We start from the raw sequence: 144,179 nt of genomic DNA on the forward strand, positions 1-144,179 counted from the left end.
ATAAAGCTCAAAGTAATGTTAGATCCAATGGGCCTGATCTACAAAAACGTTTTTCAATGGAAAAAGTACACTGGGAAACGCTCTGTAGATCAGGCCAGTTTTGAAAAATAATTGAATATTTAGAACATAGCTTTGTAAACATAGTACATGTTCACCTGCTCGTGCTGCAATGTAACGCTGCTTTGTATGTAGCGTAAGGTTGAAGGAGTTGGCAAAGTTCCTGCAGCTTTGCACACTTGCAATGAGAATTCTTAAGGTACTCAGTGTCCCTGTATCACATATGGCTCCACCAGCCAGTCCTGCTCTTTTTCCAACCACACTTTGCATTTACAAAACTGTTATAAGTATGAAAGTACAAGTCCCTGCATGTACAGTACTCTTGACTGTATAAGCATGACAGAAATAAGTTGTTTATATGCAACATGCAGACAATATCCAACACATGCAACAATTGCTTAACAGAAAGCCTGCATTTTTTTAAAACGAGAATGATTGGGGTTAAACCCATCAAGTGAGAGCCAGTAAAGACATTTGTAAGGGTTGCCATGTGAAAGTACTTATGCATTAAGACATTTTGTATAAACCTGTATCCAGAGTGGCCGTAATATTCCTTTCAACCAGCACAGGATGTTTCCAGTGCCAGCATTCACTTAACAAACTAACACATTCTTGGAATTTGTTGTATCCTGATTAACATTAATTGTAGAAAGCACTTGACTACAATGCGTTGGCACAACCCCCAAATTGAAGTATTTCTAGGTGCAACAATGGGGGTTATTTCTCGGAGCTGGAATCTACGGGTTGAACCTTGATTTCTGTATCTGTTCAGTTAACCCAATGAGCTGTTTTAGCAAAAAGTATTAGAAAGGAAGAAGATTACATGTATAGAGTACAAGTAATATAGAATCCAAATACGTGCAACAAAAGAAAATCAGAATTATCTACCTATAACCAATCTTGAATCATGACCCCAAAACAGCTGGGTAAGCTCTGGTTTTATCCAACCTATTTAAGGTCATAACAGAAGAACATTTTAGGATCGAACCAACTGTTTTTTGTGTGGTCTTGTTTATTCTCTTTACTTATTTATTTTATTTGTATTTAACATTTATAAGGCTATTTATACAGCAGAATGCTTTTTCAAAGCACCACAAGGCTAAATAGGAAGGGAACATGGAAAATAATAACAGTAGCAAAACAATAATAACAGTCTTCGTCCTACTAGGCATTGTGGCATTTGGCCATGCAAGTGCATTGGGAAACGTACAGGGGAAGGGTAGGGGTGGACAAGTGATGGAAGAGGGCCCGGGAGGGAAGTGCTAAGGGGAGCCAGGTGGATAACCACAGGCTAAGTGCTGGTACAGGGGACACTCAAGGGTGGTAAGTGGAGTCATCAAGCAGGAGCCCGCATGGGCAATGCAGTGGGGGGAAGGGTGGTGTTGTTGACTGGGAGAAAGGGCCTGGGCTCCTGTGGGATTCATGAGGATCGGGCCACCGGTCATAGCTGCAGTGGGGTGATTAGCAAGGAAGGGGAAGAGGGAAGGAAGAGCAGAGTTTTGAGCAGTTTCCGGAATTTAAGGCGGTCCGGCTCAAGTCTGAGAGGGGCAGGGAGGCACCAGCCAAGTAGAGGGACCTGCCCCACAAACTCTGCTTGGAGAAGCATTTGATTATCAGATAATTGGAATTATATTAGAGGAGTGTAGGGCTCTAGCAGGGGAGTATTAAGGGAGGGAAAGCTGGAGATAGCACGGTCCCAGACACCAGACGTTCTTGTGGGTGAAGCAGAGTGTCTTGAATTTGATCCTTGTAGCCATGAGGAGCCAGTGGAGAGATTTTAGGGCTGGAGAGATACAGTGCCTAGACTTGAGGCCAAGGATAAATCTTGCAGCCCTATTCTGGATTAGCTGGAGGGGGCCAAGGGAGGAAAGAAGGAGATTGACAAAGAGGCATTTTCAGTAATCAAGTCTGGAGAGGACCAGAGCTCGAGTGACATTGGGATTCTGAGGGAAGGTGAGAAAAGGAAGATTGCCTCTGTGGAGGTGGAGTTGGAAGTGCAACTTTTTGGTAAGGTCCATGATGTGAGGAGTGAAGGAGAGAGCAGAGTCGAAAATGACCCCAAGGTTTTTGGCCTCACAAGATGGTGAGGGTAGAGGGCCCAAAGAGGGTGGCCAGAGGGTAGGAGTAAAGGAGGGCAGAGGTGTCCTGATGAGGAGGGTCTCCATTTTACTGGCATTGAAACAGAGATAATTTTCTGCACATGATGCCTGAATGGCGGACAAACAGTTGGGGATGAGAGAGGAGGAACAGGAGGAAGTAGTTCATGGGTGCACAACATATAGGCCGCGCGCCAAGTGCTGCCCGGCATGTTGTTTTAACCCAGCCCAGCAGGGTTAATTACTTTCCTAAAGGAGGGCGGCCCGCACGCAGCAATGGCTGCACTCCATTAGGAAAGTCTTTGTTTCCATTGCTCACTCATCTCGAATTACACCATGACGATCCCACCTCACGTGGCTGATTGAAGTCAAAAAAAAAAAAAAAGTTAACTCTTTTCCAGAGAAGGGATTAAAGCTGCCCAGAAGTTTGCGGTAAGGTGATCTCCCACCCCCACAATTCTGCACACGTGTGTTGTGTCTTGGGGAGGGATGGGTGGCCATTCTTTCATCAGATTATTACGTAAGAAGAAAACATGCACGCTTTTTGCATTGTTGTTTTTATCTGAAAAATGCTCAAAATAAATGTATTGCATTATTTATTTGTGACTTTTCCGTGGGACTTTTATATTTGATTATTATAATAATTTACAACTTTATCATTTCTTTGAAATCTCAACTTGTTTCCTTAGTTATGATATTCAACAATAGTTGCTTTACTGTACGCTCAGAAATTGCCATCCTCAAAGCAGCTTTGAGTAAAAAGTCTTATATTAAATCCGTTCAATAGCCTTTGGGAGCAGTAAGAAGGAACATATTATTATGCATTGTAAAGTGGGCTTCTGGTGTTGGCCAATGGGCTGCGGCAAACGATTATGTCCATATTTTCGAAAAGGAGTGCTTATTTTCAGCTATTGTATACATGTATTTAAATAAACACGGTGGATATACAGTAGAAAAGGAGACCTTCCGGGGGCACTGGGGGATACAGACTTTCTAGGGTTAGTTATTGCCACTAGTTCCAGGTATCCCATTAGGGCTTCTTCTCGGGGGACCACTCAAGAGTGTGCCCAGCAGCGAGGGCCGGGTATAGGACAAAGTATGGTGGGAGAGGGGCATACAGAAACGAGTAAAACAAAATAGGACCCATCATTTTAAGGTGTGGCACTGCCTCCTAAACTCAGGTGAAGACAGGCATTTAATAAATGTGTCGCTTCCATTCAAGTCTATGGTGGCCCACTACTTTTCTGAAAATGTTCAAGGAATGCCTATTCAAGTGGATGGAGACCTTTCCCTTGTGAGTTGAATGTGAGACCTCACCTACCAAAAGCAGGGTCAGTTCAGAAATGCACCGTTTTTTGTTTGCAGCAAATAAACTGTGTAACCAATTTGAAAGGAGTATGTGGGGGGCTTACAGGATAGCGTTTTGGTGGGGGTTCATGGAGATGGCCTTTTTTGTGGGGGCATATTTCGATCTTAAAATCATCCACTGATATTGTTTTTTTTGGGAATGCTTTGCATAGTGTTTGCTGTGGGGGTCATGTGGCGTATTGTTTGCTGTAGGGCTCATTGGGCATAGTGTTTGCTTGGGGTGGAGGTCCTGGGGCATAGTGTTTTCTGTGGGGCTCACAGGCATAGTCTGTGCTTGTGGGGTGGGGGCATGGTGCATAGTGTTGGCTTGAGGGTGGGGGTGGGGGTCATGGGGCATAGTGTTTGCTTGCAGGCTGGGAGTCATGGGCATAGTGTTTGCTTGAGGGGTGGGGATCAAGGGGCATAGTGTTTGCTTGGGGGGCAGGGTTATGGGGCATATTGTTTCCTTGGGGTGTGGGGGTCATGGTGTATGGTGTTTGCTTGGGGTGGGGTTTATGGGGCATAGTGTTTGCTTGCAGACTGAGAGTCATGGGGCATAGTGGCATTTGCTTGTGGGGTGGGGATAGTGGGGCATACTGTTTGCTTGGGGGGTGGGGTCATGGGGCATATTGTTTGCTTGGGTTGTGGGGGTGATGGGGCATAGGGTTTGCTTGGGTGTGGGGGGCATAGGGCATAGTGTAGCAGTCCAAAATAACGGAATGTCCAATCAAGGGTCAATAGAATATATATACTTTAATTAAACAGACCATTTGTAATAACTAAATAGAAAATACTACAAACACCCACCCCTGTAGAAAGAACACAGAGTATGCAGGAAAGCAAGATGCAGTACTCTGGGTGGTGTGACCAGGGAAGAAAAGGCAATAAAAAAAACAACACACCCTACTTAAGGCACAAGCCTGTCTGGGCCATAGGGGCCGTGGGCCACCCACGCTGCCCGACTTCACTGACAACCTCGAGCGTGACTGCAGTCTCTGACACAATGTCCCATCTAACAATGTAAGTGTACTTCTGTTCCTTTCCCAAAACTCAGTGTCTACAGCAAAGGACACGCTCTCCCTCAGCCAATGCCTGTAACCTGCCAAGCCCTAGCCATATATGCCACTGTAACGACATGCACTTTCGGACTCTGAGGCTTGCCTCCGCCATTGTGGCCTTCTAGCCGATCATACTGTTATAATGTAGACAATTGTATTTGAACTATCACTGGCGATATATATGCCACCATTACATATCCTTCTTCTCAAACTGTCTATTATTGAATTTCAGCTCATTCACAACTGTGATCTGATCACAACCCTGTTAGCCTGTCGTCTGTTCCTGCATAGCACTGTATGCCCTTTCGCTATACGCTCTGCTACACTCACGCTGCCCTTACTCATCTAGGCAATCAGTAAATTGTGTTACCTATTGCTACATCCACTGTTTATGTACCTAGTTGCTAATACTTCACTGTCCCAGCCTTTGATTGTTGTTGCACCTTTTGATCGCACACCTAGTTGCAAGTGCCTTACTGTATCAGCTTTTGATTGTTGCTGCACCTTTGAACCCAAACTTAGATGCAAGTGCCTTACTATAACAGCCTTTGATTGTTTCACCTTTTGATTCTGCACCTAGATGCAAGTGCCTTACTGTACTAGCCTTTGCTTGTTGTTGCACTTTTGATCCTGCACCTAGCTGCAAGTGGCTTACTGTATCAGCCTTTGATTGTTGTTGCACCTTTGATCCTGCACCTGGTTGCTCCTCTAGCACTACTGCTATGTCAAGTCTCACACTTGTGCGAATGCTCCCAGTATTACAATTGCTAGCCATTCTTAACTATCATCTGGAGCAGCATACACTTCCCAGTCCTCTCATGGACATTTCAACCATAAAGGATCTGCCTTGCACTGGAGGCGCTCAGATCCAACTAGGAAAGGTCCTAGACCGTTTACGGTGTGCCCGCCACCATCCCACCCGCTGTGCCATTCCCTTCCTCAATACAACTGCTCCTTTCCCAGCCATCTCCTCCTTACCTAATAATTCATTCCCCACCTGGGAATTAGCGAGGCCACACACTCACCTCAAGGCCTGTCCCCTCATAACATTTCCACCAGACGGACCTACCAGATTATACTGTCTATATGCACATCCCTCTGCCTCTACAGTCCATTTGACTTCTGCCCGCTCCCCACAAAAACCTTTGTCACATGACTCACAAACTACGACCTCATCACTGCCATCACGTCCCATTGTTGGACTAGAAAACTTAGACTATTCTTGCGCTCCTTCACATGCCATTCCCAACAGCTAGCTAAGACACTAATGCCCCTCATCCACAATGCTCAAAAGCCCAAGACTCAATTCCCCAGTCTCAACGGCAGCTCTCCATCTCAATATTAATCCTGACCCCTCCAAAGGAACCTCTCCCTCCCCAAAGTCACACATCTCAGTTGACAACCCAAAATACCTCACTAATGTTTATTTGCTCACCAAGACCCCAGCCAAGGCCAATGATAACTGACAACTAAAAGTTGTGCTTATCAACGCCAGATCCATAAGCCCTGGACATTGCAGATGTCATCAAAACTAATGACCTAGACTTCTTAGCAGTCACGGAAACGTGGCTTACACAGCCTCTGGTCCTCAACTTTTCCTAGCCATTTCAGAGGGTTACTCTATCTTCAGGAAGTATAGATTAACAACAAAAGGCTGTGGAGTAGCCTTACTAGCAAAGAAAGCCCTGAACATAAGAACCTCCACTGAACCTCCCTTCTCTGCAGGGGAAGTTATCACATTAAAATCTCCCTCGCACATTCTTGCACTCTCACACTATTTATTGTTTATAGGTCTCCACATTTGAAGATTACATCACCTCTCTTCTGGCACATAATATGAAACCCCGCTCTAAAGCCATCCTACTAGGCGACTTCAACTTAGGCTTGAACGACCCACAGGATGCTCATGCAGGCCTTTTGGGCAACTCCATGAAAGCTCAAGGCTTCACACAAAGAATGGACTCCCCTATCCAAGAAAAAGGACGTACACTAGACTGGATAGCAGTCACTAACAGCGTCACTGACATCCTCTCTAACACTCCTAAACCTTGGTCAGATCATAACACCATAATCTTCACTACTACTACCATGACTACAACTGTGAAACATTCCCTAATAGCACCCACAGCTCCCTCCAGAAGCATGAAAATCATCAACCATGATAGCATGAAACTACTCTTAACACCTTTATTGGACTTGACTTATTCTGACAATGACCCATCTGCTCTGGTCATTCAATACAATATAACCATGGTTGCTGCTATTGAAAAAGTAGCCCCTTTACAAAACAAAAAAGCCAAACCTATGGCACATATCAACCGCTGGTTTACCCCTGAGCTCGATACCATGCGCACAACCAAAAGGTCGTCAGAAAACAGCTGGCTAAAATCTCCAACACTTGAGAATAAAATTCTCTTTCAGACCCTAGCCAATAATTATAAAAAGGAAATTGTTAAAGCAAAGAGTGAAGTCTACAACCAAAGAATCTCGAACGCCCAGTCTAATACTAGAGAATTATTTACCATTCTCTGTGAACTGGAATCGCCAGCACCTACCACAGACCACTCTATCAAAGATGAACAATGGTGTTCCAATATTCAAAATGCCCTAGAAGACAAAATCTCACTACTACAAAAAAATAGTATCAAAAAAATCCAAACTTAACCTTCACTCCACCCTCCCATCTACACTTCCTTCTATGAACTTCCTCAAGTCTAACAAATTCGTCTTCACCCCACTGTCCACGTCAGACACCATCTACATTGTTAAAGGTTTAAAACCGTCTAGATGCAAAGGCGAAATATGCCCTGCAACCTTGATAAACAAATGTGCGACTGAATTTGCGCCCTTCATTACTAACCTTACCAATAGGTTGTTTGCCACCAATATAGTACCGAAAGATTGAAAAGAAGCCCGGGTTTTACCATTGCTGAAAAAACCCACATCAGACCCTAGCATCCCCACTAATTTCCGTCCCATCACTACTATTCCACTTTTATTAAAAATCATTTATCACGCAGCCTATCTGCAGATTCAAAAATTCCTGTAATGCAATAATCTTTTGAGCCTAAGACAATAAGGATTCAGACCAGGCCACGGAACTGAAACTGCCCTTCTAGACTTCAAAACACAAATTGACCAATACAAAGATAAAGGATAACTCTGCATCCTTCTCCTACTAGACCTCTCTGCAGCGTTTGACCTGCTCAATCACGATATTCTATGCCAACACCGTTTCGGGCATATGGAACCCTTCATCAGGTGCTGATCTGTACCTTTTTACAACAATTTTTTAATTTCTGCAATTTAAAAAGAAAATTTGCAATTCAGTTCACTAATAATTTCATTCATGCAACTACTGTTTTTTATCAATTTTCGGTTCTTAACCTGAAGTACCTCAAAGTTTGGCTCTACGGTTATTCTTACTTGTGTTGAGATCTCTGAAGCGAGTGACAATTTAGGAGTAATTAGTTTAGGAAGGAGTTAGCTGGTTTTGAAAAGGGTTTTCAAAACCAGCTAACTCCTTCCTAAACTAATTACTCCAGGGTTTTGTGACTGGGACACAGCACTTTCATTTAGCGACTGTTCCGAGCCCAAAACCCCAACATAACAAAGCGACGCACAGTGAAACAACAAAAAAAGTAAATTGTCACTCGCTTCACAGATCTCAACACCTCCCGGTGCTTGAAGTAAGAATAACCGTAGAGCCAAACTCAATTGCTAACCAGAGGCATGGACATGACTACGTTCTCTTTGAAGAAATGAAAGTGTTCAGAACTTTGAGGTACTTCAGGTTAAGAACCGAAAATTGATAAAAGACAGTAGTAGTTGCATGAATGAAATTATTAGTGAACTGAATTGCAAATTTTCTTTTTAAATTGCAGAAATTGAAAAATTGTTGTAAAAAGGTACAGATCCGCACCTGATGAAGGGTTCCATATACCCGAAACGCGTAGGGCATTAGAGAAACTTCAAAACAAAGGACTACTGACTCATCACTCAATTATAAGTTCAACACATGGACTATAAGTTTCTCTCAAATACCAATAGGAAACGGTACCCAGGAGAAATGAAAACGTGAAAACAACGTTATTTAAATTGTGATGTACATGAAAAAAAGTTTCTTTTCAACTATATGGTTTAATTCTGATATACTGTTATGCATGAATTAATGCTGAAAATGTGTAATAATTTATGTTTTTTGCACGAAACTATGGCATGAAATATTAGTGACTTCAAAACGTTGCATTAAAAGTGTTGAAAAACCCTAAATAACTATAACATTTATTTTTGCATCTATGATGCCCAAAAGTATGCACAGAGCCCAGGTCACTTATGTGTAAGTGATTCCACAACTTTTCCTTGTATACTCGATTCTGTAGCCCAGAATCTCACTCTGGCAGCACCTAAATACACTAGGTAATTTATTTGAAATACCTGAAATTTATTGATAAAGTCCTAATAATCTGAGGTGTGCTCTTCTACACCATTGCTACTAATACTATTATGGTCGCCAATTAAATAAAAACTCTTGAAGTCTACATTGACTCGTCCCTCACCTTAAATAGACAGATCAACGCATAATCTCTTCTGCTGCCTACACAGCTAAATTGATAAGAGCTAGCAGACCATTTGTTTCTACAGACAATACCATCACATTGGCCAGAGCTCTGATACTCTCCAGGATTGATCTATTGTAAGTCTCTATTTGCCGGAACCAGTACTAGAAATATAATAAAATTGCAAACAGTACAAGAAATGCCATCAGAGCGGCTTTGAATATTCCTCTCCACGAACACATCTCATCTACCAGGCGAAACATCCACTGGCTCGCAGTCCATGACAGGAACAAATGTAAAATTCTTATGCTCACACACAAATGTATCTCGAATAACACGCCAGATTACCTCAACAACCTGGTCAGTAAAACTCAATCTAGCAGACCCACTCGGTCATCTTACACCAAAATGCTTATCACACCCAGATGCAGAAGGCAGAAAGTTGGAGGATCTAGCTTTCCGGTGATAGTACCTAAATTGTGGAATGCCCTCCCCACACAACTCAGAAATGGCACCTCCCTCTAGTCATTTAGAAAAAACCTAAAAACTGTATTTTTCAAATCTGACCTGACCTCACACAACAGCCCCCTTGCCTCTCTGCTAGTAGCACACACAGTGTTGCCTCTTCCACCACTATGACAAACCCTAGGCGTACATAACCGTAGCCTTCGCAACTATTACTATCCCTAGCTTCTAAGTCCCTTTGTAAACTTTTAATGTGTAATGTACTTGTGTTCCTACTGTGCAAATGTATTTACTCTAAGCTTGCTCTAAGTCACCTAGCCACTACACGTCACTCTAACATTATTCTAAGTCACCCCTTGCAAACTCTGAATGTGTAATGTACTTGTATCCCTGCTGTGCAAATGTAATTACTTAAAGTGTCAAAATTGTAACCATCTTCTTAAGTCTCAGTGACTAGATGCCTTTGGGCTTTGTGCGCTTTACAAATGTATAAATAAAATATATGATAATATGAAATACAAAGACCGGTACACCTCAAAAAGGTATTCTTTTGCATGTGTTTAATAAACATTGGGGGTTGAAAAAGCCTACAGCCACACCCCCGCCTACTGGCTCTCCAACATTTACATTTTGGCCCACTATAGGCAGCCTGTGAGGTGTTTTCAGCCCTCTGGCAAAATCAGTTGTGCAGCCCTGAAGTAGAGGTAAGTTTGAAGGAAAGCTGTCTGTCATCGGCATAACATTGGAAATGAGGAGAGAAGAAGGAGATCAGGTGAGCACGATGGGCGAGATAGATATTGAAGAGCCATGGCGATAGGATACATATCTGGGAGATGTCACAGGTAGAGAGGGTGGTGATGGAGGAGAAAGGGCCCAGTTGCAGTTGGGAAGGGTGGTTAGTGAGGAAGTAAGTCAGCCAATCCAGTGCCTGGACAGTGATGCCGTTGGTGTCACAAAATCATTTTATGAGGATGGAGTGGTTGACCATGTTTAGGGCAGAGGAGATATCAAGAAGAATGAGAACAGCAGGTGAGCTTGTGTCGAGATTTACAAGCATGGTTTCATGGGTGTTCAGGAGAGCAGTTTCCATGTCTTTGGATGCCTGGAATCCAGCTTAATGGTCATGAAGGCAACCAACAAGATCAGTGTTGAGGGTCAGTTGGGGAAGGACCACCATATCCAAGAGTTTGCCTGGGAAGGGGGTAGTCGAGATAGGGTGATAGTTAGCTGGGCAGGAGGGGCCGGCGGACAGCCTTTTTAAGAGAGGGTGCACAAGGGAGTACTTGAGGGATAGAGGAAAAGAGCCATGGGCAAAGGAGTGGTTACAGAGTTAGCGAAAGCCGGGAAAGAGAGGAGATGTTGTCCTTAATGGTTCTGGAGTAGCAGGGGAGAACTTGTTTGGAAGATGTCTTAATAGAGCATACCACTTTAGAGACCTCATCTGGTGCTATGGGCATGAGAGAGGAGATTGCAGGAGGTGGGCGGAGTGGGCCCAAGGGAACAGGCATGAGAGAGGAGGTGGGTTGGAGGATAGCGAGGACAGGATGTCCTAAGTTTTAAATGTGAAGTGGGAGGCCAAGGCAATGCAAAGAACTGGGATGGAAGGAGAGAGGTGGAGATTGCAAGTGGATTGGCGAGTTCCTTGCAGATTTTAACAAGTGTGTCTGTGTTGTTAGTGGCTCCAGAGATGCAGGCTTGGATGTGGGCCCGCTTTTTAGAGTGGATGGAGGAGCGATATTGCTTTTGGAGCAGGCGGCAGGCAAGTTTGTCAGAGGATGAGCCTAAAGTCTGCCATTACTGTTCAGCAACTCTGCACTTGAGTTTCAGAGATGCAATATCAAAGTCATACCAGCTGTTCTTGGTGGCAGGTTATAGGCGGATCCTCATGGAAGGGCCAATGATGTCAAAGGTGTTTAAAATGGCAAGGTGCAGGTTAGTAAGGACAGAGTCAGAGGGAGAATCAGGAATGGGTGTGGGAGGGGGATGAAGGTGGAGGCAAAAGCAGCAACTTTCACTCTCTTCATCGATCAAATAACAGCAAAGGAGGCTGACAGTTCAGTGGGTGGCTCGTATAGAGGGCCAATGGGCCCCAGGTGGGAGGAAAGGAGAGAGTGGTCAGACCAGGAGAGGGGATGGTGACTGGATTAGAGATCGAGGTGTAACCAGAGATGAGGGCATCAAGAGTGTGGCCGGCAGAGTGAGTCGGGCCAGAAGGAAGAATGGTGAGAGAGAGAGTATCACAGGGGAACTGGGAGCTGGATTATTACAGAGGTGCGAGGTGGATATTTAAGTCAACAAGGAGGAGGAGTTTGGAAGAAGAGGTTGAAAGGGATGAGGCAACCCTGGCCCATTTGGAGAGGAAGAGGGAGATAGGGCAGGGGGTCTGTAGATAGTGGCAAGGGTGAGAGAGAAAGTAGGTGAGACCCCAATCCTTCAGATGAGGTATTCAAAGGATTAGTAGGGTTGAGTTGGAATAATGGAAGCAAGGACCCGCTGAGGCAAGATCAGAGCCACTCCACCTTCAGGCCTGTTGGGTCTGGGTTTGGAGAGGATTGTGTAGCCCACGGGGAGGAGAGGGTCAAGAGCAGTGACAGAGCTGGCATTGAACCACGTAATTTGTTTCACACTAAAGTTTAAAAAGTGATTAGAGAACTATTTTGATATTGCAGACAGGGCACCTGGAAAAAGTTCTTGGAGTAATATTGTGTCGTTCATCCCTCGTTCCAGGGCCTGGAATGGGGATAACGACCCAGTAGCCCAAGTTATCGGCCGGAGTGAAGCAAAAGTGAATAACAAGAACTCTGTGCCGTCAGCCTCCGGTCCAGCCCCTGGAATGGCGGATGAAAGCCATTAGCACCCCAGGTTGCCAAAGCGATATAATGGGGTGCTAGAAATAAAGATTTTTCTTCTAACAACAGGACGCACGTGGCATCCTGCTGAAGGAAGGAAAATCCTATCCAAGATGGCCACCAGGAAAGGGAAGGTGGGGCTCCATACGGAGCCCTCTACTCTTTTCATGGTAGCCTGCAAGAGGCGAATTGAAGGATTGGATGCAGCAGCAGCACTGGCTGCCGCCGAAATAAGGTAAGTAGGGGGTAATAAATAAAAATGGGATGGAGGATGGGGGGAAGATGGTGGCGGGGGAGACGGCCGCCAGGCGGCTTGGAACGCAGGCTTGTAACGGTGGTTCAAGCCCACGTTTCTAGCCATCGGATTGGCTGGCTCCTCCGCTCGGGTGCTAATAGGGTTTCATTCCCAACTTAGTGGTACTGATACGTATTTACTGGTGAAGTGTCTCCCAGATCCAAACCTGTGCTTTTCCGGGTTGCACAGAGATATCTGCTGTAGGCCCATTAACACACTATTCAGTTATAATAACAGTGACATAAAGGTGTATTATGCAGTGCTCAGATTTGTGCTATACCAATATCATCTTCCCTCCTATTATTCTTCCGTAGTGAGTCAGTGAATCTACTGTATCATTACTTGTAATGCCTGTAGATATCAGGTTCCTTTGAGAGCAGCGAGGACGTAGCATTTTGCACTTCTGAAATTGAGTAATTGTGTTTCACCGAGTTGGAAGTTACTTATAATATTACCCCATGAATCCATTCCATTTATGCTGTGTGTTATATCAATGTAGGCTTCCTATTACTTTGAATGTGATTGACCCAAATATCCAGTGGATCTCCAATAACCCCCAACTTATTTAAAGTCATAACTCAAGAAGCGTTATACGTGGAGACTTCTGCATAGGGACACAAAAGAAATGTGTGCACTCTGTTCTGCACACATCCTGTAAAAACATTCTGTAATATGCCCCCTGATTTTCTTTGTACTATATTTCCATTGCAAAGTACATTTGATTTCTCTGGTTTGAAGAGCATTGTAGATAAACAAATTGTCACGGGACCAATAGTAATAACACATAGGTATTGTTGACACTTGGTTTCAGCAATAAAATACATTAACTATTCATGTACATTCTTTGAAATATATTTACTATCTTTGAAGCTTGTCTGCAACAGTCTTTCAAAAACTGCACATTGAATGTCGTGCTTAGACTAAGTAATACATAGAACACCAACTTCTAATTGACCTTGGAACTGGCATCGTTTCTTCAGTCTGAGCTCCTCGGAGCATGCCATCTCTTTTTACAATAGTTTCAAATGTTCAGCCAATTCACACATTTAAGACTTTATCTTCCTACTGAAATTTGGGAGAGTTAGGTTTTGATCAACCCTTTTGATCTTTTTATTTTTGAAGCAGTCTGTCTGGGTTTGTGGTGAATTTGGGTGCTTCATAAGGCATGCGTGTATGCTTATGTGAATGAGTGGTTGTGTGCACAAGTGTGTGTGTGTGTGGGGGCGGGTTCTGGGGACTTGGGAATGAAAACACACACATGCTGTGGGGACTTGATTTCAATCTGGGGACATAAACCCACGTTCACACATGGTAATGCCTTCCACATGACTTAAAACAAGATACAAAACATCTGTCCCAATTTTGATAACTTTAGAAAAAATGTGCTTGTGCGGATCTGTGTTTATTTTGATGTGTTGATTTTCTGCTCAGCTCTGCCCCTACAGGCTGGATGTGGTACATGCTTAGGCAGCAGACAGAAGATTCATGGGAACCATTTATACACAAATACAATTGCATTTTTAATGGCCTGGACACTTTGCTCTCTGCGTTTAAATGTAAATAAATGAAATTAAGCTGGTGGTCCCTCATTGCACAACACAGTTCCAGATTCAGTTTAAGCATTGGCTACTTTTGTAACAAACCAATCAAAATGTGACTTACTTTACTTTCTTATGTTTCTCAATGATTTTGTTGAAATCCCTACAGGGCTGGTGTATGATTATATTGAATTTCACACTGTGAAGACAACATATTGTGTGTAGTGATGCTGTCTTGTCGGTAGTCTGATATGTGAATGAATTGAATTTTGACTTCAAATTGTGTCTGATTATAAAACATTTTTCACACGGTGGATGTTTAATTGATACTAATTTGGTCTCATTCCAAGTTCAGCCGTAAGTGGGAAAAGTGGCAGTAACAGAATTGCTGCAACTTTGACCAATCTGTTGATATAAGGGTTAATGAAAATGGATGCTAATTCCTCCAGTGGAATGAACCCTGGAGAAATTAGAACCAGAGGAATAAACAATGAAAACCAGTGATAATTCCGCTGGGGATAATGAGCGCAGGAAACAATAATGTCTTCCCTGGTCACTCTAAACATAGAGCTTCAGTCATTTGTTCGACTTTACGACACAGTAGTATATGAAGTCAGGGCAAATTCAACATCGCTGAAGTAAATAAGCTCATTGCTGCTGACCCTGAACAGGTATTGTACAGGGCTGTCTATGGAAATTATACCGGCGGTTGTGTCGAATGACGTAGGGAAAAGCAATGTAGGTCTTCACAGGGCCAATGCGAATTTGCAAGTCACTCCAATCCCATGTAAGATCATGATGCACTTTCCAAAAGATGGCATTGCTGTACCCCAAGCTGGATTGGCTCTGGGGTCTACAAAAAAGCCTAAACACATAAAGAGATCCACTCAGCAGAGGAACAGAGGGTCACGAAAATGATTAAGAAACATTTTCCAGGTGACAAATAATCTATTCACAGCCAAGTTGAAAACTAAGAGGGCTGCAGTGCCCTTAATTATGAAAACAACCTACTACCCGGAACATCAGATAATCGACACACACAAATCTAACTGGTTCAAAGGAATAGAATGGCAGTTAGTGAATAGGAAAAAGGGCGGAGGTGCCAAAACCAACGTGGCTGAAGTCTGCCTAGTATCTAGTACTATAGTTTAGAAGGGAAGATTAGGCACCAATTCCCCCTCAGTGCCCAGTTTGATAATCTCTATGGTGAGTGACCCCATGACTCACTGGTCCCAAAATCGTTTTCGGATTGATCCGAATGGATCACTACTAAAAGAGAGAATCTATATTCCAGGTTGTCCTGCGGCCCCTGATTCGAGTAGAACAGAGAACAATGACAGGAACCATCCCCTCTGCCTTCTGAAACCTCTACTCTTTGAATCTGTGTTTGAGGAGGAGACCAATGTCCCGCTGAATAGGGCGAGAATATTGTCTCTGCTCTCATCAATTTCCGACTTGTCTTCGATTTCAAACGCGGGATATAAAATGTGTCCATCTGTTTGACAGCCCATTTGGGTAAATGCACTGTTAATTTTGCTTCCAAACTGATTGAAAAATTAGTTTACTTGCTGCAAGGTTTTGAGAGTTACTACATAGATAATGGGTTTGAGCAGTATGATCATCCCCAGCTTAATTTGACAGTCACCTGCCACTTTGATCATGATCGTCGGTGGCATACTCAGAGAATCTAACCAGATGCAGGATGGTAATGGCTTGCGAACACCTTACTGCCAATCCCAACTTCCCGACCAGGATTATGGGGTAGAAATTCTGTGTTGGTACATCATAGGGTATAACCATTCATGCCTGGGGCACAGTCACTACGGCTGACAAAGTGTGACATTATTCTTTTAAAAAGAAACCTGGTTGTCTTAGAGTCAGTGATTGATGGTCATATGATTAATCATCACAAGCTGGCCATAAAAGATGCATGGGCCATCCACAGGGAGGCCTATTAAGAGCTGTAATTATTATTCAGGGTTGCTCCCTAAGGAATTGGCAATGTAAATCTGAAGCCATGTTGGCCACGGAATTAATTGATAATTCATGTGTGTTCAATTTGCATATGATTTTAGTGAATATTTACTTTAACTCAGTCTGCTCTCCAATTGAAGAAGTGATCAATGATTTAGAAAACGTACTGATAAAGTGGCAAAATATTCATCCCCCTTGTGCAAACGTTGCAGGGGCGACTTTAAATGTGAGTGCACAGTGATTTGAGAGGAAGTTGGTTTAGGGGAGGAATGAGTGTCTATCACAATTAACCCACCGTTGAGACCTGGGAAGAGGGGGGCATATGGTAGGTCATGGTCATCGTTCTTTTCTAGATGGGGGTTCATTCAATCAAACTTTTTGATGGAATATGGCCAAAAACGCCCACCTGGCAGATTTTAGGTGCCGAATACGTAATTGATTATTTGTTTTTTGGTAATGTAAACCAAGGAAATGAATGTGCCTTTAAGGTATTGAAGACACCTTGGAGTAATCACTGGATGCTCCGACTTACTTTTAATGTGACAGCTTTTTCAGTAGTGGACTCCATTGGCCCTACAAACCGAGTTACAACAGGGAAGAACTCTAGGGCTTGGAAACTCCAAATTGAATAACTAGTGGGCTACAATCCCTGATGAACTTAAGAATGAAGTGACACACAGTAAAGACTTTGGTCATAACTAGCCAAATTAGGTACGATTGGTTCTGAACCAAGTATGCACAATACGGCCCCATTTGCCTTGACTCATTTGATAAATCCATCAACGATAAAAAAGGAGACAAGGCATGTGATAAAGTTTGTGAAGATGACTACGCAAAATATGGCAGAGTTTGTAAAGGGGAAAAAACTCTTAAATTGGCATACAGCAAATGGCTAAGAACCCATAAGCGCCATCTCTATGTTAGCGAAAACCAATGTCTATTTTTAAAAAGTGTTGACAAAGATACCCGCTCCATTTGGTGGATTTTAAATGATGCTGATGGTCAGCAACAAACCATGCAATCTTGCTGTGTACCGGAGGGAGTGTGGTGTGCGTATTTCTTTAAGAAATGTAACCCACTTTCGGAAGATCCAATTCTTGACCATAACGAGTGCCTAGAGATAGGTAGCTGGAAGTTTGACTTTGATAAGACAGACATCAATATGGCAATTAATAAACTGAATAACTCTAGAGCCAGTGGACCAGATGGGGTGTCTAATCAGTTTTTACAAAGAAGATCCTACTCTATGGGCAACGTTTGATTTAGATTGTTCGCCCATATGGCTGATGGTGCTGATTGCCCTAGTTCCTGGCAAACAGCGACCTTAGTGCAAATTTTCAAAAGTGGTGACAGATTAAGCACGTCCAATTAGCGTCCAATTGCGCTGATAGCTTCTGCAGCAAAAAGGTTTGCCAAGCTAGTCATAAAAGATCTAACAAAGTGGGTGGAGGAAAAGAGAATACTGAACCCCCTACAAACAGACTTCAGGAAGGGAGAGAGGACTGAGATGAGCACTATGGCTCTGTCTGCCTGCACATCAGATATAGGTGGACATTTTGGGGAAACCTTGTATGTGGCAGTATTGAACCTAAGTGCATCTTTTGACAATATCAATACCTCCATCGTATGGGAAAAACTAAAGATGTGGGGAATAAGGGAGGGCCTGTTGAGAATGATCCAACTGTTCTATAGAAATAACTCAGTGAAAGTGAGAGTGAGCACTCAGGGGGACCTGTCTAACTCAATACCAGTTACTAAAGGAGTCCAGCATGAGTGTGTCCTGGTGCCCACCCTCTTCAAACTTTATCTAGCTGACTTGTGCAAAGACAACCTAGTTTGGAGTGGCTATACCACGAGGTGGAGCAACCTCATCATGGCCTACGCGGGAGGATATCTCAGGGGCAACATGCTCGCCTTGGAAGCAAGACGACACAGAGCAACACAGGTTCGATTCCCGGGTCTGCCCTTAGAAACCTCTGAGTACTTAGGGCATCATAAATAACCTATTATATCATATCATATATTTATAGACCATAAACCGGCAGGCTTACACAGGCTTTTAGATGCAGTGCAAGCCTTTTTGGGGAAGAATCATCCAGAAATGAATCCCCATAAATCATATGACCTAATCAAACTAAACATAAAGTAAAGTCGTATACATGGAAAGTAAATCAGACAGTGGTTAAGCAAGTAACTACTATAAATTATCTAGGTTTCCCGATGTCATCAAAGAATCATCTTATAATACAAAAAGGGAAAATGGAAGCAAAAAACAGTCCATGCATTTCACTGATGAAGGTCTTGAAAAATAATCTCTGTGCATACTCACTACTGCAACTAATTGAACTATACAAATTAAAGATCACAGCAACAATAGTATATGGGTGTGAGTTGATCCCTTTTTCCAACAGAAGATTCTTTGATCGAATGGAAGGGAAAATCAGGAAGGCAGTTTTGAGCATTCAAAGTCCATTGTTATCAGATTGGAATTGGGTCTTACATTTTGATGGGCTCAATATATAAAACAATCCTTATCACTGCTCACAAGATTTGGAGAGGATGGTGAGTGTCCTATATATATGGAAACACCTGGAGGACAGCTTGGACCATACGTCCTTACCGTCAAAATTCCACAATTGTAAGTACTATCTGGACGTGATCTCAGTGGATAATGCAGATATCGACTTTGTAATTAAGCAGGAGAAAACACGTTGGGATAAAATACAGAATCTGAAGATTTGAATAGACTAAAATTCTATAAAAGGAACCAAAATCTATTTCTTCCATTGGCTAATCCAGACCATATGTCAAAAAATGTCCTTCCAAAAAGTGTAGGGACTTAAATCTCAAATTTCATTTGAATGCCTTCCCTACTTTGCAGCTAAGGCGATCAAAAATCTCCTTGCCAAAGGAATTGCGGGGTTGCAGTGCGTGCGTGTTGGCCTCAAATGAATCCCTTTCTCATCTTGTTCTGGATTGCCCATTTTTCATGAACTGGAGAATCCGACTTTTGGGTGGGTTCATTCATTCATCTTCATGGGTTCTAACACAATGTCTTTGGGTCAGGTTAATGACAACCACATACCAGACAATAATAATAGCCCTGGAGAAACTACTTGAGGAGATATTTGAGGATTTGAATAACACAATGCTACAGGGAGAGATGGCCTGGAAAGCTGTCTACGATTAAGTGAGTCCTTCTTCAATGTGAGTTGGGGCCGAATTTGATTGGATAAGCTTGTACTGAGACGTCTGTATATTACAAGAGTAGAATGAATTCCTAATCCTGAGAGAGAAATGTTGTCTAGAAAGGTACCCTACATGCTTTGGTCTCTGGACAAATATGTTTAGGAATATTTGGTTATTATTGTTTCTCTGTTTCTCTGTTTTCTTTTATCTTGCTATGGTGTAAAAATATATTGTTTACTGTAAAACACTTAAAAAAATAAATAAAGAAAATGCTATTTCCATTATCTTCAGGTTGAAATACTGGATGAAACACTGCCAAACATAGTAGCCAACTTAACCAAAAACATAGTGCAGTTGCCCCCACCCAAAGGTGAAGGGAAAGGCCTTCAAGTGATGCAAATGACGCGGTTTATGTGGGTGGGGATGTTCCTAAGCCAATGGTACTCATAATTTCTTATGTGATAACAATACCTTACATATGAAGTCATATAATAACCCACATGGAGAGAATGATTGAAGTAGCGGGAATAATATTTTTGTACAAGAGCAGGTCCCAGGTAATGGATGGGGACTGCCTCCTCCCAATCCATATACTGGTGACTGGATGTCTGGTCTGCATGCTTGCTTAAGACCCACAGGGGTCCCTGATTGGACCACTGCTGTTGTGCATCTGTGGGGCAGATCTTGCCATTGGATGGCTGAGTCTGATCACTCACCTGACTTTGGGATAAGAAGAGGTGTCCTGGAGCTATTCCAGGAGATCAGAAGAGGAGCCAGGTATCCTGTGCAGCTGGGAAGACTGAAGGAAGACTCAGGGATGACCCCTGGTGGGGCTCACAACAAATACTTGCTGAAGTCCAACTGAAGCCCTGTCGAGCTGCTGATCCCAGAAGACCCTTGTTGGTGCATTGACCCTCTGGCCCAGTGGGAACAACTAGGCCCAATATCTCATGGTGAGCAAGCCAATTGAAGTCTTCAGAAGTGTCCCTGGGCCATTCAGTGTGCTGACCAACTATGAAATTGGACTACCACAATAGAAGCATCGTGGTTCTACATTTTGGTTCTGAACTTTGTGACTGCCGGCTTGTCCTACAGAGGTTGTCTATGGCAAATTTCGGCATTCCAACGTCCACTGGACCCGAGATAAGAGGCTGACTTCAACCGCGAAAACTGTGTCATCCGCTTTTTCCCTGCTACTGACATACTTGCCAGAAACTGTTTTATCACATCCAGACGTGTTTTGAGAGGAAGCCTACACCTGAGTGAGCTGCATTCTTGAACTGGAACACGTTGCTCCAGCATCTGTGGCTGACAGGGGACTCGCTCGAACCTGGGTGAAATTGCACCCGGCCACAGAGTTGTCAGTCAAGCATCGTCACCGTTGTCCTATTGCACTCTATGGGAATGTGGACTTACAATTTACCGACGCCTGACTTTCCAGTCCGCCGGGGTTGTAATTTCACGGTGTTACCGGGCAGTCAAGCACTGGTAAATCATTAAGGGTCCGGCATCAACCCGCCGGTATCACTGGCACTGTTACAGCCGGACCCGTAATGAGGCCCAGTGACTGCCAGGTCAGTTGCTAGAGCATTGCTTGGCATCTGTACTAGGGTTGGCCTCCCTAAAGAAGCTGTTTGATAGGGGCAGTAACTGTATGTGCAAGTACATGCAAGCCATGTGGAAGGAGTGTGGAGTCTCCTTTACGTTTTCATCAGCTTATCATCCACAGAGAAATGGCTTCTTTGAGAGATGCAACTGAACTCTCAAAAGCATAATTGGAGCTCTTGAGGAGCCCCAGAGGAGAAAGTAGGATCTCCTTATGCCATGCTTACGCTTTGCTTGCAGAGGTACTTCAAGAGGTATTGGCATCTGTCCCTTTGCACTTCTTTTTAGTCAGCCTATCATGGAAACCCCTTGTTATAGTCAAGTAAAGATGGGAGCTCCCCACTCCTCCTATCACTATAAATCTGGTGGACTATGTGCTTGGCTTAAGAAAGAGGATGCCTTCTCTGATGGCTCAGGGCAATGATAAGTTGATGGCTAGTCAAGCTTTGATAAAACATTGGTATGACCATAAGGCTTCTCTAATTCATTTTACTCCAGGCAAAAAAGCCCTAATTATAAATTCTATAAGGCCTAGACCTTTGAAGGACAAATGGTGAGGCCCTTACAAAGTAGTGAAGCAAGTTGGTGAGGTAACTTATTTACTGGACCTTGGGAGACCTGGTCAGGCCCCCAAAGTATTTCACATACATATATTGAAGACATGTATCCCCAGGGAGGAATCTGAATCTCTTCCTGACCTGCTCCAGGGCAGTCTTTCAGATGGCTCCATTGAGTGTGTCAAATTTCCTCCTCAACTGACTTCTAAAAAGCAGGGTTAGGTGAAAACCTTGCTTCGGCTATGTTCCCCCTGTTGTCATTTACTTCATGTTTGACACCCTGGTGGAAGCATGATAACTGGACATAGTGTGCCAACCAAAAGTAGGAGTTATAAAATGTAAGACAAAGTAACATCCCACATCAAGTCTGAGGTCAACAGAATGTTGGATCTTGGGGTGATTGAGCCCTATAGCAGTCCTTGGTCCAGTCCTGTGATTCTGGTTCCAAAAGCAGGTCTATCTGATTTGAGATTATGCATGGACTATAGACCTCTGAATGCTCTTGCTAAAACAGATGCTTACCCCCTTTCAAAGACAGTTGATTTGGTAGACAAGCTGGGTGTTTCCAAGCACCTCAGTGCCTTTACCAAGGAGAAGATAGCATGTTCAACCCCAGAAACTCTTTACCAGTTTGGGGAAAGGCCTTTTGGATTGAAGAATGCACCTGCCACGACTCAAAGGCTGGTTAATCATGTTCTGAATGGGTTATATGATTTCTGCCTTGCATATCTGGATGATATAGCAGTTTTCAGCCCCACTTGGGAAGAAGATGTACACCTGGGAATTGTGTTGCAAGCTCTTCAGAAGGCCCGCCTGACCATAGAGGCAACCAAGTGTCAAATTGATAAGGGCTCATTGGTCTACCTTGGGCATGAGGATGGAAGGGGCAAGATTCAGCCTCTTCCCAGTAAAGTACAAGCTGTACAGGACTGGGCAACCCCCACTACCCAAACCCAGCCGAGAGAGTTTATAGGCTTCACTGGGTACTGCCACAATTTCATGTCAGACGATGGCACAATAGCTGCCCCGCAGACTGCTCTCACAACTTCTAAGAAACCCAAGAAGATAGCTTGGAATGAGAAGGCCTTCCAAGGCCTCACGGATTCCCTTTGCCATTCCCCAGTCCTTAGGTCACCTTACTATAAGAGACAATTCATTGTGCAGACAGATGCCTTTGACAATGGGATAGGTGCAGCACTTTCACAGCTAGATGAGGCAGGCAGGGATCATCTTATCTGTTTTATCAGCTGCCAGTTTAAGAGCTGAGAGCTTAGGTGGTCTACTTTCTGAAAAAAATGTTTTTCCATTGTGTCGAGCCTTAGGAAGTTGAGTCCCTACCTCTATGGGATCCACTGCACCATGCATACTGACCATAGGCCTTTAAAGTGGTTGATGAACATGAATGGAGATAATCCTATGTTGCTCAAGTGGTCCATAAGTCTCCAAGAGTCTGACTTCACAATTGAGCATAGACCAGGTGCTCAATACAGCATTACTGATGGGTTGTTCAGAATGTATAACTGACCTAAACATGAGACCCATCATGGATTTGTTCCCCCTGTCCTTAGCCAGGGGTGGACAGGATGGGGAGTGGGGCGGGTGTTCGGAAATATTTTTCTTTTAGCAAATTTCCCTCCGTAATCTATGGACCCGCATACAGGTTGCTTTTGTTTTTCACCCTGACCTGAGGATTTACAGTGAACTGAAGCCTTCAGCTTCACTCCACAGGGCTTTTTCTCACATGTTATGGGGAAACTGACTAGTCCTTCAGACAGTCAATATTGGGAAACAATGTTTCTTTAAGGCTGTTGACTTGGTAACTTTTTTGGGAAATTGTTATCATTGCACAATGAAACTTTCAATGCAATGCAATGGGTTTTCTTTTGCATGAACATAGACTACACTCAAAGGGATTTCTTTGTTACATAAGATGTACTAAAGGACAAACTGGTGGCAGCAGTTAGGTTTTCTTAATTGTTACTGTACTTTTTATTAGCCTTACCGTGTTTACTGCATTTGGCTACTAACAGTGGCTAGTGTCCAAACATGGACGTGCAACAAGGTTTTCCATTTGTTCTATGGCCATCTTGCCTTTCAGCCTTCTTCCTGACCTGCAAGGTCAAGAAAACTCTTTCATGGTCCTGCACTGCCCAGGAAAAGCCTTGCTTTCTGTGGGCTAGTTAAGGGCTTGGGTGTGGCATCTCAGGAAATGGTTGGGGACTGTCTATACCCAATACACATACTGAAGCCTGGATGTCTGGTGTGCATGCTTGCATGCGGCCCACAGTGGTCCCTGATTGGACCACTGCTTTAGTGCATGTGTGAGGCAGACCTAGCCATTGGAGAGCTTGGTCGGATCACTCACCTGACTTTGGGATAGAAGAGGAGCTACGTATCCTGGTAAGCTGTGAAGATCAAAGGAAGTCCCAGGGACAATCCCTGATGAGGCTGACGCTATACTTGTGCTGAAGTCCCGATGAAGCCCTGTTGAGCTGTTGATCCCAGAAGACCCTTGTCAATGTTTTGACCCTCTGGACCAGTGGGAACAACTGGTCCCAATGTCTCCTGATGCCCAAGCCAACTGAGGTCTTTGGAAGTATCCCTGGAAGTTGGTCTACCACGATAGGAGCACAGTGGTTCCATGTGATGCCTCCGAAATCTAGGACTGGCAGTTTCTTCTCAGAGGTCACCTCTGCTAAATTTTGGCATTCCAACATCCATGGGACTCAGATACGAGGCTGATTTCGACTGCAACAACTGTGTCCTCTGCTGTTGCCTAACAATGGTGACATTTGCCAGAAACTGCTTTTCTGCATCCAGTCATGTGCTGAAAGTAGGCCTGCACCTGAGTGACCTCCATTCTGCAACTGGAACACGTTGCTCCAGCCTCTGTGGGTGACCGTGGACTCACTTCAACCTGAACCTGCTGGGCACTGAGGCCTGGAAGAAACAGTGGGACGCGTGACCTCTGACGAGCATCTGTAGATTTGCCAAGTCCCAAGAGAAACCAGTTTATGGGGGTGAGTTAAAGTTGTACTTACCAGAACCCATATCTCCCATTTAAATGTTTCCCTAACTTCTGAAACTTTTATATTAGATTGGTTTTGCCATAGCTTATTTGTGCAAGCATTCCGAAAGCTGTGGACAATTTTATTAATTAGAATACTGTCTTATCTAACTTTTGTACCCATCGCCACATCTCCAGGAACCCTCTAATCTGATTTATAAAACAGTGCAGAGCTTTGTGAACTTTGGGCACAAGAACCCATACAATTTAGGGTTGTAGTAATAAAGTTATGATTATAAATCCTGTGAACAGATGGTGCTACGCCCTTCCTTTCAGGTATTGGGGGAAGGGAGGGTTATTGGTTTATTTTGCACCAACTACATTGACTGTATATATGTTGAATAGTATTTTAGTATGGTGTGATAATATTACTTCCTAGTAGTCATTGTTCAGGTGTTTTCGGGGCCTATAATAAATGTGTTAATTTTATAACTAACTGTCTATGAGTAATCTTTGGTCTTTCACTGTGTGGACTTATTGTGGACCTCTGCCCGCAATCACCTCTACTGAGATTTAGCCTTGGCCTCTCTCTATGCTACCTTGATTGGTTTGTCTAAACTCCCAGAAGTTGCTCACAGTTCACAATAATAAGGTTGGCCTCCTAAACATTTGTCCATCAGGCCAAGGTGTAGAAATCCATTTTAACTCTGGGAGTACGGGAGTCATGGGTGACCTTGAAGAGGGGATCATTATAATGTAGATCCAACTTGCCTCAGTACCAAATCCAAAACACAATTCATCTTGCAGCAAGTCAAAAGAAAGTGTGAGAGCCCAAGAGGGGAACCTATTGAGAAATCCAATAGTCAGAGAGAAGATGTAGTGATTTTCATACCATTGGAAAAGGGGAAAGACTCTAAAGTGAAATCAGAGTGTGATAGCTTGAAAGGCAATTCCTACTGTGGAAAAGGGGAAAGACTCTAAAGTGAATGCAAAGTGTGATAGCTTGAAAGTGCATCCCTCCCCTGGGAAACGTGTAAAAACTCTAAGGTGAATGCACAGTGGGATAACTTGAAAGCCCAACCCATACTTTTGAAACAGGCGCAAATGGTGCAATAAATACAAGGTTGGACAGGCCATGCTGAAGTGAACAATAATAAAGGAAGGGGGAACACAATCTCCAGCTAGGAATATAACCAAGTGTATGTTGAGAGCTACAGTCAAGAAAGTGATAGCTGTAATAAACCCACAAAGAAGATTCCAAAATTGAAAAGAAAGCTCCCAAGTTCATTGGAAGAATAACAGAGACTAATCAAAGATGTAACGAGAAGATTTTTAAGAATCATATACTAATTGACAAACTGATACACAAGTATCCAAAGAGAATGGAGTCATTCTCCAAGCCTAAATTAGTTGTCATAGTGGCAGGGTCCGTTAGGGTAGTTCAGGACAGCAGACTTCTTTTGTTGAACTTCGACGACTGACTGACAAGCACATTAGTTAGCAAATTAAGTAGAGAAATCCCATAATGATGGGAAAGTTAGGCATTTAAATTCTTATTTTAATAAATCATCCTGATAATGTCACCTGAGAGTCTGTATCTTCCCTCTGACTGGCCAACATACTTAAAATAGGGTGTCCTAGAATGTATGATTGTGCATGGTATATTATTATCTTTATGTACCCAAAAATTAATTAATTCCTGGCTTTTCACAAAGGTAATTTAGATCTGGAGTTGTGACATGGAGTTAAAAATGATTCAGAGATTTGCTGGATTTGCTAGATTTCCCAAACTCTGAAAACTGTAATTTATATAAAAATAATTCTTGAATAGGTTTATAAACCCTTTGAAATGCAAAAGGAGGAGATTATTTTATACACTTACAATCTAGAAAGAAATGCCACTTTAAAACCCCAATGTCATTTTTCTAAATAACTTCGCACACAAAATAATGGATTGTGCCTTAAGTGGACCCCTAAAGACAATCGAAATGAACTGTTGCTTAATTTTCTATTTGAAATGTGTGATACTCACACGTGTATGTGACCCTTTTAATCCAGATATTTTTACCTCCAAAATAAAATCTTCTATTTTAAACACAAACATGTAGCCATACATATAATTCTTTTTTTTTTTTTTTAATAGTCCTTTTTATTAAACATATAACATAAACAGGTCACATTAGCTGGTCAATGGTAAGCAGTATTCAAAGACAAAAGGAAAGGGGGAGAGGGGTCACCACATCATTGCTACTACCTTGCACACGCTGGGGTTGTTCGGGGGGAACACACATGTGGGGGTAGGGGTTCAAGGTGGTCAGGCCAATGGAGGTGGCCCACAGCCTCTGTATCCCCTTTGTTTTATACCCCCTTTGGTCTCTGGGATCACGCAAGCTCTGCTAATTTCCCCCACACCTTAGAGTACTTCCCGGGGCAGCCTCTGGCAGTGCATATCCTTTTCTCAAATGATGCACATCGGTCCATTTCATTAGCCCATCTATTTATGTACAGTTTATCCGGGGATCCCCATGTGGAGGCGATGAGTCTTTTCCCCAGTCCCAGGGCTACTAAGATGAAGGTCTTCTCATATTTATTATAGTCCACCTTTCCCCAGATGCCCAGTTTCACTGTCTTAGGGTCCAGTGGGACCGGAGATCCCAGGGCCGTACCTATTGTGCGAGTGCATTGGGTCCAAAAGTCCTGAACGACATCACAGTCCCAGAGCAAATGGAAAAAGGTACCCTCTGCACGGCGACACCGCAAGCAGACCCCATCCTCCACCAGCCCCCACTTCAACATAGAGGTCCTGGAGTAATATGCTTGATGGAGTATCTTGAATTGTATTAGGCAGAGCCTGGAGTCTATACCAATCTCCCGAGGGGACATCAGGGCCTCCACCCATTCCTCCGCTTCTAGCGTGCCCACTACCCGCTCCCATTTTTCCTGGAGTCCAGTGAGTTCTTGTGTCCCGAAGGCAGTGATTACCTGATAGAGTGTTGATGTGACTTTGGCCGGTATCCCAGTGTGAAGCATGTTTGCCTCCATGGAGGAGCATTTGGGAACATCTGCTGGTGTTGGGAATTGGGTCTGGATGGCGTGCGTGAGTTGCATGTGTCTGAATCTTTCCATCGGGGGTAGCATGAACTTATCCTGTGTATCAGTGAATGTTGCTATGCGCCCCTCTTGTACCATGTCTCACAGGGTTTGTATCCCCATTTCCTCCCACCTTACAAAATTACCCATTTTGAGGATTTCCGGGATGTGTGCATTATTCCAGAGACGTTGGTCCAGCATAGGTTTCCCTTCCCAGCCCATGCGTCGGGTGGCTTCTGCCCAGACCCTGCGAATCTGCCTTGTCCCCCTCGGACCCATAAAGCACCCGGAGGGGTGTGATTGTCCCCCAACTTTTAATCTCCCCTCCTATGTGTGGGATCCCTGGGTCCCCGTGGAGCCAGTCATTCGCCACCCCCAGTTGAGTGGCCCAATAGTATGCCCGGAGGCATGGGACCCCGATACCTCCTTCCCAAACTGATCGCTGTAGGGTTTTCAGTGCTATGCGGGGTTGTTTTCCGCCCCAGATGAGTCCTCGAAGGGCTGTCTCTATGACCCTGAAAGTTGTGTGAGGGATGTGTAGGGGGACATTCTGGAGAACATAGAGGAAGCATGGGAGAGAGCGCATTTTAAACAGAACTGCACGTCCCAGCAATGTCAGTGGGAGTGCTTGCCAGTGGGTAACACCTGTAACAAATCTGTTGATCACCGGCTGCAGGTTTAGGCGAGTAAACTCTGCAGGGGTATGACTGATAGTGATAACTAGGTAGGTAAAGTTTTGGATGGAAACCGAATAGGGGCATTGCCGGGGAATTGCGTCGTCGCCGCCCTGAAGAGGGAAGAGAACCGTTTTTTGGGTATTTACTTTCAGGCCGCAGAAGGACTGATAGTGGTTAAGGATGTTCGTTACCGCCGGACATAAGGACTTGGGGTTGCTCAAGTAGACCAGCAGTTCGTCTGCGTAGAGTGAGACCCGGTCTTTCCCACCCCACAGCCACGCAAAGCTGACCACTCAGTTGATGACCGGAGCCGAATCACCAGCAGTTCTATGGCCAGTATGAACCGCAAGGGGGAAAAGGGCAGCCCTGCCTAGTGCCCCACCCGAGCCGGAATGTCCTGGAAGCAGTCCCATTGTCCCTCACGGAGGCTTCAGGAGATTCATACAGCAGTTTGACCCATGCCATATAGTTGGCGCCAAATCCCATACTTTCCATAATGGCCCAGAGGGCAGACCACCCCACCGAGTCAAAATCTTTTTCAAAATCTACCGCCAATAATGCGAGTGGGTCATCTACTTTAGCGACTCGGTCTATGGCGAGTTGCACCCTCCGGAGGTCCATCGAGTGGACCTTGACAGCATAAAGCCGCATTGGTCTGGGTGGATCAGGGAGTGGATGGCCCCCAGAAGTCGATTGGCGAGGACACGGGCTAGGACCTTAGCCTCCCCGTTGATAGGAGAGATTGGTCTGTACGAGGTGCAAAGCTCCGGCGGTTTCCCGGGTTTTGGGATCACCACTATGGTTGCTTGTCGGAGGTCATGGAGGAGCCGGCCTACATCGCGGAAGCAGACCAGCATGCGGTGCACGTGGCCTATGATCGGTTCTCCTAGCCTTTTCTACGTTTTGACCGGGAAGCCATTGAGGCCCGGCGCTTTCCCAGTTTGGAGTTGGGTCAGGGCATTTGCTATCTGCTACCTCCTCCTCCCTGATTTCTTCCTCAAGCCTACCTATCTGTTGCTTGGAGAGTTTTCGGAGTGTGACAGAATGCAGGAAGTTTGTGTCTGCAGGAATCGGTAGTGGCGGTGGGGGGGGTAGAGCTGCTCATAGAATGTCGCGAATGTCTCGGCTATTTCGGCATCTTCGTAGAGTAGTTCCCCTGTGGGTCCCTGTATAGCGAGCACAAACCCTTTGCTACTTTCCCGCCTCTCTAACCAGGCCAGTGTCTGACCTGCCTTGCCACTGTTTCGTAAATCTGGCTACGCATGACCCAGTGGACCATTCTGGCATTGCTAGGGCAGGATTCCGTAGTACCTCCTGGGCTATCAATAATGCCTCTTTTGTGTCCTCTGTCCCCATCGCGATCCTGGCAATGTTGTCCTCAGCCTCTGTTATTTCCTGGTTATGCGACACCTGTCGGACCAACACCAGAGAGATCACCTCACCCCGGAGAACCGCTTTATATCCCTTCCAGAGTGTGACAGGGCTTTCAACCGAACCTTCGTTCAGGGAGAAATATTTGTCCGTCTTTTGGGCGAGTCCCTCCATAACTTCTGGGATCCCGACGTAGTATTAATTGAGACGCCAGGTAGACTTGTGCATTTTGGGGCCGTGTTTGATAGACATAATCAGTGGGGCGTGGTCTGAGATGCCACAGGCCAGGTATGTGGCCGTTTGGAGTCTGTGTGTCATGTTGCATGGGACAAAGAAGGAGTCAATGCGCGATAGAGATTTGTGCACCCCTGAGAGAAAGGAGAAGCCGGTGTCAGTGGGGTGTAGTGCATGGCAAACGTCTACCCAACCCAGTACCCTGGCGAATGAGTTTAGTTTGGTCGAGTGGTTGGGGTTTCTGGAGCCCACGTGTCTTCTGTCCTGAACCACATCCATCACCTCATTGAAATCCCCTCCCAACACCCAGTGGTCCACCTGTGTGTCTAGCAGTAGTGTTTGAAGATCTGTCAGTAGGTCTTGTGTGAGCGATGGGGGTGTGTATGCAGCAACTATGCCCCAGGAGTTGACCCGTATATCCCCGGTCACCAACACGAAGCGGCCTCTTGGGTCTGCTTGAACCCCACCCAGCTGAAATGGGACTCTCTTATGTACCAGGATCAACAAACCATGTGACCCACTGGAGAAGCCAGGGTGGAAAGCGGTTGCATATTTGGATTTGCAGAAGAACTTGCACTCCGTGCCCATGAGATGTTTCTCTGTAAGGAGAACTAGGTCTGGTGTATGCCTATTCAGGTATTGGAGGACCAGTCTTCGCTTCATGCAGGAGCCCAACCCTTTGACATTCCACGTGAGGAAAGTTACATGCCCCTCATGTGCCATTGGTGTTGGGAATGATGTTTGCCTTGCATTTGTTGGAACCGCCCCGATTTTGACTATCGGTGAGCATTGCCTCGTGGATCCCCCAGTAATTGTTTGGCTCATAGTGCCAGGAACCCGGTGTGGCGACCCATGTGCTGTGTGACCCACACATGCGATCTGTGACCATGTGGACATTTAAGCAGAACAGCGCGGGTGCCGCTGCCATTGCACGTGTGTGCGCTGTGGTTGAGTAGCCTCTCCCAGTCGTATTTCGCCCCTGTTGCCACCCCCAGACCCATGTACCATATTCCAGTGAGAGCCGAGTCTTTGTGACCATATGCCTCAACCCAAGCGAAATCAATAACCAACAACGTGTGAATCCCCCCCGGATAGATCTGTGTCCTCTCCATCTCCAGTCATGTCTGTGATATCGAGATCCCTCCCTGTACTTCCCCCCAACCAGGAGTACTTGTAGCCCGAACTGGGCACCAACTGGGCACAAACTTTAAACCGGGACATCGTTGATGTTACGAAGTGCTCACTTTGTCTGCTCATGAGCTTTGCTGCCTTTCCTCAGCAGCCGCAGGGTCGTTATCCGCCGGAGTCACAAGCAGTGTATCACTGTCTGTATCTCAGCCTTACGTCCTCATCCATTCTCCGTGCCTTTCTCACCTTCTCGTGGGGGCCTAGGTAAGTTTTGATCCAGCGTATCAGGTTGCAGTTGCAGTTGTGAGTTTTCCACCCTGGTTTTTTGGGACAGGGGTCCACTTTGGAAGTGTTGCTGTCCCGGTTCCTTGAGGATTTGGGTCTCCAGCCAATCCCAGGCTTCTTTTGGCGAGTAGAACAGATGGGTGACGCCATTGTGGTGTACCTTCAGAAGTGCTAGGAAGAAGAGTGCGTATTTTATAGATAGCGAGTGTAGCTTTTTTTTTTAACCGAGTCGAAAAACTGTCTGGTCCTCTGGACTTCCCTGGTATAGTCAGGATGAAAGCCAACTCAGTGGCCATTGATGATGATCGGGCCGGTTGCTCGAGCCATCTGGAGAATGGTGTCTCTGTCGCAAAAGTTCATCAGTTTTGCAATAAGTGTTTGCGGCGGTGCTCCTGGTATCAGGCGTCCCGATGGGACTCTGTGGGTGCGCTCAATGGAGAAGAATTTGGAAAATTTCTTCGGGACGAACACGTCAGCCAGCCAGTCTTCCAGGAAGAGTTCGGCACTGGGCCCTTCCTGCTTTTCCTGGATCCCGAGGATCCGGATATTGTTGCGTCTTGCTCGTCCCTCGCTGTCCTCAGCCCTGTTTTCCAGTTGGGACACCTTTTGGGTGATAGTGGCCAGGTGCTTTTCCATATGCTTCACTGTGCCTTCCGTATTGGAGATCCTCTTGCCTGTGTCTCCCACTCTCGCAGATACATTATGGAGGTCTTGGCGTAGGAACGAGAGCTCCGTTGATAGGCCACCTATTTCCCCTCTAGTGATGAACTCGACTCCCTAATGGCCTTCATGACATCCGTCAGTGAGATGGTAGGGTCATCCGTCATCGCTTCGTCCCCCACTGGGTCCTGAGCGGGGGGCCTGTGTGTGGCGCCCACTGTGTACAGGTCCATTTTACTTTGGAGGGTCTGCCGCTTGACCTTGTCCTTGCCCATGTATTCCGGGCGTTAGTCCGGGGGAGAGGGCCCTGCTCCTTCGTCCTGTAGACCTTTTTCTTTTTGCAGAGGGTATACCTGGGGCCCTGAGGGTCTTGTGTCAAGTGCGGGCCTGCACCAGCCAGTTTGTGAGGGCTATTTCAGTTGTTGCCCCCCTGGGGCAGTCTGTTTACTGTGCGTGGGGCCGCTGCTGCTGGGTAGTCCAGTGTGGCTAAGGCCTCTTGGGGGGGGCCTTTGGGGTGTTGCTGGTGTCTACACAGTGTCGTCCGCAGGGTATCAGGCTGTCTCTCTCCTTTGCCTTTTCCCAGGCCCTGGGTCAAGGGGTAGCGGGGTAATGGGCTCTCCTGGCTTGGTTACACCAGAGGGATTAGGGTTCTTCCTGGGGGTTCCTCACCTCTTCTCTGGCCTGATGAAGTTGGGCCTAGGTCGCTTCCAGTGCAGCAGGGCCTTGAGGTGCCATCTCTTTCTTGAGGCGTGGGTTCCCTGTGGTCCCTGCCCACGGTCTGCCATTCTGTAAGTAGCCTTGAGGCTGGGTCAGCACATGTCCAGTGGTGCGTGGGGATTGTGGGTCCTTGCAGGTGCATTTCCAGCATCTAACGGGGAATGTCGCACCTCCAGTGCAGTGTAGTTAGTCTCAGCCTCCGGGTCTCTGGTGAGTGTCGGCCCTGCAGGTGTCCGTTGTCCAGTTGATGTTGGGGGTAGTCTGCTAGTCGCCCCCAGTTGTGGCAGGGTCCTCCTGGGGAGAGCCTCCCCCTCTTAAGCTGTACCCCACCCTCCGGTCGGCACTCCTTTGGGGGCCTGGGAGGAGAGGGAAGCCTCTCTCTATTTGTGCCTGCAGCCCTCGTGTCGTGGGGTAAGGGGAGGCCGTGTGCCGCGGGGCCGGTACCCTGGTCCCCTATGTCACTGCAGGTGGCTCCGCCTCTCCTGCTGTGTCTCTCGGTTGTTGCTGGTGCCCCCGTGGGTGGTTTGCCTTCCGGGGACCTGCGGGGCCGGTGAGGCGTGTGTATCTGTCAGCCTCCTGGCTGCGAGATGGCGGCTCTCAGATGGTGAGGGGCTCTTGGCCCATTTGCTGCTTTAACCTCTCTGATTTTTGGCGAACGTACAGTGGTCAGCTTCCCCGGGTGTTCAGCTGCCTGCTGCTGCCCTTAGCTGGGGGCTTCCGACTCCGGGGGGGCAGGATTTTTCCCAGGATATTGGCGGCTGACAGGAGCTGGTGCATTCAGCTCCTCATCGGCGGCTCGCGCATGCGCATTGATACATATAACTCTTGATATTCTTGTAACTATGTCTAAACTAGAAACCAACACAATTTAGAGTGGAATCAACCCTAAAATTAGAAAATTATATGCAGGGCCAGTGTTTTTCTCTGATATCAAAGCTGTAAAAGTAAAATAATAGTGAGATAATAGGCATGTTGCATTTATTTTCTGTAGACCAGCTGCCTGTATTTGTGTGGAGTATTGTGGGTGACTACACCATCATTTAAAGTAATGGGACTACTGTTCATTTAAAAACATATATATTTTTTTTAAAAACAGCATATTCAGATTAAAAACAACCTGTTTCTTGTCCCAACATTTTGGGGGCATGATAAGCATAGTGGGTGTGTTAGATCAGAAAACAAATTCCTTTTGTGTACTCAATCCTAAGTAAACCAGATAGCTCGGATTGGGAGAAGGGTTCCTCTTATACACAGTCAATAATTCCTGGCACATGTGTTGAAGACTCAGAGCCATTCCTCTTTTGAATATTTTCATATTGAACCAAACAGAGAGCACATATGAAAATTGCATGAGGATGGCAACCATATTCTGCCCTCCATTATGCAATAATCCATTTATAATGCATTTTCAGTCTTTTTTGTGAAGAAAAAGTTATGTCTACAGAGCATATGCATTTGTAGGCGATTGTACTAGACATAAAATCAAATTCGGGAACACAAACTTTTTAGATTGTTTGGATATGTTTTGATTTTCTCCATACTTCCATTTTCCCATACTTTTCGTGGTATCAACCTGGCTTAGTCTTAGATAGGGAGGTACCCATCATCCTAAAAGCAGTTCTGCCGCTTTCCTCGTGGGAATCATTTTAAAATGTAATTGGGCCTCATTCCGACCCTGGCGTTAACCAAGGCGCTATTAACGCCTTGGTTGACGCCGTTCTCTTTCCGACTCCGCCATGGTGAATGGCGGAATTACCGCCCCATTCCAAGGTTGGCGGGGTCAGTAATTCCCCATTCACCAAGGGCCCTTCCCCATTCCCATTTTTGCCCCATAGGGCTCAATGGGAATGGGGAAGACGCTAATTACGGCACCGTAAATTACGGTGCCGTAATTAGCTCCTAGGTCCCTTTGCGGGTTGGTTTTTTAACGCCTGCAAAAAGCAGGCGTTAAGTACCAACCCGCAAAGGGAACTTGGAGTAGGGCGGTAAGGGTTTAACGGCACCGGTCTCGTTAACGGTGACCGTTAACCTTTGCCGCCCGATTCGGAATGACCCCCATTGTCTCTGTCAGCTGTAGAGTCTCACCTCAATAGCTACCAGCGTGGTAAGTGCAAAAGCACCATGTTAGCATCTACCTGCATGCCCTCTCCGCAAATCATATAGGCGTTCATGTCAGTACAGTTATAAAAATACATTTTCCTTTCATGTACAATGGGCCCATATCTTCCAGAAAATGACTAAGGGCCTCGTTACGACCCCGGCGCTGAACCATGGTGCTATTAGCACCATGGTCCATGCCGGGGTCCGCCATGGTGAATGGCGGAATTACCGCCCCATTCCAGGGTTGGCGGGGTGGTAATTCCCCATTCACCATGGGCCCTTCCCCATTCCCATTTTTGCCCCATAGGGCTCAATGGGAATGGGGAAGGCGCTAAGTACGGTGCCGCAAATTGCGGCACCGTACTTAGCACCAAGGTCCCTTTGCGGCACCCTACCTTAACGCCTGCTAAAAGCAGGCGTTAAGGTCGGGTCCCGCAAAGGGACCTCGTAATCAGGCGTTAAGGGTTTAACGGCGCCGACACCTTTTACGGCGCCGTTAAACCCTTAACGCCAGGATCGTAATGAGGCCCTAAATCCTTTCAAGCCTTTAAAGATGATGTGACTACAGGCATGCTACAGCCAGGGACGAGAGAGGTGTAACGCTCACCTGACTCCCACGGAGGCGCTGGTCTAGTCTGGGTTGCTGTGGCCTCTTCGAGCGTGATGCGCAGAACTCGGAACACCGACTGAACAGGACCCTCAAATCTTGCTTGTCTGGCCCGTAGGAATATCCTTCTGCAGATGAGAAAGGGGATTAACAGTCTGCAGAATAGTGTGGTTGCTCCCCCGTTCCCCCCTTTGTTCTTCTCTAACTTCCTCCGAAATCCCTGGTTGAAGCTCACCTTATGGTTTGAAAGGATGAACTCTCCATCCTGCTTCTGGTGCAGGGGCGCGTGTTTGTCCAGTTACTTCACTGGTTTTCAGAATGGCGCTGGCAAATCCACTTGACTTTTCCGAGCGGAACGCCGTAAGTATGAAGATTACAAACGTTCAAGTGTTGAGCCTCCTTTTCTGTTGCCTTCCTAACCTGTGATCTGTCCTTTATTTCAGGTGCAGAATGAAGGCGATGCGTTGAGGGATTGAATTGCCGATGGTAAACTCAGGTGAGTTAGCGATGGGGGCGATCCCTCTTAATGTCTTTATATTCCTCCAGTAATGTCTTTTGTCCTTTCCCCATAGGGGCCGGGGTGCAGTTCCTGCCAACGAAGCGGCGCCGACCCGAAATGAGGAATGGTCCACCAACAGAAGACGGGTAAGTGTTATGGCGGAAAATTAGGCTTTCCTCATATGTTCCTTCTGCTCACCTTTTGTCTCTTCTTCTCTCCCCTAGGCGCAGAGATGTGGCGACCGGTGCAGACAGTCGCGGTGGAGCCAGAAGAACTCCCGAGGACAGATGAGTGAAGCGCGGCGCTGCAGCGAGCAATGCGGTGCTTTTAAATGAAAGTCTTTTCTCAGGAACGCTGGCGTGAAGGTTCCGGATGCAGGTAAGAAGTTTGATAAAATTCTTGGTTTTCACCTTTCTCTTCTCTTCTTTCCTTACAGGTGTTCCAGGATCGAGGCGGGTGTGGCTGGAGACCAGATGCAGGAGCAGACACGGTGAGCGTTCAGCTGCTTGGATGCAGAACAACGCGAAGCGTGAGCTACTGTCTGGGCGTGGCTTAAATAGCCCCCAAAGTAGTTCCAGGTAAGTATCCTTCCCTGGCCACGCCCGAGTGGCAAAATAGTCCCAATGAAAAAATAGTCCCTTTCAGGTCTCAGGGAGGCCTGAATCTTGCAGCATGGTCTGCATCAGATAAGTGCACAAAACACCTTCCTTTATGAGCCTGGTGCCTATGGCGCCAGGACTGATGTCCAACATGAGCCTGGCACCAACGGCGCCAGGACAGAGTCCAAAGAGCCCCTATAAGGGGCTGCTGGGCTTTTACCCAGGGGCATGATGCCTGCTCCCGGGGGTGCTGGGCCTGGCCTGGTGCTCTGGGGGTAGGCATCATGACAAGAGGTGACATCACATGACCCTTGACCTCTTATGACACCACAGGAAGTGATGCCATTTTCCCCACCCCCAAGTGTCATCATCAGAAAGTGATGGCACATGACCTTGCACCCCTTAACAAAACAGGAAGTGTCATCACATATCATTGCTCCTCAGTTCCCTAAGAAAAATATGGTTACGATATCACTGTAATATGATATACATTTCATGCAAGAATGGATCACCATACGTAGTGTTAATATCAGTGTATATACGCCCATGTTACTAAATGACTGTGAATATAAGCAGACTTCCAACACAACAACCTGGACTATTGTACATCACTTGGATTAAACTGTAAACAGACAGAGCATCTCAAAGAGGCCTAAATCCCAAAGCACAGACATCCAGTGCCTGCGAAATGTCTGGCCACAGAACAGAAACAGCAGCTGACCAACACAAGTACAACTTGAAATACAATGGTCTGGAGGGTTGCCCAGAGCTGTGCCAGTGGTTATGAATGATTTGAAACCTTCAGCCATCACCTTTCTGTTCTCCTTATTTGATTTGTAACCCACAGTATTTGTTGTTATATGGGAAATAGGAGTGATGTGTTGCAGGTCACAATAATTGCAGGTTTTGTTTTTGTTTCTGTTATTTTAAAATGTAAACAGAAGCAGCAGCAGCTCCATGGCATCAGCCCTAACAAAGGCCAATTTTATTGTTTTCTTTGGTCCTTTATATCTTGCTTAATGCCAGCCTCCTCCAGCTACTATGCATTGAAACAGGAACTGGACCCGTAGTGCTTTCCATTCTCTTGTTCCCAAAGCAAGTGTGTTGCCCCTTAGCTATCCTTCCAAATATATATTTTTGCTTGAGGGACCAACAGATGGTTCAGTTCAATGGTGGAGGGGAACTTCATGTACATTTATTATCTCACCTTGCATCTATCTACAGTGTGCCTTTGATGCAGGTCTGGCAGATCTGGGTCAGGTCACATAGTGCCGGGGCAGGATTGGTGGCAGAAACCACTGGGGCACACACCTCTCTCTTCACAGACCCAGTGGCTCACTGAATGTTGAAAGCAGACAATGAGAAACACTGATGAGATTTGTGTTCATGCTGTGCTGTTACCGAGTACTGCCGGCTGCTCTTACCTATTCCCAGCTAGACCTAGCCCACAAACCCTTCCTGTTGCTACAGTAATGGGTATGATCTTTACAGACAACCCTGCCTCTGAACCCAACCATTTGGGCATTTTCACCAACGGACTGCCAACCTGTTAGTGATGGTGGCTTCCTGGTTTTTGCTGCATCCCTGTTATTTCTCCAGCTAAGGAGATTTAGATTCCAGGTGAAAAAAAGCTGTGGCACTTTTAGGTGGATTTACCACTGCCTTTTCAGGTGCAATACAGAGATCTGCTCTTGGCACTGCCTCTTTGTCCAGTGGACCAGAGGTCGCAAAGACAGGTCTAGGAGCAGCAGAGGGGGAGCCATGGGTAGCAGCTGCTACCCCTGGGAACCCCAAAACGACGTCCCTGGCTACAACCCAGCCTGCCAGAATCTGGGGTTGGATTGTTTTCTTATCACATCCGTGCGTTTTAGAGACCCCTGTTTTTAATTTAAACTTTTTGACTCTACTTCTTTTTGAGGAATATTCATTTGTTTAATTCTTCCTCTCCTCTTGATCAATGTACAACAAACAGTTGTAAGGCTGTCATGTCTTATATTTTAAAGGGTTTGCCCACTCTGGTTAAGAAATCTCTGGGAACTGCAGTCTGTCCCTTGATGCATGAAGCTGGAAATAGCATTGGCACAGCCCAGAGTCATTCCAGCTTCCACAGCAAGAACATAGGAAGAACCACTAATTGGGTGAATGGAGAAACACATGAAAAAGGCACACTACACATAAACACTCACATAATAGAGAGGTCAAGTCCAGGCATCTTGGCGAAGGCTGTTTAATAGATTCTATGGGCCTCATTCCGAGATTGGAGGTAGTCATGGCACTATATGCGCCATGACTGCCTCCAATAACGGTACCAGCACCAGTATGGTTCAATGAGGAATTACCGGTGTACTCCGACCTTTGCGGGACCGGTAAGTCACCATTGAAAAAGCCATTCCCCATTCCCATTTGATCCCCCATAGGGCTCAATGGGAATGGGGAAGGCGCTAATAACGGGACCGCAAATTGCGGTACCATTATTAGCTCTGAAGTCCCTTAACGGGTCCCGTCCATAACGCCTGGTAAGACCAGGCGTTAAAGGAGGGACCCGCTAAGGGACCTCGAAGTAGGGCGGTAAGGGATTACCGGCACCGGTTTCCTCACCGGTGTCCTGTATCCCTTACCGCCATACTCGGAAGGAGGCCCTATGTGTCTAAAGGAACCCTTTTTTGTTCATGCTACCTTTGGTTGACTCATTTTAAGTGACTTTGGATGACCACTTTTTTTCTGGGCCCCCCTTCTTACCGTATTCCACACACCCCACATCTACATACTTGTAAAGCAATGAAGGTATTTTGTCATTTAACACCTGCATACCATACGTGGACATACGTAGAGGCTTGAAATTTTCCTTGGTCCAATACCATGGAGACCATTTGACTCCCTATTCTTGTCTTCTCAGAATTCTGATTGCTAGACCCACCCCATTCCTCTCTGCCCCTTTCAAATTGCATCTTTGCTCATTTTCGAATGTGCATAAGAATGCTAGGTAATACGTTTTGGGAACCTGGATCCTGAACAATCTGACTTACATGCACTTGTTTATCAGACCCTAGTGGAAAACCATGTACTTTGTTTTTAAGTGTACCTGTTGTTTGCTTACAACTATCTTATGCACATACATTCCAAACACATATAGCCTTATATAGGGATTGGAAGGATCTGTTAGAGAATGACAGAGCAACATGAGTTGTTTACCACACCAACGACTTCTTTTTCAAAATATTAATTATAAGGGAATGCAGTTATTTTGCTATAAAAACATGAGCTCTTTTTTTATCACATTCAATCAACAGTTAATTATTTGAAGGAGGTCTCTAAATGTGTGGCCTTTAACTCATGTCACAATACTTCAGAATCTTCCAAATGTGCTCTGAAATATAATTTATTGAGGATACAACATGTGTAATAAATATTAAAAAAAGGGAAAGCTACTCAGACTTTGAAGCAGGGGAACTGTTTGCCACCTTAGAAGTGACTGCTTTCCCTGTTATACGTTCTAGACATACTTTTCACAGCCCTGTGCTATGTGCCACCGCGGGCACAGTTACTTGCTGTTGTAGCCGGAAGATTATAATACATGGACCCTGCGCCTGGAGACATGGCATTCACACGGTGACACTTGAGCTCTCTCAGTGAAGCACTCGCTCCTTGACCTTCATCTTTATTAGCAATGCTTTAAGATCCCAGAATAATATTCCCCTTGCATCACGGTAATTCAACCAACGCCAGATGGATCGGGTCATTGTTTTGAAAGTTGGATGATTGGGAAGCCCTGCAGGTAACTGGTGGGACTTCAAAATGGCGTTTTATTACACATTTTAAGTCCTGCACACCAAACGTGTCTAATGAGGATTTGAAATCTGAACCCAGCATGATGGCTGGATTGGACACATTATTTCATCTTTGTGACCCGAGGAAGCTCTGCAACAAGGGGAGAATGTGAACCATGATCCGGCCCTGTGTATGTGGACACGCTGTTTTTTTACTACTTATTTAAGACTACCTTGGGGTCCCCAACATTCAGTCATTTAGAGTAAGAACCACACCAGATGTTCGAGGTACCAATCACTGTATATATTATCTCCATTTAGATGGCTGTAGTCATTTGTTGTGCTGCTAGACTGAAAACAAGAACCAAATATGGCATCCGTTAAACATTAATTGTGGTTGCATCCAGACATCAAACGAGAATATTACAAAATTCTGAAGACTAGAGTGACATTTCAGTGAAGACTGTGTTGGAATAGAATGCAATGTTATCTGTACGGCACAATTAGAAGATTCACTAAATATGTTTTTCATGAGAAGCATAACCTTTATAGAACGTGCAGCTATATCATGGAGTATACAGTTGTGAGATCCCCATTGCATTCTCAACTTACTATACATCAGAGAAACATTTGTGCATATCACTCTCTTTCATTATCCACATTTCTTTTTGATACACTCTGAACACTGCCTTTCAAGACACTTGGCCTCATTACGAGGACAGCGGTAACACGCTGGTGCTACCAGCGGGTTGCCACTGTTCCCGTAGCACCAAATCCGCCGCCTGAAAATCCGGTGCCACCGGGACATTATAAATCCCGAGGGCCCCGAATATCAAGTGGTGAATTTCAAAAATCCTCATTCCCATGGAGTCCCATTGGAATCAATGGGAATGGGTTCACAAAAGCACCAACACTGTTGTTAACAGTGCCAGTGTTTCAGTTACAACTCTGCTTTCCAGCACCATTATGTCTGGGCAGTTCAGACCCGCCGGGCTCAACGGCCCCAGAAGGCACAGTTGCAGTGTGACGGTTCGAAAAATGTGTGAGGGAAAATTGCGACCGGCACCCTTATTTCCAGACAGCCACACTTGTAATGAGGCCCACTGGCTATCATTTCTCCACTAAGCCCATCCTTGTTACACAATTGGGGTCGAAGGTCCTGCACCTGCATGTTCAGGCCACATCACACACAAGTGCACTATGAAGAGAATTGTCTCACGTAAATGTCCTTTCAAGCAGAGAGGCGCTTCGGAGTCTGTCGCTCCCCGTAACATTAGTTGGCACTTTGAAAATAGGATTCAATCCTTTTGAATGCCTCAATCAGCTGGGTGAAGCCCTCCATAAACTGGGAATTATGTTTCAATCTGATCCACAAAAACGTATTTTGGCACAGCATTCAGAAGTATATATTAATCTATTTTTTTTAATGATGATGGGATTTTTGGGTCGTTAACCAGTACTGACCATATAAAAAGTCAAACAGTATTTCACTTTAAAAAAAAAAATATTAACGTGTTTTTCACGCATTCTTATTTTATGATGCACTCAACTTCTGCAACCTAACACAGAATAGGATATATGCACAGGCCCTGTTACAGTGAATGTTTTCCGTATATACTACTTTTAAAAGTTACATATTTTAACCTACAGCACAGGTATGGTATGTCTGCTTCAAGTAGTGTCTGTTTTAATGTCCTAACAAGCACATATGCACTCATTTGTCTGTCTTTCAGGCACACAGGTAAAATCGTGGAAGGGCCACACACCAGAGGAATGCACCAACAACTGGGCCTAGATCAGTTGTCTTCAAACTTTTTTGGCCTGGGCCCCCCCAAGCAAAATGTGGGCAGGCTGGACCCTTCACAAAATGTAAAATCGACAGTAAGTCCAAATGGCTATGAGCTATCACACTCTCTCACCGCACCCTACTCCCAGTATAGTCCCTGGGCTCCACCACCTGCTCCCATCACAGTCACTGGGCTCCCTCATCCCACTCCTACCAAGTCCCTCAGCTCTTCCGACCCCACCACAGAACCTGGGCTCTCCCCACCCTGTTCCCAACACATCCCATGGCTCCCGGCCATCCTGTAAAAGCAAGAGGAAATATCGAGGCTGAGTACCATTAAAAGGAAATTCACCAAACACGGGCTTATAAAGATTCACAGATCTTTATTACAACTGTGCAGTTTACAAAGAAACAAATCAGATAGCTATCTGGCCCTCAGTACATCACAGCGAATACCAGCCCTTCAGTGTGAGAAGTGAGAGATACTGGACATTTGGACATTCGTACATTTATACAATTTCAGAAATAATGTCCAGCCCCTCTGCAAACTAATAATCTGTGGTCTAGAGTTCATGCTGAGTTCACTTATGGCTTACACAACAATATGCACACGGATTACATTTGGTTTACATTCAAACAAGTTACAATGGCAAAGTGTATTCCCAGATTTAGCAGTAAGCCTTAGCACATATCCCTTCACAATACAGTTCAGCCAGTGTCCACGTTCGATATTTACTTTATATTGTCTTCGATGTATGTTCGTGGATGAGGCTTATTGGTGCAGACAATCCTAAAACCACAAGTCATGTATAGGACAAGGTCTCTTTACCCAGCCTAAACATTCGGCCCGCAGACAGTCTAACCGATAACTTAGTGTAAAGGTTGGGAAGGCTCAGTTACAAGTTAGAAACACAGTTCACCATTTTAGAACACAGAGTTACATATGAACAGAAATCAAAATGGCGGATGATCCTAAAATGGCGGCGAAGTCGATCCAAAATCGGAACGTTTGAAACACGGTTTTCTTCACAGAGCGACTGGGTTTAGACCAATATATATAAGAAAGGAGGCACAATACGATTTACCATTTAACAAACCCTCATTTTGGCCTAAGCCAAGCGCTAAACTACTTCTAGTCACTTTACGAGTAACTCGACGTCTCAACGTCCATACACCCTGAATCACAATCATCAAAGATATCGATCACCATATGGTCAGCAACAGAAATTTCTTTCAACACAAATTCATTCGACATTCTCTCCGGGCACGTACTTTGTGTCCTACTGTTCCCATCGTCTGTGCACAACATCCTCCTAACCCCGAACATATGCCAGGAAGACATTGTATACTGCAACAGAAAAACAACAGAATACCAAAAATGATCAGCAAGACTGAAAGTAGCTTCCATCCCAAGATCGTAAGAAGTCCCAGAACCAAGCGCTAATATCCCAGTTTACCTCGGGAACATGCACTTCTGAACTAAGGACGTGCAGATTTTGTATAGAATTAAAGATGGTTGGGGAGGAATCTGGAGCGAAAACGCAACAAGTGGACCCCACTAATTTACATACTCCACCACGCTCAGACAGGATGAAGTCTAATGCCATCTGGTTCTAAAGTGCCACTAACCTTATCGCTTTCTGTTCTAAAGTCATGTTATAGAGTATGTCAGTGGTCCGATTGATGGTCCTCTCCAGTTCTCTCGTTAGTCTTCTGATATCTTCAGAGTTTAATATTTGCCCCCAAAATGGTACAAAGGATTTAGCTACATCACCCAGAACTGTGCTGAAGTATCGCCATTCTCGTCCCGCCTACGACGAGCCTTAGAGATTTCTATGGTGCTTGCTATGAATACCCCGGGTAACAGAATCCCTAAATAACAGGTTCCCTGCCAATCCCTAGGTAGCCATGGGAAAGCTTCATTACAGCAAACAAAGTAGACAGGTTCGCCTACATACAAAGGTCTGTCCTCACTGGTCAAGTTCGCAAAATTGGTACAACCCTTGAAATCACCCATTGACTGAGTACCACTCCTCTGTATGCAGAAAGAAACTGAATTGGGGATGTGGTTAACAGTGTAGAAGGTGGCGTGGCATCCCTATTGCCTATAGGAGCCATCTTAAAAGAGATCAAAGATTGAAAAGGACAAGACAGTCTATCAGAAGAAGAAACAACATTAAGCTACTCCTATTCGCAAAGAGTGAGCATTCCAGGGTCATTAGAACACGTTTCTCAAAATCGTTCGAATTTGTTCCATCAAAGTTCCCCGAGATGCTATCGTTCCATCGGCCAAAGAATAGTGCCCTTAAAGAAGCAGAGTATGCAGTAGTCAAAGGTAAAGGATGAATATACCAACCCAACCCCTTATCTCTGTGTTGCGGTAAATGCGAGCAGACCCAACAATTAGACTTGTTAAAAATGGCATGTGTGGCATTCATTATGAGTAGTAAAGTGTTGTTGTGGTAACTCTGTCTGTGCTGAGATTCTCTAGGTGCAGATGCACGAAAGGTGTAGAAGCAGTAGGTACATTTTCTGTAGGCAAAAGAATTTCAAGCGGATGTACTTCTTCCAAATACCAAAATCCTAAGGCAGTTACTATTGTGAAGCCGGTTAACATAATCACAAGACAACAATACGTTTTCGGGGACCATGCATTCAATTGTCCATTGTCACAATCAAACACACAGTCACTTATTTGTTCCGTATGAGTGGGAGCGGTTGCAGGCATTGTTTCTTCAGACAAAATACTCCAAAGTTTATTTGCTGGCGATCTCCTGATCGCGCGTTTTCTTAGTCCTTCCCTACCCCTAGCCAACAGAATCCTTTATATGCAAAAGAACGGGGCCAAAAGACAAGCCCTCCGATGATTCTTCCTGGTGGCACAGCCGAACCGTGCAGTAAGTCTAGCTCTGTTGACGCAGATCGTACCTTATGACTCCTAGTACTGCGTGATCTGCGAACAACGTGTCGTTGCTTCCTGATGGATGTGGCGGATCCGTGACAGACCCTGACAATGGCAAAAAAGGATCTATAGGAGAGTGAGGAGATAAAGCGGCTGTTTCCCCAGGCCCCGCGGGCTCAAGGAGAGTCTCTGAAGCACTCTCAATGCTGCCCAATGCTACGTGATTGTTGGAGCAGCGCTGGTAGGAATTTCTCTGTCTTCTGTATCGTGTGGCAAAGGGAAAGGAATCCTCTTGATGTGTGACGCGTGGATCCAATGCTTTTGCCCTGACACTCGTACTGCAGTCTGTGTGGCCAATAGAACTTGATGCGGGCCCCGCCAACGCGGTGCGAGGCAGGATGCTCTTTCAAATTATTTGACGAGTACCCAGCTTCCAGGCCGTATGCTGTGACCTGGGCCCTCGTATTTTACAGGGAGGGCTTCTCACACCTGTTGATGAATCAAATACAGATTTTTAGTTAATCGCTCACAGTAGTCAGAAAGAAGTACATGTTCAATGTCACGCAAAGATCGGGGCTTAGGCAGGTTTCAAATGTTAGCTGGCCTACCCATTGCCACCTCAAATGGGAGAGCCCAGTCTTAGTCTGTGGGGTCGTTCTCATTGATAGCAACACGATCGGTAAGGGTCCGGCCATTTCAGTTTGGTGCCGGCACACATTTAGCGAGCTTGTTTTTTATGATGCCGTTGTGTTTCTCTACCAAACCAGCAATCTGAGCATGTCTAGCCGAATGGAACCGTTTATCAATCTGTAATCCCGCGCATATCTGCTGGATTACAGCAGCGATAAAATGTGGACCATTGTCCGACCAGCTGACCCATGGCAAACCTAACCTAGGAAAATATTCCTTAAGCATGGTTTTTGCCATTGTCATTGCTGTGGCATCTTTAACAGGAAAGGCTTCAACTCATTTACTAAAGGCACAAATAACGACCAATACATACTTGTAATTATTGCAACGCTCCATTTCAATGAAATCAAAATGTATGACCTCAAAGGGGACAGAAGGTGGACCAAAACTACCCCTTGGTGTCGTAGTGCCCTATCCTATATTATGCTGTAGACAGATCATACAACTCTGAACAAAACGTTCATCTATTTTGGAGATTTTATCATTTACCCAGACATTTTGTAACATTTTGGAAACCTTCCTCGCACAAATGTGGGTGGGACTATGAGCCATTGCGACCATCATTGTAATGTACGCATAAGGCAACAACCATTTTCCTTCTAACTTGTCCACCCAACACCCATCATCATCCAATCTTGCCAAACCCTCAGCCCATTGTTTAGATTCTTCTAATGTGGCATCAGCTTGATACTGTTTACAGATTTGATACCCTCATCCATAGTACAAACATTTGTGGCTTCCCTTGAAGTATATATTTCTGAATAGGGATCAGTGGCAGTCTGTTTGGCTATCTGGTCAGCGAATGTGTTCCCTTTTCTCATATCATCTATGATTTTCTAATGCGCTGCGCATTTCATGATTGCTAACTGAGTAGGGAATGCAAGCGCTAAGAGTAACCGTAGTATCAAGGAGCCATATTGGATCTTAGATCCATGTGAGGTCAAGAAACCTTGTTCTGCCAAAAGTCTAACGAAGTTGTCAACCACCCAAAAAGCATACTAACTGTCAGTATATATATTTACTCTAAACCCTTCGGAAAGTTCATAAGCTCGAGTCAATGCTATAATCTCTGCGTGATTCTTTTGGTTTCCACAATCATGCTCAAGGTGGTGATTGCATAAGCAGCCGTGGATGTAACATCCGGAAGTTTGAAAAAGGAGCCATCACAAAACAGCTCCCATGTGGATTATTCAAAGAAGTATCTTTCAGGTCGATTCTGCCTTCAGTCTCTTGATCTGTGGTGTAGAGACAGTCATGTGACGCTTCGTCACTGCAAGCAGTATCTTTCGGGAAAGGTAAAAGTTCAGCTGGATTCAGGACGCAACACCTCTGAATTTTAATGTGCGGTGTGAGCAAGATCAATTCATATCTCGTTAATCGTGCAGAGGTGTTCCGTTTGTGTTCTGTTTAATAGAACATCTACAGAGTGAGGTACCATCAGGGTTAAAGCATGGCCTAGGACCATACCCTCGCTCTGTTTTACAGACACAGCAGCAGCACCGACAGCTCTCAAACATCTTGGCAAAGCGCATGCAACAGGATCTAGGGCGGAAGAAGAGTAGCCGCATGGCCTATTCTTTCCTTCATGTTCCTGCGTTAATACAGCCAAAGCACATCCATCACGTTCATGCACATACAACACGAAGGCCTTTTCATAATTCGGTGTGCCCAAAACTGGTGCTGAACATAGTGCAGTCTTGAGCAGATCAAACTCTTGCTGTTGTTCCATGTTCCAGGGCAATGGGAAAGAAATGCCCTTCTTTGTCAGAGCCAACATTGGTTTAATCATTAAGGAGAAGTTTGGGATCCACTGCCTACAGTAAGAAGCCATTCCTATCAAGTCTCTGACTTCCTTCTGTGTATTTGGGACAGACATGCTAGAAATGATTTTTATCCATTCAGGCGTCAATCTTCTCACCTCCTTTGACAGGACCTCCTGTCGAAAATACTGAAACTTTTTGAGTGAAGCTTTGTGTCCATGTTTTGCTAGGTGAATAAGCAACAACACAGTACCCTCCTTACAGGCACTTTCTGAGTCAGCAGCTAAAAGTAGATTGTCTACGTACTGAAGCAATGTACAAGTGGTAGGCAACTCGAGTGTGTCGAGCTGCTCTTTCAAAGCCCTACTATAGATGCTCGGACTTTCTGTGTAACTTTGTGGCGCACGGTTAAAGGTAAACGAGTGTCCCCCTAAGGTGAACTCGAACAGATATCTACTATCTTTGTGTATAGGAATGCTAAAGAAAGCATTCTTAAGGTCTACAACACTGAAGTGAGTAGCAGAAGCCGGGATCATGGTTAATATTGTTGTCACATCAGCACAATAAGAAATTGTGGAGCAACAATCTTATTCATGGCGCGTAAATCAATGATGAAACGAAAAGGAATTGCATTATCGCCTTTCTTGTACACATGCAAAATCGGTCTATTGCACAAACTACATGCAATTTCCTCAATTACCCCACGATGTACAAAATCAGAGACTATGAATTTCAAAGCTTGCACACCATCAACCGAAATCTTATACTGGGGAATATGTGGCAACCTTACTCCATGTTTCAAGATGATCTTAACAGGCTCAATTTGTAGAACACCGACATCATTGTCTTCAATTGCCCACAAACACTGCGGAACATCACTAATTTCCAGTGGCAAAGGTCTAGTCAAGAACGGAGAGACAGAAATTTGCTGTGGTGAAATCGTCAAATGCACTCCATCCGAAGAACAATGAATTACCGCATTTAATTCCTTCAACAGATTCAACCCCAACAAATTCTCTCCACAGTTCGTAGTAAAAAGAAATGGATAGTGGTCCGTGAATGGACCCAATGTAATAGGTACCAGCAAAGAAACTGGACAGACTACTGGCGTACCGGAAAACCCTACAGAAACATTGGTTTGCCCTGAGAGTGGAATGTTTGGAAGCCGTGAATGGTTGATGGAACACTTCTGCGCCCCTGTATCTATCAAGAATAGATGTTTCCTATTTCCCACTATCATTTCAATGTAGGGACCTTTCTGATTAACGGGAATAGGCATTGGTTCCAAAATCTGCTTCGGGCAATCCCAGCAAAACATAATGTAATCAAAAGGAAGGTCTTCAGAGAGATAAGCAGCAGAAGGATGATCAAAAATGTTTCTATTATCCACACTCGGTGCCTGATTATGCTGTGAAAAAGGTTGCGATTTTTGAGAAAACTGACTTCTACCAGGACCCCCTGCCCCAGGGCGGCCTCTGGATCATCTTCCCATGTTACCAAATGTGTTATTCGACCTCTGCTGGAGGATCGGGCATTGTGCTCACCAATTACCCTCTTGTCTGCAATAAGCACATTGGTTCAAATTTACAGGACCCAAGCACATTTCCCTGTGGAGCCTATTGTCCCCTAAATTGTGAAGTACCCCCTCTAGTGCCTCTAACAATTTATTGCACTACAACTTTAATTTTCAGGTTTCCCTTTCTCTTTTCAATTCTCTCTTTTTTGTTATTGACTCGGTTCTCATAGTACTGAGCCATATGGAACACTTCAGACTAAGACTTAGCTTGCCAGGCGCTCTCAGAAGTCATAATTTGCGAATGGATGTCAGGCAACAATCCACGCACAAATGTATCTACAAATAGTCGTTTTCCAGACTCTGTGCTTAAATCTTGTTCGCTGAAATCTGAAAACACTTGTTCGAACTGATTAAAGAATTCGGTAGCACCCTCAGACTTCCCTTGGACACAAGCAGTAAGTTTGTCCCATATAATCCTTCTTTCAGGAATTATAGCTTTTAGTTTTGTGACTATTCTATCAGGCAAAGGCAGTATTACCTGTGGCGGTCTCTGGCCAGCTGGCCTTTCTCTATCTTGTCGAACTATATTAACCCCTGTGTCCCCTAACCCTGTTACATCGTCCACAGTTCTGATCTGTTTCCACAAATCAACAGGTAGGAGCACAGGAAATAACAAATCTATATCACTCAAGGTAAATACTAATGACTGCAAGACAGATTCTGTCTCTTTATAGAACCCTTTCAGATTCTTCCTTATATCGGGAATGGATTGTTTAATGGTGTTCACTTCCTGTCTTGAAAACGGAACATGAACAAACTGCGTCACATAATGTGCAGGAATGTCATAGGCAGCTGTACCTGCTGCGGCATTAGCTGAACCCTCGACTTTAGGGACAAATGTCGGCGGAACCTTTCTCATAGGCAACTGAGAGATAGGAAAGTGCGAACGCTTACTGAGCAACAGAGCTAAATCGAGCGCTAAAGCAGCTGAAGGAGTGTCAGATAAAATGCTCTCTTATAGATATTCAATAATTCTGCAGGACAACAAATCTTTCTTTTTATGCATTCATCCTGCAGGTATTCTACCATAACCTCTATCGCTTTCCTCTGTATTTCTGGCATATACTGACTATACGTGTCATATACTTCTACGGGAGATATCGACTTGTCCGAATTCCATCTAATCGCGTCCTTTGTGCAAATACGTATTTCCTCATTTATCGACTTACAACAAGGAAGGAACTGTTTCTGTTCAAAAATAGCATTCAAACGACCACCATCAATTTCTTCATTCTGTAACCTTTCCAACCCCCTTCTATACTCAAAAATCCTCTCGATGTGCTCATATACTTTCTCCGCAATATCTCTTGAATATGCTAAAACATTCAGAACCCTCAACCCTTGTGGGAGATCTATATCATCTAGTCTGTTCCACATTACACATACATGAATACCCAAACCTTCAATAAAAACATTTTTCTCAGGAAAACTTTCTAGATTAGAGAGTGTGGCAAAAACATCAGATTGTTCACCCTTGTCCATGCATTGTCTAGCCTATGCAGTCAAATCGCGCTTTCTCTCTTTAGACACAGTATTACGAGTTACGATCTTTGATTCTGCTCCTTTGTCAACTACAAGTGGGACAGAACCACTTGGAAGAGAAAGAATAGACAAATCTTGTGCAATCAATAACAAAGGTGCTATCAATGGTGCAGAAGACAAATCTACCAAACCCCTAACAGTAGGCAAAGGTGGAGGAGCAAGTGGAGGAGCAACGATAAGAGGAGAAACAACAGCCAGAGCAAGAAGGACATTAGAAGGAACGATAGGAGGAGCAGGAATTACTATGGGAGGAGGAACGACAGCAGGAAGAGGCAAAACAACAGGACTAGGTACATACAGAGGTGGGGCAGTGGCACCAGGCCTTCGTTCATTTAGAAGTTTGTCAATCAACTCATCAGATACATGAAAGTCTTTAGACGGATAGATTTTCTGAATACCAAGTGAAAAAGCCCTATCCATACTCCTAACTGACTCAGACTGTTTATTTTGATCGTATAACAATGCTTTTTCGGCATTGGACTTGTGACGGCGTGCATGTTTATCTCGGCTTTTAAGTTGCTGCATAGCTTCTTTCTTCCAATGCTGTAATACATCAAATGCTGCAGGTCTAGCCTTTTTCTTTAATAATATAGACTCTAAATATTCTATACGAGGAATTTCAAAACTACCATTGGTTGGCCACTGAAGTTCGGAAGCATGTCTTGTTTGTCTGTGCCAAATATCATTAAACAATATACTACCAATGCCGTGCTTACAGTACATAGTACACGCCGGAGACCCCTCCTGTGTTGCCGGTCGGCTAAATTCCAAAGATTGTCTGTCCTTGTGGAATAATGCCCTGAAGCAGGCAGAACATTTCTCAGGCATACCAGATTACTGGTGTTACCTGGTCAATAATTGTACTCGCGAGTGCAATACACCAAAACAAATTATCAGGATACTTAAGAATTGGGTCACGACTCACCTGATCAAAGGACAAAGGAGGTCCGATTGGATTACAAAGAACTAGAAAGTTCCTACGTGGTTGGTGATTTCAGCAAAACTGCCCGCCTTGATATATGGACCCTCGTCAAGATGCTGTCAGTCCACCATTTTAGAACACAGAGTTACATATGAACAGAAATGAAAATGGCGGATGATCCTAAAATGGCGGCGAAGTCGATCCAAAATCAGAACTTTTGAAACATGGTTTTCTTCACAGAGCGACTGGGCTTAGGGCAATATATATAAGAAAGGAGGCACAATATGATTTACTGTTTAACAAACCCTCTTTTTGGCCTAAGCCAAGCACTAAAATACTTCTAGTCACTTTACGAGTAACTCGACGTCTCAACGTCCATACACCCTGAATCACAATCATCAAAGATATCGATCGCCATAAGGTCAGCAACAGAAATTTCTTTCAACACAAATTCATTCGTCATTCTCTCCGGGCACGTACTTTGTGTCCTACTGTTCCCATCGTCTATGCACAACATCCTCCTAACCCCGAACATATGCCAGGAAGACATTGTATACAGCAACAGAAAAACAACAGAGTACCAAAAATGATCAGCAAGACTGAAAGTAGCTTCCATCCCCAAGATAGTAAGAAGTCCCAGAACCAAGCGCTAAGATCCCAGTTTCCCTCGGGAACTTGCACTTCTGAACTAAGGACATGCAGATTTTGTATAGCCTTAAAGATGGTTGGGGAGGAATCTGGAACGAAAACGCAACAAGCGGACCCCACTAATTTACATATTCCACCACGCTCAGACAGGATGACGTCTAATGCCATCCGGTTCTGAAGTGCCACTAACCTTATCGCTTTCTGTTCTAAAGTCATGATATAGAGTATGTCAGTGGTCCGATTGATGGTCCTCTCCAGTACTCTCGCTAGTCTTCAGATATCTTCAGAGTTTAATATTTGCCGCCAAAATGGTACGAAGGATTTAGCTACATCACCCAGAACTTGTGCTGAAGTATCGCCATTCTCGTCCTGCTTTGGACGAGCCTTAGAGATTTCTATGGTGCTTGCTATGAATACCCCGGGTAACAGAATCCCTAAATAACAGGTTCCCTGCCAATCCCTAGGTATCCAGGGGAAAGCTTCATTACCGCAAACAAAGTAGACAGGTTCGCCTACATACAAAGGTCTGTCCTCACTGGTCAAGTTCGCAACATTGGTGCAACCCTTGAAATTACCCATTGATTGAGTACCACTCCTCTGTATGCAGAAAGAAACTGAATCGGGGCTGTGGTTGACAGTGTAGAAGGTGGCATGGCATCCCAATTACCTATAGGAGCCATCTTGAAAGAGATCAGAGATTGAAAAGGACAAGACAGTCTATCAGAAGAAGAAGCAACATTATGCTTACTCCTATTCGCAAAGAGTGAGCATCCCAGGGGCGTTAGAACTCGTTCCTCAAAATCGTTCACATTTTTTCCATCAAAGTTCCCCGAGACGCTATTGTTCCATCGGCCAAAGAATAGTGCCCTTAAAGAAGCATAGTATGCAGTAGCCAAAGGTAAAGGATGAATATACCAACCCAACCCCTTGTCTCTGTGTTGCGGTAAATGCGAGCAGACCCAATAATTAGACTTGTTAAAAATGGCATGTGTGGCATTCATTATGAGTAGTAAAGTGTTGTTTTGGTAACTCTGTCTGTGCTGAGAGTCTGTAGGAGATGGAGTGTGCAGATGCACGAAAGGTGTAGAAGCAGTAGGTACATTTTCTGTAGGCAAAAGAATTTCAAGCGGATGTACTTCTTCCAAATACCAAAATCCGAAGGCAATTACTATTGTGAAGCCGGTTAACTTAATTACAAGACACCAATACGTTTTCGGGGACCACGCATTCAATTGTCCATTGTTACAATCAGACACACAGTCACTTATTTGTTCCGTATGAGTGGGAGCGGTTGCAGGCATTGTTTCTTCAAACAAAATACTCCTAAGTTTATTTGCTGGCGATCTCCTGATCGCACGTTTACTTAGTCCTTCCTATCCCTAGCCAACAGAATCCCTTACATGAAAAAGAACGGGGCCAAAAGACAAGCCCTCCGATGATTCTTCCTGGTGGCACAGCCGAACCGTGCAGTAAGTCTAGCTCCATTGACGTAGATTGTACCTTGTGACTCCTGGTACTGCGTGATCTGCGAACAACGTGTCGTTGCTTCCTGATGGAAGTGGCGGATCCGTGACAGATCCTGACAATGGTGAAAAAGGATCTATAGGAGAGTGAGGAGATAAAGCGGCTGTTTCCCCAGGCCCCACGGGCTCAGGGAGAGTCTCTGAAGCACTCTTGATGCTGCTCGATGCTAGGTGATCGTTGGGAGCAGCGCTGGTAGGAATTTCTGTGTCTTCTGTATTGTGTGGCAAAGGGAAGGGAATCCTCTTGATGTGTGACACGTGGATCCAATGCTTTCGCCCCGACACTCGTACTGCAGTCTGTGTCGCCAATAGAACTTGATGCGGGCCCCGCCAACGCGGTGCGAGGCAGGATGCTCTTTCAAATGATTTGATGAGTACCCAGCTTCCAGACAGTATGCTGTGACCTGGGCCCTCGTATTTTACAGGGAGGGCTTCTCGCACCTGTTGATGAATCAAATACAGATTTTTAGTTAATCGGTCACAGTAGTCAGAAAGAAGTACATGTTCAATGTCACGCAAAGATCGGGGCTTAGGCACGTTCCAAATGTTAGATGGCCTACCCATTACCACCTCAAATGGGGAGAGCCCAGTCTTAGTATGTGGGGTCGTTCTCATTGATAAAAACATGATCGGTAAGGCGTACGGCCATTTCAGTTTGGTGCCGGCACACGTTTTAGCAAGCTTGTTTTTTATGATGCCGTTGTGTCTCTCTACCAAACCAGCACTCTGAGCATGTCTAGCCGAATGGAACCGTTTATCGATCTGTAATCCTGCGCATAGCTGCAGGATTACAGCAGCGATAAAATGTGGACCATTGTCCGACCAGATGACCCATGGCAAACCAAACCTAGGAAAATATTCCTTAAGCATGGTTTTCGCCATTGTCATTGCTGTGGCATCTTTAACAGGAAAGGCTTCAACCCATTTACTGAAGGCACAAATAACGACCAATACATACTTGTAATTATTGCAACTCTCAATTTCAATGAAATCAAAATGTATGACCTCAAAGGGGACAGAAGGTGGACCAAAACTACCCCTTGGTGTCGAAGTCCCCTTTCCTATATTGTGCTGTAGACAGATCATACAACTATGAACCAAACGGTCAGCTATTTTGGAGATTTTATCATTTACCCAGACATTTTATAACATTTTGGAAACCTTCCTCGCACAAATGTGGTTGGGACCATGAGCCATTTCGACCATCATTGTAATGTACGCATAAGGCAACAACCATTTTCCTTCTAACTTGTCCACCCAACACCCATCATCATCCAATCTTGCCAAACCCTCAGCCCATTGTTTAGATTCTTCTAATGTGGCATCAGCTTGAATACACTTTACAGATTCTATACCCTCATCCATAGTACAAACATTTGTGGCTTCCCTTGAAGTATATATTTCTGAATAGGGATCAGTGGCAGTCTGTTTGGCTATCTTGGTCAGCGAAAGTGTTCCCTTTTCTCATATCATTTATGATTTTCTGATGCGCTGCGCATTTCATGATTGCTAACTGAGTAGGGTGTGCAAGCGCTGAGAGTAACTGTAGTATCAAGGAGCCATATTGGATCTTAGTTCCATGTGAGGTCAAGAAACCTCGTTCTGCCAAAAGTCTAACGGAGTTGTCAACCACCCAAAAAGCATACTGACTGTCAGTATATATATTTACTCTAAGCCCTTCGGAAAGTTCACAAGCTCACAATCGCGCTCGAGGTGGTGATTGCATAAGCAGCCGTGGATATAACATCCGGAAGTTTGAAAAAGGAGCCACCACAAAACAGCTCCCATGTGGATTATTCAAGGTCGATTCTGCCTTTAGTCTCTTGATCTGTGGTGTAGTGGCAGTCATGTGACGCTTCGTCACTGCAAGCAGTATCTTGTGTGAAAGGTAAAAGTTCAGCCGGATTCAGGACGCAACACCTCTGAATTTTAATGTGCGGTGCGAACAAGATCAATTCATATCTCGTTAATCGTGTGCAGGTGAGGTGTTGCATTTGTGTTCTGTTTAATAGAACATCTACAGAGTGAGGTACCATCAGGGTTAAAGCATGGCCTAGGACCATACCCTCGCTCTGTTTTACAGACGCAGCAGCAGCACCGACAGCTCTCAACCATCTTAGCAAAGCGCATGCAACAGGATCAAGGGCGGAAGAAGAGTAGCCGCATGGCCTATTCCCTCCATGTTACTGCGTTAATACAGCCAAAGCACATCCATCACGTTCATGCACATACAACACGAAGGCCTTTTCATAATTTGGTGTGCCCAAAACCGGTGCTGAATACAGTGCAGTATTGAGCAGATCAAATGCTTGCTGGTGTTCCATGTTCCAGGGCAATGGCAGAGAAATGCCCTTCTTTGTCAGAGCCAACATTGGTTTAATCATTAACGAGAAGTTCGGGATCCACTGCCTACAGTAAGCAGCAATTCCTATCAAGTCGCTGACTTACTTCTGTGTATTTTGGACAGACATGCAAGAAATGATTTTTATCCATTCAGGCGTCAACCTTCTTCCCTCCCGTCGACAATACTGAAACTTTTTGAGTGATGCTTTGTGTCCAATTTTTGCTAGGTGAATAAGCAACAACACAGTGCCCTCCTTACAGGCACTTTCTGAGTCAGCAGCTAAAAGTAGATCGTCTACGTACTGAAGTAAAGTACAAGTGGTAGGCAACTCGAGTGTGTCCAGCTGCGCTTTCAAAGCGCTACTATAGATGCTCGGACTTTCCGTGTAACTTTGCGGCGCACGGTTAAAGGTAAACGAGCGTCCCTCTAAGGTGAACGTGAACAGATATCTACTATCTTTGTGTATAGGAATGCTAAAGAAAGCATTCTTAAGGTCTAAAAAATAAATGTGAGTAGCAGAAGCCGGGATCATGGTTAGTATTGTCGTCACATCAGGCACAATAAGAAATCGTGGAGCAACAATCTTATTGATGGCACGTAAATCAATGATGAAACGAAAAGGAATTGCATTATCGCCTTTCTTGTACACAGACAAAATCGGACTATTGCACAACCTACCTGCAATTTCCCAATTACCCCACAATGTACAAAATCAGAGACTATGAATTTCAAAGCTTGCACACCATCAACCGAAATCTTATACTGGGGAATATGTGGCAACTTTACTCCATGTTTCAAGATGATCTTAACAGGCTCATTGTCTTCAATTGCCCACAAACACTGCGGAACATCACTAATTTCCAGTGGCAAAGGTCTAGTCAAGAACGGAGAGACAGAAATTTGCTGTGGTGAAATCGTCAAATGCACTCCATCCGAAGAACAATGAATTACCACATTTAATTCCTTAAACGAATTCAACCCCAACAAAATCTCTCCACAGTTTGTAGTCAAAAGAAATGGACAGTGGTCCGTGAATGGACCCAATGTAATCGGTACCGGCAAAGAAACCAGACTGACTACTGGCGTACCAGAAAACCCTACAGAAACATTGGTTTGCCATGAAAGTGGAATGTTTGGAACCCGTGAATGGTCGATGGAACACTTCTGTGCCCCTATTCTATCAAGAATAGATGTTTCCTATTTCCCACTATCATTTCAACGTGGGGACCTTTCTGATTAACGGGAATAGGCGTCGGTTCCAAACCCTGCTTCGGGCGATCCCAGCAAAACAAAATGTCATCAAAAGGAAGGTCTTCAGAGAGATAAGCAGCAGAAGGATGATCAAACATGTTTCTATTATCCACACTCGGTGCCTGATTATCCTGTGAAAAAGGTTGCACATTTTGAGAAAACTGACTTCTACCAGGACCCCCTGCCCCAGGGCGGCCTCTGGATCGTCTACCCATGTTACCAAATTTGTTATTCGACCTCTGCTGGAGGATCGGTCATTGTGCTCGCCAATGACCCTCTTGTCTGCAATTAGCACATATGGTCACATTTACAGGACCCAAGCACATTTCCTTGTGGAGCGTATTGTCCCCTAAATTCTGAAGTACCCCCTCTATGGCCTCTAACAATTTGTTGCAATAGAACTTTAATTTTCAGGTCTCCCTCTCTCTTTTTCATTATTGACTCGGAACTCATAGTACTGAGCCATATCGAACACTTCAGACTGAGAGTTAGCTTGCCAGGCGCTCTCAGAAGTCATAATTTGCGACTGAATGTCAGGCAACAATCCACGCACAAATTTATCTACAAATAGTCGTTTTCCAGACTCTGTGCTTAAATCTTGTCCACTGAAATCTGAAAACACTTGTTTGAACCGATGAACGAATTCGGTAGCACCCTCAGACTTCCCTTGGACACAAGCAGTAAGTTTGTCCCATATAATCCTTCTTTCAGGAATTATAGCTTTTAGTTTCGTGACTATTCTATCAGGCAAAGGCATTATTACCTGTGGTGGTCTCTCGCCAGCTGGCCTTTCTCTATCTTGTCGAACTATATTAACCCCCGTGTCCCCTAACCCTGTTACATTGTCCACAGTCCTAATCTGTTTCCACAAATCAACAGGTAGGATCACAGGAAATAACAAATCTATATCACTCAAGGTAAATACTGATGACTGCAAGACAGATTCTATCTCTTTATAGAACCCTGTCGGATTTGTCCTAATATCGGGAATGGGTTGTTTAATGGTGTTCACTTCCTGTCTTGAAAACGGGACGTGAACAAACTGCGACACATAATGTGAAGGAATGTCATAGGCAGCTGTACTTGCTGCGGCATTAGCTGCAACCTCGACTTTTGGGACAAATGTCGGCTGTACCTCTCTCATAGGCAACGGAGAGATAGGAAACTCCGAACGCTTACTGAGCAACAGAGCTAAATCAAGCGCTAAAGCAGCTAAAGGAGTGTCAGACGAAAAAGCGTTCTTATAGATATTCAATAATTCAAAACAAATATTTCTTTTTATGCATTCATCTGTCATGATGCCTACCTCCAAGGAGCCAGGTCCGACCCAGCAACCCCAGAGGCAGGCATCATTTCCCCCATGGGAGTGCCAGCGGGCCCAAGCTGGGGCCCTTTGGACGCAGTCCTGGCGCCTTTGGCGCCAGGCTCATGTTGGACCTCTGTCCTGGCGCCTTAGGCGCCAGGCTCATAAAGCTAGACATGTGTTCAAGTGTTTTAATGTGCACTTACCTGATGCAGACCATGCTGCCACATCCAGGCCCTCTTGAGGCCTGAATGGAACTACTTTACCTGTGGGACTACTTTCCACCCGGGTGTGGTCGGGGAAGGATACATACCTGATCGGAGGAAGGATACACACTTGGAACTTCTTCCAAAGCTATTTAAACCACACTCGATCAGCAACTCACGCTTCGCGTTGTTCTGCTCCTCGCAGCTGGACGCTCACCGTGTCAGCTCCTGCATCTGGACTTCAGCCACGCCTGTCAGCATCACTGGGTCACGTGCAAAGGGAGACAAGAGACCTTACCAGCTAAATCTGCACCACGGAGACATCACACCGACGATCCTGAAAAGGAAGACATCATTTTTAAAAGCATTTCATTACGATCACTGCAGCGCTGCATTTCACTCACCTTTCCTGGGTGCCTACATCTTCAGCAGCGATCATCCGGATACACAGCCACTTCCCAGAGCCTAGAGAAAAAGACAAGAATAAGAGGTGAGAGAAGGAAGGGAATAAGACTTACCTGTTGGGTCATTCCCATTTCATTTCGAGTCTTGTCGCTTCGAGGCATTTTCCGGACCCCGGCCCCTATGGGGAAAAAAGACAAAGACATTGAATGAGCTTATGCAAAGACAGTTCCCGAGCGCTCATCCAGAACTAACCTGAAATTTACTGGAACTGGAACTGCACGTTTCACTTCGGGTCGGCGCCATATCTCCGGCATTCCGAACCCCAGCCCCTAAGGGGAAAAAAGACATAAGCATTAGCACTTGCTGCAAAAAGACAATGAACATTACTATTAAGCTTGGACTTTTGAACTTGCAACAGAACTTTTACAGAGCCTTACCTGAATAGTCAAGCTTACCTGAACTCCCATCAATCCTCAATCCAGTGAAGTAACTGGGTTTCAACGCGCCCCTGCATCAGAAGCAGGATGGAGAGCTCATCCTTCCTGACCCTAAGGTGAGACTTCACGGGGAATCGTGGAAGGGTATTGTGGAGGGTTGGAAGAGAGTGGGAGGCTTGAGCATAACTCAGTCAGTAGGTAATACTCCCTTTTCACGCACAGGGGAATATTCCTGCGAGCCGGAGAAGCCAGAGTAGAGGGCCCTTCCTGTCCATCTTCAGAGTCCTGCGCTTCACCATTGAAGAAGCATCAGCACTCGAAGCCAGACCTGCGCCTCCGTGGGAATCAGGTGAGCGTTACATCATCCTGCAGGTATTCTACCATAACCTCTATCACTTTCCTCTGCATTTCTGGCATATACTGACTATACGTGTCATATACTTCTACGGGAGATATCGACATGTCTGAAATCCATCTAATCGTGTCTTTTGTGCAAATACGTATTTCCTCATTTATCAATTTACAACAAGGAAGGAACCGTTTCTGTACAAAAATAGCATTCAAACGACCACCATCAATTTCTTCATTCTGTAACATTTCCAACTCCCTTCTATACTCAAAAATCCTCTCGACGTGCTCATATACTTTCTCTGCAGTATCTCTTGAATATGCTAAAACATTCAGATTCCTCAACCCTTGTGGGAGATCTATATCATCTAGTCTGTTCCACATTACACATAAATGAATTCCGAACCCTTCAATAAAAACATTTTTCTCAGGAAAACTTTCTAGATTAGAGAGTGTGGCAAAAACATCAGATTGTTCACCCTTCCCCATGCATTGTCTAGCCTATGCAGTCAAATAGTGCTTTCTCTCTTTAGACACAGTATTACGAGTTACGATCTTTGATTCCGCTCCTTTGTCAACTACAAGTCGGACAGAACCACTTGTAAGAGAAAGAATAGACAAATCTCGTGCAATCGATAACAAAGGTGCTATCACTGGTGCAGAAGACAAATCTACCAAACCCCTAAAAGTAGGCAAAGGAGGAGGAGCAAGTGGAGGAGCAAGGATAAGAGGAGAAACAACAGCCGGAGGAAGAGGGACATCAGGAGGAATGATAGGAGGAGCAGGAATTACTACGGGAGGAGGAACGATAGCAGGAAGAGGCAAAACAACAGGAATAGGTACATACAGAGGTGGCGCAGTGGCACCAGGCCTTCGTTCATTTAGAAGTTTGTCAATCAACTCATCAGATACATGAAAGTCTTTAGACGGATAGATTTTCTGAATACCAAGTGAAAAAGCCCTATCCATACTCCTAACTGACTCAGACGGTTTATTTTGATCGTATAACAACGCTTTTTCGGTGTTGGACATGTGACGTTGTGCATGTTTCTCTCTACTTTTAAGTTGCTGCATAACTTCTTTCTTCCAATTCTGTAATACATCAAATGTTGTAGGTCTAGCCTTTTTCTTTAATAATATAGACTCTAAATATTCTATACGTGGAATTTCAAAACTACCATTGGTTGGCCACTGAAGTTCGGAAGCATGTCTAGTTTGTCTGTGCCAAATATCCTTAAACACTATACTACCAATGCCGTGCTTACAGTACATAGTACACGCCGGAGACCCCTCCTGTGGCGCCGGTCGGCTAAATTCCAAAGATTGTCTGTCCTTGTGGAATAATGCCCTGAAGCAGGCAGACAATTTCTCAGGCATACCAGATTACTGGTGTTACCTGGTCAATAATTGTACTCGCGAGTGCATAAACCAAAACAAATTACCAGGATACTTAAGAATCAGGTCACGACTCACCTGATCAAAGGACAAAGGAGGTCCAATTGGATTACAAAGAACTACAAAGGTCCTATGTGGTTGGTGATTTCGGCAAAACTGTCCGCCTCGATATATGGACACTCGTCAAGATGCCGTCACGGACCGCGGGTTCACCGTCCAGGGATCGGGTCGTGCAGTACTAGTGAGGTATCGCTTCTCATCCAAGAAAGGGGCTCCCTTTTTCACTGTCCGATCCCGGTCCGATAGCCGTGTCTACCTTCAACGAGATGGCATCGATCTTGAGGGTCCCTATTTGGGCGCCATCTTTAAAAGCAAGAGGAAATATCGAGGCTGAGTACCATCAAAAGGAAATTCACCAAACACGGGCTTATAAAGATTCACAGATCCTTATTAAAACTGCGCAGTTTACAAAGAAACAAATCAGATAGCTATCTGGCCCTCTGTACATTACAGCGAATAGCAGCCCTTCAGTGTGAGAATTGAGACATCTGGACATTCGTACATTTATACAATTTCAGTAATAATGTCCAGCCCCTCTGCAAGTTAATAATCTGTGGTCTAGAGTTCGTTCTGAGTTCACTTATGGCTTACAAAACAATATGCACACGGATTACATTTGGTTTACATTCAAACAAGTTACAATGGCAAAGTGTATTCCCAGATTTAGCAGTAAGCCTTAGCACATATCCCTTCACATTGCAGTTCAGCCAGTGTCCACATTCGATATTTACTTTATATTGTTTTCGATCTATGTTCGTGGATGAGGCTTATTGGTGCAGACAATCCTAAAACCACAAGTCTTGTATAGGACAAGGTCTCTTTACCCATTCTAAACCTTCGGCCCATGGACAGTCTAACCATTAACTTAGTGTAAAGGTCGGGATGGCTTGGTTACAAGTTAGAAACACAGTCCACCATTTTAGAACACAGAGTTACATATGAACAGAAATCAAAATGGCGGATGATTCTAAAATGGCGGCAAAGTCGATCCAAAATCGGAATTTTTGAAACGTGTTTTCTTTGCAGAGCGACTGGGCTTAGGCCAATATATATAAGAAAGGAGGCACAAAATGATTTCCCGTTTAACAATCCTTCTCGCAAAACAGTCCCTGGGCTCCCCCACCCTGCTCCCAGCACAGTCCCAGGTCGAGTGGCGGTTGGTCAATGGTTTAAGTGGAGGGGCATAAATATTTCCCCCAGATATGCCAAAGCGACTGAATGTGGCGAGGGAGCCGTAACCAATCAAGGGGGGGTTCAGGGAAGTTCTCCCCCAGGATTTCTTTTTTTTTAAATAATGGTTTTAAATGTTGCATGGTAGAGCATAATTTAAAAATTGTATAAAAATCCAAACAGTTTTCAAGTGGCGCTTTGGAACTTGCCGAACTGCCTGCCGCCTGGTACGCACAACTGTCTTCCGGCACTAACTCGGTCTCAAGGGCCACAAAGCGCCCTGGAACCACCTCAATGCGTTCAAGCACCAAAAACATACTTCTTCAGCACCAGATACATTGTGGTTCTACCCCCTTGGTGCTTCTATCAAGGACACTAGATAGTTACTACCCTTTGCCCCTTTGGTGCTGGAACCAAATAATCTTGAACTATAAGACTATTACTTTATCAACTACCCTCCTGTCAGTAACCAGAGTGCATCCCTTTCCTTCGTGAAACTGTCTGTCCTCTGTGTTCCTTTACAGTGTGGGTTGTAATTGTAGTGTGCTACAACTGTCTGTTGTAGTAATAATAAAGTAATTATTTGTATACAACCTTGACAGTCCCTTTTTTCATTGGGTAATAATTGTATTTTTCTGTGTTGCAACTAACCAACGTTCCATGACCTTTGCGGAGATAAGCCTGCCATTCCATCCACGTTACAAAAATTTGACAAGGAGATTTTATAATTCAATTTATATTCTAATCTGCTCGGATTCCTTATGGTGTACTAGAGGTGTGGGATTGATTGATGGTTTCCAAACCAATATTCATCCCTGGACCACAGGTGCCCCAGAAGTTGATTTGTCACATTATGTGTGTATAAAAGGCGCTGGGGGATTGGGGCCCAAGGGGAAATAATTTTTTTTTGGACTTGACATCTATAATAAATGTCCAGTAAACAATACCATCCCTGTCCCCAGGGCTCCACGGCACCTCAGAAGGGGAGCTGATTTTTTTCAGGATGGTAGAGGGATTGTGCAAAAGGCATTTTTAAAAAAATGTAGGGGCGAGGTAGTCTATTTGGCATTCATGGACCTAAGCACTGCTTTTGACAAAGTAGACAGAGCTAAGCTCTGGGCAGTGCTTGGGTCCTTAGGGTGCCCAGGTGCAATATTACAGGCCCTGGTAGACCTCCACATGGATAATGAGGCCTGTGTTCATAGCGGCTCTGGGGGGCATTGCAAAGCCTGCTTCCAGGTGGGGTGTGGTGTGAGGCAGGGCTGCGTATTGGCTCCTATCTGCTTCTGCCTTTACATCAATGGCCTTTCACAGGACCTGGTAGGTGTACTGGCCGATTATTTAACATTGTGTGGTAGGGGGTTCCCAGTACTGGCCTATGCTGACGACACAGTCCTTTTGGCAAGAACTCCTCGGGCGTTTCAGGCCCTGATAAACGCCTATTCCACGTTTATGAGCAACTTGGGTTTAAAAATTAATTCCAAGAAATCTGCGGTAATGGCGTGTGTGGGTAGAAAACATCTTGCACCAATGAAACCCATGCTCTGTGTCGGAGAAATTATCCCCACATTATCCCCAGAGTTAAGTCCTTTGACTACCTTGGGATACGATTCTCTGAGGCACTAAATGGCAAAGACCATGTGGCTAAACAATCCGTTAAGATGAGCCAGCAGCTAGGTGGTATCTCACGGTTTATGTCAAAGTGTAGGGGCCAGCCATTGGACGTGATTCTCAAGATATATGGTACCCAAACCTTGGCCTCGGCTCTGTATGGTGCAGCTATCTGCTATCTGGGGTTACCAGAATGCGGTGGAAATACAGAGAAAGGAGAGCAAATTTTTTAAAAATTTGCTCAGGCTTCCGCCCAGTGTTTCTAGTATAGCGGTCCATAGGGAATTGGGGGTGGAGCTATGGGAAGATCAGTGGGCACTGGCCCCTTTGTTATTCTGGGTCAGTCTCTGGGCTAATGAGCATGCCACCCTGTGCCAAACCATCCTACGCACTGTGATGGACAAAAGTGGGTGGGAAAAAATTCCTTGGTTAGCTTATGTTTTTTCATTTTTGGGGGAAGCTAATTTGGGTGCGCTTTTTCTGCCTGTTGCACTTATATCTAAGAGTTAGGGGGCCGTCTATAAAGCCTTGTTGGGTGAAGTTGTAGTCAGGAAAAGAATTCTGCAGGAGTCTGGCCATAGTAACGGCGAACTGCACGCCAGCATTAGTTGTTTAACTGGAATCCAACCGTATTTGTTATGGAGTGTTTTGAAAAAGGACAGGTGGCTGATCTCCAGAGCACGGTTTAATTGTCTTCGATTGAAAGGCAACACTTATAAGTGGAGGGGCTCTCCTGACTCAGCAAGCTGCTCGGTTTGTGGTTATTATAGAGAGGACCCCACCCATTTGCTGTTCTTTTGTACAGGATATGCCGGCATACGTAAATTGACTTTGATTCCTGCCTTCAAGAAGACGGCGATCCGTACTCATAGGGCTGCTTTAGTGTTCCTTTTGAGTGCTGAAACAGTTTTCACTGCCTGGGCCCTCTTGACGTTTCTGAAGAGAGCGATGCATTTCAGTAATTGCATTATGAAACATCAAGGTGATGAAGGCCTGTAAGAAAATAGCATAATATCTCTTTTTGTGAGATAACAGATACGTGTATAGCTTTTTGGTACGATCCTTCACCCTTGTTTGAGGTAACCTTTTAACAAACAAATCTTTTTGTACACTGCTTTTAGGAATTGTATACCGATTGTATTTTATGATAAGGCAATTTTATGAATTTGTAAATAGGATCTGTGTATTAATGTGTTTGATCCGTTGTTTAATGGTTGTTTTTATACATCCGAATAAACTTGATTGATTGATTGATTGAAAATGACTTTATTGTATAACCTCCCTTCCCTCAACTTGCCAAAATCATCTCAACAGACCAACACAAACACACACACACATTCACACAGCAAGCACTCTATCATTCACACAAGCACCCATCCCCATACACTCACTCATAACACAATCATACACGCATCCATTTGCATATTTAAATAAAAAATACTTAGCTGGCAAGTGGTCAGGTCAGTTGGAGCCTTGCACAAAGCTTAGTCACCCAACGATAGAAGTACTGTTGCAGGCAACTTTTAGTCACTACTAAGTAATTGTAATATTCATGGAGCTTGACATGGAGACTATAAAAGGCATGACCAAGGATGTCCTGTGTGTCTTATGTCAAGAGAGGAGACTTCCCCACAGCACTAAGGTTAATAAACCTGTGTTGCTGACCAGCCTCCAAGCTTGGGCAGAAGCGAGGGTGGTTGGAAAGAAGACCCCATAGAATGGACTACGCCCTGTGTACACGAACAAACAAGACCTTCCTGAGAGGGGGTAAACGACGATTGTGACCGCATGAACAGTGTTTCTCGCCAGCCATCCTGCTGGGGGGCAAGTGTGGTTTCTCAACACTCGAGAGTGTCTGCACAGTCTCTAAGGGACCCAGTAATTGTTCCGGATGTTAATGAGATAGTGGCTAGAAAGCTCCTGCTCTAGGAGAGGGGACTAGCGCTAGAGGAACAGAAACAGTGAGACAAGGTCACCAGTGAGCATGACAGGGCCGCCATAGAGCTGCACAAGCTGGTTCTTGAAGGGAAAAAGAGGCCAACAGATCCGGCTCTAGCAACGGCAGCAGTAGTGGCTCAAATCAGAGTGCCCGTGGATAAGCACCGACAGAACATACCCAAAGACTTAGTACAGGCTTACGAAGTGGGGAAGGATATTTTAGACTAGTTTCAAGCAATCATGCTGGCATTCCAGCTGCGGTAGGTGGATGAGGTACTGTGGGGTGCAGCCCTGATGAGTCACTTACCGACACCAGGGACTGAAAGACCCGTTTATGAGATCATGAAGGCATCCCTCCTCAGGAAGTTCTGTAAAACCCCAGAACAGTATCTAAAGAGCACCAGAGAGCTTGGAAAGAAACATGGGTAGACATTTGAAGTGTTCACAGACTTGTTGAAATATCTGAGCGAGTGGGTGACTGGTAACAAAGTTGATACATTTAAAGGGATATTCAATTTGATTGCGTCTGAACATGTGTTGAAAAATTGTGAGGTTGACCTACACCAGCATCTAGTGGACAAGACTATCACAGATCGTAGGGAGCTTGCAAAGGCTGCCGAAAGGTTTGTGAGTAGTCAAGTCCAGAAAAGGGTTCAGGCGAGCACACCCAAACTGGAAGAAAAATCGGTGGACAAAAAAGTAAACAAGGAGAAGGACAAAGGTCCAACCCAATCCTCTTCAAAGTCAGGTCCCCAAAAGAGCAAAGGGAAACACCCAAACTCTAGATAAGCGCTGCACACGGAAAAGAAGAGCATGGACACCCCTAACACTGGACACCTGCATTGTCACCACCAAAAGGGTTGTTTTGTGTGTGAGGAGCTGGGCCATAGGAATGGGGATCCTGCTTGCCAAGGGCTTACCCAAACAAGCCATAGTGATGTTGGACTCACGGAGGAGGCCATCATTAGTGTAGGCCTCTCTGAGGAGGATTTCCCACTAGGCCAGGGAGTGGCCGAATGTGGATTTGTTTCACTGAGTGGGAACCATACAGGATCTCCAGAAGAAGTTGTGCATAAGTGGATTTGATGGTAAGAGTAAGTGCCTCTTGGTGATAGTAAAATTCAGCTGGTGAAGATTAATGATCCAGTGCTGTGTAGTGGTGAAAGACTCCATCCCTGTCCCATGCCTATTGGGTAATGATCTTCCTGATCCTGAAATAGTCGCAGTGGCTACACGATTGAGGGCCAAAGAGAATGCTAGATTGAATGCTCTGAAAGCCTTAGGGCCTAGAGTGCTTCCAGAGGGCTTGTTGGAAGGACAGGCATGGCCGGTAGCCCCTAATCCAGTTTCACAGACTACTGAGTCACCTACTCCTGTGGAAGAGGGGCTAGCAACCACGCAGGACCTTACTTTGGTAGCAGGGGACCCTATGATTTCACAGTTCCCTGGCCCAGCACAGGAACCTGAGGTAGAGGACCAGTTGGGTGCAGATCTGAAGGGTCTGCCCAAGCTGGATGAGTTTGTTTCAGCTGGGGGCCCAGATCAGACTGACTTCTACACAGCCCAGAAAGAGTCTCCCACTCTGGTGGGTCTGCAGAAGCAGGCAGAGGAGCAGGCTAATGGGCGAGGACCCTGGACTGTTCAAAGTGTACTGAGAGGATGGACTCCTGTACAGTGAGTGAAAGGATTCGGAGGGCAAGGTCACCAGAAGGTTGGTGGTTTCCCAATACCACAGAAAGTTCCTTTTGGATTTGGCTCACCGAATTCCTTTAGCCGGTCACTTGGGAGTGACTAAAACATCGGACTGATTGTCTGTGCGCTCTGAGTGGCTGCATTTTGGCGTAAAAGTTAAGGAATTTGTCCGATCCTGCCCAACTTGTCAAGATTCTGGCAAGTCAGGTGGTGCCACTAAGGCCCCCTTAATTCCACTACCCATTGTTGGGCTGCCTTTTGGGAGAATAGGCATCGATATTGTGGGTCTTTTGGATCCTCAAACCAGCTCAGGGAACCAAAATATCTTGGTGGTGGTGGACCACGGCACGAGATACCATCAAAGCCCCTGTGGTTGCAGAGGCTCTGATTGGGATATTCTGCCATGTTGGATTCCCCAAGTTGTTTCTCACAGGGGATCAAACTTCGTATCAGCATATATGAAGGCTATTTAGGAAAAGTGTGAGTCACCTACTAGTTCTCTACCACCTTTTATCCACAAACCAATGAGTTTGTTGAGCAGTACAACAAGACCCTGAAAAGCATGATAGGTGGCTTAGAAGAGCATCTAAGGAGAAAATGGGATATTATCCTGCCATGCCTTCTGTTCGCCTACAGGGAGGTGCAACAGAACGGAGTAGGGTTTAGCCCCTTTGAGCTTCTGTTTTCACACCATGTACCAATTCCCTTCAGTCTAGTATTGGAGGGATGGGAAAGTAAACCCTCATCCCTGTCACGAGATGTGGTGGACTATGTGCTCGGCCGTCGGTCTAGAATGTCAGAGTACATGGAACAGTCACCCAAGAATCTAAAGGCCAGTCAGGAGCTGATGAAACACTGGCACAACCAAAAGTCCACAGTGATTGACAGTCAATTCTCCAAGGCAATGGTTGTGGATTATGGAGCCTGTGAAACCCAGTGTCCTTCAGGACAAGTGGACTGGGCTGGCCCTATTGTGTGCTGAAAAATGTCAGTGAGGTGAATGTTCTCATTGATGTGAAAGGACCTAAACAGGTGTGCAGGGTCTTTCACGTCAACCAACTAAAACCCCATTATAACTGTGATGATTTGTCATGGCCTTAGTGACTGACGGAGAGACTGAGGGGAAGACTGATCCCCTCCCAGACCTCCTGCACACTGTAGCCACAGATGGGTCATTTGAAGGTGTCAACCTTGCAACGGACCTGTCAGAACAGCAACTGACAGACTGTCGCCATTTACTGGGACAGTTTACCGGTCTGTTTTCGCTGACTCCCGATCACGCAGATTGGTGCACCCATGATGTGGACACCGGAGACAGTAAGCTGGTGAAGAGTAGAATTCACCGGATGTCCGAAAAGGGCAGGGACACCATCAAGGATGAAGTTTCCAAGATTGTGTCCCTAGGAGTGATAGAGCCATACCACAGCCCTTGGGTTAGCCCAGTGGTACTGGTCTCTAAAAAGAACAGCAGTGGGAAGACTGATGTTTGCCTTTGTGTCGACTATAGGGTGCTCAATTCTGTCACGGATGCAGATGCTCACCTCATTTCTTGGGTAGATGAGCTCATTGACAAGCACAGTGCTGCCAAGTTCATCACAGCAGTGTTTTGGCCGGTCGGCTTGACAGATGGAGCGAAAGAGAAGTCAGCATTCTCATCCCTGCAAGGACATTATCAGTTCACTGTGATGCCCTTCTGATTGAAGAATGCCCCTGCCACTTTTCAGAGGATGATTAACCATGCTTTGTCTGGACTGGAAAACCTCATCATTGCCTGTCTAGACAATATTGCTGTGTTCAGCCACATCTGGGAGGATCATGTATCCCACCTGAAACAAGTGCTTCAGGTGCTGCAGAATGCAGGCCTGACCCTCTAGGCCACAAAGTGCCAGATAGCGCAGGGTACCGTGACTTACCTAGGCAACCTGGTCGGTGGAGTTAAGAAACAATCTCTTGAAGCAAAGGTACAAAGGTGCAGGCTGTGAAGGAGTGGGACATCCCCACCACACAGATGCAGGTGAGAGCCTTTCTAGGTCTCACTGGGCACTACAGGTCATTCATCAGAGGGTATGGGACCATTGCCATACCCATGAATTATGTAAAATCTAAAAAGATGCCAAAGAAGTTAACTTGGACCCCCGCCTGTCAAACCTCCTTTCATGATTTAAAGGATGGATTGTGCAGGGCCTCAGTACTGAAAGTGGCAGACTATGGCCAGGAATTCATTATCCAGAAAGGCTCCTGTGATTTTGGGATTGGAGCAGTGTTAGCATAGCTGAACTCTGAAGGGGTAGAGCAATCTGTCTCCTACATTAGCAAGCAGTTGACAAAACGGGCAAGGAACTGGGCTATCATAGAAAAAGAGGCATATGTGGTCATGTGGGCCATGAAGAAGCTGAAACCCTACATCTTTGGGTCTCACTTCAAGGTCCAGATGGATCACAGGCCTCTGCGATAGTTAATGGCCATGCAAGGGGAGAACACTAAGCTTTTGCAGGGGGCCATATCCCTACATGGATTAGATATGGACATCCAGCACACGCCAGGCTCCCAGCATGAAAATGCAGATGGCCCCAGCCGGTACTTTCACCTTGATGATGAACCAGACCTTCAGCAGGTTGGTGGTTCACATGTTGAGGCTGGGGGTCATGTGAGGAATTTGACCATCTACACAGGGAGAGTGCGCTCACCTGGGCTTTTTTGATTTTTTGATAAATGAAAATGAATGATGGGAGACAACCTCTGAGAAAATGAGCGCATTCATTCTGCACCCATTTCATCTGCTTCCCGCACCAAACACATAGTCACATGTACTCTGGGAAGACACAGCCTACAGGCGCCGTCTTCCCCTATCATATTCACATGGAATGTGACAGGGCTGGGTACATCAAAGCATTCCAATAAGAGGAAAGGCACACCTTCCTCCAGTGATGAGCAGCCTAATTAAATATCAAAGGCTCCATGGATCTGCATTCCTTTGTTCTCTTTGTTCTCTAGCTTGTAGCAGTGCATACTAATGAGAGATAATTGAGGCAAGCCTGCCGAGTGGGCTTGGTTACTGGGGAGACAACAGGAAGGTGGGACTAGCACCCCTTTGGTGTGCAATGTGTCAACTTGAAGCTATTTCCCACCCCTCTGTATGAAAGTCTCACACGCCCCGACTGGCGCTTGTGGAGGAGGTGTAGGCTGCTCTGCCATTAATCGGCTGCCACATTCCTCTAACGCATTGCACATTACGGTCTAGTCTTTTCACCCAGTTACTTGTTACTAGTCTTTTCACACAGGAAGACACCGGACCTTCTTGGGCCGCCTCTTCCTGGGCCGATCGCGTTCCAACCCAGCAGTTTCCCTTTGGCTTGCCAATGCTAGTGTTTTTCCTCTGTTGCATTTATCGGATTTCCTTATGCTCCTTTGCTCTCATCTATTCTCCTTCTTGGCTTCACCCATTTCTCTGCTCTCTCCTTTGCTTCCCGGACCGGCGATGGTGGCTCTCTCTCTCTCCCAAAGCCGCCACTTGCTCTGCTGCTCTCTGCTGTTTTCCAGTCCAGCTATTGTTTTCTGCTCTCCCTGGTGTCCCTCCGGAGATACTTGTTTTCATGCCTCAGCGTTCTCTCCTTTTCTGAGGCTCTCCTGATCTCCCCTCATTTGGCTCTCATTGGACTCCTCTGCTTACCTGGATCCCTTCTCCTACTTGCTGGATGCCATGTATAATCTGTGCATCCCGCAGTGCTCTGTTACCTGGTCCCATTGCCTGGAGGTTCTTACACATCGAGGATCAAAAACTTCTTCTCGCTTATTGGGACTGGATCTCGTCCTCCTGTATTCAAGGGATTTTTTATGCCTAAAGTGGCTTTTTCCGCTTCTCAGGGTTATTTCAGGGAAGGGGGTCTCTTGCCTTCTGGTGGAATACACACGCATAGTGGATTCCCTCTGAAGTAGACACTACCTCTACAAAAAAAAGGGTTTTTGCAGGAGGGGGTGCAAGAAGGAGCCGTCCAGCAGTACCAGTGCTTCAGGTGAAGAGGGGATGGTGGGAACTGAATCCAAAGAGGAAGTTGACAGAAAGGTAGTGAAATGCATGTCTGGGACCACTATTTACCATAGGAAATCCCATGCAGTGCTGATCCCTTTCAGAGTGGAGAAATATGTGGTTTGAGGGAGACAGGAAGTCTGCTGCCAGAACATACTTCAAGGGAAAACCTGCACTTTAATCAAGATGACAGAGGGCTCAGTTAACCAGAGAGACACTTTGATCTACAACAGACAGGAAGTTGGGTGGCACTTAGGTATATGTTGTCACCCCCATGTCTGTCCTGTTGCAGATCACTCTCGCCCTGACCGCAAGCATAACCGAAGATTGTTGGTGGGGTCCCAGGATTGGTTCAATAAGGTAGGCTTACCCTACACCAATCACTGGGGCCCATTTGGTTTCAAAAGAGGGCTGAACCTCTCACTTAACAGATCATCTGAAGACTTTGCAAGGACTCATTTGGACCTGAGCTGAAGATACAGTCTACCTGACATCCTCCACAAGTGAATGAAGTGAATGAAGGCTGGGAGTTCCAGGAGGGAAGCAAGATCCCTCCACTAGACTTCTCCCATGGATCAGAGTGAGATACCGGACTCAGAGGACCCGTCCAACAGCTCCAGAACTGGTGCCCAGCCAGCACACAGTGTGCTCTGCTATGTACTGACAGCAAGATCCCTGGGTGGGAAGTGCCAGAGAGTCTCTGGCCAAAGGACAACGCTATTGCCTGCTAACACCCTCCTGAGCTTTGGGGCATCTGCCTTGAAAGGACACAAGCCCTGCGAAGAAGCTAAGAGGAGTGCCACACAAGCATCATCCAGTGTCCATTTTTTAAGGACGTTTTCAAGACAGTCGAATCCTTGAACCGCATCCGGCTGCACTGCTGACTGTTGTCACGCTGCAGTCACCAGATCCATCCTAAATGCCTTGACCAGCATTCCAGATCCACCAACCAGCACAGAGACAACAATTATTGGCCCCACGCCGCCGCGCCAGACAGCCTGCAGACATCTGTCCAGCCTCACTTGCCGAACTGCCTGCCACCGGTTACCAGTAGCTATCAGCCACCACTAACTACGTCTCCAGGGCTGCAAAGCGCATTGGAACTTCCTTGATGCTGTCCGAGCACCAGGAACGTTTTCAGCACCAGGTACATTGTGGTTCTGCCCCCCCCGGACCTTCTCTGAAGGCCCCTAGAGACAGTTAGGACCCTTTGCCCCTTTGGTGCTGCAAACAAATAATATTGAACTATACAAATGATTAGTTTACCAACTACCCTCCTGTCAGTATCCAGAGTGCAACCCATTCCTTCGTGAAACTGTCTGTTCTCTTGGTTCCTTTACAGTGTGGGTTGTATTTGTAGTGTGCTAGAATTGTCTGTTGTAGTAATAATAAAGTAAATATTTTCATATAACCTTGACTGGACAGTCACATTTATCATTGGGTAATAATTATATTTTCTCTGTGTTCAACTAACCAACAATTCATGACCTTGAAGAGATAAGCCTGCCATTCCATCCACGTTACCAAAATTGGACAAGGAGGTCTTATATTTCACTTGTATTCCAATGGTGTGGGGTTGATCGATAGTTTAGAAACTGATGTTCATCCCTGGACCACTGGTGCCTCGGAAGTTGATTTGTCACATTATGCATGTATGCAAGGCGCTCGGGGGGGGGGGAGGGGAACGCATGGTATTTTGGCGTGAGGGCTCCACAGCGCCTCAGAAGGAGAGCTGATTTTGGCAGGTGGGTAGGGGGATTGTGCAACAAAGGCATTTTTAAAATGCCTTTATTGCACAACCACCCTGACCCCCTATCCATCCACTTGCCAAAAAAAGCTCAATGGACCAACACACACACACACACACACCCCTACACACAAACACACACACACACACACACACACACACATTCACACAACAAGCACTGTATCATCACACAAGCACCCATCACCATACACTGACTCATAACACAAGCATCCATGCATCCATTCACATATTTAAATAAAAAATAAATGAACATTCACTTACCTTCTGACCCGGTCCTGAAGTTTCCTCAATCAGCGCTCCAGCTCCTGCATCATCAACAGGAATCGGAAAGCAATAGCTTCCTGGTTCCTGCACATGCATGCAGGGGTCTGCACATGGGTGCTGTAACACCCTGCTCCAGACTGCCCTGTCTGTAGGTGTATGAGCTCCTCCTCGCACATACAGACATGTAGCTCCCCAGCTAGCATTTCCAATGAGCTATGCAAGGCTGGCGAAGCAAAAAACACCCAGCCTTGCATGGCTGAGTGAACATGTGTGGCTGGGGAAAGGAACAGTCAAAGGGAACCAGTGTCCCGCTGTAGGAAGATAAATCCTTTTACAAGATTGTCACCATGGACAGGAAGATGGGGCTCTGTACAGAGTGATATGGGGTGCAAATGTGCAATGGAATGAGAAGGAAATAGAGCAATGGAGGAAGCCAATGATAGAGGGTGCCAATGATGAGCAAGAGGAAATAAGAGCGTGAAAAGGTGCTAGAGTAAGAGAAAAAGTGAGTGTGAGAGGACAGATGACAGAAAACGTAAGGGCTGAGAGCAAAGGTGAGAGCTGGAGAAGACAGAATGATGGGTGTACATGTACATATTTTGAAGCATATACCAATATCATAAAATGTGTTTGTTATGTCAATACCTTTTTTGGTACAAGCATTTAAGAATTAAGTGGTTACTCTGTATATTCATTTACAAAGAAATAAGGAGATACATGGAAGAATGTGATCATTGTAAGGCAAATTCTGTCAACCTTACTTTTTGCTGCAGCAAGATGTGATAAGCGAGATTAGGAAATCACAAGGACAGATTTTCAAAGAACAAATGGTTGATCTGATCACTTAGAAAAAAAAATGTATCTTGAAAGGGTCCAACATTAGAAGTAACCTTAGTTGCAGCTTTGATTGCCTGTCGTGCTTCTGTAACTAACTTCCTGCCTGGTTGCACTTTCTACCTGATATGGTTGACAGGACTTGTAGACATAACCCTCACACCCAGGTTGGTGTCTTTTGGCCATATACCTCTCAAATCCTTGCAGTCCCACCCACTACCTGCTCCTCTGCACTCAAAACACAGCCTCTCTGGATCTCTTGGAGGCAGCTCTGTCACACTGCCAGTGTTATTCCCAAGCAGTCTTTTCTTCTGAGAAGTAATGGTGTAATTGAGTTGTAAATGAGTTCCTCATCTAATAAAAAGGTCTTAACCAAGTTTGCCCTCAACCACTTCATTTATAAACAATATGTGTGTCACACTTCTGTTCCTTGCACTAAAGTACTGTTATAAACAACGTTGACGTGTGTGCAGATATAACATATGCATTTGCCAGACAAAAGCATCAAATGCCCAGTTACTGAGACCATTTGCCAGCTGTTGCCATCTTATGCCAAGATACTACCATTATGGCAATGTCAGCGTAATGGCCACCCCATGCTTACACAAAAGCAAAAACGGTTGCCCTTTCGAATGCTTGTTTTAAAAAGTGCCTGCTACAACATCTGTTAAAACGGCCCAGACACGATTCAATGCTTTGCCTGTAGGTTGAAAACAGAGATGACAAGAACGAGCGCGTAACTTGCTGCTTAGTGCAACCATTATATGTATTAGAGTAGCAGAGTCAACATGCTTTTCAACATGTTTCAATGAAAAGTGCGTTATGAATGGCAGTCCTTTTTTGCGGAATGCCAGAAGCGCATTTACTGCATACGCCGGCAGAGTGCTTTTCTTTAAGAGAGGATTGGCAAAGTGGTATAAGACAACAAAATGACAACCATATGGGAGTTGAAGAAATCGCACGCTACAACTGTAGACGAACGTTGTTCAGAACCGGACTTTACAAGAGGGTCCACTCAAGCAGCGTCAAATAAAGCAAAGCCCATCCCCAGCCACTTAGAAGTATGACTGACCACATAAAACAGCACTGAGTTCCATCCGATAAATAACATCTAACTTGTGTCACTTCTGCAGCACATCAATCACGCCTTCTCTCCCTCTGTGTGATGAGTGCCCGGGGGTCACCGAATTACCTGGGATGATGGGGGCAGCATGATGCATCTCCTGCTCACCCACCGTGCTTGGCATGGCGGCTGTGGTCTGTCCCCAGGCTGGGCTAATGCTATAATGGCAGGGGAGGCACCTCTCCAACAAAAATCCAAATAATGCCATAGATCCTGGCTACTAGTAACTCCACACACTAGGAACTATCCTGTGCAATCAGCTACCCTGCACAAAAAGAAACCGCAGCAATGCACTTCTGACGTTGCACGCCAGCAAGGACAACACTGCACATAGACACAAACCCACACAGGTCACACCCACAACACAGCAATACATAGCAGCACCAGAAAGACAGCCTGCCCTGCATCCCTCCCCTGCAAATTCCGCACCGCCCTCTGCGCTGTCAGTGACCTCCACTGACCGCCATCCTGCAGCACAGTGATTTGTCTTCTCTCTAGTTCAAAGAACAAACAAAGAGGACTTACGACCACCAAAGGTAACCTCTCACATGCACCCTGATGTTATCTACAATAAGGGCACAGCTGGCTGTCTGCTCGCCAGCTGAGCAAACGTTTAAAACCTGTAATATAACTAACTCTATTTTTGCCATTGGCGATAACAATTGTTATGGACGCTAAAACACGTTTTTTGTTGTTTCCAAGCAGTGCAAATAGGAAATGTGATGTCATGCATTTCAACAACAAAGGCAGATTGTCTGCCTCGTAAATCAGAGGCCTCACTGGCTGCCTCAGTCTCCATCACTCCATCCTCCAGCATTGAAAGTCACACAGATACGTGACATTTGACAGTACTCCTGATTGGGAGAAAATACATTAAACAAGCCACTATTGTAATCCGCTTAGTATAACATTAATTTCCACTTTGTGAATTGGCAATTGTATGACACAGCATGTCCAGGTGTCATGCTCACCACAAAGACTGCTTCTTGGCACATCTTTCTTCTTGTAGCTATTATTTTAGTGATATGTTGGTGGCTAAATGCGCCAAAACCAAAAAAGGAAAATTGGACCATAGCGACCGTGGCGAAAAATTTGAGAGTAATGTGCAAAAAAGGAAACCGACCTTCTTAAAAACAAGGCATACAATGAAATATAATGACACATGACCTGATATGTGCAATATCTTAACATCACATATCATCACAAGCAACGCTCACTCATGCCATGATTGCTCGTGGCACATGTCATGTGCAAAAGCAGAGTATTTTCTGAGGTTGTCAAAAATGTGTGTCATTTGTGGCAGGCCTGCATTTATGGTTGTAGTGCCAGTGCTCATTTTTGCACAGGAACACTGAAGAGATTTTGACAAGAGTTTGAGTTAGCAAAATGTTTACATGTATGCTCATGGTAGTGACAGCATTGATGGTGATATTGCCTCCGGCCAGTCACATTTGATCCCAGGGCTAGCGGTAGAATTAGCAATAAAGTAAAGGACCACTTGGGGGCTGTCTCAGCAGTTGTGTGAAATCAGGAATTGTGCTCATACTTCCAACGATGCAAACTCTGATGTTGCACCACCACAAAACTCCTCCACATTTAGTAATTTCACTGGCACAAATCCAGTAACTGCTCATCTGCAAAGAAAAATGTAACGTGCGTAATTCCGCTTGTGATTTCACAAGTAATGTATATGTACCAAAATCAAACACATTTCCAGAGTAAAGTGCCATTGGAGAGGTCACCCAAATCTGTGTGTTTGCAGGCTGTCTGCGAGCCAACAACAGCCAGTGCCTAGGGTTGGCAAGTCTTCACTACGTTGTAAAATGCACATTCTGGCCTTGCTACCCATCAGGGTCCCAGGCCACCATGGTGCGCATTGATCTCTCTTCTTGATGCATCAGTGACAGAAGATGACACCTTCTGGTATAAGACTGTTAAGGCTACACAAGTTATGGTTAAGAGTTCATAATGATAACCCCCAACGATGTGTGTCCTGGCGAAAGTATGAACTTAAGTTCCAGTTTGAGCCTTGGGGAATCTGGTAAAATGTGGTGTGTACAAATCAGAAATGGCCATGGCCATCTCTGATTTGCTTCAATTGACATCTTTGAGAATTTTATTTTGAACGTCCATACCACGATTATATGAAACAATGTGAACATCAATCTATCCGTTGTCATCAGCATTGTAATCCTGGATCTCAAAGTAACATTTCGTTCCAATGGACCAATGTATGGTATCCACAACGCTCTTTGAGATACAATGCATCCAATAATGTTGGGTGAACACAGATGGAATCTGTTCGGTGCAGTAAACATCACTGGAAAGCTGCCTGAGCAAGGATGGAAGTGCCATGATTCAGACTTGGTTTGAGTTTAGGTTTGCTATTACAATGAAACATGTGGGGGGAGGTAATACAGGATGCACTCCATCTCAAGTGGGACACCTTAGAGACAGGCAATCGACCCTCTGCACCACCATTACAGATTGAGTAAATGCACCATGCTAGCACTAACAGGTTTTGCTCCATGTCGCATATGTTGCAATGGAGAAAAATGACTGCCCATTTGTTCTGCAAGCATAACAGGGACTAGCGAAAATAAGGTGCCTTGCAAATTTGGATCGGATCCTACAATACAACATTTTTGTATGCGTTATTCTCTTTATGCAATAGGGACCACACAGAAAGTTATTACGATTCTCTTGACGCCTTCATTCACGCTATGGGTGATTTGGGTTGGCTTTTGAAGGCAGGGATTTGTGGGGGGGGTACGGGGAAAGAGGCAGAACAGTTACATTTACTCCGTTTGCCCTTCACCTTCAAAAACAACTTGGTTTTATTCCAGCATGCAATTTTCATGGAATACACATACATTTTTCACCACCAAAAAGCAGGCAAATTCCATAGGATATCATTGTAAACGCTGCCTGCCATGTTTACTCTTTTTGCACTGCAAAAACAGAGAGATGCAAGGAAACTTCCTCGGTCTCTTTAAACTTCTCATTTGAATTCTGCAGGGCGCATGACACACATTGCCCGGAGGGAACCTGTTTGCATTTAAATTCAAACGTAAGCACCCCCCTTTGGCAAATATAATTTATTACAAAATGAACTCCAATGGGCTTCTTTTATGCCACACAATAAATCCTAATTGGGTGTGGATTGGGGCAAAACCTGTTTGCTCCATTCTGTGTGAGTCAAACAGAACAGCTGGCACTAAGTGCATTTGGTTAAATGTTATCATGTGTGCAAACATTAGCTCATCTGGGCTGAAATGTGCATGGCGATGAACATCTGACCTTTTAAAATATTCTGTAGGATCATGTGCAAGCAGACCGCTTAATCACTGGATAGTTCCACTGATCTCTGTACAACAAAAGCATTCAAACGTTGGGCAAGAAGGACAGGGTTGCCTCAGAGACTTAGCATGACTATGAAGCTGATAAGTATCCCCATAATATTCCTTGTATTTCTGTTCAGTCAGTGCAATGGTGATGATGTTTATTGTTGCAGGAAGGACTTCATTGCATTCTATACGGGGTAGTGCAGTAAACAGGGACCAATGCAAGATGGACCACCTCAGTGATATTGGAGATGGAGAATGCATCTGTTAGAGTAGTAGCTGCAAAACATTATTTGAAATGTAATGGGATAAGGCAGGACACCACACCAACACACAGTCTTGTGGTATACGCGGACACAGTAGGATGTTGTCCCTTTTGTTGAAATAAATGGATAAACTTTTTAATTTACCTGAGAAAAGGGCATATGTATGATTCCAACTGGAAGAGGGTTCGAATTCCATAAGAAAAGGAAACATTTTCTATGTATGGGGTGGTCAAGGTCGGGGGGAAATATGGGCGCATCAGTGGTCAGTCAATACATAGTATGTGGACAGACAACTGCATTTACCATCACAATTGGGCACATTCATTCATAAAGATGGCACCTGTGCCAGTGTGGTGACCTTTAAAAATGGACGGATGACATTTAAAATCCTTTTCATAGAGCAATATAAAGGACATTAGTCAATCAACTTTTTCTGAACTGATTTTGTTTGGTATTTATTGTCACAGCCATGTCCTGTATTCACAAGGGTGTACACATATGGCAGCAGATGGTGGCCAGGAGGAGGCGCTCATTTTCAAAATCCAAGAAACTCTGAAGCAGATAATAATCAAGGCACCACAAAAGGCAGACCCAGGTGTCCCAACCTGAAAATCGTTGTCCTTAAAACAATGTGGTGGAATTTTGAAGGATTGCCTTCTGGCAAGAGTGCAGAAGCCCTGTTTTTTTATTTATTAGATTAATAAACTGACACAGTTATTCCATCTCAGAAACTGTAATCTGCTACTCAAGTTCCTTTACCTATGAGCTCTATGCCAAAAGCACAGTGTACACCTATGTCCTGATGATTCAGTAGTGTGATATGCAGCACCTGCTCTCCGGTGGCACAGAGCAGGTTCAGAGTTCACAGGTGCCCATTAGACAGCTACAGGGACAGTCAAGTCTACAATGCAGGAGCTGCAGTTAAGATATGCAACCCTGTCCCCAAAATGTAATAACTCTAAGGATGTTGTCCTGGTGGAGCTGTAAACTTTAACTATAAGCCATACCTGAGTTAAGACATGTTAGCCTGAATTTCTCATAGTTATCCAAGCCACATCAATTTGATAACACAATGTGTAAGCCCTGTGAGCTCAGGTCAGATATGGAAAGGTTATGGGTATTCCCCAAAACCAGGCTGTCTACTTCTGCTGCCAACAAGACTGTAGCCTTGGGGATTGCTTCTATTTGGCTTCTATTTGTTCCTTTGTAAAAGTTTGATACACCCTACAGAGAGACATTTGCTCCGTGGAAAGCTGTCCTGGGAAGAGGAACAGGGAAGGCGGCGTGATTAGTGCAAACAAAGTGATCTCTCTACAGCAAGAACAAGGTTTCACCATCTTGTTTCTCTCTGCCTCTATCCTTTCTTTCTTGTTCCACTCTACTACCTGCACCAAAAAGCACCTGTGGGTGCGATGTAAGAAGGCAATGTCCACTTTTTCCTTGGACATGGATTGGATCGTTAAGGCAGGCTTGCTTTGACTCAATCACCTATAGAGTTGTGCCATTGAAAGAAATGGTCGCCTATCCTTCACAGATTGACTTTGGAATGAACATCTAAGGAATCATTTTGTTGGTTGACTTTCCAGAGCCCTCCAACGATGAGGTGAATATGGAGTGTCCAAGACGTAGGTGCACTAGTTCTCCTACCCATCAAAAGGACACAATGTGTGTGAACCTGTATCTCTGCCAGTCACACTGCTGTGCAGAAACTCTCCATGGTGAGGGGCCCCTGGAAGTGTGCACCAGCCTCCCTTGCAGCGGGAGCTTCAACACAATGACTACACTGGTTTCTGAGATCACTGAGGGGGACTCACAGCACCTGAGAGCCAAGAAAGCCATGATTTCTGCATATTCTACTGTTGAACCACAGTGAACCTTGATTCAAGCCTATTCAACCACTCAAATCACAAGGACACTCTGGTTCTCTTTTGGCACTCACCCTCTCTTAGAACCACTGATCTGCATGTTTGAACTGGTTCACTGCAGCACTGTGCTAGCTGAGCGTGTCACTGCCTTGCACTCAAACTTCACGCTGTTTGTTGCATCAGTCACCTTTGAAATGCTGCTTGCCCATCTAGCATCTTTGCTGTCGATCTTCATCGCCATTCAAACCAACTTTGGTGGATCATCGAACCCTGACAATCGGACACCACATTGAACCGCTCGAAACAAACAATATGATATGATATGATATTTATAACGCACCTATAAGCAAGTGTTTCAAGGCGCGACGAGACAGGGGAGGGGGAACAGGGGGGAGACAGATAACGATCCTACTAGGCCAAGTGTAATTCAGATCGTGCAAGTGCATGGTACGGGGGAAAGGGGAAAGTGCAGTACAAGGGATAATGGAACAAATAACAATAAATAAAAATAGGCAACAGGTTGCAAGTGCAAGTCTCTGGCATTTTTGCTATCGAACCAGCCGCCAAACCGATCCTGGTGTCCCTCACGATCCACGGTCCTTTGGGTGCTTTATTGCACTGATCCCATAGGCCAGCGCATCCAGTCACCAGCATTTTTGCAATCTAACCAACTGTTGCAAAATCCGCTTTATTCAAGCCTCACCTTCGAACTGCAACAAGCTTCTGTTTCACCTCTGCTTTCCGCCTCTCCCCATCTAGACCAACATGACTGTTGCCCTCGAAATGCATCGAATCAAGGAAACAGCACCAAGAAACTAGGTTTTCCATATTTGAACTGCCAAGATGGTACTATTGACAATAACTACCACCCTTGTCCATTTTGGGCACTAGAAACTGGCTGTGTCACTTCTGCGCCTTTGTCCTCAAGACATATCTTTTTAAAAGAACATTGTGGTCAGTGAAATTGCCTGTCACCCCTGTATGTTTGCCCACATTGCTGCATTCTCTATTGTTTTGCATGTTCTCTGTTCTTTCCACAGGGATGGGATTTCATTGTCTTGCAGATGGTGGTTTAATCAAAGTAAATATATTTGTATAGAACATGCATTGGACATTTCCTTTATTTTGGACTGTTATACTTAGCTGTTTGGGTTGCTACTGAATCAGATTAATACCCCTTTTGAGAGTATGGCCTTCGCTTGGCCCACGTTACGGCGAAATGTGAAGGAAATATATTTCTTAACGGTGCCTGTATTACCTTTATGATTGTGATCACTGTTGGTCTGTAGAATTGTGAGGGTTGAGTAGGTGGTTTATTCACTACTCGCCTGCATACTCCTGTATACTCCCGCAGAGCAGAGGTCACTTTGTCACAGGAATAAGGTAGGAAGCACAGAGAAAAACAAAGTTTGGGGTTTGAAAATATCGGGGTATGGAGCGAGAAGATGACTGAGGAGCGGAAACGGCAGAGGGGTCCCATAAAGGCTTCCACCTGGCGAGGAAAGAAAGTGTAGAATACAACACACACTCTGAAAGCACAGAGACATGAACATTACACACTAAGTACACATGGGATAAGAAGACCAATCCTAAAGGATAAGAACATTCCAATGATGTGCTTTTTATAAAACAAGAAAATGGGAGTTGCTTTCACCAAAATGTAATATTTCCACTTCTTTGTGTGCGTAGAGTGCCATTATTCCTCCTGTCTTTGCCAATGTTTTGCCATGATAACTTCCCAGTGAATCGATTGATAAATGTAGCAGCCATTTTAGCAATGAATGAATTCACTGCGTTGGAGACAGGATCTTTTCACAGAGATTCGTTGCATTGCCGTTTCTCTACCATGCCTACGAGACTAATGACAGGAAAGGCGAGCAGTAAAACATGAGTTTGCATCACTTCCAGCGCAATTAGAGCAATTCATGTGTGTTTTCTCCGTTCTTTCATGCATCCTGAAAGTGGCACTGGTTTGGATTAACGAAAGAAAATCCTGTTTTCTCAAAATGCCTTAACAAGGAAGCTGCGTCCTTTTACCCAGACCTGCACAGCTTCCTAATTCCCAGCTGAGAAATTGCACTCAGAAAAAATAGATGATCGTTAAAGCTGCGATACAATTGCCGCTCATTATGGAACCGCCAACGTGAATACGTTACAAAAGGACTTCTGGCTATTTTAAATGTAATGGCCTCACTGCAAAGAATTACCAATTGTAATAATTAATGATGTTTTCAGTGAAACAGATGTGCCGGCAATAGCCATGTTGTCTCCTTTGGGCATACATTTTAAATGTTCGAAGCAGACATGTTTTCTGGTGTTATTGAAGAAAGAAAAACATCAATAAGTACATTTTATCCACAGATATCCAATTTCTTGATCAGATACCTTCAATATGTACTAAATGAGCAGTACAGGCATGAAGGTTAAGACTTATGTGCTTAGCTATACGACTTTTCTAATGCAACAGTAAACGTATCAATATTATCATAAATATCATTATTGTTATGATTACAAATATTAATAATAATAATAATGATAATAATAATAATAATAATATGAATAACGATGTTTTTTATATAAGTTTGTCTTACAATAAAGACAGTTGGAACCCCTTACAGCGTCCTGTCGTCCTTTAAGGCCACAACACAATGCTATCAAAATGAATCCAATTTCAGAGTGCTTGCTAACCGATGTTACTTATTATCGTAGTTACTGGCCATAAGGTAGTACTCAAGTTATAAACCCGTAGGTTGGGGAGGTTAAAGGGCCTACTTGTCCCAGCCATCAATTAAACCCATCATGAAGGCTTGGTCCTGTTCTCAGGGTGGGCATTCACTGCTTGAGCTACATTTCCGCACTACCTAACAACCCATGCATACCTTTCAGCCATTTGTGAACAAACTCGTGCCTAATGTGTAATACACACATCTGCAAGGTGGCAGGTAGGGAGCAAAGGGAAAGGGGAGAGAAGCCAACTCTGACCACACAGGGTGTTGTGGGTCTGAGGGGTATTAGGAGTAATTGAATTGGAAGCTCGAGGCAAAACAGAGACAGGGAGTTAAGGAAAAAGAGATAGAAGGTAAAATGGTCGAATAATCACTTACTATGAGACAAATAGGGCGACACAGTTGATAGTGGATGCATGCTGGCAGTGTATGATTGCTATAATAGGTAGCGTTTTGGGTGGTAGGAGGAAATGAGCAGGACCGTGTGTTATACGGCAAAATAGACAGGTTGTTGCACGATATGGCAAGGTGAGCATTTGGGGGGAAAGCGAGCCAGAGTAAACGTGGCTCAATATTAATAGGGATGATTCTATTTGATGGGGAAATGTAGTGCCGAATGACAAGGTGGTCAGACTAGCATAATGATTTGGCTGGATGGGGGTTGTATTGTGGGGAGTTCTGAGGACAGTGCTATCTAAGTGGAAATGGGCTGGGTGTTTCTGTAAGGATCACCGAGTGCAGAGTATAGTAGAGGGGCTGGCCTGGTGACTTTTCATATTAGCGGGTGAGGGTTTGAAGTTCAATCGCTGTGCTCAGTAATGCATTTCATGACAGGGTAATCAGGGTGGACAAGTTACTAAATGAGATGTCAGAGCAGTCTACCTGTTGCTTAGGATAGGGCAGTGATAATGTGGAACAGTGGATTCAGTGTTCAGGGACTTTGTTGATGTTATTGCATGTGTTCAATCCTGGGATAGTTTGTGTACTTTATGACTTGTCATGTGTCTTATAGAGCATGTGTGTCACCAGTAAGGTGACATGGTGATGTGAAGGCAGGTGAGTAACTAATGAAGAAGATTGAAGATATAAAAGTTCCTTTTGAGAGCCAGGTATTTAGTTTTTTCGAAAGTGCAAGGAGGTTTGTTCTCCTCTCAGTTTGGCTGGCCAAGCATTCCATTTGTTTGCTGCTCTGTAGTAGAAGAAACTACCACCGACTAGTGTTGTTTGATCTCAGAAACAATCAGACAATTGTACGAACTTGATATGAGTAGATTAGTTGGCTGTCAGAGAGTGAGGCAGTGGGTGAGGATGGTGTGTACATTTCCAATGTTGGACTTCTGAACCAGAGATTTGCACAGCATTCTCTTCTTAATAGATAGTCAGTTTAATGATGATAAACCGAGTGAGAGGTGCCCATGATTTTTAACTTTAAGTAGGAGTCTGGATGAAGCATTTTGAACTCTCTGTATCTATCCTAGTTAACAACGTCTCCGATAGACCCACCTTACCATTGCCTGAAATCAAGGTGAGGTGAGACAGATGTATGAACTGCCATTACCTTATGGAGAAAGGATTTTAAAAAAAAGGCAGCAATGCATAGAGCACACAACACTTCTGTAGAATTGCAGTTTAAAAGACAACTCAGGATATAAATGAGCTCAATTCTTAAAGCAGAACAAACTATGACTAGCAACAAAATGAATAAGGCGCAGGGCTCCGCAAGTGTGAGTTGCTCTATATTCTATGCACTGGAAAGTCCTCATCTGTGTGGTTGCACAATTGTCCCTATACAAGACATAGTGGAAAAGGGATCAGGTTGGCGATAATAGCTCCGAAATATCTCATATGGACTCTTAACAAAATGGGGAATTACAACCTTACCACAACTCGGGATCTGGTGCTAATAGCGCCCCACCGAGTTACAGTAACGCTATTTGTGTTGGCAGTTTCCCAGTGCAATTACCGCTTGGATACCGCCAAGGCTTTGATGAGGCCCACTGTGACTATATTATTTTTCATCTGTGACCTGAACAGCAAACGGGTCAAATTTGATTGCAGCAAGAGGGGCCGATAAACATCTACAGCCGTTAGGACTTATGCACGGAATTCATAAGGCAGGGGTCAGAGAGTGAAGCATGATCAAATTTACCTAAATCGCAGCAAAGGCAAAAGCAGCAGTGCGCACCCTTAGAAGTTTTACAATTGGAGACAGAGGAAGACTAACATAAAGGGTGTTGAAACAATCAAGTCAACTTTTGACTAAGGAAATAAATAATTTCTTATGTGGAAATACAATAATAATAATAATATTTTTTAATTTTATTTCATTTAGTTTTTACAAACTTTTCGAAATTTAAAAGAAAAAAAATTCAAAAAAGGCTCATCACTTTTCTTCCACATCTTAAAAAAACTATATGAGCATTGAACATTTCTATTCTATACAGACTTCATCATTGTCTTTTATGACCTTTATGACGTCATTATCAGCCCTCAGTCCCATCTTGCAGGGAGCCCTCATCTTCAGAGTATGCTGATATCGCCCCTAGTCAAATTTGTAGTTGTTCTAGGAATCTCATTACTGCAATCCTCAATGATTTGCTTTCACCACTATGAAGATGCTTCCACCATTCCTCAGAATTATAAGTCAGGAATCGATTCCTCTCCTTCCCTAGACATTTTTCACGTTGGTCTTTTAGTTCGCCGCAACACAAGATCAAATGCTTTAAATGTTCATCTTCATTTGCACATATCCTGCATTTGGAATTTCTTGTTGAGATCATCCTTCTCTGTTTTAAGATTTCTTTTGTTTCGAAGATGTTCAGACGAAATTTTAAATACAATCTTCTTAGCCGTTTGCAAGGTGGTAGGATTAGATAATTCGAGAGGGTGTTGCATCTTTTGGCTTCTGGTGGAGTATTTTGCATTCATTTTTGCGTTGATCTTTTCTCGCTAATTTGTATCCAATCCAATTCCAATAGTTTTCTTTTCACCAATTATGGATTGTACCATAGGGTTTGCTCGTCTGAACCCAGTTGTGTTAGGATCTCTTTACAATGTCGCTTCCAATCACTCAACGCTGATTGCCTTTGTAACTTCTTTTCAGTTAAGATTTTAACAGAGGGCAAATTTGCTTCTTCATACGTCCTCCTGAACAATGCTAGTTTATTCCAGGTGATTCTTGCATTGAGTGAGGAGATCCCACTTCATATAAAACACATGCTGTTGGTGTATTTTAGGTGGAAACCTGTGCAGTTCCCTCTGGGACCACTGCAAAAGATTTAGGACTACAGGTGTTTGGCAGTAACCCCACTTGGTAGCAGTCTGTACCAAACAGATTCACTTGGTAGCTGTGGCTGAGCAGTCAGACTTCCCTCAAGAAGAGTTAATCACTATGTGAAGTATACAACGTAGGGCAATCTACACAGTAGAACAAGCAAACACGGAACAGAGCTTTGGTGTAAAGATATATAGTTATTTATTTATAAAAACACATCTATGAAAAACACACTGGCACTAATACGGCAAACAACTTTAATCACAATTACTATAAGTATCTCAATCCTCTAACAATAGTTCGACAAGTCTAGGTTCAACGGCACCACTTATTTGCAGACAGAGGTGAATGCTTTAACCTAGATGGCACTCTAGTATTCGTTAGGAGGGGAGAGAAAAGGCAGGGTATGAAATCAACTCGGTACCAACACTTTTACGAACAAATGCAAGGCAAGTAAGGCAGGGTCTACTGTAGATCGCAAAGTTCAGAGGCCAGGCCCACTTGGAGAGAGGCAGGGCGATATGTCCCAAAAGTATCACAGTGGAAATGCAATTCGAGTCTTTGTTGCAAATTGTCTCAGAAAGTTTGGACCAGTTCAGAACAGAAAGTTAAGAAGGCTTGGAGGCGACCCGATGGAGAGGCAAGGATTAAGACACCTCGCTCTAACCGTCACAAGGGAAGCTAGGCGGACACGGTACATTGTATGTGGAGAGACAGCTCCGGTAGGGGCAGTTGTTCCTGGTGGTGGATGCAAGTCGGGGCTTTGCCAAGAGAAGAGATGTTCTCGTTGTCGAAGGAAAGTTGAAGATCGTTGCACCAACAGGGAAGAGACCAGCCGCGGAGTGCTTTGTCACAAGGCACCACCTTTTGGTCGCGGTACGGGTTAGTGGCTATCCGGTTGCCGGGGTGCTCAGCACGGGCAATTCGACCACTACGCCCTGGAAGCGAAGAAAAAGCAAAGGGGACTGTTTGTGCCCACCAGTCAAGGGAAGAAGACTCTCCGGCAGGGAGATCTCCTCTGTCGTTGGGAAGTGGTGAGTCGGTTCAGCAGGGCTCCACCGGAGGTGTCGTCGTTGCAGGTCGGCTCAGCTTTACCCTCGTCGGATTCTTAGGTCCTGTGGCGCTTTCTGCAGATCCAGTCCCAAAAGCCCTGCTTTTATGCAGAAAACCCCCATTCAGCCTAGCTGTCAATCAAAACACGCTAAGTGGTGAGCGGGGTGGCTCACCACTTGGGCCAATCACACCAGTGTGCGACTTGAGTTGGCAAGGCAACTCAGTCCAGGGTGCCTAAACCCCCTCCCACTCCCCCCGTGGTACCCAGACAGAATGGCACCACTTTGGAGGGCTTCTGTGTAGAAGCTCGCCAAAAGTGGAACAAAGGGCTCAACATTTGGTTCGGAGTTACAGAGACGAACACAGACGCCATTTTAAAAACCGAGTTCTGGCAGAAAATACCAACCGATAGATTTATTTAAGACAAATAAACCGGTGGTATGTTAGAGACTAACGGGAAAAAGTATTAGTCCCTAACAATGGGAAGAATCCCATAGAATTATATTTGGGGTTGAATATAACAAGTAGTTTCCACTGTCACCAGCCAAAACCCGACGAGGGTAGATGGGACAGTGTCCCCTCGAATAACAGACCCTGGGGCAATCAAATTACCCCTACTAGTACGTCCACAATAGGATGGTTTGTACTAGTTCTGTTAGTAAATTTAGGTCTCGTAAAGCCAATGGTGACTTTACATGCCCTGGGAGACAGTAGTCAGTCCCAGGGTATGGAGTCTATGGTGGGGATCCTCTAGGACGCCCCAGTGTTACGGCACGGAGGGTGAAGTGTAACACACATAGTAAAACATATGAGACCCTATGGAGTAAAAGACCCCATAGCCCATAGAACACATTGACATTCAAAGGAATTAACCACATTCATGTCCAAGAGTGGGAGAAAAAGAGTCTCACTCTTGGCAGGATGGAAAAAAACAAACTCCAGAAATCCAGCAAAGCTGCTGGGGGACTCACTAGGTTAGGAAATTCAGCCTAAACAGAGAATTCTCCCTAACAGTGTACCTTGTGGAATTTGCAGAATTCTCTTCCAAAAAAGGCCTTCACACCGTGACAATATTTTATGGTCACAACCAAACATATTCTCTGCGCCATATGTGAGAATTGGAGTGACTTTGCTTTGATAAAACTTTCTTACTGGTTGGCAAGAGAATTTCCCGTATTTTTTCTGCATAATGGTGCCTTGCGCTGTTAACAGTTTACAGCTGTTTAGGAGTTTTCTCGTCATTGGATCATCATTTATACTGGAGTTAATGATTATTCCTAAATATCTTGTATGTTTTTTTTGTCCCTATAGACCAAGTTGATTTTAGTTTGTTGGACTTCTTTCCTCTTTGATTTGCCAGTACTAGAATTTCAGATTTCGCCACATTGATCTCTAGACCCAGATCTTCAATAAAGGCTCTTAAAGCTGTCAATTTTCTTTGGAGACCAATGGGTGTAAGGTCTAAGATTACCATGCCATCTGCATACAAGATATGGTTTATCTGAACTCCATTTATAAGCAGTGGAAATGACACCACAGATGTCAGTGCCATTCCTACTTCCAATATATAGAAGTTGAATAGAGTAGCTCCTAGTGGGCATCCTTGTTTCACTCCTCTCTCCGTCGGTATGGGATTTGTTAAATTCCCTTCACAGTCTAGCCGCACTTGTATGTAGGTATCAGAGTATAGGTCTTTAATAGCTTGGATGAGACTCGCATTGCACCCTTTTTCCTTTAGTTTCTTTCATAGTATTTCTCTATCCACTCCGTCAAAAGCGTTCGTCATATCAATGAATGCCAGGTATATTTTTTGGCCCGATCGAATGGCGTAAATTTTTAGCAGATGCAATATGAGTAAATGTACACTGCACCCTACTCCTTTGACAAACCTCGACTGGCGTTCATCAAAGATTTTTTGTTGGCGGATCCACGCAGTCAGTTGTGTCAATAGCATTGATGCAAACACTTTCCCTACTACATCGAGTAGGGCTATTGGCCGATAATTCGCAGGGTCAGATTGAATGCCCTTCTTGAAAATTGGTACAATGATCCCAGATTTCCATGTCGCTGGAATTCGTCCTTCCCTTATTATTGCGCTAAACAGGGTGTAACAGAAGTCTGACCACTCTTCAATGTTTTCTTTTAAATCAGCATTTGACAGGCCGTCCGGCCCTGCTGCACGGGAGGCATTACTTTTTTGGATGGTTGTTCGGATTTCATCTCTCTCCATTTCACCATACTTGAGAGTAACGCCTTTTCGGAGTTCAGTGTGTCATTTATTGTGGCTCAAAATCCTCTGAAGTTCTTTTGATTTAGGGCCTTCAACATTGTCTCAGCGTCCCTTTGTTCCATCGCTGCTCTATGTTGTTTGCACCAGTTTTTGTATTGATTTTTCACTTTTTTTTGTTGACTTTTCGCATCTATGGATTTTAAGGCGAGAATTTTTCTTTGAGACTTCCTTAGCTTTCTCATAATAATAATAATAATAATAATAATAATAATAATAATAATAATAATAATAATAATAATAATAATAATAATAATAAAAGAATTATAAAGAGCAAATGTACAATTCCTCAGTGTTCTTAGCTGGAAAAATATCTGCTTGTTACAGAGTTGATTTCTGGAGAAAGTGATATGTCCTCATCAAACCGAAAACCTATATTATTTACTGGATGGTTTAAGGGTAATTAGCTATCCAGTGACAGTGGAATCACAAATAGGATTGTATGGATGACCAATTTTTTTGCACCAAAAGGAAACTCTCTTTCTTAGTACCCTTTAGTTGTAGATGATGAAATTTCATTCACTCTTGTATAGCCACAGACATTCCTGTAGGGTGGGGAATTCACTCTCCATTCCTGTGAGGAAATGTACATCGAGAATCATCGGCATAAGAATTTGGGGACGCATCCTGAGTTGCCACTAGGCAAAACAAATGGACGAGACAGACCGTGAAGAGCACCCGAGCCAGGGAAGACCCACATGGCACTTCATATGACTCTGGTTCTGGAAGAAGTAAAAGAGCTTGTGGGATGTTTTTACCCATGCATCCAAGCACTACCATAAAACTGTGCAGTACTGGCATGGAAAACATCATGATGGCCAGAACTCCCCAGAGAGTGCACAGGGAAAACATGAAGAATAGGCTGCCACCCATTTTTGCCTATGTTGTGAGCACAGGAGGGCACTGCCTAAAACCACCATTGGGCTACACACACAGTAGCCTGAAACCATTGGCAATGGCAAGGCTGATTGCCAAAACGCAACTCAGAACTGTGGGGAATTCATTTTCTTAATCCCAAAAATGGTTGCAATACCGGTACTCACCACTATCAGAAAGCCGACGTTTTAAAACCACCAGACTTTTGTGTAAAACTGAACAGAGGAACCCAAACCAGACCAAGGAAAGACTTGCTAAGAGGTGGATACAATGTAAAACTATATTCTGAAATGACTTGAAGGAAGTAATTATTTAATGTATAGGTAAAAATTGTAAGTTTGATTTAAACTGAGAACTAAAGTGACATTTAGCTGAATTCTGCCTGGCAACTACTCTGACAGGAGAAACCTGCTCAGCCACTTTTCCCAGGCCTAGCTGCATCCTGCTTCCCCACCAAAAGGAGTTGACACCTCTCTGATTGAATTACCTGGGGACTGCAGGAAACTGAACAATGGACTCAGGCAAATGTTATATTGGGGGGGCCGTAAAGTGGCTTCCTCTTGGGAGAAGTGGGAGGAGAAGTGCCTCTGGGAGCCTCCCGAGCTGGAGGCGGGGGCAGACAGAAGCTTCCCCCATGTGCTTTGGAACCTAAACCACACCCATCTGGGCCTCAGCATAATTTAAAAAAAAGATGGATAATTTATAGTACGGACTTGTCAGAATTATATTAGTAATATCATTATTCTTGTGATTTTTCTGTGCACGTTTTAAGAGGTGTTAGGACCCTGTGGTGTATGCTGGGGGGTTGCTAGCGGAAAATAGGGGTTTACTCCAAATGTCTGCATGTTACAAATCTGACACTTCATCAATTAATTTGTCCATACTCCTTGCGCACATTTTTGTAATTTTTTGTAAATGTCTGATATTGGTAAACCAGTCAAAAAGCGCAAAATGTTGTCATTTCTGAATGCAAGCCCCCAGGAAGATCAGAGACGGACAAGCATGGACCATAAGGAATATATAATGTGTACATGTAATTTCAACAAATTGTGTATCTGGGAAATATGTATTTCAATCAAATACAGATTTGTGGGCAAATTGACCAAGGGAGGATCCTCTGGCCCATAAACAGACCTCATCATGATGACAATCCATTTCCTTCCCCCAATCATGGGAGAGGGGAGAATTGGGCCAATGACAAGTAGAGAGGGGCAGGCTCAGTTATGCCACACACACACCCACTTCCAAAACACATAAAAAGAGACTGCTGGGACAGGTAGGGACATTCAATTCCATTTTCTGCGGGATGCTCTGCCGGGAGACTCCAGACTTCACATCCATCAATCTCCAAAGACCAGAACTTTACTTCAGAACTTAAAGCAAGGACCTAAACCCACAAACTGAGAACTCTTCTCAGCAGGCCTCAGCATCCTTAAAATCATCTGCAACTATTCGACAGCCGGGCGAGCTGTTTGAATTCTGTGCCAAGAACTTTTGCCGGAACCGCAGACCAGACCCAGACCGCTGTGAGCAGAACCAGAGATCCGGATTGCTGTGAGCAGAACCGGTGCCTGATTGACCCGCCGAGCAGAGAGAACCGCCGCTGGACGTGTTGACCAGATCCGTGACGAGGCCTATTTTAAATTTATATTGTGAGTACCTAGCAGAACTGTGCAGATAAAATAATCTAATCCAAACAATTTTAACCTAAGTAGAACTGCCTCCTAGTAATCCTGTCATCTGTCATTTTGAGTTTTACTTTAAATCCGAAAATCTACCTTTATTAAATCGTCCGTATCTCTTGAACAGTTTGGGCTAGGAACGTGGTTTAACTTTCATTTTACAGCTGTGATTCTAGGCTTTCCAACGAACCAAGAACCGACTTCCTAAGCCCTATACTTTTACCGCAATCGCGATTTACGCACTCGCGAAATTTACAGCGATTTGCGATTTGGCTCAATTTCTCCACTTGTCAAAATAGCAGCTCCATTCTTTCCTTTGTTAAAATCCGTTTGCAACCTGGTAATAACTCATAGAGCATTGCTAAAGTGAGCCTGAACTAATACCAACAAGCATCTCTCACTCACCTTGAATCTCTAGAGGGAATTAAAATCAGTTAGCACATTTTCCCATCCATTGCCATCACATTTGAAAGCATTTTGGGCCTGTGTTTCAAACTTCTACCTGTTTCCTCTAAGCTTGCTGGGGGGGAACGGAGCTCCGTATTGTATTTGATTGTATACCTGAAGACTGTGTGTGTTACTTCCATCTCCTTGCATTGCATATAGGGGGGGTGACTTGCCACCAGGGGAAAAGTGAACATATTCTCTCTTGTGAAACCATATCAGTTTATTTTCTGTACTGCATTTATTCCACCTTGCATTTCCTTGAAACCATAAAGCATTTCAGCTACCTCATCCTCTATACTACTCCTAAGTAATCAAGTGTACCACTGTAACATTACCCATTGTGGATCCACATCATATGTCTAAGTGTACTATCAGATATGAATTTGTTGTAAACGTGTGACACATATATATATATTGTTTAATTTTTCAAATAAACATTTTAAATTTGCAAAACAGACCTACTTCTTGGCTCAGTGGGGTCAGGGGGATTCTAAGAGGGGGGTGTTATACAAGGGTTGTCATCCAGAGTACTGAACTGGACCTAAAAATATATCAATAAGGGTTTCCCTCAGCATCCGAGACTAGGCATTGACTTAGCTGTAGTGTTGAAGTGAAGCCGCTTAACAATCTAAACTGAACTTTTAACTTTTAATGCTCTTTCCTACAGATCAAAGCACATAAACATGATTTTTGCCTATATTCCTTTGTCCCACCCACAAGCAAAATCCATCAATGAAATATTAGGCAATTCTCCTATGAACGAGAGTACCAACAGCACCCCCCTCCCTCCCAGACACATGTATTTGCCTTCCTTGGTTTGATCAGTGAGGTGCAGATGTCATGCTGTTCATCGATCGATAGGCACAGAGACAGAGGGGTCATAGTCTGGGTTACCCTTAATAGCTTAGAGTGTGAGTCCAAGTCTTTCCAAATGTGCCAAAAATGTGAGCGGCCCTCTATTGAGAATGAACATGGCTAAATAGCCTGCTCCTTGGGAAGGTGGCCACTCCTGAAGGTCTACGATCATGTATTAATCCACTTTCCCTTTCAAGTCAACAATATCAATTTCTTAATGTATATCAGTATATGTGGCTATTATACTGGCCTTGAAAAACTGCCCAAAGCTGGAACATTCAAAACATTGTCAGTCTATTTTTTCATTTTATTTTTTATAGCACAAACCTGGCTCAAGAGCAGCGTATCACTTTAGAGCATAACCGTGTTTGAATTGGGCTTGGCATTTTATACAGTAAGACAGTACTTTTGGTGGGTGGAGAGAGGTTGTTTATTCCTCTGGTAGGTATTGTTGAAAGAGCCATGTTTTTAGTGTTTTGTGGAACCGGAGGATAGTAGGGCCACTTCAAGACTCTACTGGTATTGAGTTCCATATGGTTGTGGCATGACAAGAGAAGGACTGATGGCGAGTCTTCTCTCTTTGGGCTAACTTTGACTCCAACCTTGTTATAGTTTTGCTAGGTGAGTTGAGAGAGCCTCCAGAGGTGTGGAATATAGGCGCCAAGTATGTTGGTGTTGCGTTTGAGACTGCTTTCTAGATGATTCATGCAGTATTTGAATATGATCCTGGCATGGAGGGGGAAGCAGCAAAGCATGCACAGAATTGGAGAGATACAGTCGAATTTGGGAGCACCTGTAATGTGGGATGTTTTTATCCATGCATCCAAGCCCTACCACCAAAACTGTGCATTACTGGCATTGAAAACATCATAATGGCCAGAGCTCCCCAGAAAATGCACAGGAAAATCCCATTTCGTCTATATTGTGAGCTCAGAGAGGCAATGCTGATTGCCAAAAGCAAACCCATAACTGTTGGGAATTCCTTTTTTTTGAATGTCAAATATGGCAAAATCATGGGCACAGGATTACTTTACTGCAGAAACACACCAATGCCATGTCCTGAACATGGACAATATACTCCATGTAATATCACTTGCTGAAATGAATCAATCTAAAAAAAAAATCCCAAGGATGGATGCAGTAACCACAAAATCCTGAGGGTGGCGCTAGCGGTCTAAACTCTGACAGGAGAGCTGTCTTGCAAAACTGTCTAGTGCAAAGAAAGGGGTCTTATTTCATTAAAAGTTCAAAGGGGTTGCCTGTCCTGAGAACTCTTGACACTTCAGAACTCAACATAAGAAGCCAGGAAATCACAGGGTTCTGTTAATTAAATGCAAAGTGGCTCCCTGGCCTCCTGATCTCAGCTTCCCAGAGACCACACAATGGCCCCTCTCCTCTGAAAGGAATATGTTGATTTTTACTGTTTCCTGTCAACAAAGGCCTGCCTGCCAGAGGACACATGTGACTGACCCACCCAAGTCTTGGAGGCGGACTCCAACACTCTGAGAACTGAATTGAAAGAAAAATATATATTTTACAAAAACACTGATAACTCTTTGTAATCAAATGACAGAAATGTATAACCTTGCGAGCCTTAATTTAGAAAATGTACCTTCAATTCAAGCCCAAACTCCAATTTGTGTGATGTTCTGGGGCAAAACCCCACTAATTGTTAACATTACAGACACTGTGTTTAAGTTAGACAAATGAAAATTTACTGGAGTATGTATGGACAGGCCGTGTACATGTGTACAAATCTGGAGAAAAATCTGATGTTGCAAAACCACTAAAAAGGTGCAAATATTGCCATTTCTGAATGCAAGCCCCCAGGAAGAGCATAGTTTGAACAGGGGATACCTCCTGTGATATGTGAGGGGTGCATGTAATTTTAAACAAATGTTTACCTGTGCAAATATGTCTTTTTATATAGTTCCAATATCCATTGCTAGCATCGATTCATAGACAACATTTTTGCCTATTTCGCACAGCAATAGTGACTATTTACATTAGTTTGTCACTTGGCTGAACAGAATTAATCCCCATTTTAAGTTCACTTTAAACATGAACGTGGATGAGATTTATTTTTTGGATCTCACTATTAGACATACTAACAAGAAACTTCACAGCATGTTTATCAAACCCACTGACACAAATACACTGTTGGTATATTCCATTCAACATCCCAAACACTTAAGGGAAATTCTGCCCTGTAGTCAATTTTTATGACTGCGGCGCAATGGCACAACTAAATCCGATTACAACATTCAAGACAAGCAAATGATGAGCACATACTTGGAAAGGGTGTTCCCCCTACTATTTTTTAAAATAACTGCCAAGAGGGTTTAGCATACTAACAGGGGAACTCTCCCGAATTCAGAGAAGAATGACAATACACTGATTTGTGATTGTGGTGAGTGGGCACAGATTTAACTTGCCTAATATATCATCAGATTTATGTCAGACGATTTTGATTCATATAATTGAGTGGGGTACAAACCCAGTGATAAGTGCCGCTGTGCTGTGCATGCTGTATAACTGAGTAAGAAGGACCAAGGCTCTCTAGCCTTTGGTGTTGGCTGCACACCCTAACATCCACTATGTGGTTAAGTAGCTTGTATTACTGTGGTCAAATATTCATGAACATTCGATAATAATGGTAGAATTACTTTTCTTCCCTTGATTTATTCAACAGTAAATGCAGATGCATCAATTGCTAATGCACTAATTTGTGCCTATGTCACCACTTTCTCTAGATTTACTCCACATTTAAGACAATGTATTAATTAATACTGGACTTCTCTTGACATTTCCAACTTAACTGATTTACAGCTACTATTCTCCCTCAAAGGAAGCTATAATCTCAGACTAAAATTAATCGAGCAGCACATGAAAAGGTTAACACATTGTCCAACATATCAAGGGCCCTTGTATATACCACCACTCTGCACAAGGGTCATTCTATATGTGGCCACTGTGTAGCTTGTCCCTATACCAAGAACAGGGCAACATTCACATATAAAGATTTCTAATTAACTACAACAATGTACTACATGCCAAACTAAGCACAGTATATGTGATCATTTGTCCTTGTGACTTATGGTATATTGGGATGACCACATGCAACATTACCATCAGAATCTGTGAGCATAGATCTAAGATTATGAACGCACAGACACAAGCACCACTGGTTCAACATTTTCTTGAAATGAAGTACACTGGAAAGGAAATACAGTGGTTCATTCTATAATCAATCCAACCTGACACCAACAAAGTTTCATTCCCTAAAAATATGTACAGATTGGAACAACACTCGATCCATAGGTTACATACGTACAATACAGGATTGAATGAGATCTTAAACTAATCAACCCTTTTCCCGAGATGACACCATTCCATTGGACCAGCACTGCAATCCTTCTACCTCTTGTATAGCTATTTAGTATATTGTGACTTACACAGATTTGCGTTAGCACTTTGAGTTCTAGAGCTCTCAGTGTTGTTGCACTCATGCGCACGCTGCCCACACTGACAAATGTGGGACACATATTGTAATAATGCCGCCATTGTTCAGCTTCACCCATACAGCACGGCTTCAGTGTGTTCCACTTAAATGATTTCAACATGTCCGACACCACACCATTTGTGCAGACAGTTCAGGGGTCTAGTGTCTATTATTGTGGTCCGAAACAAGCATGTTACTTATGTGCACCATTAGACCGGGTTCTTTCTATTTTTAGAGTTGCATTGAGCCACACAGGAGGCTAGTTGATTTAGCTCTTGCGGAGATGCCCGGCCAATGAACTTAACATATTATGATTCCCAATAGATAAGGTGCCCCACCCTGTGTGTTACTTTATATCTCATGGTGTGATTTAATTGACCTTTTCCATCAATGACCTCTGACCTCCAGTATCTTATAGAACGCCAACTTTTTATTTCCTTTCTTTCAGAGAGTCAACATACCTCACGCTCCCGCTTGTCCCCATCTCTTCATGAAATGGGATGAGCTTTAAATTATAGGCTAATCTTTATGCACTCACCAAGTGCATTTAGCACCCAGGTGTGATTTTGTATTATTACAATATGGTCACCTCCATGCCTCTTTTTTGAAAATGTATTGTTTATTCTCCATCCACATTATATATTATTCTGTTGTCCACAGACTTGGTACGATCGAGCAACCTTGCTCCTTTTTCCGATTGTCTGACTTTGAAGACAAGATGTGAAACCCCAAGAGCTCAATAATTGAAATTTTCATTCGAACCGTACGAGACCAGATCAGGTACTCTCTGTTGAATAGCTGAACTTGCCTTGTTTGTACTAACCTCAGCGGGCCATAAAACACATTTTTTTCACCAGGACTTTTTTTTTATTACAGACAAATTTGAAGTCTGTATTAATCAGTTAAAAAACCAAATATATTAATGTTTGCTGCCCACTTATGTCTGCTTTTGTGCTATGGAGTGCTTCCATGATAATAGGACCGTTCAGCAGCCTGAAACACAAGAATCTTGAGTCTACGTGGTGTAATGTAGTTTTTTGCTCTGTTGCCGGAACAGAAATGAAAGAGTTTATTTGTATATGTGTACACATGTGGATTGATATCATACATTTATTGGAACACGCTCCTCAATTACATTTATATTTTAACTGTTACACTCTTTGCTATATTTTTTTGTAAATGCTTTGTCAAAAAAAATGTTCTCCATTTTTCAATTTTACTGTTCATGTCCCACTGTATGTTTTGACTTTATCATATCCACTTGGGGGGATAATGTATTTGTGGCAGTATCAGTTTGCTTAGATGCCATTAGGGCATAGCAGTGTTGATTTTACTGCATTAGATTTCCATGAATTCATGCACAATATGTGTATACTAGCTTGCCTATGATTAAATGCTCTATTTTTCGGCCTTGATGAGTGCACTATATCTTTACCAATCCCTTCAGGTCCCTTTAATCAGTAGCCATATGGTTCTATTTAGTAAGAGACTGTTTTCCTTTGCATCATGTTTCTACATCCTGAACCAGAGCATATCTGTCCAGCCAGTATTTACTGTTGCATTTAACACTGTTACTTGTTAGGGCGTGCTTCATGGAGATGTTTTTGGTTTCACTATATATAAAACCATTGAATTGACGTTGTTGAATAACATTTTTGGCACCCGTGGTATAAATCCTTGGACATCAGTGTGATTGTTTCAGGCTTTAGGTGCAATTGTATGTAGATCTGCATATAACAACTAGAAGCATTTCACTTTTAAAAGGATCGATTTATGACACGTGTGAAACCACCCTGTATAGGTTTTTACTGGTGGGTCATTTGAATGACCTGTCCCTGAACAAATTAGCCTGTCCTCAAATGTTGACATCTTCGTTGAAGTAAGCCCTTAACTCCTGTCAAAAGTTAACTATGCGATACTCATTTGCCTTATACCACAACATAAATTGGTCTTTCTCACTAGGCATCAAGTACTGAACACCATAATGATCAATGGCTTGGATCGGGCCTACATAGTATTGATTAGCCATTGTGTTGAAAAGATGTGGAAAGAAGCCAGTTGAACTGGGGAAACTAAAATATTTTGGAGCGTTTACTGTGTTTTTTGGGTAGGGAGTATAATGAGTTGAGAAAATGTATTTCACTCTAATTCGCTCCTTCACCAATTGTTGGAGTATAAAGTAGCTGTCATACCCTTTGACTGTATGCGCTAAAACGGGTAGCCTGTAAACTTAGTTGTTACAAGTAGCTAAGAAAATCACTCACATACGAATCACCCTTAACCTCCCAAAAAATACCACCTGTTAAATGTCTGCCATAAATGTAGTTTGCCTGGTGGTTTATATTTTCCTGCCTAGCTTCCACATCAATAAACAATATAATCCTTGCTTTTTATAGGTCTACCAGTTGTCATATAATACAGGTGTTCAGCCTTCTTGACAACATACACTTTGTATACAGGGAAAAACAACCAATTGCATTTATGACTATTCGGGGTAAATTTCCCTCACATGGAACAGTTAAAACATGTCTCAAAAACGGCAGCCCCAGTGACCGCTTTTCTCAATAGGAATGTTTAGACAAACATGTCACCTAGCAAAGGTGTGACATTGCAGACATTTTCAAGGTTTCTCCTTAAGTGCTTTCTACCCGTCTCTTAAACACAGGCAACAATGGTACTGACAGCTATTTTTATTTTTGTTGTTGAAAATATGGTAACAATTCTTACAGAGTTTTTTAGCCCCTCAGAGGTTTTGTAGATTTGTTATCCCATAGAAATGGTTGTCGTGATGTAAAACATACAGTGTGCTTTTTGCTCTTTTAGTTTAGCAGGAAGTATGGCCATACACCTCTGTTGAAGTTCAGTTTTTTGATGGCTTTGGTACCGCTCAAAGAGAGCCAACTGCCCAAAACATACAGGTGTGTCTGATGGTATACCCAGCTCTCTATGCACTTTTAATGCTTTGTCATATATATCTGCATCTGTACAATTCTGCAGAGCGATTAAACCTATGAGACTATATGCCAGACAAAGATGTAATGGCCCATGATTGAAAATTAATAGCCATCTGCTTTTAGATTTTATATTATGTCAGCGAATGAGTTTGCACACAGTTTGGTAAAGATCTCTTGATTCGGGGCCTAACAACTACCAAAACAATTCTTAAGAGTGCAAAACACATAATTTCGGTCTTACTCATGCATGAGCCGCCTCAGATTTTCCAGAACATGTAAAACACAGCAGACATGGAGCGTGAATCGCCTTGTAAATAAGGGGTTAGTTAAACCATCAGTATCCATGCGTATCTGTATGAAGTTGTTGGGCCAACAAGTTTCTAATATACCCCTGAACCAATGTTTCTACGGCTTCAGTTATAAAAGCTGTGCTATTTCATTTTCAAGGGTGAGCTATTTACTAGTCACAAGAGTTTGCTGTCATTAGACACTGTTACATCTGATGATTGTGAGGACCCTTGAGCGGGTATTGGTGGAGTAGCAACTGCACTAGGGCTAGGTATTACTACCCATCATTTTCAGTGGGTATCAGAAGCGTGGAAGATGTTTTATGGTATTCAAACCGACAGGGGCCCACCACCACTGGGTATGCTATGTTGCACATTTTGAACATTTCATGTTGCCCTACTAGGATAGTTGACCTGGCTTACCGGGGCTGTTCCACAACACGCAGTCACTATGGCTTTAGTAATATCATCCATCCATTTTAATAATGTAGAAACTACCGGTTACACATATTGGAAAGAACCCCTGAAATCAGGTACCCCTAATTTACTTTTACAATAGGGCTTAAGAGTTTTAATTACAGTCAGCATTTGTTCATAGTGCTCTACAGTATTTTTCTGTTCTTCTGTTAAGGATTTGGAGGTGGTTCGCACTATACTGGGTCAGGCATGTATGATGGCTGTATACCCGCATACATTGGCCGTGTCATCTACAGTAACAATACTAGTGTTAATGCCATTTTGAATGTTAGCGGGGTCTGCCTGGTGATTATCGCACACCCCGTCCGAGACATTAAGTTTGCTCTTCTGAGTTTCAGCATCATGATCAATGTATGCATTTGTGTCATTTATAATTGACTGATGGCACCACCATCTTGAATGTCAGTGGGGCAGCATGGGGGTTATCACACACATAACCTGAATCATTGACATGGTTGTTTTGAGTTTCAACTTCATGATCATTGTATTTTTGTCATCAACAAATATTTCAGGGGTTGTTTGGAAGAAATTGTATGCCATTTCCCAAAACTTCTAAATGGACATATTAATACTGGGTTTTAACTCATCAGCCCTCAGAGCACATAGTGCTGCATCTATACAATCAAACTCCACACCCTCATTAAGAGGCCTGTCACAAGCCCCCACAAATACACCCTCAACCTCCAATGGGCTGATGTTTTCATACGGAGGGATATCAGGCTCATACTGGTAAACAGACCCTAAATGTGTTGGCGAATATTGCCCAGGGGTCTGGTCGTGTAATTGGATGGGTTAATCAGAGGATTGACAACGGTATTTCCTGTATTTTTATCTTTACAGTTACCTATATTGTTTTCAAATTCATACCTAAAACCTATTACTACGCTCATTAGTTAACAATGTAGACTCTAATTATCAATTAATGTGTTACATGCTATGACAGCGTCATCATCATTGATTACCACAGCTAGGGCTGGGTCATCACTCTGTTGAACACACATGTGTGCCACATGGCTACAGCAATCGTCTGTTGTTGCACTAGACTTAAGAGCAGGTCCATCAGGACAGTCCATATCAATTCCGTTTGCCAGCATAACACCCTCTGTCCCACTACTTGGTGCACATTTACTTCTTTTGCGGCTCAAGCGTGTCCATTTAGACCTTACAGCTACTTCAAAGCAATGCCCATTTGTAATATTGTTCTGTACCAGGGCTTGAGGCTTTTGTCTTTTGTGAGAGTGAACAGTTAAAACCGTTTTTGTATCTACACACCCTATTTCTTTCTTAATCTCAGTTCTTGCCTGATGCTGTTGAATGCTCTTGAAGGGTCGTTTAAGTCCAAATGATACGCCATTCTGCATGTTGCCATGGAACTTGCAAGATGCCCCAAGCCCATTCCTACACATTTACAAACTGTTTGCACATGTAAAGGACCTGTCGATTTACAACAATCATGTATTTTGATCTTAGAATACTGATCAGTGCTTGACATAAAGACATTGTGTGACATTGTAAAGGTCCCGGTTTCAGGTACCCTCTGTGAAATAGCAAGGCTGCCACCTGCAGTGTCACCATGAGGCAGGTCCTCCCCATGCAAAAGGCACTCTGACCAGTTGTTGGGACCCCGGTACCAAGGGTCCCTGGTGTAAGAACAAAGCAATTCAGATCTGCTTTAACAACACTGTTTTTAAGAATCAATTTAGCATTCAACAAACTGTAGAAGGAGCTGAGAAGCATCAGAGGTACTCTTCCACTACTTTTAACAGATCTAGTATTGCTGTCGGTGGGTAGGCTCCATTTCAAAGTGTTAGCCCTACTTTGTGGATTCCCTACTGTTGCCCTTGCAGCTGCGCATGTGGAATCACTTGTAACTTTAAAGAGAGTAAAGGAGAGTTTGGATTTAAAACATGCTCTCAACATGTCTCGGGAGGATAGCTCAGGGGCAACGTGCTTGTCTTGAAAGCAAGATGACACGAGCAACACAGGTTCAATCCCCGCCTCCGCACTTAGAAACCTCTGGCTATTAAGCATGTTATAAATAACCAATCATATCATATAATGTCTATAAACTGCTGTCTCTAAAAGTTTAAAATAACAATAGCGGAATAACATGAGGCATGGCCTATGTCTATTTTAAGGAACATTCTCTTACCTGTGGTTATAATAGAGCTGTCCTGTAGAGAAGTAGTGCGTGTGTCTTGCAGCTATGTCCTGTAATGTGGGTAGCTACCAAACCTTGTCTGTACATGTGAACCAATGCTGCATCGCGCTCAGTGGTCAAATGCTCAAGAAGGCTTATCTTCACAGGCCCAACCCAGCGGCTATTTCCTTATGGCAGATAACAATCCCTAAAGAGAAAAAGAAAGTTTGAATTTTTGAAAATATGATTTCAACATGTTCATAGAGCAACTGTCTTCAGAGGTTTAAAATAACTATACATGAATAACAAACGGCCAGACTTCTGGTTATTTTAAGGATTATTGTCTTACCTATTCTCACACCAGGGTTTAAGCTTGGGTCAGGCGCTGGTCAAGTCTTGCAGGGAAGTCCTGTAGAGGGGCTGCAATCATGTTTTATCTTTTCATGTGCTCCAACACAGGGTCATGCCCTGAGCGCAGATTAGACGCTGTTCTTCAAAGGGTCTGTCTCATCGTTATCACCATAGGGTAGCCCAACTGGTGTCTCAGTGTGCCACCCCACGATCCCAAGCAGTCTTTTAAAGGCTATGTTGATACCCTGTTAAGGATTATCAGATAGTTTGCACATGTCATACATGGGAGTGGAGGGGGGGGGGTTGCAACTGTGCTATCTCTTCTGACCCTCCAACATAGCTTGAACTGTTTTTTCTTTAGTGGATCCCACCCTGTAAAACTTAAAGGATGCATGTTTTGCTGTCTGCAGTTACATCTATATAAATGTATTAAAAAGTGCCTCCAACCAATGCCTCTATACACTAAATACTGTTAGACACACACCTTTATTAACAGCTATCATATATAACAGCAGTACTACTACTATGAAAAGTTGTATTTTTTATTTCAAATTCATTGGTATGCTTATTCATTTTATATCAGGTGTATATACAATTTATATCAAATTAATTGGGAACATTACATTTAAATGGGGGTTCAATTACATGTATATAAAATTGTATATACAGTTTATTGGGTCGTATCAAAAATATTTCAAATTTATATAAAATCTGTATACAATTAATTGGGGGTCATCACATGTACTGGGTTTCAATTAAATCTACAGGGGTTCAATTAATTCTATACCAAATTTGTATACCAACCTCATTGGAATGCTTATCAAATGTATATAAAATGTATATACATGTTACATAAAATGTATTGATGGCTCATTTATAGGGGTTCAATTAAATATATAGGGGTTCAGGTAAATCTATACCGAATTTATATATCAAATTCATTGGAATTCTTATCACATGTATATAAAATAAATATGACATTTACATAACATGTGTTAAGGTCATCACATTTTTTGGGGTTCATTTTAAAAGTATAGGAGATTAGTTAAATCTACAGCCAATGTTTACATCAAATTGATTGGAATTCTTATTAAATGAATAGAAAATGTATAGAACATGTATTGGGATCATCACATGTATTGGAGTTCAATTCAAATTATAGGGGTTCAGTTAAATCTATACCAATTTTCTATATGAAATTCATTGGAATTCTCGTAAAATTAATGTATATAAAATGTACGTCACATTTATTGGAAGGACATCACATTTTATATTACATTCATTGGAATTCTTATCAAATGCAAATTAAATTTATGCAAAATGTATATGCCGCATTATACAAGAGACTAGTGTTCCCTTAAAAAGACTAACTTACCTGTCACTGTTGAAACTCCATCAGCCTCTAAGGTCTTCCAAACTCTCTTTGATCTAGATTTACTTCTCTGTACCTATGGAAATGGAATGCGACATTGCAAGAGTTACTATTAGACGGAATACAGTCTAATCGAACTATAATCATAACAAAGACTTACTTATACGTGGATTGGTCGCAGCTGGTCTGGATCAACACTCCCACAGGCCAGTGAAGTAACTTGGTCCATTCTACGCGCCCCTGCTAGGAAAAGCAGGACAGATAGCTCAACATCCAAAACTACAGGTGAGCTTCTATGTGAAAGCGCTTGCCCACCGTATTTTGGTACGAAAGGGCTGGGGGAAGTCACGTTATCCCCCCTCCATTCTCATTGCCTCTCCTTTTCACACAGGGGCAGCACCCATCTCCCGAGCTGCAAGTCCAACCACTATCTGAAGGGGAAGGTGATTTCGAGGAGCCAAGTCAAGGGTGGGCTCCACCGTGCCCCAACGCCCCCACGGAGACCAGGTGAGCCTAACAGACTGCGAAGCCAGTCCAAACTTCCACCTGGGTGTTATGGAAACTTCCAAAACCGACCAGTTAGCGCAGTTATTGGGAGAGCTACGGGCCAAGGTGCATGCCTCCAGACAAGAGACTAATTCCCTGAGGAGAGACCGTATCATATCCCGAGAACGAACAGATTACCTGGCAAGACAAATGCTTCAGGCACACGCAGGACAAGTCCCGTTACCCGGAATTACACCACACCCCGTGCCCCAGCCCTCACCACCAGTACATGTGGTACTCCCAGGGGCGGTTCCACTTGCTCCACCTGAACGCTTTTTTGGTGACCCGAACAAATATGCAGTGTTCATGAATCAGTGCCACCTCCACTTTTTGTGTCAACCTGGGGCCTTCCCTAATGACAGTGTTAGGGTGGCCTTTGTGCTTTCTTATTTGGGAGGCTACACAGCTGATTGGTCTATACCATTAGTGGCTCAGGATGATCCAATACTTCGGAACTTTGCAGAATTCCAACGGGAATTGGAGAAGATGTTCGCTAGACACACTCAAGGGCAAGCATTGGACAACGAATTACTGTCTCTGAGGCAAGGAAACCATGACTTATTGACTTAAATTGCCACCTTCAACAGCCTTGTAGCACAGACCAACTGGCCAGAGGAGAAAAGAACCACACTGCTTTACCGGGGGCTTTGTGGTGAGTTAAAGGACGTACTAGCTCAAGTTGTTAACCCACCCGAATGCTGTGCAGACTATATTAACCTAACTGTGAAGCTAGATCACCGGTTACAAGACCGAAAAATGGAACGCACAAGGGCTGAAGGGCGATCAGTGTATATAAGGCCTTGGGACACTCAGACCAAGGGTCATGAAACCCCTGAACCTATGCAACTAGGGGGACTACGGGCTCCCATTTCTAAGGCTAACAGAGAAAAAAGAAGAGAACAGCGGCTTTGTTTATATTGTGGAAAAGCTGGACATTTCCTATGGGACTGCCCTACAAAACCCCCCAAGAAGGTGGTAGGTTCCACGGACAATGATAACAAAGACAAGGAACAGGAGCCGGAAAACTCGGACGCTCGGCAAGTGTAGGGGTCCACTTGTCGAGCGGAGTCAAGAGAGTTGCAACAACCTCACACCTGGTCATTCCAGTATTAATAGCCCACCCCCAACAACCATCGAAAGTGCATGCTCTAGAAGCCTACATTTATAGCGGTGCAGTGGGAAATTATATCGATCAGAGGTTGGCTGCACGGATAGGCCTTCCGCTTCAGCAAAAACCACACTCGGAAAATGTCACTGCTGTGGATGGCTCTCAGTTGTCCTCGGGGCCAGTAACTCAACATACCGACAAGGTAATGCTGACATGTCAGGATGGTCACCGGGCAAGCATTTTGTTTGACCTCATAGGGGCCCCCCAGTTCCAAATGATTCTAGGAATGCCATGGCTGGAAACCCATAACCCAAGGATCGACTGGGGCACCCGAAAACTGACCTTTCCTCGAGAATGCACCAAGAGTTGCTACCTTAAGGATGTGAGGAGATTACAACACAAGGGGAAACCCATCTTGGGAATGTCGGGTTCATTGCCTTCCGAATATCAAGACTTTGCGGATGTGTTCCAAAAAGAACAAGCCAACACCCTACCACCACACAGAACGTACGATTCCCAAACCGATCTTGTCCCGGGTGCACAAGTCCCCTGCTGCAGAATCTACACTCTAACTGAGCAGGAAAATCAGCATCACCAAATTTATCTTGATAGGAACCTAGCTAATGGGTTAAGCCGCCCATCCAAGTCTCCAGCCTCCTCAGCTCTCTTCTTCGTACTGAAGAAAGAAGGGGACCTCAGGACCTGCATAGATTTTACGGAGTTAAACTAGATTACCGTAAAAAAATAGGTATCCTCTGCCCCTCCTTCCTGAACTACTCGACCAGGTGAAGAATGCTCAAATCTATACGAAGTTGGATCTGCGAGGGGCTTACCTCCTGGTCAGAGTGAAGAAAGGTGACGAATGGAAGACAGCATTCCAAACCAAATATGGGCTCTTCGAGGATCAGGTTATGCCCTTTGGGCTATGCAATGCACCAGCTGCATTCTAGTTCTTTATGAACGATGTACTCCACGTACTACTAGACGTCTGTGTCCTTGTTTATATCGATGATATCCTCATTTATTCGGCATCCAAGGAAGAGCATGTGGGCCATGTAAGAGCCGTATTGGAAAAGCTCTGTAAGAACCAACTATTCGCCAAATTGGAAAAATGTTTTTTCCACGTTGCAGAAGTCGAGTTCTTGGGCTTCATGCTTAATTCTCGAGGAGTAGACATGGGTACTCGTAAAGTGGAAGCAATCCTTCAATGGCCATCTCCGACATCAATCAAACGAGTGCAGAGTGCATTTGGGTTTGCCAATTTCTATCGGCGGTTTATTCCAGGATTTGCACAAATCGTCCATCCTATCACCTCTTTGCTAAAAAAGAATTAAATGTTTTCTTGGACCTCCGATGCTGAAAAAGCATTTCAGGAGTTGAAATCGGCCTTCACTTCCGCCCCTATCCTCCGGCACCCTCGACTCGATCTACCTTATGTGATGGAGACCAACGCCTCCAATGTGGCCATGGGGGCAATGTTATCACAGGAAGATCCAGACACCGGACAGTTATATCCTATAGCATTTTGGACCCGCAAGTTCACAGCACCTGAGAAGAACTATGCTATAACCGACAAAGAACTATTGGCAGTCAAAGGAGCCCTTAAAAACTGGAGACATTACATCCTGGGGGCTAGGCATACTTTCACCGTTATCACAACCATTGCAATTTGCAGTATTTAAAGACAGCCAAGGCCCAATCATCTCATCAGCTTCGTTGGGCTCTCTTCTTCGTGGAGTACGATTTCATAATCACGTACCGACCTGGAGTGCGGAACGGAAAAGCTGATGCTCTGTCATGAATGGGCGATAACCAGGACGCATTTATATCATCAGAACCAGTACCCATTTTTCCGGAGGAACGAATTCAGAACCAGATTGCAGTAACCGCCTGTTGGGAAGAATTAACGACCGACCTCCAATCGCAAATGGATCAGACCGCCCAACAAGAATGGTTGAGTAAGGGAGATCAGTATTCTGTCATGGACAACTTACCCTATTTTCAGAGGAGACTATACATTAAGGATAAAGAGACCCAAAACAAGATCAAGGCCAACTACCACGACTCACTAGTGGAAGGACACCCCGGGATTACTAAGACACAGGCCAAGATCAGGAAGAACTATTGGTGGCCCACTTGGAGAAAGGATGTGGCCCAATTCATTACAACCTGCAGAGTTTGCGAGCAGCAAAAATCTCAAAAGACCAATCCCGCAGGATTATTGCATCCCCTAAGCATACCACTGGTTCCTTGGCATACTTTGTACATGGACTTCATTACCAATGTACCTCCTTGTGACAGCTTCAACACCATTTTAATAGTGGTGGACTTATTCTCTAAAATGGCTAACTTTATTCCACTAAAAGGACTTACTACAGCTGGAATTCTGGCCACTGTGTTCTTGGAGCAAGTAGTCAAATTACATGGCTTCCCCTCTGTACTGATCTCTGATCGCGGGACACAATTTGTCTCAGCCTTCTGGAGGAGTTGCTGCAAAATAGCGTAAATTTATCTCTGCCTTTCTACCAGACACTGGAGCAGTACCATGCTGCAAAAGACCGAAAGATCCTGGAAAGATGTTTTGTGGCTAACGGAATTTGCTTACAATAACTCTATCCACACTAGCACGGGACAAACTCCATTCTTCATCATGAACGGCCGGCACCCCCGAACATCTTCCTTTGACCCACTTGATGAGCTGGAAATGCTGGCAATTACCTCCCTACATAAAACTATTACTCAAACCCTCAAGGAAGCAACCAAGAGCTTAACTAAAGCCAAAGAACAACAAAAGAAGTTTGCTGACCGGCATAGAGGGGAAGCTCCACGCTACCAAATCGGAGATAAAGTATGGTAAGCGGCCAAAAACATCCTGCTAAAAGGACCTCGGGTCTTCTGCCCCAGATATCTTGGGCCCTAACCCATGAAAGCTATCATCAACCCCGCCGCAGTAAAGCTAGAGCTACCAGACAACTTGCAAATCCACCCTGTATTTCACGTTTCTCTTTTAAAACCTGTGAAACCTGAGACAAGGATTACACAACCACCGGAACCCAAAATTATCGAAGGAGAACCTGAATATGAGGTTAAGGACATCTTGGGCTCTAAAATGGTGCGGTCGAAACTGTACTACTTAATCGACTGAAAGGGTTATGGACCCCAAGATCGCACGTGGGAACCTGTGGAGTTTATCCATGCGTCTCGACTAATCAGGCAGTTTCATCGCAATAACCCCACCAAGCCTGGGCTAGGGAGGAGATCGCCCGTGAGAGGGGCCTTGCGGGTCAGTACTATCAGGGCCACTAGTCAAGGGGCCAGTCCTTCCTCATCCCTAGGGTCCCATTGGACTCAGTCCTGGCGCCTCTTGTGCCAGGCTCATTTTAAAGTGTGCTCTGCACACTCTAGACCAAGGGCATGTGCAGCTGGGCCGGGTGTTGCCATGGAACAGAACTGGAAGGCACTTGCTACAGTTCCAAAGAAGGGCAAGGTGGAGTTTGTAGGTGGAGCTAAAGGGAGGGCCCTGTACCAGCCTATATAAGAAGAAGTATCTATCAGAGCACACCTAATTACTCAAAAACTAAATAACTATTTAGAGAGATTTTATTACAATTCTGGGTGCTGGGGAGGAATACACGCCCTGACACTGGAGCATGTGTTAAACATAAAACAAAAAGTGTCTAAACTTAAAGACACTCCCGTCCCCTGCACACCTTACAAGCTGAAATAAATCAGTCAAATTTCATAACATTTGCACTTTTATATATAGAAAGAATTGTCAATTTAGAACCTAGGTAACAAAATATCTTCATAAAAGTACAGAAAAAAGCTATCAACTGACTTCCAATATGGCCAGCATGAAAAACAAATCAAACCAGACAAAGAAATAAGCTCCCAATTTTGAACTGCAGCTTCAAGCTCTACGCGTTTCAGGGACTATCCCCTTCGTCAGGAGCAAAAATATCTGCAAGTATAGATATATATACAATTAGAGGACATCTCACATATCATTAAAAGTTTGGACAAACTAAACACATTAAATAAAGAGAATACATTAAATAATTATGTACACATAAATCGAACCACAATTCTACATAGCATACACAAGTGGTTGTATATTCACAGTGGTACAACTGGTATGGCTCCAAATGTAAATCTCAAAATGCATTAAAACCTAAAACACTTATTCGTATGTACCTCACAGTGGGAATGTTGTCAAAGAAAATAGAGTCTCTGTCTGTGCATCTGTCTGTGCATGACGTACACAGAACCAGGATCCCTGCGAATACTCCTGCCGTCCCCAGCCTATATAAGGCCAGCCCATCCACGTGCCCTCGCTTTGTGTTATTCTGCTTCCAAGCAGCGTAACGCTCTCTGCTGTGCTTACCTGCGCATCCCTGGATTTCTACAGCCTCATCCTGAAGACACTCCTGAGAACTCTTCTTTCCTGTAGTTCTTTCCTGTAGTCTACCGCTACATCGCTGTGAGCGTCTTCATCCCAACTACTCCATCGCTGCGGAGGCGTCTTTGCTGCTGTCAGCCACTACATCGCCGGGTGCGCGTCTTACCTGCTGTCCGCTACATCTCTGGGCGCGCATCCTACCTGCTACCAGCCACCAAATCGCTGAGCGCGCAGCTACCAGCCCCCACATCGCTGAGCGTGCATCTTACCTGTTGCCAGACGCTACATTGCTGAGCGCGCATCTTACCTGCAACTCGTCACAGCCTGTGCCAGACTCTTCTTCTTACCTGCATTCCATTATGGTCGGAGCCGAAGACTTCTTATCACCGGCATTCCATCACATTCAGAGTCGGAGTCGTCCTCCTGCAACCGCAAATCTTCATAGAGAAATTGGATGCCATTCTTCATCGTCGGCCTGCACCTAATGCATATCGATCGCAAGGCCGCATTACACAAGAGACTAGAGTTCCCTTATAAAGACCAACTTATGTGTCACTGTTGAAACTCCATCAGCCTCTAAGGTCTTCTGAACTCTCTTCGATCTAGATTTACTTCTACGTACCTATGGAAATGGAATGAGACATTGCAAGAGTTACTATTAGAAGGAATACAAACAGTCTAATCGAGCTGTAATCATAACAAAGACGTACCTTATACGTGGATTCGTTGCAGCTGGTCTGGATCAACACTCCCATGGGCCAGTGAAGTAGCTTGGTCCGTTCTATGTGCCCCTGCTAGGAAAAGCAGGACGGATAGCTCAACATCACAAAACTACAGGTGAGCTTCTATGGGAAAGCGCTTGACCACCGTATTTTGGCACGAAAGGGCTGGGGGAAGTCATGATATCCCCACTCCATTCTCATTGCCTCTCCTCTTCACGCAGGGGCAGCACCCATCTCCTGAGCCACAGGTCCAACCACTATCTGAAGGGGAAGGTGATTTCGAGGAGCCAAGTCAAGGGAGGGCTCCAACCGCGCCCCAATGCCCCCGCGGAAACCAGGTGAGCGTAACATATATATCACATTAACAGCATTTTCAATTTGGAGTAAAAAAAAATATCCATAGTGTAAATTTATGACAGGAGATGTGAGGATTCCTATGATGTTTTCTTATAATTATCTGGGTGTTAACTTCCATGAAACACCACATGGAATGCAGGACTGACCCACCGTTGCTGACTAATAAGAAGCATGACATGGCTATTATAGGAGCTGCCTCCAACACCGAGTCTAAGGGTTGTGATATCGACAGCAAAGAGGTAACCAGCAAAGGCTTGTGCCCAAGTATCCATCCCGATACCTTCTCTAACATGGCACAGGATATCATTATGTCCTCCGCCAATAGATATTGCCCAAGACAACAAAGAGGTAATACTTGTGGAGATACATCCAACTACCATCCTGCATGACTTACATTTATTGAACAATATGACTGACCCATTTCCAGCTCTTTTATGTAAATCTTGGTCACACCATCATGGCTCCTTCTCTGCTGCTCCAGACCTATCCTTGATATGAACGAACATTCATGTGGTGTGTCCAGTACCAGCAGGCTCAACTCTGCTACCATGTTTGATGCATTGGAGAATCGCCTCACAACCCTATTTTCCAACACCGAAGAAATACTGACTCATACCAAACATCAAGACCTCAATTATGCTACCTTATCACGACCTGTAATGTCTTTGGAAACTCTGCATCGGGTACACGCAATCCAGTTAACAGAAATTGGGACTACTGTTATACAGCTTAGGGCTCTACATGCCCCTATTTGGCATTCAGTCAGGCCCTTTGGATATACCAGCTTACATTACAGCCCTCTCTGCAGACACTTCTGCACAACAAGCTCTTGCAGCTTGCCACCATCAGTCATATGCCAAGCACGAAAATATGCAAATAAAACTCAAGACAATGTTCACCCAATTGATAGACCTTGCTGTGAGATCTGATAAAGGAGGGTGGTTTCCTGTATTTCGCGGGACAGGCACACAGAGTAATAGTATTATGCCCAAACTACCTACAACTACTAGCTTGGCCCCTACTAGCATTGAACAATGCTGCAAGAACCCGGAAGATGTGCCTCCACAAAACCTGGTGGTGACCAATGAGGCAGTCTCCAGCCCAAATCATGGCGACTTTGTGCCTAAGAATGCAGCAACACACAATTTCCAATTGTACAATTCAAACTTCCTTCTCTGCATTGTTATTTAACCTGTATATTTCTGACATGGGACGAGCACTAACCGACTTCAGATGCCTACCACCTATCACCTCGCCTGGGTAATCAAAAAGTACAGTGGTCCGGCTACGCCGATGACATCATTATACTTGATCTTACATCCAGTGGCTTACTTTTTTCACTAGATTATCTCCTATCCTTCTCTGAATCTAACTCTATAAGAATAAACACCAACCAAAACCACCCACCAAAACCAAAATTATGGTGTTTAAACCATCACACAAAAAATTGACATCTGTTGCTTGGAATCTCAAAGGGGCCCCCACCAAAGTTGTGAATGAATACACCTACCTCAGCATTGTATTTGATGATAGACTAGTGGGTACTCCCCACTTGAAGTAGGCTCAAAGTTCGCAGTGCTCAAATTTCGGTAGCCATACGTGCACTTGCTTCCAAAGGAGGGGGTTACTCAGTGGAATCTGTGGTCAAACTATACACAGTGAAAATTGCACCTATCATTTGCTACACTGCAGAGCCATTGGTTCTTGATTCTATGGATGCGATCTCCAGAATTGAGTTGTTGACCCTCAAACGGCTACTATGCCTACCGCCTTATGTGTCACTTGAAATGCTGTTACTAGAATTTGGCCTAATGCTCATAAGTAAACGTATCATTTTGTCGAGTTTAGTCTTCTACTGGAAGCTCGGCCATACTGCGAGTTATACTCTCATGGGCTTGCTCTATGAGGTGACCCATACAAAACTCGATGAAATCCTCATCCCTGGAAGCTCTTAAACATTTGTCTGAGCAATGGTTTGGGAAAATCAAAATGGATCCAATTGAAATTAATATTGGCCATTACAGACGTACTATGATTATGTTGCTTGTCATAAACATTCAAGATCAGCTGATAGTTGACGTGGCCTCTAAATCAACTGCTGAGTGCTTTTTTCCATATATATTGTAACGACAGATAACACCAAACTATATTCAGAACTTTATTAGCAACCACCTGGTATGGGTCTATTTACGTATCAAATTAAATGCAGTGAACACACTTAAGATTACTGGCCATTGGAACAATCTTGAAAGAAACCTTAGAATTTGCCAGTTCTGTGGCAAATCATCCATAGAAACAGTGTGACACCTGCTTTTTGATTGTGGTGCAATGGGGGCCCTTTGGAAAAAAGCGATCAAAACCTTTGGCCTCCAGATGATAACAAACCTCAACAGGCTTTGTTACCTATTCATGTCTGGGAACCATGAGAGATACATAATCTATTTTTCTAGGCTATGGAGTGAAATTGGGCAGATAATAACAATGTATGGATGTCAGTTAATGCCCTCTTGTTATTCTTTGCCTTTCATTTTACTCTTTATGATGAGATGTATTAAACAGTTATTAATTTAACTACGTAATAAAAAAAAATAAAAAATGTAACATTTTACACAAATTAAATGTGGGACCACACAATTAATTGGAGAGATGTTCTGTTTTTGTAATATGTAATAGCTCAACCTATTTATTATATTAGACTTTATCAAGCTGAAGTGGTGTTAGCAGCTCTGTATTGAGCATGTCTTTGGGACTTTCGGAATTCATCAAGAATTTTGTCGAAAGATCCTGGTGGCGCCAGCATCTTCGGTGCCATGTGCCATTCACAAAGGTCTGGGGTTACCTCATATAAAAGATTATATTAAATCACAGGTTCACAGGCTCTGGTTCTATGTATATGTACTAACCCTAATGCCTCCTTATGTATGTATCAGATTATTTAATCTATCAACCGGCAAAGTAATGCTGTGCAGGTTTCTTCATTCGAGTTTGTTGTAAAGGAAGTCAAAAAATATTATTCATATTAGTCTCTTAGAAGATTTTGCCAGACTGGGTAAATCATTTTGCAATCAAAGTTGAATTGCAGAAAAGTGATTAAACAGGTGTTAACTTCAATATCTAGTCACAATGGTTTACAAGCTTTCTTGAATATGTCCCCTTTTGTTAAATCATCAGACTTATTAAATGTCCTAATCTGAGGCTCCAGATTGACTAGCTGGCGTAGATACCCACAAACTATCTAGGTTTATCAAATGCAAACAGCCATTGCTGTAGCAATAGAGCATACCCAATGGATACATTCCTCCACCAACCCCCTTCCTGTCTCCTGCCACATTTGTGTACTGCAGCAGTGTTAGACATGTTAACCTAATTCACTTCTGTCCTTCATTATGCAGAACTCCTACACCATTTAAATGCATTTTTGTTTTTCCCTGCTTTGAGGTTCTCCTCTGCCTGCACAAGGCTTGTGAAGTTATATTGTGAAGTTATATTTGTCCTTCTTTTACACCTACTGAACACACATGGGGTTCTCCTGTCTTTGGCTTTCTTGTCTGCCTAATAAATGCATGTGGGTTCTCTTTGCTTCAGAATGATCCTTACCATGTAAATCCATGTGGGGTTCTCAGTGCTTTGTTCTTCTCCTTCCAAATCTATGTATGGTTCTCAGTGTTCGACCATCTCTTCTACCTACTAAATTCACATGGGGTTGGCAGCTCATTAATTTTCTCCTACTAAATGCACATGGAGTTATCAGTGTTTGGTCTTTGCCTCTGCCTTCGAAATGCATAAGGGGTTCTTAGTAATTTTGCCACCTCCTCTGTGTCCTAAATGCATGTGGATTGTGGGGTGCATTTAAAGGCCCTAAACAGAAGTCCCTTTCACATGAATAGCAGTCATGTAAACCCTGCAACAAAAACGGCCTGGCTTTTGCTTTTGTGTTCACATGAATGGCAGGCATTTAAACACTGCACCAGAAATAGCCTGGCTTTTGCTTTTGTTTCATGTAAAGTTAAAGAGCCATGTGGAAAGGGGGATACCTATCATTATCAATGGACAAACAGCAGTTAATTTTCCAAAGAAGGAGGAATCAAAGAATCCTTCAACATGAAAAACAGGATTTTTCCACATTGAAAGCAAAAACGGCCTGCACATGTGTTTGCAAATGATAACGGCTTTAAAAATCCAAAATGTGAAAAAATATCACTGCTCACAGAAAATGTCAGGAAAGCAAAACATGATATGTGGGTTAACCAAATATATGTTTCACCCACAAAACTCAAATGACATTTGAAGAGACACTTAGTCTTCTGGAAAAACCTGTTCTGGCTGAGGGCATAAATTCACAAAGGAAATCCCCACTTCGGCCTGGATGTCACATCCCACATCTAATAACCATGCAATAAGATTTGGTGCTGCTACAGGCATCAAAATTCAGCATTCTCCAGACCTGCTCACTACTAAAGCAGGGACTTCAAGAGAAAGCCATCCTTGGCTGGAGCATGACTAAAAGGTGTGAATCTTTGTTGCACCCACCTCAAAGAACACACACTAACTTCAAAGAGACTCATAAAAACCTCTGGTCACAGGCTGGCCCAGGTGGACAGACGGCAGTGCTGGATGAAGCAGCTCTCTCATTTACTGAACACAAACCCTCCCTACTAAATTAAAATACTATTTTCATTTTAGGCATTTTGTGCAGCAACCATATTGAGGATTGATTTAATTTTTATACCATTTTTAATGTAATTTCCAGGCAGTTTTGGGGATATAAAATGCCTCTACCTGTGACTCTGGGAACTGTAATGGCCAGTTAGACTAGGTTTTGGGCTGATATGAACATGTTACAAATGTGAGAGTTGGTGAAAAGGTGGAAAATTAGGGATATGCTTAACAACTTGCATCTTCCTAACTGTTGTGAATTTTATGGAAATGACAAAAATGTGACACATGGCCATGGTACATCGTACAGATTTGGTGGTCGGCTTAGCAAATTCCCCACAATCAGTTAAAACAGAAAATATGTTTAGTATGGCAGTTGCTAGTACAATTATGAAGGTGTGATACATAATTCGTTTTTGCCAAAAATTTGAAAGGAGAACAAAGGATGATGACAATTGGGAAAAGGCAGAGGTTGCTCCAAAACTCTAAACCAATCCTGACTGGGGGCAGAGAGAGAGAGGGTAATGCTGCGATCCTAGCGACATAGATTATTGCAAGGTAATTCCCCTAGATTGTAAAATTGGTGATGTAATTGCTGATATATAAGAGGGACTGCCCTAGGACAGGTGACATAAAAAACCGGTGAGACAGAAAAAGGAGGATGGAGAGAAGGCTGTTGAAACTTACCATTTTTGAGAGTGGAGTGACCAGACCCCTGTCTTATCTTTCCAGAGTGTCCTGAAATGCAGCTGGCTTTCCTGAACCTTAAACAAAGGTGTGCTATGTAAGTAGCAGTAACCCCAGCCCTAAATTGCATAAGCCCTTCATTCTTGTAGCATTGCATTCAATATTTCCCCATTGAAAATTCTCCATTGAAAACCCCAATTGCAAATGCATTTTAGTCATCTCCCCATTGAAGAATCCTTTGTTTGCCTGTATAGTTCAGTCATCTCCCCATAGAATAATCTCTTGTTTGCCTGTGTATGTTAGCAAATCTCCATTGAAAAAACCCTCATTTGTATATGTAAATCCTTAGTATTTTTGTAGTAAATCAATTCATTGCCCCATTCAATTTCATGGGATCGGGATTGGTGGAATTCGAAACCAGCAATCTTTTTCCCAGTGTTTTTGTTAATTGTTAGAGTTATAAAGTGTTAATCCCATTGTGATCTGAGAAACAAATCTGTCCCTGTGTTTAAATTGGGACCTGACAAACAAATTTCCATTTGCCACTGTCATTCTTCTTTGCATTTGTCATCCTGAACCAAAACCGATTTCCCTGTTGTGAACTAACCCCTTCCCCTGTCATTTGCAGATGAGGAAAAAACAAATTCCATTTGCATTTTCTTTTTCATTGAAATTAGGCTTGACATCCCAAAACACAATTTTCCATTTCTGTTCCTCTTTCCCTATTGTATGGTCAAAACGATTTTTCTTTTGCATTCCCTTTCCATTGCCCATGTGCTGCATATTCCAAATATCCATTTTCTCCTTGTGTGCTGATTAGTATTCCCTAAAAGCTCTGCCTGTCTTTCCAAATATAAGCAAGCACATTCCCGGTTTTCTATCTCTTTCCCCTAGCATTTGTAAGAAAGAATTTAAAAAAACGTTCTTCCATTGGTGCTCCAAAAATGGAATTTTCCCTTTTTCCCTTCTTTTGCTGGCTCCCCATATTGTTTCTGTGTGCGCCACACTAAAACCAATTTTCCCCCTGTATTCTCACTCCCTGCCACTGCCTTCCATTCAAAGGAATCAAGTCCAACTGATGTTTGGGGGTTGAGTGTTGCAGGGGGAGTGGTTCAGGCTATTGGTATCATTGTATGGTAAAGTGTTCTTTTTCTGTTCTGCTATTAAAAAAAGGAAGCAACTGTAACGGTGTGTCTTAACCTGGTTGTTTTGCAGAGATTATTGCAATTTGTGTTGCCACAACATTGGTGGCTTTTGTAATTGGTGGATTTTCCTTTATACACAATGTATTCATAAATATCTTATTGATACACACCGGCCTGGTTCCTAGTCCATTGTGACACATGGTGTTTGTGGAGGTTGGGTGTGAGACGGGTTGGTGGCCTACTCAAAAGAATCCGTAGTATACTAAAAAATAAAAAGCTTTTTATTGTGCACCACATTCATTGCAGGGGAAGGAGTTCCCTTGCTTGCGTGTGCCGTATAATAAACCGCAACAGGGTTTTATAATGATATAACATTCTCCCTCCCCCTACTAAATGCATATAGGTTTTTGGGGTTTGGGCTTTTACTACACCTGCTATCGTTACCGGGAGAGATAACACATGAAACACCACAAAAGAAATATTGGAATGAAGAAGTAGGTGATAATGATGGGCAGGTGTAGGTGAATAAATCACAGGTGTACATAATCACCCCTTCCAATAGAAACACCTCTTATCTAAACCACTGCTCAAAGAAACAACATGTGGCCCAGTAGAATTCCCAAGCATTCAGCAGATGGCATCAAATACTGAGTGAAGAACTGTACAGGCCCGATACCCAGGATCAGAATAACCCTTTGGGGACTAACAGAAACACAAATCCTGAGAACGGATCAGCTGGACAGGACAACAATAATCCATGTACTGTAGCTCATTCAGAGATACCCTGAGAGCCAAATTAGCATGCAAACTGCCATTCCATGCCTTCTGAAGTTAGTGCCCATAATCAATTGTTTTACCACAGGGAGCTATCAGCATGGGAAAGCCCACCTTTTCAACAACACTTACTCAGGTGTTGGATGCTCACCTACAACATGCAGCAGCACTGCACGTGTCCCTTTCAACAACCCAAGAAGCCACAAATGCCTGAAAGGATGATTCTTTTATGTGGCGCAAATCCAAAACATAACTTGGACCTTGGACTGCACATTTAGTGCCCCTCCTATTGAGACATAGACAGCGTACATGAACAGTAAACAACAGCATAACCAGAATGTGCAAATTACTAGTGATATTAGTGATACTGAAATGACCACACATCTCAATGGAACTGCACAACCATACCCTCCCTTGCGTACATGGCCACAAAGAAGGAACACAGGCATGGCTCTTAGGTAAGCATAACACAATTGTTGATCACCAATTTAAAGGTTAGGGGTGTTGGCAGAGGTCAAAAGCACCCATGCACGGCCCACATCCACAAATGTACAACAAAATGACCTCTCACCACCCACTGCCATTCTCCATTGACTCAGTCATCCATAAATTAAATTCTTCTATCTGCCTGGCCATCCGAAAGGATGCTTACATGGACTCATTTCTCACCCACATCCTTAGAAGTGATAGTGGCTATCTGGTCCTGCCGTGGCTTCTGACCCCATACTGAAACGGCCCCAAGGCCTGAAGAGAAGCGGTATAATGTGGCACATATCTGCACATGTAGCATCATAGAGCAGTCTTTCAGATTATTTAAAGCCAGGTTCTGATGCATACAGAGGACTGGTGGAACACTTATGTATGCCGTCAAGATGTTTGGACACATTGTCATTGCATGATGAATGTTCCACAAACACTGCCTACGGCAAAATATGCCAATGCCTCCGAATATCATCATTCCACAAGACAATGATGATGAGAATATTTACCGGATTGTCTTTTTCTGCAGATTTTACCACCACTCACTTAATCAGGCCCACTGACCCAGAGAAAGATTCTATATGTTGGAACAATCATGTTCCCCAATTTCTTCAATTCCACTGGTATAATATAAATTAATGAAACGAAAAACGTATTACTATTGAATTATGTTACCATGGTGCTGTTGCCCAAGCCTGCACAGAGCAGAATTACAGATTATGTTATTAAAGGCATGCCAATCTCTTCATTTTGCACTTTTTGTAAAATATCACATACAATAGTTGATAAGGAGACATTTATGGAATTATGCTTATTTAGTGCATGGCTGGAGTTTAGTAGAGAGGAATTGTCAACTAGCTGCATGTTTCCACTTATTCTGACCCGCAGCAATGCTTTTTAAATGCATTTTATTACATCAGTTTACAATATATGCTTGCAACACATTGCACAACTTTTTTCTACATGCATTCTACATATCGACAATTGGGTGACATTTTCAACCTTCTTATGTATGAAACCAAAGCTGTAAGAGGCTCGAATAATACTCAAGCTATTATACCGCAAACATCTGTAATTTGAAAGAAAATGCACCAAATGGACACTTTTTTATACATGCCTGCACACAAACATATGGTGTCTTAAGAAAGAACACAATGGTCTGAAACACGTTGGCTTGAATCAATAATAAATTGAATAACATCTGAAGTTGACAGCGAATCAAGCACATGCATTGCAGCTACGGAAAAGCAATGAAATGGGAGGTGCTTGCGGTTGAGAATCTGGGGGAGCAGCTGTTGCTCCTCCATATCCTTGTTCTTCCCCTAAGATTGTAAAGCATGCCATTGATTCCTGAAAATTGGCCTGCACTCCAAAAAGACCCTAATAATAATAATAATAATAATGATAATAATAATAATATTAATAATAATAAAGATAATATCATTTAAAATGTTTTAAAAAATCACAATAACAGTATTCCCAAATTCCGAACCTACATCTGAATTGTCACCAAATATGAACACCTTTAATCTCCTTGCAGGGTGCCGATGGCAACATAGCGGAGGTATGAGTAAAACATGTTTTATTTAAATGCAATGATTTTTGATATCCTCTGAAGTTTTGTAAACTGTATTTCTATGTGGCGTCTGCGTATGGTTTCATGGTGTAATGTGTATGCCGCTTAAACCCCCCTGATGGAAAAACCCTCCGCTCCAAACGAACCTTGGAGATGGCAGGTGCCACGTCCATCCTGCAGTGCCTCCGCGGTGTCTGTCTCGGCCAGTTTCATCTCCAGTCCGTCTGGCAGTGATCACTGCCTGTTTTGTTTCATCTGGCAGAGCATCTGGAATAGTGGCGCACGTTTGGGATTCTTTGTTGAAAGGAACTTTTGAATCTTGCCTCCTCGGCCAATTTTTCTTCAGATCCCGAATTTGCGCTACCCTCAATATTTCCACTTGACCAGTGCGACGGGGGAATATTTGCTGCGCATCTCCGGTCTTTTTCAAGTAGCTAATCCTGGATCGGTTGTCTACTCATGCTGCCTTTCATCTGGAAGCGTTACTTAATATCCAAGACATGCCTGACACTCCAGTCCACTCGGACTGTAAATAAATCCAAGCTCTGCTTTGCCTGTCAAGGGGCAGGGAAACAGGCCCTGCAAATACAACGAAGCTTTCAACAGCAGGGAACTGAAAACAAATGCACGACACCCTTAAATGTTCTCAGGAAACCAGGAACAATACAGGCGCTGAATCTAATTTACGAGGAGTTTTAACAGGGTACCTCTATCCACTGCCAAGTTATTGTGTGCATGGTTGCTTTGCACTTTTGAAAGTTCATGATCAAAAAGCGTTGTCAAGATGGCTCTGCCTTTTTTCTTGTCTTTAGTGCTGAACTTGAATGCTGATGAATCACTCAAAATGGCGGCATTGATTACTGCTGTTCAACAGGGCCATATTTACAAATCAGTGATATAAACGTTGGTCCTGCTGTGTTTTTACAAGCCAGATGATTTGCTTTAACTTTAATGCCTCCAAAATGAAGTTAGAGGACGCTTCGAATCCCGTTTGCTTTCTGTACCTCGAGCAAAGGGCCTCATTTAAGAAAAAAAGTGCACGTCAAAGATGGGTTCAGCTTTGTCTGCACGCAGAGGCGTTGCTAGGGGGAATTAGGGGGCTATAGCCCCGGGTCTTTTGATTGTAGTCCTGGATAGAAGCTCAGGGGTTACAACCAAAAAGGCTAGCTAACCCTCAGTCCCGACAGTCCCAAAATTAGCAAAGCCTCAGATCTTTTCCAGACCTAGCAACATGTCATGTTGTTACAATATGGTCCCCTCTGTGCAATTTTCGGCAACTCATTAGGAAGTGCAAAAAAACGTGTCAAAACAGGCAAAATTGCCTTACAAATGGTTGTATTTCGTATTGCAAAGATTGAGAAAGTCTCCCACGATTAACGTTTGCAGGACGCATTCACATCTGATTCCGTTAGAATTCTTATGAAATGTGCATGCTTTTAGCAGGTGCCAAAAAAAGATAAATTCCAAGGGAATCCATTGCCTTTTCGCCAGCATTAAAATGTGAAGATACGAAAAAAGCAGCAGTTTTTGACAATTGATGCATATGGGGCAGACTGACGCATACATTTTGGCACATGCCATGATCGCCTGCTAAAATGTAGAACATTCCCCAGATCGAAAAAATGGGTGAAAACCATAGCCTACTACCTCAACGCCTAATTGTACACCTTTTTTCTTTTGCATCGGTCTGGAAATGGAACCCTTACTAATAAATGCTGAGCAAGCATTCAGCACAAAAAATCTAAGTTGGTAAAAAAAACTTTAACAGCAATTTCCAATGCCACCAAACTTCAACTTTGGAGTTAATGTAGTTTAAATCCCTCCAGCACTAACTGGAAGATTTGTATCCACTCTAGCTCCAAAAAATAGAAGATTTACTGCAGGTGGAATTACCGCTAGTGGCAAATCATTCAAATAACCAATCGATCCGAGGCCTCTGGACTCAATAAAAGAGGATTATTAGCACCATTTTGCCACTTAAAATCGGGTGGATTAATCGTCATTGTGAAGGAGAGAAACAGTAAATACGTTTAGCATTACTTCGAGAGGTGCATTTGGCCATATTTCCAGTGGAAATACAACCAAACGTGTAATGAGGCCGCAAGTTCCTTCACCCCACAGACCCTAAAAAGAAAACAAAATGGCAAAGAAAATGCTGTATCCACTGGCTGTGATGTCAAAGCAGTTGATCAGGCATTTCATAACCCTCTACTATTATGTCACAGTAGAACGATACAACATATGGACATGTAAATAGATGCTAATGGCTTCCTGTAGAATCTATAAACAACACATATTATTCTGCTGTCTGCCTTATAATCCTGCTTTGTGTATTTATTTATTTGCATCTTCACACGTAGTCCATTAACTATGCCTGAGCATAAAAAAGAGAAAGCAGGGTTGCACCTAATTTCAGCATCTATTAATTATTCAGATGAAATTCTGCCAGAATGAGCTATTTGCTTTTACTGAATGATATCCAGTAATGCCATTCAAAACCATTACAAGAGAACGGAAAGGCAGAGGATGGGCTACACACATTAATGTTCAAGGAGAGTAAACAATGACTAACAACAGGGGTCTGCAACATGTGGCTCTCCATATGTTATGGACTATGCCACCCATGAGCCCCCCAATTGACTATGCTGATAAGGTCTAATGGGGGTTAGAATCAAAATCGTCTGGGGAGCTAAATATTGCAGACAACTGGCTTTGCAACATGGGTCCTTTAATTACAGACTAATCTGCATGTGTTTGTGTATTGTAGACAAGGATGTGTGATGGATGATAAGTGAGAGCTGAAGGAGTTGTGGAGCACTGGAAGACTCAAGAACATGTAGGCCAAGTCTGGGAAGACTGGAATATAGAACTTTCCTGCCTTTTAGAGCAGTAAGGGTTAACTCTTCCTAACTTCTCCATCCTCTCAGGGAAACTTCATGTTATAAAATCTATCCATTCCTTACATATCTCTCAGGTTGCAATTGTTTGGAGGACTATGCATGGGAGGACCAGACGCAGAGGCAGATTTGTGTGCTGGGGTGGGCCCTGAGGGGGCATCATCACCAGCATTGAAAATGATTCACTGCCAGTCATGGGTGGTGAATATGTTCAGAAGGGCCTACATATTGCACCAAGTTAGCACGAGAGACCAAGCATAGCAAGTGAACCCAAAATAATGGGGTATGCCCGGGAGCTCTTCCTTGAGAATATTTTGTATGATCATGGGGTGAATGGGGAATATCACAGCACAACGTATGAGAAGAAAAACAGTTGTCTAGGGTAACATGAACACATCCAACAGATGCCAGGTCACCAACAGTACACAGCAGCATTTTACAACACTTTCTTGATTTTAAGCTCACAATATAGGACTTTGTTGTCAATGTAAATACATGTGATGATGCTGTTGCCACACTACATGTCAGTATTGCCACTTTAAGTCCCTTTCATGATGTTGTGCCCGCAAAACATGAATACATTCCTACTCTTAATCAGTTTCTTGATTCCGTGCAGACAATGTATTTCAGCATTGCCAGGACAAATCTATTTCATGAAGCTGTGCCCACAGTATATTTCAGCACTGTGCCTGTAAATCACTTTCATGAATCTGCACCCAACAAAAATGCTATTATCACTGTAATTCACAATGATGTTGCACCCACAATGTATGCATGCTTTCCTACTTTAAATCACTGTCATGATGTTGTTTCCTCAATATATGCAAATATTGCTGGGTAAATATCGTTTATGAAGCTACTTTCAAAGTATATGTCAGCATTACAACTATGTTTCACTTTCATAAAATGACTAAATAGATATGCCAGCATTGTCACTGTATTCCACTTTCATGATGCTATCTCCACAATGGGTGTCAGCAATGTCAGACTGTAGTGAGTGTGAGATTACTTGCTCTCTCCCTCACACATGAGTCTTCATTGTAAAGTTGTAACCTGCAGTGGCAGCACAAGCCCAGCAGATGAGAAGGGCACAATGGGATGGAGGAGGTGTCTCAGGTTAGTTGTCAACCCACTGCCCACCCTCCATGGCTCTGGCAGCTGGGTGGACTAATAGGAAACTGGGTGACATCTGTGGTGAATCCAGTGATGTCATCACTCCCTCTCTGGGGAAACTCTTCCCATGTGGACAGGGAAGGTCAGCCACAACCTGTTCCCGAACCTGGGGTTTTCTACCTGAGGGAGGACATGGAGGAGACAACCCTCATGGGAGAGAAATAGATGCACTGGCAGGAACCTGGTATCCCCCTTTAGTGTGAGACCCTGATATTTGCGAGGACATTTAAAAGTCTAGCACTGCATGGAAGATGGAGATTGAGGGAAGCAGATCCACTTTGCCCAACGCAGGCCAAAAAACGAAGCAGGTGAAGCTGGAGAAGGGAGCGGGTTGGTGGCTGTTAGCGCCGTTGCGAGAAGCTTGGAAGAAGGTGAGCCAAGGAAAGGGAAGTGGGACACTGGGTTGCTTCACCGCGTAAACCGTGCAGCATGCAGTGGAAACACAAAAACGAACCTGAGCAGGGGAACGGGAATACTGGAAGTATGTCAAAGGGAAACCACTGAAGAGGGGTTGAAGACCCTATGGTCAAATGAGCAAAATGGGCATATGTTAAAGAAATCCTATCAGGCTAGTATACCAGGCAACGTGTGGCGAGTCTGGGACCCGCACCCAAAAGTGTATATTGTGAAAACCCTGGCAGGAGAGAACATCAGGCAATGAGATTGCGAGTCTGGGACTCACACCCAAATCCAAAGTGAACACTCTGGAAGCACTGGCAGAAGACTATGCCAGTCATGGGAGAAGTGTAAAAGCACAAGAGAAGCCTCATACCCCTTTGGTGCATCTGTACAAGGAAGTCATGGCACAAGAGTATACCAGGCATGGGAGAAAGGTGAAAGTACAAAGAGGAAGTTGAGAAAGCCTAGCAGGAGCTTACACCAGGCAATGTGAACACACTGTATGAATTTGAGGAGCAGGAGCAACCTCTTAAAATTGTGGAAACACTAGGGGAAGTGAACTTGAATTAATTGTGTAATTAAGGAGCGACAGAAAATACCCTGTGTTTGTAAAATTCTGGGGAAGAGAGTCTTACCCCCTGGACTGGAGAAATGTATACTGAGGAAAAGAAATGTGTTTGTGAACTATACAGAAGCTGAGAAACTCAGGGGAAGGGAGGCCCCTCTTGAGGATTGTGAAGCTTTGGTTATTTGTTTCTTTAGGCAACCTTTTGGAACTTTTTGTTGGAGGGAGGATAGCTCAGCGGCAATCGTGCTCGTCTTGGAAGCAAGACAACACGGATCAATACAGGTTCGATCCTCGGGTCTGCGCTTAGAAACCTCTGGGTATTAAGCGCATTATAAATAACCTATCATATCATTTCTTATTATAACTGTGGAAAGAACCACCTTTAACCACTTGAAAGACTATAGCCCTTTTCACATTATTATAGGATTAGAATTGAAGGGTCATGTTAGTATCTCAGACATTCTGACATTGACATCCTTTAGTGTTGTTGGGTTTTGTTGAGACAGGGAAACCTATCATAGTAATAGGGCAAGATAGGCCTTTCTCCAACTCTCTTTCTACTTTAATAAATGTTTATAGAAATCAACATAATGCCCTTGCATCAGAGTCTTACTCCTGATTCATTACACTTCCTAAGACACTAGTGAATTTGAAAATCTTGTACGGTTTGGGAATTGTCAAACTAATTTCTGGCTGACCATCAAGTGGTTAAGACTGCCTTACCCCCATGGTCATATTTCAGGTGGGACAAAGGTGTCTGTCCCCACAACTTTGATGGCACTTTAGATTGTCCCCCCATTGTTCAGAAAAGCTGCAAAGTCACCCTTGACTCAGTAAAGCATGCAGGCAGGGCAGACTAAAGGAAAAGGTCATCACGTTACTAAAGTGATGATTCTTTAAAATACGAAGCAAAACTTGTTTCAGCTTAAATTGTCTTTAATTAGGTCAGCTTCAGTAAACAGGGACAGGGCTTCGACCTCTTGTGACCTCCTTAGCTCAGGGGTACCTGTGCAGCTGCCCAGGCTCTTGATCTACTTGGGGCCTTGCATCTCTGAGTCACCTCCAAACCTTGAATAGCAGGCGGCTGTGTCCTAAATGGGACGGCACCAAACTTGGAATTAGGGCCATGCAAATCCCTTAACTTGCCGCCACGTTTGAAAGGGCATCTCTTTGTCAGCTGTGAATGCCAGCAAATCCTCTAATTTTAACATTAGGTTTTGGTGAGAAGAGCTGATGGGTCCTTTTTCCTCTGAAAGCCCCCACGCATCTTCCATCCGGAATTCTATCTTCCCTCAAGACACTTAAATGGGGTGGCACAATCCCCCTGTGTTGCATTTGTAACATTTATTTCAATGAGTTTCTTTTATTTCTTTGAAAGTGTACATGTTTTCACATTGTGCGTTATTACAAGCTGCAAGTAGTGTTTCTTTAATGCTTACAATTAAGTTGTAGAACCAAGAGGAAAATAATTAGTCCGATATTATTTAGCATTCAGTTACTTGAATGCTTCGATTCTGAATGAGGAATATAAAGATGTAGTTATACTATTTTTGCTTAATATATTTTTGCAATGAATTATGTATTTGTCAGATTGGTTTATTATATGATTTTTACAAACCATAGCCAAGAAGGGATGTGGTCAGTGATGGGCCTAAATTCCACACTGAGCTCAAATTCCAGTTTATTTTCTCTTACTGTATCGTATCTGCCAAAATTGTAAGTCCATAGAAATGATTGTGTTTATAGTACACACTTTTCAAAAAAGCCTCAATCACAGTTTGATAGATTACAAGTGTTGCTCCGTTTATACTATTAGTGATCAATCATATGCACTTCACAAAGTTGTCTCTTATACTGTAACTCCTACTGTAAAGTATAAAAGATTACGGTCATGCCTTGTGTTGACATTTTCTGCATTGTCCCTTATAGCAATGTCAATACATATGAACATTCAATGCCAAGCCTGAAGACTTCTTAATATGCATTAATTTCATTACTCCTAGCAGCCAACTGCAAAGAGATAAACATTTTCCAAATGTAAACACTTTTTTCTTATTTTAAACATAATTATATATTCAGTAAAAAAACTTTGTTAAAGGGACGTTATGGCGAAGTAAAACCAAAAAACCCCTGAAATTCGCCAGGTATGGTAAGCTAAGCAACCATAACTTGCTCTACAACCGTGCACTGTTAAGATTAACACCCAGGACATCAAAGATGACATCACAAATGTCATTGATGACATCACTGATGACATCACATGTCTGGCTCACTCTTTTTTCCTTAACTGATAGATAGGCCAGTAACTGTCAGGAACTAAGAATTCACTATACTATAGTACAAAGTACTATATTTGTAGACATGTACTTAATAGCAACACACAATTCTGATGCTTGTTAATCTGCTTAGAATCACATGCTGTGCATATGGTCCGACATCCAGTGGTAACAGCAGAGTATTGCATCTTGTCTTTCGGGGACCGAAAGGGGACGTCGGCATAGGTGTCTAACACTATCCCTATCGTGACGTGTGTAGTACCCAAAATCCCTCACGCGGTGAGGTCCCTCAGATTTTTTTCCCACCCAGATAACTGGTCGCCCTATAGCAGAGCTCTTACTAGAAACATTGTTTATCTTTACTGAATTGTCGGTTTATTCCCCGTTAAGTCACTTCCGGCCAACAAGAACATCTTCGACGAAGACTACGGGGGAATCGTCTACGGCTGTGGATTTCGGCACCTAAGATCCAGCGGCTGGATTTTCCACGTGGTCGGGCCATCTGGCAGACCTATACAGGAGGGAGAGTGGGGTCGGGTGGCCATATTGTTTAGTATGTCTTGCCTCCTTTCCCCTCTTTTCCCTGTTGGTCTGGCCATCCTTCCTTTTGGCTATGGAAAGGACTCCTTTTAGATTCTGCCCTAAGTGTAGGGTCAGATATCCTTGGAAGGACGAACACAGGACGTGTAACGGCTGGCTCCCCCTAGAGCACGACGAGAAGTGGTGTGCGGCGTGCAAACTCCTTTGGCCTGAGACACTTAAGGAGTGCCGTGTAAAGTGGTGGGCTGCGTACAGTATGTCACGCGTGGAGCCCCCTTTCTCCCACCGCCACGCCAGCTGAAAGTGACGGGGGTACTTCGGATGACCAAATGTCTGTTTCGGATGTTATAGACTGTGAGGCGGACGCTTCTAGGTCCACCATGCCTGTCCCCGACCCTTTAAGGCTCGACTCTGGTCTTGCTACTGGGACTACACCCGGCTACAGGGGCGTACAAGCACATCGCACTAAGCACACAACCCCTACGCCAATTTTGACGCCTTTGTCGAAAAAGGCGAAAGCACCAACGGGGCTGCTAAAAAATTTGCCGGTGCCCTCGGATCGTTCAGATCCAAAGCCTTCCCTGCATCCGCAGCAGCGTTTTGCGACTGGGCAATCTAAACAAACTAAGGGTGCTAATCCAAAACCTACACACGTCGAAGTGCGGGAGCCCGACGATTCAATGGTTTCTAAGGCCTCAGTAGGCCCGAAAATGGCTAGGCCTCTACCCGGAAAAACGACCGCTAGGCCCTCTAGTGCAGCGGACGGTATTACAACTGCTGATAAATCATCGGAGCCTTTGTCTCATGAAGATTCGGCGACTATCGAAAGTAGCATCGGAAGAATTACGGCAACAGTGGGCCTTACTCTGGTTCCGCCTAAGGTTATGGGCCAAGCCGCGGGAACGTTTTTTGCGGATTGGGTTCCCGATTCCGATGAGGCTTACGAAGATGGTCGAGAGCCTCTTTCCGACAACCTGAGAGGTTCCTTTTGACGCGTAGTGCGGAGAACATCGTTTCTCCTCACGTAGGCCCATTTGGTTCCTCTAAATGGACTACAGAAAAATTTGAAGGGTGTATGGATCGGCTGGAGCAGATTATCAGTTATCATTCTCCCCCGAAAAGGGCTCGGGTAGACCCTCACCTCCAAATTCAGGACGATCAGTCTCATGTTTTCCAATAGGAAGACGTGGTCCAACTGGACACATAGACATCTATAATGAAGAAGCTTCTTTTCTGCAAAATTATGAGTAAGATCAACAGGATACTACGGACAACTGGGAGGAAACCCAGCAGGAAGGTCAAGACCCATAGACACAGCAAGATCAGGACTTGTGCCTAGACTCTCCTCCGTCCACCCCGGCTCGCCAGGCCTCTCCCGTAGATGACCAAATGGCATCAACTCATGTTGAAAAAAGCAGCTGAAAACTTCAAAATTGCCACTCAAGAGGCGGTACCTGAGCAGGATTTCGTGGAGGATATCATTAAAGAAAAACCTCTGGCGAGTCAATCCATCCCCGTCCTTAACTCCGTTACGAGACGGATAGCTCCCTCATTGCTGTCACCTGCTCAAACACAGGTAGTGAACCAGAGTCGAAAAATTATTTCGACCTTCTCCTTCCGACCCTCTATACATCAAAGGGCACACCATCCCAGATTCACTGGTAGTGACTACCATTCGAAAGGGGGCGGGGTACCCCTTGCCACAGGAGAATCACCACCAGACAAGGAGTCTAAATGGCTGTATGCCCTGGGCAAACATCACGTCAGCAGCTGCATACACTATATGGGTTGCTTAATAATACTACTCTATTAGCAAGCTGTCCCCCCACTGGACTCTTTCGTGACCTCTGCGACTCTCTCTCACTCTCTAGTCTCCCGTCTGGACCTACTCATTCTGCAGGGCACACTCTTGATGCTCTGATCTCTTCTGACCTTCCCCTCTCCGTCCCTCTCTCCACTCCTCTCTCCTGGAGTGATCACTTTCTCCTATCCTCCTACCTCACCCTCCCTACCCCACAGGCAAAGCCACCCTCATCATCGCCACCCACCTTCTCGGCCATCCGACCCATGAAGCGCGTGTCAGTTGAGGCTTTCGCTGCCACCTTCTCGCCCCCCCTCCCCCTTCGGCTGACTCCCACCCTGACACAGCCCTCTCCATGCTCCACTCTGCTATATCTGATACTCTTGATATCCTTGACCCTGTCATGAGAATCCGCCTGAAGCCCAAAGCCAAATGTAACTCCTGGTATGACTCGGATCTCGTCACCCTAAAACGCAAGTGCCGGGTGGCAGAGAGGAAATGGCGTGCTTCATGTTCATCCCCTGACAAACTGGCCTGCCGCCTGCTCCAAAGGCAATACCGTCTCTCTGTTCTCACCAAGAAGAGAGCCCTTATTCAAGCCTGCATCTCTGCGGCATCTAACATCTCAGCTGAACTCTTTAAAATCTGCAAGGAGCTTGCCAACCCTGCTGCAGTCTCTACCTCTCCTGTCCCCTCCCAGGCCCTCTGCACGGCATTGGCCTCAATTCATCTCTAAAACTCAGGACATCTTGTCCTCACTCTCCTCCTATCACCTCCCTCCCTCTTTTCCCGGCTCTTCCTCTGGCCCATCTGCAGCCACCCCTCCTCCCTCCTTCTCTGCCTTTCCCCTTTTTTTCTGCTGACAAGGTTTCCAGACAAGTCCGATCTATGAAAGTCTTGTCTAAACAGGTTCACCCATGTTTCTCAAACTATCAAGGACCACATCGACTCCCTGGCTCCTGCCCTGGCTGACTTTTGCAAACACTCCTTCGCCTCTGGAGTCTTCCCATCCCCCCTCAAGCACTCCCTTGTGCACCCTCTTCTTAAGAAACCCTCTTCCGACCCCTCCTGCCCGGCTAACTATCGCCCAATCTCCATCACTCCCTTCCTGGGCAAGCTCCTGGAGAAACTGGCCATCTCCCAGCTTAACCTCCATGCTGAATCTGTTGGTAGTCTTCATGACCATCAATCTGGCTTCAGAGCGGCCAGAAGCACGGAAACTGCTCTGCTGAACATCCGTGAGGACCTGCTCTTGAACCTCGACTCCAACACCCCTTGTATTCTCATTCTGCTCGATCTCTCGTCTGCCTTTGACACTGTCAACCATGCCATCCTGCTCAACCGTCTCCGTGAGAACCTGGGTATCACTGGTCAGGCTCTGGCGTGGCTGACTTCTTTCCTTTCCAATCGACCCTCCCAGGTCCAACTTGGGTCCTTCCTCTCTGACGTCTTCTTCTCCACCTGTGGTGTTCCCCAAGGATCTAATCTCTCCCTGGCTTTTCAACCAGTATCTGGCACTCCTAGCCCACTGCATCGCCGTCCTCTGCCCCAACTTTCAGTGCTCTGCGGACGATACCCAGCTCATTTTCAGGCTACCCTCGGCCTCCTCCTCTCCTTCCCTCATCTCTGACTGTCTGTCTGCTATCCAGGAATGGTGTGCCGCCAATGACCTCTGCCTTAATGCCAGTAAGACTGAGATTCTACTCATCGGCACACCCACTCCCTCCTTCCCTGCAGCTCTCTGGCCGGCCTCTCTTGGCCCTCTTCCTGCTCCTACCTGCAAGGCAAAAAACCTCTGGGTCATCTTCGACTCCACACTCTCCTTCTCTCCTCACATATCTGACGTCTCTAAGAAGTCACACTACCAGCTGCACCTCCTCAGAGGTATTCTTCCCTTCCTCTCCTTCCCCCAGATGCTCACTGTCTCCCGAGCCCTGGTTCTCTCGAAGCTGGACTACTGTAACAGCCTCTATCTTAATCTGCCTGCCTCCACTCTCCGCCCTCTGCAACTCATCCAGAACAGAACTGCGAGACTTGTCCTTGGCCTCAAGCCCAGGGACCGTATCTCTCCAGGACTGAAATCTCTACATTGGCTCCCAGTGGCTGCGAGGATTAAGTTCAAAACCCTTTGCATTGTCCACAAGACCTTCTGGGGCCTAAATACCTTCAACTCTCTCTTCCTTCCCGAGCCCATCGCTCATCCGTCTCCAACTCCCTCAGGGTCAGCCGCTTCTCAAAGCAACGAGCTGGGGGTAGATCTCTCTCCGCGGCAGGGGCCTCCCTCTGGAACAGCCTTCCTGCCTCCCTGAAATTTGAGGAGAACCATCTCCGGTTCCGGAAGCACCTCAAAACCTTCCTCTTTGCTTCTGCTTTCTCTATCCCTCTCCCCTGCTAAATTCTTCATTGAAATTGCACTGAATCTGCAACTGGGCCACTCTCACCGACCTCGGTCCTGGGCCCCGCCACTCTCCACTTGCACTGCCTCCCTGGCAACCCCTGCACTGCAGGACTGTCTCTGTATCCCTACAGCCCCCCCTTCCCAGCACTTGTCTGCACTTACCTTGCACTTGCCACCAGCTGGCCCTATTTATTTTATATATTTTTTTAATTTTTGTATTCTACTTACTTGTACTGCACTTCCCCCCATCCCTTCCCCTTGCACTTTTCCCTTCACCTACCCTGCACTTGCGCGGTCTGAATGATACTTGGCCTAGTAGGATCGTTGTCTGTCTTCCCCGTGTTCCCCCCCTCCCTGCCTCGTCGCGCCTTGAAACACCTGTGTATAGGCGCGTTACAAATGCCATATCATATCATATCATATCATTCAAATATGTTCTTACAGTAATTCACTTAGGGTCCACTCAAACATATGAAACATATACAAAGGGGAAAACACAGACTTGGCAGACAGCAATGCTTTCTATGTATGAAAATGATTAGGAGATTATCAACACTGTCTTATAGTTCTATTGTTTTTTGTTTTTTTATTACTCTACTTTCCCTGGATATGCTCATATTTGTACACATTGCACTTACACTACTTTCCTTAGGGTCTAGTCACAATATGTGATAGTTATACATAGGGAAGTAGTAGCTTTGAAGCAGAACAATCCTTTCTGTGCATGAAGATAATCAGTGAGATTATGAAGATTGTTGGGTAATACTGCTGTTTTTTTGTTCACTTCACTTTCCCTGTATATGCTCTAATTGTATGTGTTGTTGTCTGTTTGTGTTTTGTGTGCAGTAATGCAATAATGTAGGGAGTGGGTTTGATTACGTACTTATTAAATGTTTCACAGTATGCAAGACTCTAATAAGAAAATATTTATAATTTTAGTATTTAACATGGCAAGATTATTAATATTGCATCTCCATCATGTCTGCTGCACACTATGCCTATGTTACTACATGTGTACCGTAGTATATTGGAAAAAACTTCATAATACAATGCTATTTGGATTAATGCATTACTTAATGCACTGCGTGCCTCATGATATTTATTCCAATGATCCTTGACACTTTGTTATTAACATTACAATAACAATCCCTTGTAGAGACTTTTCATGAAAGGTAAATGCACATGTGATGTCATCAGTGATGTCATCAATGACATTTGTTATGTCATCTTTGATGTCCTGGGTGTTAGTCTTAGCAGTGCACAGTGGTGGCGCGAGTTATGGTTGCTTAGCTTACCATAACTGGTGAATTTCAGTGGTTTTTCGGTTTTACTTCGAACCATAACGTCCCGTTAACAATGTTTTTTTTAATTGAATTTCATAGGTTTTTAGTAGCGCAACTTAACCATAACCTCCCTTTATCAAAGTTCTTTTACTGAATATACATTTTCATAGAGTGAATTTGATATATGTTTACTAGGATTCCCTTACTTATACATGTAAATAGAACATGCTTAATCCCCTGTTAGTGATTTTGATGTCCGCGAACAGATGCGGACAACTCAACACTACCCAAAAACTCAGAGGGCATCTTGTATTGTTCTATCATGTCATATAAACACTGCACAATTTCAAAAAGCAGCACATAAACACATTATATGTAATAATAAATAAGAAGTGGAACCTATATATCCAACACATCAATCCTCCATTAAAATACCATATGTAGTAAAATGGAATATACCAAAACGAAAAAGATATGACTCCAACATAATTACCTCACAGAAACTGCAGAGCTAGAAGCAACAGTAGACCTACACCACAGTACGAACAGAATTTACCAAAACTAGTAAGTAAACTTCATTTTTCTTATATATTTCTAAACCTTTTGTATTAGATACACTAAAATTAATATATTTTTGTTTTTCACACAGAAATGTGCAGTACTTTGGAATGGCTGGAGGAACATTTTTCACGTGAGGAAATGTCTGAAGACAGTGATACTAATGGTACACACTTCTCTATATACGCAAATTAATAATCATTACTTCATGTGTACTTAATATATATATATATATATTTTTATTTTTAACAGACCATACAAACATTGAAAATAATACACCAAAAGGCACATTGGAAAAGACTCTGCAACGCATGGAACAGAAAATGGACATGCTCAAGGAAAATTTCAATGTTTTGAAACAGTTTGTGGAGGACCACATAAAAGAAAAAATTAAATACCATTGTCCCACATGTACCTGTTCCCCCTCTCCATGTCCCAGTCAACTATCCCCAAACCCTCAACACCAAGAAAATCGTTTTGATGAGACTTCATCCCTTCATCCCCTCCCATCCATCCTCTCCAAACCCCTAAATCTCCTATATTTGTATCAGTTTCTGCTTCCCCCTCTCTTTCATAAATTGTGTATATGTATATAATAAAAAAAACATATTATGTTTCTTTTAATGAAATCCTTTGTGTCTTTTTTTTTTTTAAAAAGCGGTTATAATGTCCGCAGACAGCGCGCCTGTCCGGAATGTCCGTAATTAACAAAATGGGGATGTCCTAAGGACACAATAGCTGTCCATACCATTTGCAAGCAAAGATGGAACTGTTCTTAGAACACACCCAGTGTCCGGGTTGTCCGTAAATGAACAAAATGGGGGTGTCCTAAGGACACTATACCTGTCCATACCATTCGGAACCAAGATGGAACTGTTCTTAGAACACACCCGGTGTCCGGGATGTCGGCAAATGAAAAAACTGGGGATGTCCTAAGGACACTAAACCTGTCCGTACCGTTCGCAACCAAGATGGAACTGTTCTCAGAACACACCCGGTGTCCGGGATGTCCGTAACTGAACAAAATAGAGGAATCCTAAGGACACTATACCTGTCCATACCATTCGCAACCAAGATGGAACTGTTCTTAGAACACACCCGGTGTCCGGGATGTCGGTAAATGAAAAAACTGGGGATGTCCTAAGGACACTAAACCTGTCCGTACCGTTCGCAACCAAGATGGAACTGTTCTTAGAACACACCCGGTGTCCGGGATGTCCGTAACTGAACAAAATAGAGGAATCCTAAGGACACTATCAGGGTAATTCATAGAATTTTGCACAAAAGTGGCGCACGCGGCTGGCGTACAGTGTCCACGTGCGATACACTGCGCCAGCCGCGTGCGATAAAATCCATTTCATCGCACAGCGTATTCATGGATTTTAGCCCCCAAAACCAGCCGTGGCGCAGAGTGGCGCAGCGACCCTGCAGCAGCGCCAGTTACGCCCCCAAGAACGCCCTCTCGCAAGGAAAATCCATCAAAATCCCCAATTCATCGCAAATGTCTGCGCTAACCCTGGACCAGTTTACAGGGCTGCCAAACAGCAAACGCCAAGCGGGGTCCGTGTATTACTGGGCTGCATGGGAAGTTTGACACGCGATTGGCCCAGTGCGAGCGGGGTACGTGTATAACTGGGGAGCGCGGGAAGTTTCACACGTGATTTCAGCAGGGTACGTGTATTACTGGGGTGCGTGGGAAGTTTCACTTGCGATTTTAGCAGGGTACGTGTATTACTGTGGTGCGCGGGAAGTTTTACACGCGATTGGCCATGTGTGAGTGGGGTACGTGTATTACTGGGGTGCGCAGGAAGATTTACACGCGATTGGCCCTTGTGCGAGCGGGGTACGTGTATTACTGGGGTGCGCGGGAAGTTTCACACGCGGTTGGCCCTGTGCGAGCGGGGCACGTGTATTACTGGGGTGCGCAGGAAGTCTCACACGCGATTGGCCCTGTGCGAGCTGGGTACGTGTATTACTGGGGTGCGCGGGAAGTTTCACACGCAATTTCAGCAGGGTACGTGTATTACTGGGGTGCGCGGGAAGTTTCACACGCGATTGGCCCTGTGCAAGCGGGGTACGTGTATTACTGAGGTGCGCGGGAAGTTTCACACGCGATTTCAGCAGGGTACGTGTACTTCAGGGGTGCGCGGGAAGTTCCACATGTGATTGTCCTGGGTACGTGTATTACTGGGGTGTGCGGGAAGTTTCACACGCGATTGGCCCTGTGCGAGCGGGGCACGTGTATTACTGGGATGCGCGGGAAGTCTCACACGCGATTGGCCCTGTGCGAGCGGGGTACGTGTATTACTGGGGTGCGCGGGAAGTTTCACACGCAATTTCAGCAGGGTACGTGTATTACTGGGGTGCGCGGGAAGTTTCACACGCAGTTGGCCCTGTGCGAGCGGGGTACGTGTATTACTGGGGTGCGCAGGAAGTTTCACACGCGATTTCAGCAGGGTACGTGTATTTCAGGGGTGCGCAGGAAGTTCCACACGTGATTGTCCTGGGTACGTGTATTACAGGGGTGCGCGGGAAGTATCACACGCAAATTCAGCAGGGTACGTGTATTTCAGGGGTGCGCGGGGAGTACTACATGTGATTTGGCCGTGTGGGTCCTCCCAGGTGTTCCCTCTACACCCTCCACGGCCCCTGCAGGCAGCCCACACCACAGGGGACTACCCTGCACCCCTGCTCATGTCCCGCAGGCAGCCCATCCACCATGGGCATGCCCCCCAGCTAAGCCACATGTCATCTTGCACTACCGATCAACAACGCATGTCTCCCAGCACCCCCACCCCCCAGCACTGTGGGGCACCTGCCAGAAGGCCCCCACTCATGTCCAACTCATGTCCCCCTGCACCCCCACCCCCCAGCAGTCAGGGACACCCTCCACCAGGCCCCACCCATGTCCAACTCATGTCCCCCTGCACCCAGACCCCCCAGCATCCAGGGGCACCCTCCACCAGGCCCCCACTCATGTCTCCTGCACCCCCACCCCCCAGCATCCAGGGGCACCCCCCACCAGGCCCCCACTCATGTCTCCCACCCCCCAGCAGTCAGGGGCACCCTCCACCAGGCCCCCACTCATGTCCAACTCATGTCCCCCTGCACCCCCACCCCCAGCATCCAGGGGCACCCTCCACCAGGCCAGCACTCATGTCCAACTCATGTCCCCCTGCACCCCGACACCCCAGCAGTCAGGGGCACCGTCCACCAGGCCCCACTCATGTCTCCCAGCACCCCCATCCCCCAGCAGTGCAGGGCACCCTCCACCATGCCCCCACACATGTATCCCAGCACCCCCACCCCCCAGCATCCAGGGGCACCCTCCACCAGGCCCCCACACTGTCTCCCAGCACCCCCACCCCCCAGCAGTGCAGGGCACCCTCAACCATGCCCCCACACATGTCTCCCAGCACCCCCACCCCCCAGCACAGTGGGGCACCTGCCAGCAGGCCCCCACTCATGTCCAACTCATGTCCCCCTGCACCCAGACCCCCCAGCATCCAGGGGCACCCTCCACCAGGCCCCCACTCATGTCTCCTGCACCCCCACCCCCCAGCATCCAGGGGCACCCCCCACCAGGCCCCCACTCATGTCTCCCACCCCCCAGCAGTCAGGGGCACCCTCCACCAGGCCCCCACTCATGTCCAACTCATGTCCCCCTGCACCCCCACCCCCAGCATTCAGGGGCACCCTCCACCAGGCCCCCACACATGTCTCCCTGCACCCCCACCCCCCAGCATCCAGGGGCACCCTCCACCAGGCCCCCACTCATATTCCAACTCATGTCTCCCAGCACCCCCACCCCCCAGCATCCAGGGGCACACTCCACCAGGCCCCCACACATGTCTCCCAGCACCCCTACCCCCCAGCAGTGCAGGGCACCCTCCACCAGGCCCCCATACATGTCTCCCAGCACCCCCACCCCCCAGCATCCAGGGGCACTGTCCACCAGGCCCCCACTCATGTCCTCCTTCACCCCCAGCAGTCAGGGGCACCCTCCACCTGGCCCCCACTCATGTCTCCCAGCACCCCCACCCCCCTGCAGTGCAGGGCACCCTCCACCATGCCCCCACACATGTCTCCCAGCACTCCCACCCCCCAGCATCCAGGGGCACCCCCCACCAGGCCCCGACTCATGTGCCCCAGCCAACACGTCATCACAATCTAGATCCCTGGCCCTTATGGGCTGCCTAGACATGCCAAACACCCACCCAAGTATTGCATCCACCCACTTAGAAATGGCAATTACATGATACAACCTCAATGGCAAGTATGTAAATGAACACATGTCTCTCACATACACACAATGGGTGTCAGTGAATGTCAAAACCCATATCATGATATGCATGAAACCAATGAGATGATACTACACATTGAAGTTTGATGAAGAAAATGTATTAAAAGCAACATAAATGGAATCAAAAATAAACAAACGACAATGGGAATTAAAAACCAAAAGCAGCATGTCCGTAAAATAAAGTAAAACCACAAATCATAATCCAAAGGAAAAGTGTCCAAAGTCACAGTTTAAAAAAGTAAATCCAATGGAAAATCCAAACCGAAAACCATTGCTCCATGGGTGAATTCCAAATAAAAAAATAAAATCCAACACTCAACTATATACAGATAAACAATCCAGGGTCCATGATCCCAACAGAAGAAATGAAAACTATCTAATAATACTACCTAATAAAAAAACTATACACAAAAATGCGGTCCATTGTCCAAAAGGTCCAAAAAAAAATAAAAAGCAAAGGAAACCTAACACTAACTACATAACTATTTACAAGGGCAGCAGGCTAGTCCGACGGCTCACTGGTTGTTGTCATGGGCTAGGGCATCATCGAACTCCTGTTCAATGGCTTGGAGGCGGGCATGTTCCCTGGTCCCGAGGTCTCGCAGGGATAATGCAGTGTCCAGCTCCAACTCCCTGCGAATACCCTCGAGGCACTCAGCCCGCCTCAGCGCCCTCCGCATGGAGTTCTCCGCCCTGACCATTGTGAGCCGTTCCTCCTCTGCCCGCTGCCGCTCCGCACCTATCTGCTGGCCCAACCGCTCCCACACGGAAGACACTCCCATTCCAGGGTTCTCCTGCCCTCCGGCCGATGCCTGCACCCCTGATGTTGATGGCCCCGAGCCATGATGCCTCCCACGTCGAGCCTGCCGCTGCCTCCGACGCAACTGCCTGTGCCAGCACGACGGCATTCAGGCTGATGGAATCCACCGACGCCGTCGTGCACGTGCCCTGCCCGATGATGCCATCACATCCTCTATCTGCTGGGGTCCAGTTGCTGGTGTGTCCACCCCTGCTGGACCTCCGACTCCAGACTGTGGTAGGGATGGGATCCCCACCGAGTTGGCTGAATTGGTCGGGGCAGGACCACAGGGGGCCCTGGTGGCATCTGGGCCAGAAGACGGCATGGAGAACGACTGGCGCATAGCCTCCACAGAGGAGGAGAGGGTCGCCAGAGTGCCCGACACATGTACGAAACCTCCGACCATGGCCACTCCCAACTGGGCCACGTTGGCACGGTGCTCTTCGTGATGACGTGCGTGCTCCCCCCGGGAAGCACGCACCTCATCACGAATGACACCCGTGCGCAACGCGACACCAATCAGGACCTTCTCCATACGGCCAGGGGTCCCCTCATCCGCAGGTGGAGGGGAGTCAGATGACATGGACTACCCCCCTACATGCGGACGGGCCTGGGATGGGGCATCCCTGCTGGTGCATGGTGGTGCAGTCACAGTGTCAGGGACAGTGACATGCACAGGCACCTCCACGGTGACCTGTGCTGCCTCCTGCCCCTGGCCCTGGATTGCAGCACTTGCACCAGCTTGGAATGCCCCCACCAGGACCCATGTGCGGCTCAGTAGCGGCCTCCTCCTCCTCTGTGGAAACCACCAACCTGGATGGCTCCATCCCGTCTTCCGCCGTTGCAAGCCCCTGTGGGGGCTCGCCCACCCCTTCCGCTGCAGCCGTGGGGGCATCCCCGCCGCTTTTCTCCAAAGCGCCGTCTCCGCCCTCTTCTTCACTTTGCGCTGTGTAGAGGGAGACATAGAACACAAGCATCAGGGTACTGTAAAATGGTCCCCTAGACAGGAAGCAATAGCAGAAGAGTGGCACTGTCAAAGATCCCTTCCATCATGTCCCTCCACAACACATGGGTCAGTGCAGGCAAAACACATGCAGTAACAGGCATGGCGCATGCTATGGACATTAGCAAACATGTCCAAGGGACTCTTGAAACATACAATGTTGTTTATGAACTCACATGCATCATGGTTCATGCCTATCACATGCGCACACTTCACCGTACTTTCATCCATCTGGACTCGTACACCTCAGACACAGTGGATGCAAGGATAACTAGGCTGCATCAGTGATTCTGAACATTGTCACAGACATGTGTCATGCATCCATGGCATTCACAAGTCAGAGACACGCAGGTCAGACACACAGAAATGGACACCATACATGCACATGGCATCAGCACCCATCCCTCACCCCACCCATGTACAGGAACAGAGACTGGCATGCTCACATGTGTCCATTCCCCATAGGGCTCCTCATGTTGCATTTAAACACATACACCAACCGTGTGCTTCACACATTACTGTTCTCAAATGCATGACCATGATGTCCCTCCACACACACACGCGTATATGGCCTATGTCACACATACAGGCAAGTATCAGACAACCAGCACACTGCAACATGCCCTGTCACACACAGCAATGCTTGGCCACTTACCGCTCGACTCCAGACGGGTCTGCCTCTCAAGGACCTGGACGTGGAGCGCTGGGGATATGCGTTCCAGGACCCTCATCTGATCTTCTGACAAGTGGCCCCGGCGCCCCTTAGCATCTGCTGCCTTCAAGAGGCGCCGGGCCTTGTTGAGGGTCCTGGACCTGAAGTCCTCCCAGCGCTTCTTGACATGATGGAATAGGCGGACTGCCACCCCCTCCGCGTTGATGGCAGTCACGATGTCCGTCCAGATCCGAGTCCGTCCTTCATCCGTCCAGATCCGAGTCCGTCCTTCCTTGTCGGCGCGTGATGATCCGAAGAGGGCCTCATAATGCCCCAGATCAAGCTCCACCAGGACACGAACTTCCTTCTGACTGAAGCTGGTGGCCCTCTGCCCCTCTGGCTGGAGGTCGCCAGTGGTCTCGGATGGTGTTTGCCCCGACATGGCGACCCCCGAGGCAGGCGTGGGTGGGCAACTGGGTCCTGGGGCTGGGCTGTGGAGCGATGGTATCCCAGTCGGGAGTCTTCTGTTCCAGCAGGGGTGGACACAGCAACTGGACCCCTGCAGATGGCTGATGTGCAGGCACCAAATGGAAGGGCACGGTGGCAGCAGGCAGGCAGGCAGGCACCAGCAGATGGCTCGTGGGAGGCTGCTCGGGGCTCTGGGGGGCAGTAATCCAGCCTTTTGGGCAGGAACGTGGTCTTCTGTGTGCTTACGCGTGGCAGCTTAATACGGAGTGATTTGGCACGTGAAAATTCTGCACGTCAGCGTGTAATTTGAGGAAAGGTCCTTAGCGCGTAAGCGCATCAGCACGCATACGCGATTCCATTGGACCAAAGGACCTTAGCGCGTAAGCACATCTGTGACGTATCACACACAGGTGTTGCCCTGGCAGGGCTCGAAGATCCCACGTGGATTTCCATTGCTCAGTACGTGCCTTTCGTGGGGTGCGGTGCGGGTGTTATGCAGGCGTTGGGGTTCATACGCCATTACTTCACAGCGGGTGGGTGTTGGCTACGCGTTCTTCTATACGCAAGGCAGACGGTGAGTGGTACCCTGCTCCCCCAGGCTCGATCGCGTGTTAAACAACCCGCGAGCCCCTGAAATACACGTACCACGCTCCCCCATGCCCGATCGCGTGTTATACTTCCCGCGCACCCACGAAATACATGCACACGCTATTATTCACACAGCGGGTGTCCGTGTTTGTTGCGTACCCCTTTGCACGTCATTTAGGGGTGCGTGGGAAGTTTCACACGCGAATTCAGCAGGGTACGTGTATTTCAGGGGTGCACGGGAAGTTCCACACGTGATTGTCCTGGGTACGTGTATTACAGGGGTGCGCGGGAAGTATCACACGCAAATTCAGCAGGGTACGTGTATTTCAGGGGTGTGCGGGAAGTTTCACACGCAAATTCAGCAGGGTACGTGTCTTTCATGGGTGCGCGGGAAGTTCCACACGCGATTG

Source organism: Ambystoma mexicanum, chromosome 6q (genome assembly GCF_040938575.1).
Source record: "Ambystoma mexicanum isolate Mex_15411 chromosome 6q, UKY_AmexF1_1, whole genome shotgun sequence".
Taxonomy (NCBI): domain Eukaryota; kingdom Metazoa; phylum Chordata; class Amphibia; order Caudata; family Ambystomatidae; genus Ambystoma; species Ambystoma mexicanum.